We start from the raw sequence: 144,179 nt of genomic DNA on the forward strand, positions 1-144,179 counted from the left end.
GTGGGATGGTTGGTTATTATCCGGGGACCATTTGATTTGATTTTGGGCTCGAACGGGTCAAAGGTCAAGGTGATGAAAATGTCAAAATCTTCTTTTTACCATAGCACGGTCAATTTGTATCCAATTGGCATGCAACTAATGCCAACATGTTCATAATTCAATGCCCAATCTTGCGATATGCGAAGGTATGCGCTCTGAGTGCCCGTTCTAGTTCTTATGTTTTACACAGTGAAAAACAGCCCGGGGTCAAATTGACCCCAAAGAACACCGATGCGTACAAGTTGTGTTCAGGACATTGAAAACATATGTGACTTATGTTTTCCCAGTTGAGACGTTAAACATTGAATGGGGTCAAATGGACCCCAAAGGTAATAGGAGGGTTAAGAGTCACTTTCTACCCGTAATGTTTCTCATGTTATGAGAAAATGGAGCTACGGTGATTTGAGTTTTATGGAAAAGTGATTTAGTGTAGCACAAAAATACAGACGACCAGGGCTGCTGTTGTAAAAGTAATGGCGTTCCACACTGGGGGGTCGGGGGGAGCAGCTGCAAGGTCTCTGGGTCTTGATCGAGATTAGGAGCCGACCCTTCCGGATGAAGGAGGGGGGACTTCTTCTTTGAAGTTCTCGTGAAAAACCTGACTCAGCACTTGATTGTTTGACCGGGCCGAGAGGCGTCACCCCCACCTTGTTTAAGTGATGGTGTGACGTGTACTTCTTTGAATGTTATGTCAGAGTTCCCCGAGAAGCGGTCAGAACTTTCCTTCTTGCAAGAAATATAACTGGTACGGCATCTTTGATTCAGACTTCGTTCCTCTCCCGATCGACCGAGAACATCTTCCGTTACATTATTCAGGTGAAAGTCAGATCATGGAACGGCCTGTGATGTCAGCCACTACATGTTGTACTAGAAGGAAATTAAATACATTTACATCTTCCAAAGTGGCAGAAATAAGAGCGGCAATCAAAGTTCTGAATATCATAAAACTGGCTGCAGCATTAACAATACAACTAAATGGTTTAATCCCATTTAAATCTGAGAAACACTTCATAGAAGGTGAAAGATAAGTTTTTATTTTATTTCACACTTAATAATGAATACATGAATAAAAAATTAAAAGTATTTATATGTAGACCAGACATTTATCAAATACTGAAAATGAAAGCAGTTTGCAATCCCACCAGCATAAAGACCTGGAAATAAGACAAAGGAGCATCTTGAGATCGGCTGAAGGCAAAGCCGATCTCAAATATGATGGACATGTCGTTACGGTTTATAAGTCGCTGCTCAATAATATCATTTGTTAAAAAAATTAATTTAAAAAGGAACCGGCAGCACAAATGGGATGGAAAACCTCACGTTTAAGCCTCTAACCTCAAAAGCGAAGAATAAACCGAATTCCAAATAAAACCGTGTTTAAAAAAGGAAAATAATGATATTGGCAAGATACACGGATTTTCAAAGTGGACACCGATAACGAAAAGTAGAAATGACACTGGACCGAGTTGGATAACCAACCGTAAAACGTCAAGACCAACAAGCACAACTCTACTTCTTGAATTTAAAAGGAATATAATAAAAGACTTGCAGCAGGTAATTTTTGAGAACAAAAAAACGTGAACATGTGATAAAAGTTGACATTTAGGTCGAGTCGCGTCTCTTGGCCATTAAGTGACAGCATAGCTGAAGACATGGCTCTAAATCCCAATAATTTACCATTTAAAAATCACTTTTACGCAAACAGATTTATTTAAATGCCTCTAAAAAATAAACCATGTCTGCTAAAAAAGAAGAAGAAAAAAGCAGCAAAATTCATATAGAGGAAATATAAAAGAGAAATTGGCAAGCAATGGTAACAAATTTATAGAATTTTTAAAAGCATACAATAAGGCGATTAAAAAAAAGAAAAGAAAGGCGAATGATAAAAAGCGTCTGTACACGAGTCGTTCCTTCCTTGAAGTCAAATCATCGTCTGGGAGCCGAACTCCCGACTTCACTGTCAGTCTAGAATCACTGAGGGGATCTGAACAGCCAACAACTATCAATGTGATAACAATGTCATAACAATGTCATCTGCTCGTCCAATTCGACCAAACAAAGCGACAGCACTGACCCCGCATGGCAAAACAAATGAGTCGAATCGACGGGACCGTAAACAAAACACGGACCCACGGTGCGAGTCGGAGGAAAGGAGCTTTTTGACGTGTGACCTGGGATCAACACCGTCACCGCAGCCTGGTCTGAGATTTGTATTTATTTTTTTTAAAGCGTTGCTAGCAGCAAATCTGAAAACGGTGTCGGATGTTTCTCGGTGCAACGCCCCGCTCAGTAATAGTGGCATATCTGCAGCCGGCTGCCCGGGTCGTTCTTCCCGGGGCTGAAGAACGGGTAGACGGGCTCGTCGAAGTAGCACGCGTCGAACACGTACAACCGCTTCATGGTGACGGCGTCGTAGAAACTGAGGCGCCCGTTGTCGTAGTCCAGGAACACGCCGACCCGCGGCGAGTTCCAGTAGTCGGCGACGGGGATGCGCCCGTAGTCGCCGTTGGCGTACAGCCGGTCCTGCAGGCACAGGCTCCAGTAGCCCGAGGAGGGCGTGAGGCTGACGAAGCCCTTCCGGTTGCTGCTCTCCGTGGTGACCCCGAGGTACCACACGCCTTTGTCCTTCACGTCCACCTCCCAGTAGTGCTGGCCGCTGGCGTACTGGGCCGTGGCCAGGATGCCGCAGAAGCGGGTGAAGCGGGCCGGCAGGTCCGGCTCCTGGTGCCGGACGTAGCCCTCCTCCACTTTGGTGTCAAAGTCCGAGATGCACAGGTACGGGTGGCACGTGTCCGGGTCCAGCGTGAGGTTCTGAGGCACTGCGCGGGAAGAGGGGGAGACGGGCAGTCAGCCGTGGCGTTACATTCGGACACACACAAAAACTACACATCCCCCCCCCACAAATAACTAGAACGGGCACTCGGTAGAGCGCATACCTTCGCATATCACAAGATTGGGCATTGAATTATGAACATGTTGGCATTAGTTGCATGCCAATTGGATAACAATTGAGCGTGCTATGGTAAAAAGAAGATTTTGACCTTTTCATGACCTTGACCTTTGACCCGATCGATCGCAAAATCGAATCAAATGGTCCCCGGATAATAACCAATTCGGTTTAATATTTTTTTAGTTATGCGAGGAACACGCATACAAATAAATAAATGGCGATCAAAACATAACCTTCCGCATTTTCAATGCAACGGTAATAAACGGCGTCGCTTTTCTTTCCATCTCCCGGTGACTGGATGGCGAGGTTTACAGGATGCAATTAATTTAACTGGTGATTTTCCTCTGCGAGAGAACAACTTGGTTACTGGACTAATGTGCCATTTTATTTAATGCCTCCAACCTGCTACGGACTGCACCAGTATAGCCAACGGGGCTAACCACTGCACCCAAATCAAATAACAAAAAGATAAAATACATGTAATAACGTGTGTGTATCCCACCAAGTCTTTGAAACGGCACTGAACACCGAAACGTGGTTTGGAGATGTTAACTCACTGGTGTGCAACACGTGCATCATCTTCTTCCACATGATGAGCTGGAAGGGGGCCGAGAAGTCGGTGAATTCAGCCGGACAGTTCACCGCGTCCAGAGCGGGAAACGGTTTGCAGTGGAGGACTCTGAAAGAAAAGGACAAAATATTATGCCAACGGTAATTACAGATATTTTTAAAGTCACATCAAATAAACAGTAAACTACTTACTTCTCGTATGTCTCGGCAAGACTCTGTTGGAACAACAACAGAAAAGGCATATTTGGATTGGTATTTAACACACTTCATATCAATATCACGCTGTCTTTGTTTCCACGTGGAATTCATAAACGTTTAATGAGATGTTTTGAAACGTAGGCTCCCCATAACACTGACAACTAGAACGGGCACTCGGTAGAGCGCATACCTTCGCATATCACAAGATTGGGCATTGAATTATGAACATTTTGGCATTAGTTGCATGCCAATTGGATAGAAATGTACTATAGTAAAAAGAAGACGTTGACCTTTGACCCGATCGATCCCAACATCTAATCAAATGGTCCCGGATAACAACCAATCATCCCACCAAATGTCATGCGATTCAAGAAGATGTTGACCTTTTCATGACCTTGACCTTTGACCCGATCGATCCCAAAATCTAATCAAACGGTGCCCGGATAATAACCAATCATCCCACTAAATTTCATGCGATTCGGTTTAATACTTTTTGAGTTATGCGAAATTTCGAAACAAAACGTAACGATTCTCCATTTCAGACAGAAAGCCATCTCCCCTGTGAAGCTCGAGCGGAGTGGCACCGCCTCTCCGACAGCCAAGCGGCACACCGACCTCAAAGTTGGTTTTCCCGTTGATGTGTCCGTGGATCTCCGCGATGGCTTTGTCCACAGCCGCCAGCTCGGTCGCCACGACCTTCAGGTTGTCGTCGATTACGGCCACGGCGGACACGTCCTCAGAATCCAGGCTCTCGAGCAGGGAGTCTCTCTCGTCGAGCAAGAATTGGACCAAGGCGCCGACGTCGGCCTCGATCTTGTCCTTCAGCCGCTGTTTCTTCAACTGGAAGACAGGGGCGGAGGATGAGGACGACGGAGCCGATGGCGGGACGTTTCAATGTAACCCGCGTCAGTTGGAACATTTCAGTGCAGCTTGTATCCAATGTGTTCACATCCTGTACTTCAGGACGACCAATTAAGCCGATGTGTAATTAATTGAAACCAATAATAACACGTAAGTGCGAAGTTTAAGACAATTTAAACCAAAAATGCATGTGTAATGTCAACAGGAAAGAACCTAAATATGCAACAAGAGGTCCACATACCCTGGCTTCGGTCCTGGTTCGCTCATCAGCCGTTCTGACTTTGACACATTGAGACTTCTGCCAGTTGAGCTCCATCAGCCTCAGTTTCAACTCCATCTGGAACAAACGCAGACAGGAAGAGAGACATGAGGACTCGTGACAAGACAAAACCCTCAAAAAGCATTACAGGGTGATCTTAGATGCAGCTAATAAGACGCATGGCAAGAGCCAAAATCTGGTGTTGGAACTACGAGAACGCTTGGACGTACCTTCATGTCATTCACAACTTCTGGCACAGGCGCCACCTCGTGGTGCCTGAAACGAGAAAAAGCATTAACAACTTCATTTTACGTGTGACACACACACACACACACACGTTACCAACTTGGCTTCTTCCCAGAAGTCTGCTACTTTTTTAGTATTACTAGTCACATTTATAGTTTATTGATACCATTTTTAATGTTATCATTATATTATAATATTTCTGCTATAATTAGTGCCATATGGATTGACCATGTGGAAATGTGATCATGTTGGTTATTCTGTGCACACAGCATCCATTTCTCTTCTTTGTGATATTGGTATACACAAATGCAAATTGTACTGTTATGGTGTGTTGTACTTTTTTGTAAACGCAGTTCTGCTGCTAAACTTTGCTCAAGTAAACAACTATTACCATCACACCGATGTCTGCAACATTAAAGTGGTGATAAAGAGGCACATTTGTGCATCCACCACTGCGTGTTCTGCTGTTGCTGATCTCTAATGGGAATGGGTGAATGAGTGTTTAAAATGAGTTTATGAAGCAAAGAATATAAAATAGTTTTGTGCTTTGCTGGCCAACTCTTGCATCTCTTCATTGGAACAATCATGGCTTTTTGAGAGGACTGTGCCATTGCGATAATTAGATTGACTTCTCCCATTCTGTTTAAGTGTGCTCATTAGCATGAGTAAAGGCCCACAACGGGGAAAGAGGTCAGGGAGAACCAAGATTACTAAAAGATCAAATGAGTCTCGTTTGGGATTACAAATAAACGACTAGTTACTGTGATTAATCTTACAAAAAAAGGGAACACCTTTTTCAAAGCATAATAAATTAAGGAACATCAATAATTGGCCTTAAAAAGCATCAAACACGACCAACCTGTGAGCTCGAGACTCCCTGCAGACCACGCAGATGGGCCTCTTATCGGTCCGGCAGTACAGCTTCAGCTCCTCGCCATGCTGCTCGCACTTCCCGTCCACTTTCACCGGCTTGGAGGGCGTGGGACAAGAGCCCAGGCAGTCCAGGTGGTCGAGCTTGTCCACCAGGTTCTGCACCAGGTAGTTCTTCGTGAAGCTCCTCTTGTTAAACACCTGAGAACAAAAGAAAGAGAAGCGCGCGGGTATCGGCTTGTAAGATGGCGCTTTTTTACTTCCGTCCACATGTGTATTTTGCGTGTATTCTCCAACACACAGACGGAGGTTATTACTCGTCTCCGACTTGCTGATAATTCTGCGTGAATAACGTCAGCCATTACAGCAGCTGCTACAAATAACGCTCGTTTCTGCGAATATCATTTTTAGTTAAAGACGAACTGAAATTCCGTTTTACACGCGTGGAAATGATACGTTTACAGCACATATAATGCGTGGGGGAAAACACAAATTCACGATAGGAAAATACAAACGCGTGCGATAACTAACCGTTCGGCATTGAGGGCACTGGTAGCCGTATTCTCCGCCATTTTCATCCCAGTGCATGCAGATGCAAAAGCGACAGAAATTATGGCCACATTTCAGGATAACGGGGTCTTTGAAGAAGTCCAAACAAATCGCACACGAGAGCTCTCTCCTGAGGTCTTCTCCAGCGGCGGTAGCCATGTTTACGAGCCAACAGCAACACACCACTGCCAGTGAAAAGCAGGAAGTAAAGGAAGCGGAGGGAGGGAAGCGGGCACTTTTTGTGCTGCGTCATTTCCGATTTAACCAATCAACTGCTTTATCTCTCTCTCTCTCTGTAAGGCATGAGATAAACAGACATAATAATTCATTCATTAAAGATAGAAAGAAAAAATGACGATAGAAAGACGAAATCATGATATAGAAAGTCATAACTATGAGATAGAAAGTCATAACTATGAGAAAGAAAGTCGAAATTATGAGATAGAAAATCGTAACTATGAGATAGAAAGTCGAAATTATGAGATAGAAAGTCATAACTATGAGATAGAAAGTCATAACTATGAGATAGAAAGTCGAAATTATGAGATAGAAATTCGTAATTCTGAGATAGAAAATCGTAACTATGAGAAAGAAAGTCGAAATTCTGAGATAGAAAATCGTAACTATGAGATAGAAAGTTCTAGAGAACTGCCAAAATACAGACAGCATATTACTGGACCACTGCTACACTGTGCTAAAGGTGAGGACTGAGGAGGTGGACCGATGAGGCCACGCTGGAGCTACAGTCCTGCTTGGCCGACACTGATTGGAGTGTTTTTGAGGCTGCTGCTATAGACCTGGATGAGCTCACTGATACTGTGACGTCATACATTAGTTTTTATGAGGACATGTAATGTGCCGACTAAAACCTTCTGTACATAGGACAATAAACCCCGGTTCACTGCAGCTCCGTCGGGCCTTCAGAAGTAGGGGGCAGGACTCTTTACCACCAGGCCAGGAATGCTCTGACGGGGGAGGTCAAGGTAGATAAGAAGAGCCACAGTGACAAACTGGAGAAACTGTTTTTTCAGCCAACGACCCCTCATCAGTTTGGAGAGGCCTGGATGTATTCACGAATTACAGGAGATCACTCACAGACACACCCACACCCCCTGCACTGAGGACAACCACCGACGGGCTGACGACCTGAATATCTTCTACTGCAGGATTGATAAACCCACTTCCAACTTCCAACCCCCCTTCTCACCTCTCCCAAACAACGGGTAGTCAGGTATGCAGAGAGAACTATTGGTTCCAGCCTGCCCTCCATCTTGGATTCTTCACACCCTGGACACAAGCTGCTCCAACTCCTCCCCTCTGGAAGGCGCTACAGAGCCCTGCACGCCAAAACCAGCAGACACAGGAACAGCTTCTTTACCTCCATCTGCACTATCACCACTTCCTTTCTGCACTAACACCCTCAATTCATTGTCACGAGTATTGTTGTTTTTATATTGTACATACATGTTGCTACTCTGTTGTCTTCGATGTCTTTTTTTATATTCATCCTGCTATTTGTAAATTACATGTAGGTACGATGAGAAGTGTAACCGGAGTCAAATTCCATGAATGTGCACATATACACTACCGTTCATAAGTTTTGGGTCACTTAGAAATGTCTTTATTTTTCAAAGAAAAGCACTGTTTTTTCAATAAAGATAACATGAATCAAAAATACACACTATACATTGTTAATGTGGTAAATGACTATTCTAGGTGGAAACGTCTGGTTTCTAATGAAATATCTCCAGAGGTGTATAGAGGCCCATTTCCATCAACTATCACTCCAGTGTTCTAATGGTACATTGTGTTTGCTAATCGCCGTAGAAGACTAATATCTGATTAGAAAACCCGTGCAATTATGTTAGCACAGCTGAAAACAGTTATGCTGGTGATATAAGCTATACAACTGGCCTTCCTTTGAGCTTGAAGTTTGAAGAACAAAATTAATACTTCAAATAGTAATCATTATTTCTAACCTTGTCAGTGTCTTGACTATATTTTCTATTAAATTTTCAATTCATTTGATAAATAAAAGTGAGTTTTCATGGAAGACACAAAATTGTCTGGATGACCCCAAACTTTTGAACGGTAGTGTACATGCCCAACTAGAATGGGCACTCGGTAGAGCGCATACCTTCGCATATCACAAGATTGGGCATTGAATTATGAACATGTTGGCATTAGTTGCATGCCAATTGGATATAAATTGACCGCGCTATGGTAAAAAGAAGATTTTGACCTTTTCATGACATTGACCTTGACCTTTTACCCGCTTGATCCCAAAATCTAATCAAATGGTCCCCGGATAATAAACAATCATCCCACCAAATTTCATGCGATTCGGTTTAATACTTTTTGAGTTATGCGAGTAACTCGCATACAAATAAATAAATAAATACACGCCGATCAAAACATAACCTTCCGCATTTTCAATGCGAAGGTAATAAAGCTGGAGATAGAAAGTCTAAATGACGAGATATTTAACCCGACAGTCATTTGACATTGGAATGGATTGTGAGTATTGAAGACTGATTTCAACGTGGCTTTACAACAGATGGAATATTTGATAATTCCCACCGCAGAAAGGATTTAAAGCTTCGGCATAGAAAGAATAAAACCGATGGTGACCCACTTCGTTGAACAGCAACTGGAAATATATACCGTGCTTTCGGAAACTCTCTTTTCTGGTTTCTTCTCCCTTTTTTGGTGCGCACCTGAAAAAAATCTCCCATCTCTGAAATTCATCCATCCCATCTTCTCCTGAGTCATCTTCGGAGGGGTTTTGTGCTTTCTCTGAGACACACATGCTCATCTTTATTTATTGAGAGCTTTCCTCTAAGCCGGAACAGCCAGTCGGTCCCCAGAGGACGGCCGGGACTCTCTGAGCTGGTCACCTGTCATGAGGTGTAGGACACTGGAATCAATACAATGAAGGAATACTTTATTAATGTTAACAGTGAACGACCTGCATACGTCAGATATTTACAAAGCTTTTCCAAAACTTTTGGTTTTTAATGTTCAAGTCAAAACTAAGCATTATATAAGCTACCTTCTCCACTCCACTTGAATACAATTATATCTCAAATGTGGCCTTAAATAAAAAAATGTTTTAACTTTTGTCATTCAAGCTTCTTTGCAGTCAATTCATTAAATAAGACAACCCCCTTTATAGTGCTCTAAATACCTCAAATTAGGAGAAAAGGAGAATTAATTAACTGTATTAATTTTTTACATTTTGTTATGTAAAATACGTTGAGGTGTTTTCGGATTTCATAATCAAAATGCAATACTTTAAAGTGGTAAAGGAGCACAATTACTTTATTTGATTGTATCACAAGGGTTCTTATGACAACACAGTGTGGTGGACTTATTTGGATAACTCCTATTAAAAAAGCTTTTTAATGAGAGGTTTAAAATATTGAGATCCAATAATCAACGAATATGTCTGCAGGACGCTGAACGTTCAATGCACATTTGTTTTTGGGCTCAGTTATGTACCGGTAGCACACGGCCATGCACAGACAGTGAGTGTGAAAGGGGAACGGCTGAGAGGAGCATCAGAGGTTCGTCTGGTTCACCTCACTGTGTTATGGCGTCGGGTCTTATCAATAAGGAGGAGAATAAGGAGTGTCTGGGTCCCAGCCGAAGGCCGCAGGAGACGGATAAGAGGGCCGGCTTGATGGGGCGGTAACAAAAGAATGTGTTGTTCCAGCAACAGAAGAGAGGGCCCATAAATCATGATATTTTCTCAGGAAGTCCAACGATAATGAGTTTAACGAAATGGAAAATAGGGGCCAAAAAAAAGTTCTTGCCAGCACAATATAATATGATATGTTATTGAAATCTGCAACAATTATCACGTGCAGTATTTTTTTACAACAAAATGATCTATTACCTGTAGTAATATATATATATATATATATATATATATATATATATACTGAATAATAACATGTCTCTTTCAATGTTAAGAAAACAGCATCAGATAGGAGCCGAGAGCAGCAAGTATTTAAAAATCTTCTTTAAAATGTAAAATAAAAGTTAAATATGCCATGAGCATGTTTATGTACTTTATTCTCTGTATATATTTCAGAAATAAGTAGCAAAAAAAAGACATTTTTTCACCCAGTTAGATTTAATCTTGTAGAGTAATAATGATCACTGAAGCACCGTCATGTGACTCCCGTTCTGCCGATGGGTCAGACTAAAACAGATGAAACGCTACTCTCTGTTATACGTATGTCTTGAGGGAGAGCGTGACGGACCCTTGTTCTGTTGAACTTCGACTGAACCGCTGTCATCTGACTCCGTTTTGACCGAGTGGCACACTAAAGTTTTTGTTTTTGCATGATGAAATATGTTTGTCTATTACAAAGCATGATCCGTAACACTGATGTAACATGTAAATTGCCTAGTCTGCACTTTTTTCTTTTTCTTATGTCCAAGCCGTGTGCCTCCAAGTTGGAAAGTCCCATGAGCTTTAATGAGTGAAGCCCTTTTGTGTACGATTAGACATATCTCATAAACATCTTGGAATAAGACTCCTGTGTTCTATGTTGATTTATGTTACAAACAACCCGCAGTTGACCCGTTTCACGTCAGATATTTTGACTAGTTATAACATTCCCGGTAGGGTTTTCCTTCTTTCATGCACATAAATGACCTAACTTTAAATACACGCTCATAGATGGAAACAGTACAAGTATAGCATTTAATTTGATCACAATCATACAACAATAAAGCGCCCAGGTAATTTTTGTTTTGAATTTCATTTGAGCCACGGCAAAATAAATTAGGCTGCTGTCAAATTTAAACTAATGTGTAACCCCCGTGTGTAATACGTATTATCACAAATATATTTTCATATATAAACACTGAGTAACTAAACAACACAAGTAAGCAACAATATTTATTCTTAAATACATATACATATAAACCCATTCATAAAAAGACAAACTGAATATCAAGTTTGATTGTTTGTGCTAAAATTGTCATATACATGGGGATAACTGGTGGTGGAATATACATTACATTGCATAGCTTGGATTGGCATGTGAGGGATGTGACTCAAAAAGTGCATTTGATGTCAGATATGGTTTTATTTCCAAATTCATCAGTGAAAAAAAAAAAAAAAAAAAAGTCAGCTGTGTCCTCCTCGCAGACTATATCCGTGTATGAACCATCACGTCACAAGCCGATTCACACCTCAGATGATTCCCGGCTCGTGTTCATCCCATTAGCTATAGCCCTGATAAATATTGGAAATAATAAAACAATGATGACAACACCATAAGACAAATATTTTAGGAATACTGATCCCCGGCATGTTGTATATCCATAGCAGAGTAAGACACAGGTGTAAACAACAAATGTAAACAAGAAACTTCACCAAGTGATATCAACAAAATAACGAGACAGAAGATTATATAAAATGCCCGAAACGTGATATTTCTCCTCGCGTCGTACCGATGCGTAAGCAGCGATTTTGCATCCTTTGTTCAAAAACACGACTTTCTGAAATCCCACACTGCAGTACGAGTGACAAACAAAGCTTGAGAAGAATAGGGGTCAAAGAATAATATTTGCATGTTCACAGCACCACACTTATTAGCAGTGTAACACAGACGTGGGAAGTGGCTCTGCAGAGATGCTCTCCATCCAACAGTAGGACATCGTGTTACAGCGTGGTAAAAGAAATACCTCCTGAGATGAGTGACTCTATCCACACATACCTTAACCAGTGCCATCAAAATATTGTTGAATCAATATGACAATATCACAGAAATTCACAGTGGAGCGACAGGATGGGTAGCAGGAAACAATGTGATAACAAAAGCAGGGCTGGACTGTAAACATGTGACGCGGTAAATTTCCGAGTGTTCAAGAATACAAATAGTGTGAATAACCCAGCAGCAGCAGTAATGATCAATACATCGAACATCATACGGTAATAAAAAGAAGAATACAAAAAAAGAGATTAGCTGGTTAATAAAGAGACATTTTAACTGTCGTGGTATTAATCTCCTGCTATGATAAGAGACATCTGCAGGTTCACTTCACAGATATTAAAGAGGTGGTGGCAGCTTATATTTTGCTTTTTCCATTACGAATTGTGTAGTTCAGAATAAATGTCTCCATGCAGATTTTAGGACACAACCGTTGGCCTTAAAACACACAGTTCACCCCCAGAATTCATAATCTGCACAGCATAGTCCCAAAACACTGAGGCTATGGGTTCTATGTTTACCTTTATTAATCCCCAATATGTTCATACATTTTATTAATCACCTGGCAATTGATGAACTGTATCACACCTTTGAGGAGAGTGTGTGAGATCGTCGTGTCAATATTTGACTTTTTCTTCATCAATAACAGAATTGTGAGGACGCTAAAAACATCTGGAATAATGCTGCACGATGTTGTATCCCTCGCTGGGAGAAAAGATTAGTCATATTTTTGGGAAGACACATTAGTCATATTTTTGGACCAGAGCTCACTAACGCAATGTTTTGACTGACAGGGAGAAGGCGGAGGGGGGGGGGAGGGGGGTGTGTCAATAACATCGGCGTGTTCTTTTTGAGGGAAGCAGTAGTCCTGTCTGTGTGAACGTTGACATCATCTTGTCCCCTCCGCCCGAGGTCATCCTGCAGCACTAAATCTCTGACTTGGCCCGCGTGACACAAGCTTTAAGAGAAAAAAGTGACCGGGACTCTCCAGAAGGGATAAAGCCGCTTCGGAGACTTTAAACACCCCGAAAGATCGTGAGTGAGAAATGAAATGTGGTGCTATACTGACAGCACGGGTAGGAATGTTAAAGTGAAGACACCCAATAGGACTGCACTCTGGACTTTACTGTTGCAGTGGTCAAAGGTTTGTCTTGGATCCAATACTCTATAAACACACACCCGATAACGCATATGATCAATCTCAAATTTTTGGTGTGATGAAAGCAATTAATTATCAGTAAAAAAAAAGAAGAAAAAAAATCCCGAAAATGGTATAAAACCCTCACATCCCGGTGATCCCTTTGTCCGTGTGCGCTCCCTCGTCAGACCTCGGAGCTGTTGTGGCAGTCTTGCATCCTCACCACCAACATGGGCTCCGTGCTGACGGACCCCTTCACCACCTCCTCCACCCCCTCCCTCCAGCCCTCCTTGCCGCCCTTCCGTCTGGATCTCAGCACCAGCGCCACGGCGACGGCGACGAGGACGGTGAGCAGCAGCCCCACCAGCGCCCCCGCCGTCGTCACCAGGCCCTCCTCGCCGCCCCCCGCGGTCAGCTCGCTGGGTCCCAGCCCGTCGGGAAACGGCTCGTTCGACCCCCCCGCCTGTCTCTTGGCGCGGTCCAACGCGATGTGCATGATGTTGGTGCCGCGGTCGTCGTCTGCCCCGATGTCGCCGGCGACCTCCGGGGCTTCGTCGCCGGCCGACCTCCCGGATCGGTGACCTCGGCCCCTCGGCGGGGTCGAGGCGATGTCGTCGTCGTCGTCGCCGGTGGCAACCACGGCGTGGTACTCCAGGCTGCGCTTTCCAATTCCTCTGTTTGCGTTCTCTTTGGAGCGGACTGTGTAGATAGTGTGGATGTACCACTCGCGGCCCGCAGCAACCTGAGAGAACAGGCGCACGTCTTAGAATGATGTTCCAATTTACAAAATGAGGAAACGGAATTGATTACAAATCTCAAATTGACAACATTTTGCAAACATCCATTTTTTTATACAAGATAATTACTCTAGAATTTGGATTTCTGTCAAAAATGCACTTAACCAGTCTCACATTGATTTCATGTAATGACGATTACAAATACAATACCTCCCCGCACTGCAGGAGTGACAGCCGTCACAACAAAGCTACCGGGTCAGAATAAAAAAATCGTCCCACTGGCTATGAGAAGCAGTAAGATGATTAATAACGGAGGAAAACAAATCCTAATCATTGTCCTCTTGTGATATAATAGCGTGTGCAACTCATTTGATATACCATGTGTGTCCGTGTGTCTGAAGAACTAGGACAGGTTCAAAAGGTGGAGTGATGAGAACCAAAGATGGCCGACATGTTCCTGGGTTCATCTTAGTGGACACAAGCCAAACAGGATGGGTTCTAGAGGCCCGGGGCGGTGGAGTGAGAGACGGCTTGTGCAAAACATCTCTCTCAGCTTCAGGAGCTCAAACACGGACATCACTCTACGGGGCTTCTGTGATGGTGTAAAGCAGGGGTCCCCAACCCCCGGGCCGCGGAAAAAAAGTGAATAAAAAAAGTTGTAATAAAAAAAAAAAATCAGTCAGAAAAATATATTATTTTGAAAAAGGACCGGATACACCCGTGTGTACGTCTGAGCCGCGTTCAGGAGTCTTAAAGTTCGGGTTTATCGCTGCAGGCGAGTCTCACGCGCCGAACCCTCTGCTGGCGGCACATTTCAGTGACAAAGAATCTTCAAACAGATTCAACCTGCTCAATGAATTCTGTCACTTCAGGGAAATGACAACTGTTTTCAAGTTGGCCGATAAAGTCGCTGCTGTGTGGGCGAGTGAACAGCGGAATATTCTACATGTTTCAGACGTTGACCGGGTGGAAGAGGCTTTTAAATGAGTTTGAGCGGTACTCCAACCACAAAAGACCCGACTGCAAAAGAATAGACCTGCAACCCATTCGTAAACAAACCCACCCGTGAATCGAGCCCGTCCGAGCTAGAAAAAAATGTGTTCGCGATGCAAATGACGGTGGCCTGAAGGGACATTTCACACAACAACTCTGCCGGTGTTCTAATGACAGCGACCAGAACTCGGTTAGTTCAGTTTCAGTTCAGTTTATTTGTATAGCCCAATTTCACAAATTACAAATTTGTCTCGGAGTGCTTTACAATCTGTACACATAGACATCCCTGCCCCAAAACCTCACATCGGACCAGGAAAAACTCCCAAATAACCCTTCAGGGGGAAAAAAAGGGAAGAAACCTGGAGGAGAGCAACAGAGGAGGATCCCTCTCCTAGGATGGACAGATGCAATAGATGTAATGTGTACAGAAGGACAGATTTAGAGTTAAAATACATTCAATGAATATGACAGAGTGTATGAATAGTTCATAGTAGGCATATTCCACGATGGAGACCTCCACGATCCATCAGGCAGATGGCGGTGGGGAGGAGGAGTGGGCGGAGTCTCAACAGGACAGTGGCGTAGTCATGAGCAGGAATTCCACGACCCAGACGATCCATCAGGCAGATAGGATCTATGCCGTCTCATAGGGTCCGATGACCCCATGAGACGTAAAGTCAAAAGGACTTCCGGTGAGAAAGCAGAGTTAGTAATGTGTGATTGAGAGATGAAAATTCATCCTTAAGGAGAGAAAAAGAGGAGATAGGTACTCAGTGCATCCTAAAACGTCCCCGGCAGCTATAAGCCTATAGCAGCATATCAAGGGGCTGGACCAGGGCAAACCTGATTCAGCCCTAACTATAAGCTCTGTCAAAGAGGAAGGTCTTAAGTCTACTCTTAAACGAGGTGACTGTGTCTGCCTCCCGGACTGAAATTGGAAGCTGGTTCCATAAAAGAGGAGCTTGATAACCAAACGCTCTGGCTCCCATTCTACTTTCTAAGACTCTACGACCTACAAGTAGTCCCGCATTTAGTGAGCGTAGCTCTCAGTGGGGCAATATGGTGCGACAAGCTCCTTAAGATATGATGGAGCATCACCAATCAAGGCTTTGTAGGTTAAGAGAAGAATTTTAAAAGTGATTCTTGATTTTACTGGGAGCCAGTGCAGGCAGCTAGTGCAGGAGTGATGTGATCTCTTTTCTTAGTTTTAGTGAGAACACGAGCTGCAGCATTCTGGATCAACTGGAGGGACCTAAGAGATTTATTAGAGCAGCCTGCTAATAAGGAGTTACAGTAATCCAGTCTCAAGTAACGAACGCGTGAACCAATTTTTCTGCATCTTTTGAGACAAGATGTGCCTGATTTTGAAATATTACGTAGATGAAAGAATGCAGTCCTTGAGATTTGCTTTACGTGGGAGTTAAAGGACAAGTCGATCAAAGATAACGCCAAGATTCTTTACAGTGGTGTTGGATGCCAGGGCAATGCCGTCTACAGAATCCACATCACCAGATAATTGATCTCTGAGGTGCTCAGGGCCGATTAAAATTACTTGGTTTTGTCTGAGTTTAACATCAAGAAGTTGCAGGTCATCCATGTTTTTATGTCTTTAAGACATGCTTGAATTTTACAGAGTTGGTTGCTCTCCTCTGGTTTTATCGATAAATATAGTTGAGTGTCATCTGCATAACAATGAAAGTTTATGGAGTGTTTCCTGATAATATTGCCCAAAGGAAGCATGTATAAGGTAAATAAAATTGGTCCAAGCACAGAACCTTGTGGAACTCCGTGATTAACGTTAGTGGTTATCGGCGTCATCGTTTACAAATACAAACTGAGATCGATCTGATAAATAGGATTTAAACCAAATTAGTGCCGTGCCTGAAATGCCAATCGACTGCTCCAGTCTCTGTAACAGGATGTCATGGTCAATGGTGTCGAATGCAGCACTAAGGTCTAACAAGACCAGGACAGAGAGGAGTCCTTTATCTGCTGCCATTAAGAGGTCATTTGTAATTTTCACCAGTGCCGTCTCGGTGCTGTGGTGTTTTCTAAATCCTGATTGAAATTTCTCAAATAAACTATTATGATGTGAAAGTCGCACAACTGATTTGACCACTTTCTCAAGGATCTTGGAGAGGAAGGGAGGTTAGAGATCGGTCTGTAGTTAGCCAATACCTCTGGATCCAGAGTGGGCTTCTTCAGGAGAGGTTTAATAACAGCCACCTTGAAGGAGTGTGGTACGTGGCCTGTTAGCAGAGACACATTGATAATATCTAATAGAGAGCCGCCAATTAAAGGCAAAACGTCTTTAAGCAGCCTCGTCGGGATGGGGTCCAAGAGACAGGTAGACGTGTTCGAAGTAGAAACCGTTGAAAATAATTGGTCACGGTTGATAGGAGAAAAACCCTCCAAATATACACCAGGGCATACAGCGGTTTCCAAGGCCATTCCACTTAAGGACAGATTGGCACTGGTTATGGGCAAGAGATTATTAATCTTGTCCCTAATAGTTAAAATCTTTTCATTAAAGAAGTTCATAAAGTCATTACCACTAAGGTTTATAGGAGCAGCGGACCAAACACACGTCTGTGTCGCCGTCTCCATTAGCGGCTCGTTGCAGGTCAACAAGCGCACGGCTCACACTAATTCGGCGTAATGATGAGTTGTAGTTTTGGCACTTTATGCCCTTCGTATAATTGTATGACGTCATATTTATTACGTCATTTATATTGCCGGTCCGTGAAAATAATTTCTGACACGGAACCGGTCCGTGGCTCAAAAAAGGTTGGGGACCGCTAGTGTAAAGGATGGAGATCGTGTACTGAACTTCAGCAGTCATTTCTGACAGTCTTACTTGAAGACTCAGAGATTCCTATTTCCATTCAGCTCACGGTTGACTACTTTCCGCGTCGCGTCTGTCCCGATGTCGGCGACGACCTCCGGGGCTTCGTCGCCGGCCGACCTCCCGGAGCGGTGACCTCGGCCCCTCGGCGGGGTCGAGGCGATGTCGTCGTCGTCGCCGGTGGCAACCACGGCGTGGTACTCCAGGCTGCGCTTTCCAATTCCTCTGTTTGCGTTCTCTTTGGAGCGGACTGTGTAGATAGTGTGGATGTACCACTCGCGGCCCGCAGCAACCTGAGAGAACAGGCGCACGTCTTAGAATGATGTTCCAATTTACAAAATGAGGAAACGGAATTGATTACAAATCTCAAATTGACAACATTTTGCAAACATCCATTTTTTTATACAAGATAATTACTCTAGAATTTGGATTTCTGTCAAAAATGCACTTAACCAGTCTCACATTGATTTCATGTAATGACGATTACAAATACAATACCTCCTCAAGACTGCAGGAGTGACAGCCGTCACAACAAAGCTACCGGGTCAGAATAAAAAAATCGTCCCACTGGCTATGAGAAGCAGTAAGATGATTAATGACGGAGGAAAACAAATCCTAATCATTGTCCTCTTGTGATATAATAGCGTGTGCAACTCATTTGATATACCATGTGTGTCCGTGTGTCTGAAGAACTAGGACAGGTTCAAAAGGTGGAGTGATGAGAACCAAAGATGGCCGACATGTTCCTGGGTTCATCTTAGTGGACACAAGCCAAACAGGATGGGTTCTAGAGGCCCGGGGCGGTGGAGTGAGAGACGGCTTGTGCAAAACATCTCTCTCAGCTTCAGGAGCTCAAACACGGACATCACTCTACGGGGCTTCTGTGATGGTGTAAAGCAGGGGTCCCCAACCCCCGGGCCGCGGAAAAAAAGTGAATAAAAAAAGTTGTAATTAAAAAAAAAAAATCAGTCGGAAAAATATCTTATTTTGAAAAAGGACCGGATACACCCGTGTGTACGTCTGAGCCGCGTTCAGGAGTCTTAAAGTTCGGGTTTATCGCTGCAGGCGAGTCTCACGCGCCGAACCCTCTGCTGGCGGCACAGTGCCAAAGAATCTTCAAACATATTCAACCTGCTCAATGAATTCTGTCACTTCAGGTAAATGACAACTGTTTTCAAGTTGGCCGATAAAGTCGCTGCTGTGTGGGCGAGTGAACAGCGGAATATTCTACATGTTTCAGACGTTGACCGGGTGGAAGAGGCTTTTAAAAGAGTTTGAGCGGTACTCCAACCACAAAAGACCCGACTGCAGAAGAATAGACCTGCAACCCATTCGTAAACAAACCCACCCGGTGAATCGAGCCCGTCCGAGCTAGAAGAAAATATGTTCGAGATGCAAATGACGGTGGCCTTAAGGGACATTTCACACAACAACTCTGCCTGTTCTAATGACAGCGACCAGAACTCGGTTAGGAGCAGCGGACCAAACACACGTCTGTGTCGCCGTCTCCATCAGCGGCTCGTTGCAGGTAAACAAGCACGGCTCACACTCATTCGGCGTAATGATGAGTTGTAGTTTTGGCACTTTATGCCCTTCGTATAATTGTATGACGTCATATTTATTACGTCATTTATATTGCCGGTCCGTGAAAATAATTTCTGACACAGAACCGGTCCGTGGCTCAAAAAAGGTTGGGGACCGCTAGTGTAAAGGATGGAGATCGTGTACTGAACTTCAGCAGTCATTTCTGACAGTCTTACTTGAAGACTCAGAGATTCCTATTTCCATTCAGCTCACGGTTGACTACTTTTTCATTTCTCACAAGGTAACGGAACATTCATTTCCACCACAATTACTACCTGGAACATGGCGGTGGAGTCCAACCTAAAGCCATCCGAGCCGGGCTGTCTGACGAGGGCCATGGCTGACGGGTCGTCCGCTGCCAGCGCGGCGTTAAAACGGACGTCACCAAACACGCGGGCCTGAGTTTCTGGCTGAGCCTTGTCCTGTTGAGGTGAGACAATAATCACCCTTCAGTATGATTGTAAAATATGATTTAGCGTCTCTCTGCATACTGAAATTTCATTTTTTTTTTTTAAACCTGAATTTACTCACGAGAATCTTAAATCGATAGAGCAGCGACGGAGAGTCCGCCAGGCAGCCGAATTCAAACCTGGTGGGGTTGAACTTCGGTACGTATCCGTCGGCGCCGGTGCAGAGGAACACCTTCTCGATGCTACAGAAGAAAGAGGCCCCCAGGTTCTGCACGGGGTCCACCATCACACGGCCGTAGATCGTATCGCCTAAAATAAAAAGCGGGAATTAATCCTAAAGCCTCCATTATTTCGAAAGAAACACAGACTACTCAATGGAAGTAAATGGAAGTGTTCTGTAAATGTTTTAGCCAATGAACTAGTACTTTACTGCCAACCATCGTCCACAGCATATACTGCTTTAAAATGTATTGTCAAAGTAAAAATTCACTCTATTCTCTCCACAATGTTTTCATATTGGTTTTCTGCCAGGATTGACTTGCTTTGAGGCTCAAATATGAGAAAAGAAAATAACTATTTACAACATTTAAAAAGCTGATGTAGTGATCACTGTGATGGAATAGCCACAGTAGGTCAAGCGAGATTTATTTTTGGCAAGTGCATTTTCATATTGTGACGTGAACTCAAACCAACTTAAAAAAAGGTAGAAAATCAATTAAAAAACTTAGCAGAAGTCATTAAACTAAATATCTGTGTACACAATGGGATACAAACATCTATAACCACACGTAGAGTCTTTTGTGAAAGGGTTTTTTTCTATTTTGGGGAGTTTTTCCTCATCCGATGTGAGGTCAAAGGTCAGGGATGTCGTATGTGTACAGATTATAAAGCCCTCTGAGGCAAATTCGTAATTTGTGATATTGGGCTGGATAAAAGAAACTGAATTGAATGAAAAAAAACCTTTAGAGGGCCGTACCCTCAGAAAAGGCCACGTCCGTCTCCTGAGCGAAGCCCATGGAGCCGTCAGAGAGCCACAAGCTCCTCTTGGACAGCAAGAACATCTGAGTGTTCAGACTGAATTCCACTGCCACCGGGTCGCTCACCTAAAGCGGGAGAGAGAGCGAAAGAAAGAAAGTATCATAAATATTAATAATGAATGAAACATGCCCCTATTGGAGCTAAAGGTCGAAACACAATCTGCCTTACTTGCTGAAATCTGATGTCTAGATCGAAGGTGACTTGTTCTCTGGGACTGCACACAGGTGGGAGAGTGTATTCCACTTTCTGGGCTGTTGTGCAGGGGGTCAGCTTCACCGTGTAGGCCCCGGAGTAGTCCCTCACCTGTAGGGGGCAAAGAGGACGGACACGGTGGTTCACTCTGGATCGGTTCGTGAAGATGCACAGTGGATGTTTCAATTTCATGTTGTCACACTTACAGCAAAGTCAGAGGTGAAGGTCCACTGCTGGACCGGCTGGTCGTAGGTGGGCTCGCTCCTCACCAGGGTGAGGTTAAAGGTCAGGCCGGGGTGGTCCGCACTCATCACCAGGGAGGACATGAAGGTTGCTAGGTGATGAAAGTGAGGGAGGGAGGGGGACGTTCATGATGGAAGAGACTCGTTCACAATCAAAATCAATAGCTATTCCATTAAACAAGTGGTTCTCGAACTTTTTCTGTCCCCAAAAATGTTCATGCCCCACCGCCCCAAGGAAATAGTCGATGCTGACTTTTTATCGAAATAACTTTGTGTGACTTTTTCAAATAATAGATTAAAGAAAATTGAAATCACTTTCAAGTAAACCAAATGTGCAATCACTTTGTTAGAACAATGCAAATAAGTTTGTTGAGCTTTTGTTTTGAAGGGCAACAGCAGAAAAGCCGATCTCGGGATATTGGCTTTTGGCAAAACGCCAAGAAACAGCGAGTCGTGGCATTTACACAAAGGAACAGGCATTTTAACATGTATTTATTAATGACTTAGTTGTATGTCCTTGTACTTTGAACTTGTGTAATATGTGAAGTTCTCAATAAATGTCTTTCTGCATTTCCTCCTGCGCCCCACCTGCAGTACCACCGCGCCCCACTAGAGGGGTACGCCCCACAGTTTGCCTTAAACTAATCTAAGGCGCATTTGCATCTTCAGTGAACCTCATGTGGATTAGTAAATGTGATACAGTTAAAATAATCTGCCTCACCATCTTTTTTTATTTTGCCACCAGGATGAGAGCCCACGAACAGACCCCTGAACCGAGCCTTGGTGCGGAAGTTCACCACCAAACGTCCCTGTTCATTGATGCGCATGCTGGTTGGATACAAAGAACCTGGACAAACGCAAACAAAAATATTTTTACAAACACAGTTTCTTTTACATTTGGATATCTGGTCCAGAAGCATTGCCACGGCGCTCACGGCTCACGGGAGCTCACCCTGTAGCTCGGCCTTCGGGGGACTGCCGATGCCGTCCTTCCACAGGATGGCCGTGTCGTACACAAACGTGAGGCGCAGCTCCGACTGCAGGTCAAAGTGCTGCCAGCCGCCAGTTCCCACGGGAGAGTGGAACACGTAGGACACGTACAGAGGCACGCGCAAGCTCACGTAGGACTGGACCAGGTTCAGCACCTGGAGGGATCCGGTTCAATCAGCGAGGAGTGAAGAACGGTGGCAACGGAAAAAACATTTAAAATGCATTATTTGACAAGGCAATTAATATCACATTACATTACATTCCATGTCTTTTAGCTGACGCTTTTATCCAAAGTGATTTACAATAAGTGCATCAATCATGAGTACAAACTCAGAACAACAATCCAGAAAGTAACATTACTTCAAGATAGCCAAATTACAAAAATACCATGAGAAATACCATCAGTAATACTATGAGTAATATCATAAGTAATACCATGAGTAATATCATAAGTATTATCATAAGTAATACTATGAGTAATACCATAAGTAATATCATAACTCATAAGTAATACCATGAGTAATATCATAAGTATTATCATAAGTAATACCATGAGTAATATCATAAGTAATACTATGGGTAATACCATACGTTATACCATGAGTAATATCATTATTATCATAAGTAATACTATGAGTAATACCATAAGTAATATCATAACTCATAAGTAATACCATGAGTAATATCATAAGTATTATCATAAGTAATACCATGAGTAATATCATAAGTAATACTATGGGTAATACCATAAGTAATATCATAACTCATAAGTAATAACATAAGTAATACCATGAGTAATACCATAAGTAATATTATAAGTAATACCATCAGTAATACTATAAGTAATAACATACCGTGATAACTACCACACAAAATAACATCAGTCATATCATAATTAATATTATAAGTAATACCATAAGTAAGAGACATTTAAGTGCCACTGAAGTGCTAATATATTTTTATTAATGGTAAAGTCTAAAAATATGTGTTTTTAGTTTCCGGTGGAAGATGTGGAGACTTCCTGCTCACCTGAAGTCAAATAATAGACCACAGTTTATTCACTTGATATTATGGTTGGAGATATAAGCAAGAAATCTGAGTATGTATGACTAGAACTGAAGTATCCTTTTCAGATTACGGGGTGACAGGTGGATGCATTAAGTGCTGCGCAGATGAAAAAGATGAACACATTGTTCTCCTCCGCGGGACACTTGAACTCTTCCACTCCCACTCGGTGTTGTCAAACACGAGAACGTCTGACTGTTGAGACAAGGAGCCACTGTGGGCAGCGGCGTGGGCTTGTGTTGCTCTTTTCCATCTGGTTTCTTTGTCACGATCATATTTAAATAGACTTTAAAAACCTTGAAAAATAAAAACATGATACCCAACACCATTTTTCTGGATGATTCTATATAATTAAAAAACCCCCGTTAACTTACATTCTTAGACATATCTCCATGAGGCCAGCCACTAGGTGTCTCTGTTCACCAACATTATACAGTATGCGTGAACTATGTGCTCTTCACAAGTTGGACAAATACTTAGAAACAGATTGAAAATGCTCCACATTGTGTTTGTTTGACTCAAAATGTGTCAATGTGTATTATTAATTACTGCAAATTACTGCATTGATCGCTGGGCAGGAGATGCATTGTTATGAGAAACCTTTTTGGGGTTGTTTTTGGGATCAACTTGAGCACATATATTGTAATATCTAATTCTCCTGTTATGAGGCCCCTCCTCTCTACTTCCTTCTGTCTCATGGATTGTGGACATTTGGATCGTGGTCCATGCCTACGACTAATTATTCCTACATTCTGTCATATTCATTGAATGTGTTTATGTAACTCTGTAATCCTTCTGGTCACATGACATCTATTGTTTGTGTCCATCCTGGAGAGGGATCCTCCTCTGTTGCTCTACTGAAGGGTTCTTCCATGTTTTCCCTGTGAAAGATTTTTTTTTCTATTTCTCTGGAATTTTTCCTGATCCGATGTGAGGTCAAAGGTCAGGGATGTCGTACGTGTACAGCTTGCAAAGCCCTCTGAGGCAAATTTGTGATATTGAGCGATATAAAATAAACTGAATTGAATAATCTTATTTCTAAAATAACATTGGGCCACAAAGTGCCACTGCGTTAGCAGTCCGGTGTCATCGCACACAGAGGGAGTGTGCGAGTCGCAGCTGAACACGACCCCAACCTGCTGAATCAGGATCCAGATGAAAGATTATACGACTGCTCGCTGTGAGACAAACTACCTCAGCGCTAAGCTTCACGAAGCCATTGTTTTATTACAACCCCCTGAAAATAAATTCATACTGCATTGAACAGTAATAAAAAAGATAGAGCTTGTTCACAGTGGGTTCCCCTCGAAATATCATGATCTTTACTTTTCCTGCGAGTTCTAACTTTCAATTAGTGCGTGTCGTCTCCAGACAAAAACATTTCATTAACTAGAACGGGCACTCGGTAGAGCGCATACCTTCGCATATCACAAGATTGGGCATTGAATATGAACATTTTGGCATTAGTTGCATGCCAATTGGATATAAATTGACCGAGCTATGGTAAAAAGAAGATTTTGACCTTGACCTTGACCTTTGACCCCAAAATCTAATCAAATGGTCCTCGGATAATAACCAATCATCCCAACAAATTTCATGCGATTCGGTTTAAAACAAATTTTGTTACGCGAATAACACGCATACAAATAAATAAATAAATACACGGCGATCAAAACATAACCTTCTGCATTTTCAATGCGAAGGTAATAACTCAGTTATGGAGAAGAAAATACAAAGCTGTCACGAAATCCAGCTTTGACTTTTAAGAATCTTGATCAATGTTTAATTAAACATTGATCAAGATTCTTATGAGTCAAAATCCAATGATTTTGATTGAAGATGAATTTGATCTTCTAAAAGATAGCTGAATTATGTAATTATTTTCGCGTGCTTTGATTCTTGCCCCCTTGGTAGAGGCACGATTATGACTGCTTCTTTTTCTTCTTCTCTTTCGCTACTCCTTGATAAAAAAAGAAAGAAACATAACCCCAAGGGGCAAAGTGACGGTGATGCCTCTTAACGAAGTGGACTTGAGGCACACACACACACACACACACACACACACACACACACACACACACACACACACACACACACACACACACACACACACACACACACACACACACACACACACACACACACACACACACACACACACACACACACACACACACACACACACACACACACACACACACACACACACACAAGTCTGATTAGCAACAACAAGCTCACAGATCAAAGGCTGGAGGAACACAAAAGAGCAGCAGGACACAAGCGAGGGAGCAAGGGTCCGTCTCCTCATCCACAACAACAACAACAACAACAACAACAACAACAACCCATGACGATACTGCAGATCTGTACGGTATCCAACACGAAGAGAACGTTTCACGTTTCAACGATGCAACAACGGCTACGGGAAGTTTGTTAGCATCCATCTAATTGACAGCCGGCACAAGATGATGAAACAGCCGACTTCTCCGGTGGGTTCAACCGTCGTGCCACCGAGCTCGTGAAAAAAGAGGAAACTGGGCAAAGGTGCTGCTGAAAATAAAGAAGTGACTTCCATGTCATCATTTCACAGATTTACTGTTAATCTAAGCTTTGAATATTCAGTGTTGATAGAGTAGCAGTGGTGAACATTAAGGGGATGACAGATGGCAGGTTGGCTGTACTTTGTGTGTGTGTGTGTGTGCTTTTTGCATGCACACAATCACACGTTGGGGCACAGAGCTGGCACGCAAACACACACACACACACACACACACACACACACGTACACACAAACACACGCGCACAAAAAGCTGGCAAACAGACATGGTAAGTTCTGTCTGTGTGACCCTCTCAATTAACTGGCTGTAAATAGACAGAACATTCAGACAGAAACAAACACAGGTGAACACACACACACACAGACACAGACACACAAAAACACACACACACAAAAGGCTGACACTCAAACAGATGTACATACAAACCGTCAATTGGAATTTATAAGTTGTAGACAAACGTACACACACACACACACACACACACACACACACACACACACACACACACACACACACACACACACACACACACACACACACACACACAAAAGGCTGACACTCAAACAGATGTACATACAAACCGTCAATTGGAATTTATAAGTTGTAGACAAACGTACACAGAAACACATAGACGCGCGCACGCACGCACACACAGACAAACACACACGCACACACACACACAGACACAAAAACACACACACACAAAAGGCTAACACTCCAACAGATGTACATACAAACCCTTGATTGGAATTTATAAGTTGTAGACAAACGTACACAGAAACAGAAACACACACACACACACAAAAGGCTAACACTCCAACAGATGTACATACAAACCCTTGATTGGAATTTATAAGTTGTAGACAAACGTACACAGAAACAGAAACACACACACACACACACACACACACACACACACACACACACACACACACACACACACACACACACACACACACACACACACACACACACACACACACACACACACACACACACACACACACACACAAAAGGCTAACACTCCAACAGATGTACATACAAACCCTTGATTGGAATTTATAAGTTGTAGACAAACATACACACACACACACACACACACACACACCTGTCCATCAGTCCCGATGGTGCCTCCGCAGTCGGTGAGCAGCTCAGACATGTGGTAGTAGCTGGTGAACTCCCAGACACAGGCGTCGAGGTTGAGGTTCCTGTAGAAGCGCAGTGTGCTGTTCCCCCGCAGAGAGCCGCTGAACTGATAGGGCGCCGCGTCGCCCGGGCTTTCGGAGCTCCGCGTCGAGGCGGTGATGAAGCCGTGACCGGTGGTAACCTCATCGTAGTCGAGCAAGTTGGAGCAGCGGTGGTTTCCGACCCGGGTTCCGTCCGGACTCAGGGTCAGTTCAAAGTTCATGAGAGGGCGAGTGGAGACGACCGGCAGCATGCCTGCAAGGGGCGAGAAGGAGACAATGTGATGCTACTCACGGTGCACAAGGACTGGGGGAAATGATTTACTTCAAAAACTCAAGTGGAAAAGAAATAGTTCACAGAAAAGCGTCAAACAGAAGCAGGGGAGCGACAGGCAAACATGGAAGGAAACCTGGAGGAGACGAGGCAGAAGGAAAACTGATTAAAAATCAAGAAGGATATGTTAAGTAGCGGGTGTGCTGGAGGGTTTTTACAGGGGGGGGGGAAGATCTGGCAAGATCTACATTCTGGCTGTCACGCTCCTGAGGATCCACGGACGTGAATATTACACACAGTACATTACTCCTCACTTCCTCTGTGGTACAAGTCCTGCCTCCAGCTCCTCTACCCACCATCCATGTGAGGCATGGTGACAGTCACTTTGATGAGGTTAGGGTGTTTCGGGTCCTCCGCTCCAGTGTAGCGCAGCTTGGCGGAGAACGGCTCCGCGCCGACGGTCCCCATCTTACGTGGTTGACACATACCTTCACATGATAGAGGAACAAGAGAGGGCTAAGCATGAGGACCGACGGCGACGCTCTCGAAGGAAAGACGAAAAACATAGAAAAATGTGTAATACATGTGTAATAAACGTGTAATAAACGTGTAAAATGACAGAATGCAACTACAATACTCGTTAATTAATGCAACAATGAGCGTAGCATTCTCTAACATTCACAGCATACCTTTTCGCTTTGCATATGTTGTGCCCATAATACATTGTTAATCATGCAGCTGTACTGTTCATTCAAAAGCATTCGTGATGCTCGGAGAACAAAAGCACTCTTGGTTCTCATTGCAACATCGGGGTTAATCCCCCGTTCAATTCTTTCTCCAGAAAACTGGCATTACAAAAGACATGGAGTCGGATGTTCATTGTTCTGCCCTCACCTTCCTCCCGGCTGATAGTGATGACGGGGCTACTGAGCTCTAAACCCTCATCCCCGTTAGAATTAACGGCTCTAGCAGCACACTGGACCCTGGAGCCCGCCTGGAAGTAGACCGAGTCCAGTGTGATCATCTTGGAGGACGTAAAGAAGGTGTCAAAGTCCACCTCCCTCATGGGACTGGTGACGCCATCGGGGCCAGCCGGGGCGCTGATGAGCCAGCGGTAGTGGGTCAAGGTGTCGTTGATGTGCTCGCTGACACAGATAGAGCCCGTCTTGTCATAGTCTGGGTATTTTGTGTTGCAAGCCTGGAGGATGGATAAGGAATAGAGAGTGAGAGTGGGCGTATGGGCCGGGGACAGCAGAGAGATGGGAAACGATACAGCAGACGCCAGAGGACAAAAGGAGAATAAAAGGTGCGGAATACAAACGAGTGTGCAAGGGTTGCCAAGGAAATACAGATGTTTCAGTGTGTTTTCATATTCAAGCTCTAAAATGTGAGATATGGGACAAAAAGGGTAAGCGTTTGAGGAGGTATTTCCTTAAACCTGTTGACACCGTGCCTCCTGAGGCAGCACGAAACATTTGAGTTTCGACAAAGACCGTTTCATTTCCCCTGTGCGGTCACCTGAGAATAACATCCATTGAAGGGTCTCCCTGAGCCTGTATTCGAGAGTGGAAGCGACTCTCCGGTATTTGAAAGCGTGAGCACTGTAGCCTACTAAAGTGTGCAATATGTCTTTTGAGGATGGAAAGGCCAACTCCGGAAGGACAGCTTAACTTTGGCTGAAGAAAAAGTATGATTAAGTAAGAGTCCTGAGGGATCACAATGGGCCTTCCACTCCCAGATGATGTGGGTCCAGCTCCTGCTCCCTCATTCCAGAATAAGCCTACAGATTGAGTCTGTCAAGTTACAGTTTTACCGGGCGCCGCTGCAGTGAACTCTTTTGGCAGAGGGAGGAATACAATTCAAAAGATGTTTCTCAGTATATAGTGTTAGTTTGACTCACTGTAACACAGATGACAGGGTAGCCGGCTGCTGGATGCAGGTTGTCTGGCGTCCTGGCGACATCGTCGTAATAGAGCAGCGACACCACGTGAGGCAGAGAGGGGAAGGTGACATCCGCCATGCTGTTGGCCTCCTCGATGTAAACTATCATCTTAGTCACCTGTTCCAGAAACGAGAGATATGAGACCGATGGCAACAACGGGACACAGTGTGCCGTTTGTGTTATCATCGATGGAATGATTAAAGTCATCGCAGCGCTCCATGTGTTCATGTAGCACCCTGAAATATGTTATGTCATATATCTTACCAATTTAATACAACTGTGTACATTTTTTATAATTTCCAATAAATGTCTGTTTAAGTTAATTCATGTATTATTTCTAGAGTGTTGATCACCTGTAAACATAGTAATTGTGAAGGGATGAAAGTGCTTGTTGTCCCTTTGGAAGAGAGCACTGTCTCTTTAAGAGATGGGCGCTGTCTCTTTAAGAGAGGGTCACTGTCTCTTTAAGAGAAGAGCACTGTCTCTTTACGAGAGGAGCGCTGCCTCTTTAAGAGAGGGGCGCTGTCTCTTTAAGAGAAGAGCGCTGTCTCTTTAAGAGAAGGGCACTGTCTCTTTAAGAAAAGGACACTGTCTCTTTACGAGAGGAGCGCTGCCTGTTTAAGAGAGGGGCGCTTTCTCTTTATGAGAGGGGTGCTGTCTCTTTAAGAGAGGGGCACTTTCTCTTTAAGAAAGAGGCGCTGTCTCTTTAAGAGGGGTGTGTGAAGAGGAGGTGCAGCTGAAGACAAAACAACGTATGCTTGTTTAAACCGGGAACTTGTTAAATATAAGTTGCAAAACAGAAGAACGCCGAGTTTCTGACCAGTTCATTTTAAGGGTGCAACATTTACAATCTCACAATGGCTGATTCTTGGCTTCTCTTTCTCTTCTCTCTCTCTGATTTCTCTCACTCTGCCTCATTTCTTTTGCGGGTGATCTATTATTTATTGGGAAATGTTTTCTTCCCTCTTTTGGCTGTGCTAAAAAGTTGTACTGGGCAAGGACACCCTTGAAAAAAGAGATCCCTGGTCTCAGTGGGACTGAGCTGGAGGAATAAGGGTCAAAACAGAAAGAGTTAAATAATAGAACAAATTCATCACTTTAATAGAACACATTCTGACCTGAGTTTCAGCCACCATGTTTTCATCGGGCTTCAGGTGGAGCGTGAAGGCTTCCCTCATCTCTCGGACGCCATCAAAGAGCACCTCCACCTCCACCACGTGTTCCTTATCGCCCTCTTTGAACTCAATGTCTGGCCACACACACACACACACACAAACACGGACCCCGTGAAAAACAGCTTCAAACCCATCATCAAGAGATGAGTGTGTGTTGCATTGAGGATTTGTACTCGAGTGATTGTTGTTATGCATTGGGGAACTTTCTTTTCTCTTTTTTGAGTTAAGTTTTCCACAAAAACTAAACTGAAACGCATTGCAGGTTTTTATATTTGCATAGTTCATAAAAGCGGCCCATCTTTTGGTGTGGTAAGTTATAGAGCTTTGCATTTGAAATGGGCTGCGCTGAAAAAAATAGTGTTTTCATTTGAGAAATCCAACGCTGTGTGATTCAAAACTGCTGGGAAATTTGAACGGTGGGTAGTCAGGTATAATTTTAATACACTGTATGTATGCATATAAATATGTTAAGTCTTGATGAAGCCAAGCAAGGTTCATTGGGCTTACAGCTGAGTGGACAGAGGGGGGATTTACACCCTGCTGACAAGGCCTGAAATATACTGAAATTCAATTAAAAAGTACACGACCCTCCACTGGACTATTGCAGATATTACCTTTTCCCACTCGGGATGAAAATAGAAAATCAATGACCCTCGCCCAAATAAATCCTCCATGCCCATGTGGTGCTGTAAAGGTGGTTTTAGGACATGCACTTAACGTGTTAAAGGGGAAAAACAGTGTTTCCTTTTTATCTTATTTCTTTTGCTAAAGATGTTGGTGATGTTTCAGACTTTGGGATTCATCCACTTGGTTTCCACTCTTCTTTCTTTCTTTCTTTCCCTTGTTCACATCAAGTGTGTCTTTAGTTTTTGTCAAGGTCACATTTTCTCTGTATGAGGAATATTTTTAACAGCAGCTCGATTTGAGTCTGCAAAGCATCATCCAATTTTTTTGAGGGATTTAGCTTTTAAAAATTGTTTATATAAAAATGCCACAATGTAGCTTTGACCCCGCGAGACAGAAGACGACGCGCGTGAGGTTTTACCTTGAGACACGGGGAAGTAGTCCACCCCTGAGATGGCCGACCCGTCTTTGGTGTGGACGCGGACCACCGACACTTTGGATGCGTCGCCCACTCGTACCACGGGGATCCTCACGGTTGCCGCGGCGCCCGCTTCCTTCGGTTCGCTGACGCTGAACTTGGTTTGCAAAAAACGAATGATGGGTTCTGGAGGTGCACAGAAAGGCAGAACATTATCGTAAAATCCGGGGGGAAAAAACTATTGTTTAATCACCCTCCCCCACCCCCTCTTTATTATCACTGCTCATGACAATTAGGATTTAAAACCATAAGTGTTCATTTTTACCATATGTTTCATATTAGCCGAAACTACTATTCAGCAAAATAGAACACTAGATTAATTTTTTTAATTGTCCAAACCCCCCCCCCCCGCCCCCCCACACATGTTCATTACACACTCACTGTCAGCTGTGTCCTTGATCTTCAGCACGGTCTCATTCAGAGCTCCCACAGACGCTCCAAACGGGGAGTCGCTCTTCGGGTTCCCCAAGACCAAGCGCATCTCTTCTCCTTCCTCGTACAGCGTGTCGTCAACCAGTGAGAGAACGCACGGCTTCTCCGTGTCGCCTTGAGTGCACAGCGAGAAGGTGACGATGATGGGAGATTAAAAACATATATTTTTATATGAGGTGGAAAAAATAATAGAATAATTCTTTCTTTTTTTCTTGCTCTTTACAGCATGTAGAATTTTATTTATAGAACTTAAACCCACAAAACTCTTCCTCAAGAGTTCAGCAATCTGTTTACATACTGAAAAGAGTGCAGAAGGTAGTGTGTGTGTGGAACACAGTTAAACTTGCAATAACTTGTAACATTTGCATAGCACAGCAAAAAAAGAAAGAAAAGTGTGACAAAAACAGACCAAAAAAAAGTCTCGGTTAGAGCTGTTTATTTTAATTAAAAAGGGTGTCAACTCTCACAGCCCACTTCATTAATTAAAACAATTGAGAGAAGAAAAAAACACGTGTGATATACAGTACTTTTTGTGATTAATTAAATACCTGGCGAGAAAGTGATGATGGATGTTTCCGTGTTGGGTCGCTCGTCGAAGTCGGAGGCGACCTGAGCGGAACCCTGGCGGGTGTAACAGCGGACGGTGGACGTGTGTCTGATGTCGCCGCTGCGGTACAGCGTCGCCGTGATCCGACCGTCGCTCTCCTCGCCGGCGTACACTGGCTCGCGGAACTGTACCTTCGGTACTGTTTGGGGGAAAAAAAAGATAAAGATAATAAATACATCAAATTTCAATCATCACATTTGAAAAAAGGGAATAATGTATTTTCCGAGCTGTGTCTGGGCTGAATTTAATGATTAAAAAAAAAGAAAAAGAAAAGCTAATCAAATAACACAGCTGTCACAACAAGCTTTTTTTGGACTGAAAATATATAAATATGAAATGAAGGTTGGATACAAAGTTTTGTAAGGCTTTCATGCGTTCCAAGGCTTTCAATGTTTGAGCTGAATGCATTTAGCAGGATTGGTCTTTTGAGGCCCATCCATATCTGTACAATCCGTCAGTAAGGCTGACATTCCTAGACTCAAACCACAAGCATAGAAATAATAATAATAATGATTATACAACTTTTGATTTGCAGAGTGCTTTAAAATGTACCCAGTAAATACTGATGGTGAGAAGAGAAGCAGTCAAATCCTCTCGGCAAATCAAGTCACTCACAGTCAGACACAGAGTCATTGATGAACACGGTAGCCTTCCCGGGTTCTCCCAGGATGCCGTTCATCGGCATGCGAAGGACGAGCTCAAAGCGCTCGGTGCCCTCCAGCTCCGGTTGTCCAAGGTCATCCAGGACGGTGACCCTGAACGTCTGCACGCTGACGCCCGGGGCGAAGTCCAGGTTACGACTGATGCCCACGTAGTCAACGCCGGCTAGAGAGAGAGAGAGAGAGGGACGGATAGAAGAGGAACAGAATGCAGATGATTTTATTTCACAGGTGTCAAACACAAGGCCCGCCACATAATTTTATGTGGCCCTTGACGCCTTGAAAAGACACACGATGACCTTTTCTTCAAGAAATTTAAGAAAAATATCCTGTGCTTTTATTTTGAAGGTTTCAAATTAAACTGACTTTAAAAAAAATAATAGAAATATTTTTACGTCCAATATTTCGCCACTCGAATAAACAATAATCAAATGCAAAGTGAGTTATTTAACAATATGTTCGAGATTAGCTTATACAGTTTCAGGTACACTGGCCCTTTAAGAGGCAGCCACGATGCTGATGTGGCCCACGGGGAACATGAGTTTGACACCCTTGTCTTATTGGTTTCCGATACATCACAAGCAACAACTGACTCTGGGAGCGGGGAGCTTTACCTTCTGCCGAGACGGGCTCGGCCTTGCGAGAGCGGACGGTGACGGTGCCGGTCTTGGTCAGATCGGTCCCCGTCCTCCACACTTTTACCTCCACGTATCCATCGCTCTCATCCACGTGATACTTCACCTCTCCAAAGTAAAACACTGGAGCTGGAGAACAAACAGAGTACATGAGAAATAATCAAATGAGGCAGTATTGGTTTATTCCTCTATAATCTTCTTTATTCTAAGAATGTATTTCCAGACTGAGCTCCAACTGTTTAGTGCACATCTTTTTAGCATAAACGTACGATCTTTTTCATGCTTTGTTAGTCGTCTCTTGTTGTTTTGAAGCATAACTCAAACTATCGATGGACACTTTCGTACCAAGCGACTTCAACCTCATATGACCCCACCTTTGTAGCAGGGTTCTTTATTCATGACTTATTTATTTAGTGTTTAGTGTAACTTGTCTCCTCTCCTTGTGTGGTAACTGTCAGCGACCATCTGCAGCTCTGACATGATTCATTTGTAAAGCCGGCCGCTGGACACAGAGGTCAAACAGCAGCAGCCCATTAATCTGAAGTTAAACTGCAGGGAGGCGTGACCTCTGATCCCACCTCATTGTTCCCATTGTTCTGACGGGAAACCACCGAGTACTTTTAACAAGAAGAAAGATGCAGTTAGCACTGACAAACAAGGCGCCTCTCTCTCTGTGTGTGTGTGTGTCTGTTTCTCTGAATGTGGTAAAGGAAGATGGTGAGACGGAGAGAAAGCGGCACCCTAGACTGCTCAAAGGCGTATTTGAACTGGCATTGTTTCCTGAGGCAGCAAAGTGGAGGCAGTCCAGTGTGTATTTGACAGCTTCATCTCTCACTCACCCACCCCCCCCCACTCCCCTCCCCCCGCCTCTGTCAAGTCTCTCTCTCTCTCTTTCTCCCCCTCCCCCCAAAAATGACAGAATGAAAGTTCTTCCTTCTCCGTTTTAAGCTTCCACCCTCACTCAAACTCCCTTCTCATATTCTGGCATATAATCCAGAAATAGCATTTGGCGTATTATCATTTTTTTCTTGTGTCATGATCAAATACTTCTGCAGTCCAGAGGTTTCTTTTTATCCCTCTCTCTCTCCTGAATAATACTTTTTTTCTAATATATGAACTTTCATATTATATTTATATACTTTAACTGTGCCAGATAACAAAACGATGCGCACAGTTGTACTCAACAGAGGGAATGAGAAAGAAGAAAAAAAATTAGTACCCCAGTTACATTTCATCTCTTAATTTAACACAATAAGCGACACGAATACTCGGGGAGGATCACCACGTCAGGTGTGACGCGTCCTCTCGCTACATCTAAAAAAAACCTTGATCCCACAATGCATCCTCTCTCAACTTTTTTCCTCCTATACACACTCGGTTTCACCCAACAGATGTAGTTCTGGGTTTGTAATGCAAATTAAATGTGTACTTGCACATTGGCAGCATGACAAAAAAGAATTATAGATAGTGGAGGTGGGGAAATTCTTTTTGTGGGATAATCATTGTTGCGTAAATGCACGCTTCGACAATGGTTTTCCGGAAACGTGGCGCGTATACTGTCAACACCATGTCAGCAATCCGGCACACATTCCTTTTATGCCCAGAGGAAACTGCTGCACAAGTGCTAAGGTACACGTCTGCGTTCACACGTCTCGACTGCTTGCCGCGACGACGGCGACGACGACGAATCCTTTGACACCCCGAGAGGGAGTGAGTGATGAGTGATGACTGACGAGTGAGAAGTGCACACCCCTCTTCCCCCGCCTGTGGTTTTAGCACTCTGACGACGAGTGTGTGAGGGCCCGGGAAAAGGTGTCAATCCAAATTGGGCTAATTACTACGTCTGGATGTCTGTAGCCATTTGTGTTGAGCTGCATCGTTAAATACAGTTTACAGAGCATTCTCAGCTGTCCTCGGGGGGGGGGGGGGACCCTGCTTTTTGGAGGTGGTCGACTAATTAGCCCGGACAACATTGTCTGTAAATATTCACATGGAACATAAGATACTTTTCTTTCTTTTTTTCAAAATTCCTCCATTGGGGCTTTGGTTTTCAAATGCGCACAGCGTCACGTATGTTCTGCTACATGCATCATCATCATGCATTAATCAGTTGAAAGCTGGTCAGCGCTGTACTCATTAAGCAAAATGATTATGGCTCGTATTACTTACTTTTAATGGTTTTTATTACTTTTGATGTATTTTTTATTACTTATTTTTAATAGTATGTATTACTTACTTTTAATGTGCTGTACTGTAGCTTCACACTGTGTGACATTCATTTTTTAACTCTACAGTCTCCCTTTTAACCCTCCTGTTACCTTAGGGTCAATTTGACCCCATTCAATTTATGTTTAATGTCGGTGTTCTTTCGGGTCAATTTGACCCCAGGCTGTTTTTCACTGTGTCAAACATATAAGAAATATCAACTTTTTTATATATTTAAAGGGCTATTTAGGTAGTCAACAAACAAACATAAAGTACCTCACACTTAAACTTGGGAAACAATATTAATTCTAATATTTTTCTGGAGGTTTTAATTGCTGGGGTCAAATTGACCCCGAGGGTAAAATATGTTAGTAAATGTGAAGGTAACAGGAGGGTTAAATAAAGATAATAATAATAATACAAATAATAATAATAATAATAATACAAATAATAATAATAGTAATAATAATTATAATAATAATGTTTATTCTTTCTAACTTTTCTCAAAATGTGTGCTTTGAAATGATGAAATACTGGCCCGAACTCAAGGCTTCAGAACGGCAATCCACAAACCAAAGGAGGATGTCAAGGTGACTACGTCCACTTCTTTTAAAACAGTTCAGGCCATATTAAACATCCCAAAATGAGCCCGACTGAGCAAACTGTCACGGGGAGTTTGCAAGTAGAAACTGCTCAACTTTTAGAAGTCACAGGCCAGAAAGGTTGGGAACAACATATTGATTATTATACTGACAATGTTTGCATGCACGGGTCTACTGTATCCTTTATTTATTTGGCTCTATTCTGTGCTCCCCTCTACATACACTTCTCAGACCTCGACACTATCTGAATGAAGCCGCGGTTATGTGGTCCCTCAGAGAGAGAACTGCTGATCCAACTCAATCAAGCCAGCTTACTGTTAGAAAGGTGGTTTCCACGGTCGTCCATCTTTGGTCCAGTGCTGTATACATTATACATGAACAACATCTTTCTTCCTAATCGATACTTCAATGTCCATTTCTGTTGCTGATGATGCAATTATAGCTGTCCCAGGGTCCGCTACAGCCCCGTGAGGCTTTCCACTAAACACGACTCAATGCAGAAAAGACCAAGAACACATTGTTCTCCAACTGCGACAGTGACACCGACTTTTCTGCCATTAACCCTTGTGTTGCCTTCGGGTCAATTTGACCCGATTCAATGTTTCACCCTCCTGTCGCCTTCGGGTCAATATGACCCGATTCAATGTTTAACCCTCCTGTTACCTTTATATTTACTAACATATTTTACCCTTGAGGTCAATATGACCCCAGCTATTAAAATCTCCAGAAAATTATTAGAATTAATATTGTTTTCCAAGTTTAAGTGTGAGGTACTTTATGTTTGTTTGTTGACTCCCGAAAGAACACCGACATTAAACATTGAATCGGGTCAAATTGACCCGAAGGCGACAGGAGGGTTAAATATTGAATCGGGTCAAAATGACCCGAAGGCAACACAAGGGTTAAGACTCTAAATGGCTGTCATATTAATCTTGTTAAGTCATAGAAATACTAGGAATGTGGCATAGAAATATTCAAAATGTGGCATATAAATACTAGGAATATGGCATAGGAATATTAGAAATGTGGCATATAAATACTAGGAATATGGCATAGGAATACTAGTAATGTGGCATAGAAATACTAGGAATATGGCATAGAAATATTAGAAATGTGGCATAGAAATACTAGGAATATGGCATAGAATTATTAGAAATGTGGCATAGAAATACTAGGAATATGGCATAGAAATATTAGAAATGTGGCATAGAAATACTAGGAATATGGCATAGAAATATTAGAAATGTGGCATAGAAATACTAGGAATGTGTCGTATAAATACTAGGAATGTGGCATAGAAATACTAGGAATGTGTCGTATAAATACTAGGAATGTGGCATAGAAATACTAGGAATGTGTCGTATAAATACTAAGAATGTGGCATAGAAATACTAGGAATGTGTCGTATAAATACTATGAATGCGGCATAGAAATACTAGGAATATGGCATAAGAATACTAGGAATGTGGCATAGAAATACTAGGAATATGGCATAAGAATACTAGGAATGTGGCATAGAAATACTATGAATGCGGCATAGAAATACTAAGAATATGGCATAAGAATATTAGAAATGTGGCATAGAAATACTAGGAATATGGCATAAGAATACTAGGAATGTGGTATAGAAATACTAGGAATATGGCATAGAAATACTAGGAATGTGTCGTATAAATACTAGGAATGTGGCATAGAAATACTAGGAATGTGTCGTATAAATACTAAGAATGTGGCATAGAAATACTAGGAATGTGTCGTATAAATACTATGAATGCGGCATAGAAATACTAAGAATATGGCATAAGAATATTAGAAATGTGGCATAGAAATACTAGGAATATGGCATAAGAATACTAGGAATGTGGCATAGAAATACTAGGAATATGGCATAGGAATACTAGGAATGTGGCATAGAAATACTATGAATGCGGCATAGAAATACTAGGAATATGGCATAAGAATACTAGGAATGTGGCATAGAAATACTAGGAATATGGCGTTTAAATATTGGTAATGTGGCTTAACAAGCAGACTGTCATTCAAGAAGCAGACTGTTAGACTCTGGAGCATATTTCAGACTCATTATTGTTCTCTGTATCACACAGTTGGATGAACCTCCTCCTCCTCCTCCTCCTCCTCCTCCTCCTCCTCCTCCTCCTCCTCCTCCTCCTCCTCCTTCAAAACTCTCGTCTCTCCCGTCATTTATATCTTGTAACTACAGTACACGATCCGCTCCTTAAACTAAAGACATCCGTCTCGCTCTATTGTTGGTTTCAGATACTCTGTGTACCTTTTTAAATGGATTGAACTGCAAACTGGCCTCAAATTAAAGTCTTACATTCCCCTTGGAGATCTGTAACCTTTATGATATATATATGTGATGTATAAGTGTTTTTAATCCTGTTCATCGTGGCGTGGTGTTTTCTACAGTTGTGCTGACGGTGCTCTTGGGAATGTTTCTTGTTCACAAGATTAAATACATTTATAAAAATAAGTTTCACTGTTTGACATTTTCTTTTATTTCATTGCTCTGTCTCGTTTCGAGTTCGAAGCTCTTCCTACAAGTAGAAAGAGTCGCTATCTTTAATACCCAGAATGCACTTTGTGCTTAAAACCATACACAGCAAAACAAATCAGCATCATCAGGATACTTTATTTCATCCATTTGAATTATTCTAGATATTTCTTTCATCCAGCACCCACCCTGTCTTTTATATTGTTATGTATGTGTAATTTAAACATTTAAAAATAGAATAAACACACACACACACACACACACAGCCCGCTGACTGTGCCCAACAGTAAGGCCACTGCATATAATAACACATATAATATGGAAATGAAGGACCGGGTTTCCAAGAAATACTCACGAGTTAATTTACAATTCCACAAACTCAGCTGTGGCCGTATGCACTCAACTAAGAAAGTCTGAGCGTCCTGTCCTCTCTCTCTCCTTGGGAGGCCACGAGGAGAGGACAACACTCACTTTTGAGTCAGAGCGTGCAGCCATGTGGGGCAAGCAACACTCAGGGAGACAGGTACTGTACAGTTTAATCTCATAAAGCACTAAATCTAGCAGAAACCCCTGGGTCTTGTTTTTTTTCTCAGCGAAAGTGAGAGAAAGTCTGCATGCGGGGAGAGAGAGAGAGAGAGAAGTGGGAGCGTCAGCGGGGAAATAGATGGAAGGAGAGCAGTGGACTGAACTTGACTTTGACCTGGGGGAAGGAGAAATGGGGCCAGAGAGGGAGCACGAGCAGTCACACTTGGAGTTTTACAAGTGCTTCTCTCGCCACTTTGCCTTTGATGCAGAATTTGGACTTGGTGTACCCACACACACACACACACACACACACAATTAAACACAGAGTGTCGTCACTCTTTTATTCTTTTCCTTGGCGAGTTGAGGTTGTATGGAAGTGAAGGGAGGTGCAGTTTGAGTGCCTGGGCGAGGTATTACTGCGCTGTCACGATGCTGTGGCGTCCTCTGGGAGGCTGGAAGTGACACACCACGTCTCCCTGGAGTTTGGCTTTCACAAACACATTTCCCATGTCTTTGAACTCAGCACCAATGCTGAAGTCTTCTTGACAATAAACCAACAATGAGACAATGTGTCATGTTTCTTGTTAACTAGCCCCGAGATGCATCCACAAGCGCACACACACACACACACACACGCAAACAGACACACACACACACACAAACGCAGACAGACACACACACAAACGCAGACAGACACACACACAAACAGACACACACACACACACACACGCACGCAAAGACACACACACACACACACACACAGACACACACACACACACACACACACACAAACAGACACACACACACACAAACGCAGACACACAGACATACGCACACACACACACACGCACACACATGCAAACAGACACACACATGCACACACACACGCAAACAGACACACACACACACGCACGCACACACAAACGCAGACAGACACACACGCACGCACACACATACACAAACAGACACACACACACACAATCGCAGACACAGACACACACACATACAGACACAGACATACGCACGCACACACACAGACAAACACACACACAGAAATGCACAGACACACACACAGGCACACACACACACACACACACACACATAAACTCAGTCTGGCGATGGTACGACACGTCCTCTCTGACACGATTATGTCTGATACAATGTGTGACTAAATAAAATAAAATAGTCTTTTTTAAAGATTGACAGTCACAGCCCCTATTTACAGGATACAATGGCATCATTCATGTGACATTAGAAGGGAAAGAAAACCCATTTAAAACCAATACAATACATTTAAATCACTGCATGAGAATGTCATCTCACATAATATAGAGGCGGGTTTGATCCAGTAGTTTGGAGCTCTCCAGGTGCTGCTCGCTCACTGGAGAGCTCACTGGATCGCTCCCCCGTGGGCTCAGTCCGGGCGAATATAAACCCAGCGCCCAGGGATGAATATTCATATCCTCAGACAATAACAACATACGGTGACTGCTGAAAGAATAGTTATTGCAGCACACATTTAAAGCATTACAAATAAGCAATGCGGTGCGTTGCAACAGCTGTTTGCGACTTAAAGTTCTCAAGGGACGTATCTTCAGCAATGTTACGCACGGCCGATGCCTGCATCTCTTCATCATAGACTAAATACGTTTTTAATGTGCCTTTAATGGAAGTTAAAGTATTTCTACCAGCTTGTTAAGTGCAATGCAGGCTGCTTACCAACACAGGCACCCGTGGCAGGTCGTTGCAGTATTGGATGTAATGTTGATACAGGTAAATGCATATAGTACCAGAAGGTACCACTGTTAGAAATGGGAGTTCTACACTTTGTGCAAGGCTACATGCACCAGCTGAGCTAAAATTCCATATTAAGAGCATTACAGTTTTTTTCGTTTGCTAAACGACAGTGGGCACAACTGGAGTCACATGTGTAAAACTCTAACTCCAGTCTGCACAGCAGCAGTTCATGTGGACCAAACTCTAGTTTGTTTTTCATTGCTTGAACACAGTTTTCAAAACTCTAACACTTATCCCATGACTTTAACCACAACCTGCACAACACTTTGAATGTACAGCACTTTGTTCAAATGCTAACACACTGCTGTCAAAACTGTGAACCACACATTCAAAACGGAATAGAGTTCAGCCTTTTACCTTTCAAACATTGCTGATTGCAATTTCAGCTGAAAGGCTAAACAGGTGTCTTGTTTTAGACTTGTTAGTGAACACACACACACATATCTATATATATATTACAGTATATATAGGTAGAGCTCAGAAAGACTCATTTTGGAAATGGAACAAGGAAGACGGGTTCGTGGAGGGAGAAGGGTGGCAGGGAGAGGGCGGATGCGTGGAGGAAGACAAAGAGCTGTTATTCCAGATGAAATAAGGGCTTCACTTCTAGACCATGTAATGTAATGTCGTGAACCAAGTGTTTGGTCACCACCCACCAGACCAAATGTCTCTTTTGGAAGCCATGCGTGCCGGATGTGAGGATACGAGTCCAGAGGACTGCCAGGGATGGATCAGGCCCTCCAGAAGGTTCTTCCCAGGTGGCAAGAGAGAACATGAGATGTGATGTTGATGACAACATGTGGCCTAAAGAGAGGCAGGATTAGCCCCTTAATTATTTGTTCGAATTACAGTATATACTTTTAGTTTCTACCTTTTTTTTCTCATTACTGTAATTCGGTAAATTACTACAGACTATTGAAGCAAACTGCTAATTTTCATTTACCTTAAAGAATTGTTATGTTCTAAAAAATGTAATAAATCATGTGAAAGAATGTCACTCTTTTCTTTGAAGAAAATATTACTTTGTTTGAAGTCACTGAAATTGTTCAAACTGTAAAGATGAAAAGTTAGTATTTTCTGTATTGGTGTTTGATGCTCGTGTTTTTACTCTCCGTGTGTTCTGAGTGACGGTGTGTGTTACCTCAGTGAGGGTTGTGCATGTTGTTTGGCTGCACTGAGCGTGTTTTGAGCCATGTGTGAAGAGTTGTGTTGCTTGGAATGAGTTTTGCAGGTGATGTGAACTGTTTAGCTCAGGTGACTGTTGGTAGTGCAGACTGTAGTTAGAGTTTTGCACATGTGACTCCAGTTGTGCCCACTGTCGTTTAGCAATCGGAAAAAACTGTAATACAGCAGCAAACAACTATTTGCAATATTAAAACAAGAACGGGCACTCGGTAGAGCGCATACCTTCGCATATCACAAGATTGGGCATTGAATTATGAACATTTTGGCATTAGTTGCATGCCAATTGGATATAAATTGACCGCGCTATGGTAAAAAGAAGATTTTGACCTTTTCATGACATTGACCTTGACCTTTGACCCGATCAATCCCAAAATCTAATCAAATGGTCCCCGGATAATAACCAATCATCCCACCAAATGTCATGCGATTCGGTTTAATACTTTTTGACTTATGCGAATAATACGCATACAAATACACGGCGATCAAAACATAACCTTCCGCATTTTCAATGCGAAGGTAATAATGTGGAGTAATGGCCTGAGGAGTCACAATCCCTCTGTGTGTGTGTGTGGTAATCAGAGTTCCTCTGTGCACTGTCAGCACTATTACCGCTGGCTTAGCGGTGGCCATGTTGAGAGCCATGTGGAGGCAATTGTAGATTTTCTTTAAATTAGTAGTTTGCGGCTTTTATGATTGATAAGAGCATGTATGACGTATGATACATTTCTTTGATATGAACCTATTTTATTGTGTTAATAATTTTTTTTTTTTCAATCTTAATATACATCTCAAGATATTTGAAATTAAAGCCTTGTGACACACTCATTACCAGCTCAGTCTAACCAGCACTGCTGTCCAGGGTTGGCCAGTATGAAAGAAGTGAGGTGAAGTTGACCCTAAATGTCTTCTCTTAAGTCTCTGTAGTTTTGAATTTTGAATGTCAGCTTAAATGTCGTCAAATCATTTCCCACTGCAGAATAGTAGAATTTCTACTGAACAAGTTAAAAAAGGACTCAACTCGGAAAGATGAAAACAATTATTATTTTTCAGAAATTGCATCACTCTGGTTTGATGCCAGACTGTAAGAACAGGGAAGACATCCTGGAAACTATCTATAAGCCTTGATCATGCAAATTCAAATCCTTTTTTTAGATTGCTGAGATTTGACTAAAATGTATAACACCAGCACACTCCTGTCTAGAGAAAAAAGGAGTATAACTTTTATTGTTAAAATCTGAAGCATGGCATTTAACAAAAGAAACTTCAGCAAAGACATCAAATCATTTTTCATGTCTATAAAGTAAATCAATGCACACTCGTGAGATGGTGATGAGAACGCCTGTCGATTGGAAGAAGTACATCACAGCAGGCTTGTTCTTCTCCAGATAAATCCTCTACGCATTGCTCTGCCTGTCAGAATATGTAATCTACGTTGTCCTGATGAAATCAGAAAACTGAAATGTCTTCACGATGTCGTCCCACTGGACTCCTGCGTCTCAATATAATTAACAAGTGTCGCTGCCGGGGTGTTTCCAACAAGCCTTGACATCTAGCTTGTTTACGAGTTGTAAACAAGCTTAATTGAGTGAACTTCTGTGACATCAAGTGTGTGATGACAATTCCCCAGAACGTCTAGGACTACGCTAACCCAAACACTGTGATCACATGCGACTGTACGTGTCAAATTATTGCCCATCTGTATCCCATCTATATGTGAATGCACAACCTTAAAACGCCCGTCTCGAAATGTGATAACGGGAGTTTTATGTTTGCTTCTCCTGCGGCTTGGAACTAGCTGCAGACTGATTTGGGTCTACGGGAGCCGGTGTGTTTAAAAATAGATTGAAAGAGTTGGAGGAAGGTTCATCTGGTTACCTTCGCATTGAAAATGCGGAAGGTTATGTTTTGATCGCCGTGTATTTATTTATTTATTTATTTGTATGCGTGTTATTCGCATAAGTAAAAAAGTATTAAACCGAATCGCATGAAATTTGGTGGGATGATTGGTTATTATCCGGGGACCATTTGATTAGATTTTGGGATCGACCGGGTCAAAGGTCAAGGTCAAGGTCATGAAAAGGTCAAAATCTTCTTGAATCGCATGACATTTGGTGGGATGATTGGTTATTATCCGGGGACCATTTGATTAGATTTTGGGATCGATCGGGTCAAAGGTCAACATCTTCTTTTTACCATAGCGCGGTCAATTTATATCCAATTGGCATGCAACTAATGCCAAAATGTTCATAATTCAATGCCCAATCTTGTGATATGCGAAGGTATGCGCTCTACCGAGTGCCCGTTCTAGTTGTAGCTGTTTTTGGACTGAGGTATCTGCACCTGTGTGAACTGGGATATGATGACTTACTATGACTTTACTCATGCTGTGATCTAAAAAATATATTTCTTTTTTTTCTTGTCTGTCACTGTTTTATGTTGCATCTCTGAAACTTTGTTTGATGTGCTACTGCTCGTCTTGGCCAGGACACTTTTGTAAAGGAGATTTTTTATTCTTAATGAGGCTTTTCCTGGTTAAATAAATTGAAATAACACCAAGCAGAAATACATGTCCTCTGCTCCGCCTCTCTTTGGAGCCAAAACACCTTCTGCAAAGTTCCCCCTTGACCTCTCGTCCATGTGATCTGGGTACATCACATTCAAAAAGGGAAAAGGTTTTAACCAAAGACATTTCTTCCTACAAATTCATTATTACTTGCACAGAAAGATCCCTGGAAATAGAAACATGGCAGACAGTATACCGGCGCGCCTTACCGTCATCCATGTCTTCCAGGATATTGACTTTGGCGGTGGGGTAGTGCGTTCCCAGACGGCCCCCGACAGGCAGCGACAGAGTGACGTTGAAGCTCTCTTCTCCCTCGTACAAAGAGTCGTCGATAATCACGACCCGACAGTGCTTCTCCCTCTCACCCTTGTCGAAACGAAGGACGCTGACATGCTCCTCTGGACGGGAGATGTAGTCCGAGTAAGACAGAACGGTATTGGGAATCGTGCCTGCGGCAGAACCTTCAGACGGACCAGCAAAAGGAGAAAATGGAAGAAATCAAACGAGACATAACCTCAACATATGTTTTTTGTAAAACTTGAGCCCTTGGTAATAAAAAATGTCATACCGTAGTGCACTGGTTCTCAACCTTTATTCAGTGATGTACCGTCTGTAAAATATTTTTTCAGTTTCAAGTACCCCCTAACGAGCCATTTTTGGTAAAATACACAGCGCTGTGATATCAATATAGAAGATATACAATTCTCGTTATGAATTTACACTTAGAATCTATTTTTAAAAGATCTTTTGAATGGAAGCTAATTTTAAATATATTTTTTGAAAATCTCACGTACCCCCTGGAGTGCCTTCACGTACCCCCATTTGAGAACCACTGCCGTAGTGCTCAGCTTCATGTTTTTCCTGTAATTGATTCACTACATTTGAACTAGTTATCTTCATATACAAAGTCATATCACACTGCATTTCATGTGTAAAGTAGTGCGCTGAAATTTGAGGAAATTTAGAGAGGTTAACAAATAATGTAATAGGATAGATTTTTTCCTTTTTAGTTTGATAACATTTAGGCTGTAGCCATAGCAGCTTATGGAAATGTGACCTTTAATTGCAGAAAGCATGTCAAGTCAGTGTATTTGCTTTAATATCAGAATACAATGGGAACAGACCCCCCAGGTTTTCTCAAAATGAAACCTGTGGTGTAGCATTTGGTCATTTGACAACAGTTCCTCCATCAGACAAATTAGTATATGCGTTATCCTTCATGTCTCTAAATGTATTTCATGGGGTTTAACTGCACTGTGGCGTACATACAGGCTCAAATCTGTAAATTTTTACAAACAGTTCGATCTCATCAAAGTAATTTGAATTCTCACAAAGAGAGTGGTCCTGTTTTTCGAGGTCGTATGGAGGCCTGTTATTAGTTTGAATGAACGTCCCCGGATAACAGCTCATTTACGTACTGTCCTGATGGGCTCCGGCTGCAGCTCTATTAGTGAGAACGCTAATGCAGGGTGAACTCGTCCAGTGTGTTTGGAACACATCGCACGGGAACAAATGTCAAATGGCACTCCACCAAACAAAAGGCAACGTTATCATCACAATAACATAATGTGGAAATGACATTCAAAAGGCAAACCGGTTAGATGAGGACAAACAGGTTAGATGAGGACAAACAGGTTAGATGAGGGTTAACCGGTTAGATGAGGACAAATAGGTTAGATGAAGGTAAACGGGTTAGTTAGATGAGAGTAAACAGGTTAGATGAAGGTAAACGGGTTAGATGAGGGTAAACAGGTTAGATGAGGGTAAACAGGTTAGATGAGGGTAAACAGGTTAGTTGGATGAGGGTAAACAGGTTAGTTAGATGAGGGTAAACGGGTTAGTTGGATGAGGGTAAACAGGTTAGTTGGATGAGGGTAAACGGGTTAGTTAGATGAGAGTAAACAGGTTAGATGAGGGTAAACAGGTTAGTTAGATGAAGGTAAATGGGTTAGATGAAGGTAAACGGGTTAGATGAGGGTAAACGGGTTAGTTAGATGAGGGTAAACGGGTTAGATGAGGGTAAATGGGTTAGATGAGGGTAAACGGGTGAGTTAGATGAGGGTAAACGGGTTAGTTAGATGAAGGTAAATGGGTTAGATGAAGGTAAACGGGTTAGATGAGGGTAAACGGGTTAGTTAGATGAGGGTAAACGGGTTAGTTAGATGAGGGTAAATGGGTTAGATGAGGGTAAACGGGTTAGATGAAGGTAACCGGTTTGATGAAGGTGAACAGGTTAGATGAAGGTGAACAGGTTAAATGAAGGTAACTGGGTTAGATGAAGGTAACTGGTTAGATGAAGGTGAACAGGTTAGATGAAGGTAACCGGGTTAGTTAGATGAGGGTAAACCGGTTAGATGAAGGTAACCGGGTTAGTTAGATGAGGGTAAACCGGTTAGATGAAGGTAACCGGGTTAGATGAAGGTGAACAGGTTAGATGAAGGTAACCGGGTTAGATGAAGGTAACCGGGTTAGATGAAGGTAACCGGTTTGATGAAGGTGAACAGGTTAGATGAAGGTAACTGGGTTAGATGAAGGTAACCGGTTAGATGAAGGTAACCGGGTTAGATGAAGGTGAACAGGTTCGATGAAGGTAATGGGTTAGATGAAGGTAACCGGTTAGATGAAGGTGAACAGGTTAGATGAAGGTAACCGGTTAGATGAAGGTAACCGGTTAGATGAAGGTGAACAGGTTAGATGAAGGTAACCGGGTTAGATGAAGGTAACCGGTTAGATGAAGGTAACCGGGTTAGATGAAGGTAACAGGTTAGATGAAGGTAACCGGTTAGATGAAGGTAACCGGGTTAGATGAAGGTAACCGGTTTGATGAAGGTGAACAGGTTAGATGAAGGTAACCGGTTAGATGAAGGTAACCGGGTTAGATGAAGGTGAACAGGTTAGATGAAGGTAACCGGGTTAGATGAAGGTAACCGGTTAGATGAAGGTAACCGGTTAGATGAAGGTAACCGGGTTAGATGAAGGTAACCGGTTTGATGAAGGTAACCGGTTAGATGAAGGTAACCGGTTAGATGAAGGTGAACAGGTTAGATGAAGGTAACCGGGTTAGATGAAGGTAACCGGTTAGATGAAGGTGAACAGGTTAGATGAAGGTAACCGGGTTAGATGAAGGTAACCGGTTAGATGAAGGTGAACAGGTTAGATGAAGGTAACCGGGTTAGATGTCTGTCGGTACCCTGCTGCGTGTGGCAGACGACCATGAGCTCCTGGCTGACGTCTCCACTGCGGTGTACGGGGATGAAAAGCTCGCCAACGTCTTCCTCCACGGTGTGGATCTGCTCCGGTAAGAACACAGTCGACTCTGTTTGGGGGGGGAAAGAGAACGAGTCGAGGAGAGGGAGTCAGAGGAGAGCGAACAGGGCATTGACATGTCCTACAATCTACCCAAACATTCACAGTACATTAGGCCATCAAGGACGGACACAGGCTTTTGTTCTGGCTCTGCATGAGTGAACTGCAGCTGACATGTTTTTATGCAGATCTATTGAAGTGGTAGTCCTGCAGTGTGCTTATTCATATTCAAAAATAACTCTCCATCACAGTTTTGGGTTTGATGCAACCAGAGGTACTCTTCAAAGAAACCCCTGTTGAACTTTTTCTCACTGCCTGGTATGTCGCATGAAATTAGACATGCAAGCCTCTCGGTTCATCCCACAGAGGGGAACCAGCAGGTCGGCGTGTCTCCTCTATGCATCTGTTTTATTATTTTTCTCTTGTTCTCCACGCCTCCCTCCACCTCGGAGAGGAGTTTGTGATTGAGAGAGAGACTTCGAGCCAGTGAAAGCATCGTCCATCAAAAGAGAAGAAGGTACTGGCATCATAGAAACAATAAATGCTTCTTTTTTATTTTATTTTCAAAAGACCAATACGACAATGAGCGGAGTGGACTGAGCTTTAAGCTCGTCCCCAGATCTTCTCGTGACTCCCCCTTTCTCTGTGTTTGAATGAATGATGGAAGCAGCTTCAAGACACACTGCTGGTTTGCTTGTATAACACACACTTGCTTTAAAATGCAGAGGGCTGGATTGTGAGAAATCAACACAAAAAAACCCACATTTGGATGTTTGATGCAACACCCAGTGTACACAGAGATCGACACCTAAGATGACTCTTTAGGACAAAGTCTTCAACATAGGACAATCTCTAGCACCGCAGGAAGCCAACACGGTCTCTTCTCTTACAGTAACTCTCCCTAAATCGTTCTCTCTCTCCTCTCAATCTTCTCCCTTCTCCTCCATTTCTCCTCCACCATTGTTGCCCACAATCTGTCACTCCCCAGGGGGTACAGGGACGCATAGCAGGGGATTAGGGTCCACTGTTTACTTATTACACACACACCAGTTTACGCTGCTTTTCTTCTCTCTCCCCACACACCGCACACCTCCTCTCCTCATCGCTCTATCACTTCACACTTTGTTCTTCAGGTGCCTCTAAATCCACCAAAGTCTTAGAAAAGCAAAATGTTAGCCAAGTGGTTCAAGTTCCCCTCCTGGTGGAAAACCAACCAAAGCCATTCTGAAACATTCATGTGGTGAAGGAAAACAAAACGCGTTTTTGCAGAGGCTGTTAAAATAGTAAAACATTTGTACCTATAATAAAATAAAATATAATCTGTTTGATTATTATTTATACGCCTAGAATTCCTCCATTATAAATAATATCATAAATATTCTATAGTTGCAAGGATTTTTTTTTCTCCAGTCCGATTATTGTTTGACAAAAAAAAAATTTGTATTTCATTCTTCACTAGGTTTTTAAAATACGTATGCCCTTAAGTTAAATGCATTACATGTAACTGTAAATGTAAACCCAAACAGCCTTTATAAGCCTACAGTTGAGAGCACTGTGTGACTAAACACTACACAACACACCGTTCAAAGCAGCAGCAAACTCACAAAAAGCCACCGCTCGTCTGATGTGCCCGATATTAGTCGAGGATGGTACATCCTAACTGAGACAAAGCTCTCATGAGTACACGAGGATGTGCTTGGCTACAGCTGGCCTTGCGATCGCAGGCACACAAAAAATGACAAAGCGGAAAATTGTTCTTCATCACTTTGTGGAATGACCTTGCTGTACAATGCAGTGGAGTACCAGCTCTACCCATTAATATATGGCGACGCTGCTAGATAGAGGAAGCAAGAAAGAAATGTAGCAAGATGCTGGGACTGCTTGCAGCAAACAGTCAAACAGCAGGCTGCCACTTTCATCCTCAGCACTGTGCATGGATTATATATGAAGAAAAGCCCAAAGTTTTGCAGGAGGAAGGCTAGGCAAAAATTGCACCATGTAATAAAAAAGAAGTGTTATGTCTGCTGCAGTACTGGCAACCACAGGAAACCACACTCCAGGACAAGCCCACATCTTGTTGATCAAAAGTGGCAACGGGAACCAAAAGAAGGGTGTTGAAGGCTACGCATTCTTAAAAACACTAAAAAAAAAGAAACTAGTAAAAAAAAGAAGAAGCTCTCGCCTTTGTGCAGACAAACAGAGACCGAGTTTGTGAGAACAAACTCAGCTTCTCCCTAATTTCTGAAACACTTTTGGTTAAGGCGTAGCGATCCTCTCGCCTACTCTCTAGAGCTATTAGCCTAGCTGACATATCCTCTGGGGGTGGCGAGCAGGGAGGATCTTGAGCTAACCAGAAGACAAGAAAAGCCAGTTTTCATCATTAGAGACAGAAGCTGGAGTACAGCCAACGCCACAGGCATAGCTGGAGCTTCACTGGCCCATTAGAAAACAGAGTGGCACATCTCTGTCACATTAGACAATCCCTGGAGACGGCAGAAAACAAACCAGCCCCTGTCCTCCACACACAACATAATTAACCCACAGGGGAGGCTAGAATGAGGAGGAAGAATGTGAAAGGAGAAAAAGAGATAACGACATAGTGAAAGTGAGGGAACGAGAAGACGCATGAGAAAGAGAGAGAACGATGACAGCAGCTGTTGTGCGACACTATAATGGAAGCTTCGGTGTTTCCATCTTTGTTGCACATCTATAATTACTTCAAAGTTTCACTCAGGTGAGGCATACATAAAACTGACTGTAAAGCGGGAAAAGGGAAAATATGACTTTGACGGAGCGGCCAGTGTATCACACGACCCGATGTGCTTTTAGCATTTCCGTTCAAAGGCAAAGACTCAAAGAGAGAAAATGGCAGATGACAAACAATGTAAATGAAAAAGCGACAGACTGAAGTTGTGTGTGAGTGTGTGTATATAAGGAATTTAGAATATTTTAATATTGCTGATTATGGCTTAGCAGCTTAAAACTCTAAAATCCTATCTCATAAAATTTAATATTTCCTCAGACCAAGTAAAAAAAGATTTATAACAGCTGAGTGTTTGTCAAGGCTCAGGACCTTGCAGGTGTTTCGAGTTAATTAGACAATTCAAGTGATTTGTTTAATACCCTACTAGTATACTTTTTCATGATATTCTAATATTTAGAGATAGGATTTTAGAGTTTTCTTAAGCTGTAAGCCATAATCAGCAATAAATCAGAATAAAAGGCTTGCAATATTTCAGTTGATTTGTAATGAATCCAGAATGCATGACATTTTTGTTTTTTTAATTGCATTACAGAAAATAAAGAACTTCATCACAATATTCTAATTTTCTGAGACAGTCCTGTATATAAGGTAAATGAGGTATAAAAAAAGGTAAATAAAAATGGTCCGAGCACAGAACCTTGTGGAACTCCGTGATTAACGTTGATGGTCATCGAGCCTTCATTGTTTACAAACACAAATTGAGATTGATCTGATAAATAGGATTTAAATCAACTTAGTGAGGTACCTGAAATGCCAATCGACCATCCAGTCTCTGTAATAGGATGTCACGATCAATAGTGTCGAACGCAGCACTAAGGTCTAACAAAACAAGTACAGAGATGAGTCCTCTATCTGATGCAATTAGGAGGTCATTAGTTGACCATCGCAAAACAGCAATAGTACAGTTGGCTGGCAGATATTGTACACGGTTGTGGATTCAAGTATTCTTGTTTCAAATCCACAACCTTGCACCGTGTATCACATAAGTTGTGTGAAGCATCAGACAACTTGGCACACAGAGAATGAAGGATTGTCAACATAAGCAGCGTCTGCTGTAGATATGAAGTCATGTCAAATCTCAGAAGATACACATGACATGACAATCAGTGGGGATTGGTTGTCAGGACAATTAATGTGCTGTGTTTTCTCACTCAGCGGAAATACTGAGTAGAATAAGACACAATGGCACAAACAAGCAGAATGATAAGGGGCTTATTTATTTGTCCAATACGGCCAAACAATATTTGCCAGCCAAATTAGATATTGCTGTTTGAGGAGTTTCAGTCAGGATTCAGAAAACACCGCAGCACAGAGACAGTACTGGTGAAAATTACTAATGACCTTCTAATTACATAAGGTCTCATCTTTTTATGTTAGACCTTAGTGCTGCGTTCGACACCATTGACCATGACATCCTATTACAGAGACGAAATCAGTCGATTGGAATTTCAGGTACCGCACTAAGTTGGTTTAAATCCTATTTATCAGATCAATCTCAGTTTGTATTAGTCAACGATGAAGCCTCGATGACAACAAACAATAGTCACGGAGTTCCACAAGGTTCTGTGCTTGGACCAATTTTATTTACCTTATATATGCTTCCTTTGGGCAATATTATCAGGAAACACTCCATAAACTTTCATTGTTATGCAGATGATACTCAATTATATCTATCGATCAAACCAGAGGAGACCAACCAGCTCACTAAACTTCAACCATGTCTTAAAGACATAAAAACATGGACCTGCAACTTCCTGATGTTAAACTCAGACAAAACTTAAGTTGTTTTACTCAGCCCTGAACACCTCAGGAATCAAAGTGGTGAGGTGGTTTCTGTAGATGACATTGCCCTGGCATCCAACACCACTGTTGAGAATCTCTGCATAATCTTTAATCAGGGCTTGTCCTTTAACTCCACCGTGAAGCAAATATCAAGGACTGCATTTTTTCATCTACATAACATTTAAAAAATCAGGCACATCTTGTTTAAAAAAGATGCAGAAAAACTAGTTCACACATTTGTTACTTCTAGACTAGATTATTGCAATTCTTTATTATCAGGCTGCTCTAATAAGTCTCATACATCTCTCCAGTTGATCCAGAATGCTGCAGCTCGTGTACTCACAAAAACTAAGAAAAGAGATCACATTCCTCCGGTATTGGCTGCTCTGCACTGGCTCCCTTTAAAATCAAGAATCACATTTATAATAGTCAGGGCTGGCTTAGTTTTGGCCTGGTCCAGCCCATAGATATGCAGCTATAGACTGATGGGGGACATCTTAGCTCCTCTCTCTTCTTCGCCATGTCCTTCTGGACTAATTCATTTCTCTTTATTGCACATTACTAATTCTACTTCTTCCCCGGAGTCTTTGTGCCTCACAGGTTTCCATTGGCTGTGGCTGTGTCTGGAGCCGGTCCTAGTTACTGGGCCTTGCACCCCGTCTCCTTGCCCCTGCCCCTTGCCCCTGACCTGGGCCTGGCCTCCTACCTCCTTGACCGTGCAGCCTGCCTCCTTGGCCATGCATCCTGCCTCCTGCTATGGCTCTGCTGAGGCCCATCATCTCTACCTCCTTCTGTTTACATGGATTGTGGTTATCTGGATCGTGGTCCATGCCTACTAATTAATCATAATTTCCATCATATTCATTTAATGTTTATGTAACTCTGTAAAGCTTCATTCTGTACACATCTCATCTGTTGCTTCTGTCCATCCGGGGAGAGGGATCCTCCTCTGTTTCTTCCCCTTTTTTCCCATGGAAGAGTTTTTTCATGCGAGGACAGGGATGTCGTATGTGTACAAACTGTAAAGCCCTCTGCGGCAAATTTGTAATTGGTGATTCTGGGCTGTACAAGATAACTGAATTGAATTGAATAAGGTAAACAACTCTGGATTGGATATTCTATGAATACTCCATACTGTCATTGAGGCAGTTAGTTTTATTCAAATTTTCAGGAATGGATATCACATGGAAAAGGGATAATAAACTGACTCAAGACACATTATAAATATATATATTGTTATGAAGGAAAATACAGAATGTATCAAGATTGTTTTTTATGCAATACAATTCTGTATAATCTGTTTGAGTTTCAGCCATGAACCCCATTAAAAAACGGTGCATCTCTGTTATAGGGGGAAGTTGCCAACACCTAATATTCTGCATCTGTATTCAGTAGCCGGAAAGTGTTACTGCCAGGAGAGAAAAGCCTCCAATAGTATTCAGACTAAATGTGCAAAATGAATAAATACATAGCTTTTACAGTCAATTGGGATTAAAATGTGAAGAAAAAAATACCTCTAACGTATTGTCCCCGCCAAGCAATTCAACAGTCTGAACCTAAAGTGTATATGTGTGTGCTGAGTGCAGAATTCTAAGGACTGACCGTCACTAGGATCCAGAATCTCAACTGTTGCTGCGGCAGGGAACTCCATCACTCCCATCACAGGCTTCGAAAGCAAAATCTGGAAGGTCTCCGCCTGCTCGTACTTCCCGTCAGTCAGTATGCGAACCCGCCACGTGGCTCTGGTCTGTCCCGGGTTGAACTGGACCTGCCTCTGGGACTTGCCCTTGAAATCCTCATCCTTCTTCGCACTTCCGTCCTGGGTGCCGATGCCTTGAAGGATAGAGAAAGTGATTGACGTCAACACGGGAAAAGGAACGGAGGTCAGATGAGTAAAAAAAAAAGGAAGAAAGAAAAATGGGATAAAGTAAAGATGAAACAAAGAAAGCACCCATTAAAAGGGTGACAGGAGGGAGAGAAACAGATGAAAAGCAGATTAGATATTCACACCCTGTAATGTTGTTCAGAGAGCAGTGTGAGAAAAGAGCGCGCTATTTCTCTCCACTGATCACTTACAGAGCCTCAGGAATGTGTGAAATGAATTTGTGACAGCGTTTAAATAACCATCTCCCACCGTGCGGAGATGGATTAACTACCGCGATATTTTCCCGAGGGTTCGGTATTCATGCAATCCTGTGTGTCTCCTTTTGTCTTCAAATGTCTCTTATTTCATTTATAATAGGGCTTTAATTAAAATCCACTTCACAACGATGCATCCAACACGCGTGCTCATCAATACACCTTTCGTCAAAGTCGCACAGATTACTCGTACCACTGGGTTTCACATCAAATGCACATCAAGGACACCAAGGAGCCATAAGCCATACAATTATGTATTACATTTGGAAATACGCTGCTCATATTCCTATGTCTACGTTCAAAGGAGCCCCGTGAGAACAAGGTGAGCAGAGCCACGCCATGTTGATGTCTATGCCTGTAAATAAAAACAGACAACAACAAAAAGAAGGTGACAAACGCATGCAGATGAGACTGGAGACGTAACATCTGTGCTGTGAGCATTGTATGCAACATTTATGGGGAGAATAAATCATACACAAAAGGACTACACACAGTCACACTAATTCATGCTTCTGTAACGGTGAGGACTTTGCAGTGATTATATGCATTCACAAAACCCCACAACACAATTATGGAAAAATGGGTCTGAAAGCCTCAAGATTGTTATGAATGGTTTGTGCTGAATGGAAATGCTGCCTTGCATGACTGGGTTAATTTTGAGTTTTGCCGAGAGTAACTCACTGAGTGTACTGCAGAGAATATGGGCGTGGGTTTTGACCACCGCATTTACAATACATACAATACTCCAAAACACCAATAATCCAGTAAATACTTTCACTTTCAGTCCAACGGAAGCAGGTTTTTCCCTCACTGACAACCGTAATGAAATGAAGCTCACGCTCACATTTTACCTGATTATTTTTGGCAAGGCATTGATATCTCTGAAATTGCTTTGTTTATCTGCATTTGTTTTTCCCCAACATAAAAATCTAATAACGCTGCTATAGCTCACTGCTGTTCCACTAACGTTCCACATCAAATCTACTTCTCTGGGCCATTGCAAGTGTTTTTGGGGATATCCAAGATATGACTTGGAAGTTCCATCTGATCAACTCGTTGTCACGGGTAGCGACGGGCAAGAGCTCATGCGCAGAGGAACAGGACAGGACTCAAGGTAAATAACAAAATCTCTCTTTACTGAGGCAAAAGGGGCCAAACGAAAACTCAGGTCGGGAATAGTCACAAAGACAGGCAGGTACAGCGAAAAGGCACAAGGAGACGAGGAAGACAGAAGTAAAGACAACAATCCAACAGGAAACAAGGGAAAGGCAGGCACAATATATGGGGGGGAACACAGGTGTACGGCATGAGACACTAACGAGACGAGAGTGGCTGAGGGCAGGTGCAGGGAATTAAACAATCAAGGAGTAGGGTTGGGTGCCGAAAACCGGTGCCAATATTCATAAAAGTAGGCTAACAAATTAGCCATTATAAACATGTTTAAGCTATTTGAATCACAACTGAATATATCTTACATTATGGACCATTAAAGAGTAGTCAAACTCATACTGTACATGACTAGTCCTGTTTCTCACCTGAAAACTAAAATAAAAAGTTGAAGTTTTGCTACACATGCACATTTTGATTCAAAGAATTCATCCTGTGAGAATACTACATGTGTTTTATGATTTCTCTTGTAGATGTAATTTTTTTTGCTTGCTTGTGGTGCGAGAGAAAAGATCAGCGGGGTAACTGACAAGACAGATCAATACCGTGACCATCGGCAACATATTTCATGGTTATCTATGGAGAAATTGTTCAGATATTTGGGAGCGGACGAGAGTTTTGCTTGGATAAACGTACTCGCCAACAAACATCGCCCGTGTTCCATGCTTGATTAACAAAGCTTTGGAAAGGGACACAAATGCACCACAGCCCTAGTTTGGAAGCTACAGCGGTGACCATTTCATTTGGGTTTCTAGACCAGTGGTTCTCAAATGGGGGGAAGTGTACCGCTGGGGGTACCTGAAGGCACTCTAGGCCAAGGGCACTGGTTTTCAACCTTTTTTCAGTGATGTACCCCCTGTGAAATATTTTTTCAGCCAAGTACCCCCTAACTAGCCTCTGGTTAAATACACAGCGTTGTACCATCAGTGTCTGATTTAAGATATAATATATACAATTATATTTATGAACTTACACTTTTTCATGGATGAGAATTTTAAATATATTTGTTCATGTACCCTCTGGAGTGCCTTCACGTACCCCCAGGGGTACACGTACCCCCATTAGAGAACCACTGCTCTCGGGGTTACGTGAGATTGACTTTAAAAAAAAGAAATTTATAAGAAAATACTTTAGAAATGGTTATTTAATACATATTTAATAAAATATAAGTGTAAGTTCATAAACTGAATTGTATATATTGCATATCAAATCAGACACGGGTGGCAAAACAATGCGTATTACAGATTTTTTTCAACCCCAAATGCTTTGCACTGGTCAGGGGATACTCGGCTGAAAAATGTTTGAGAACAACAGTTCTGCACAATAGCGTTGCAGAAATACCACTTTCTAAATTTCAAATGGAGCGGCTGCTCCCAGCTTATCAACTGTCGGGCTGTTAAATCTGCTAAAAACAGATTGCCAATCGCATCAGAAATGTACACAAAAATAAATGTGTTTCAATACAGAAATTCAAAATGCAATACAACATGCCGTGTGTACGGATCACTTGTGGCAGCCAGCTCGTCTTGTTGCAGCAACAAGTGCAACTTCTCCACTAACGACAAAGAAGACCATCAAGAGAGGCGATTACAGATGATTCAACAAAGTGTCCATATATCAGAGGATTGTTATCCATCTCATCTTTCTATCTTTAAGATCAGTTGCTCCACATCAAACAACACGCACACACACACACGCCTGTAAAAGAGAGGCAGTGTTGATCTCAAAGGATCGGAGCCTCATTGAGCCACACTTGCTGGACTCCCCTCAGGAGAGAGATAAGCGTTGCCTCAGGCCGCACTGGGGTTCCTTCTCAGCAGGTGAAGAAATATACTCACACACACACACACACACACACAGGTGGAATATGATTCATATCTGCAAATATTCCTTTCTTTTGTTTTGCATTGACTTTGTTACACTGTTATAAGCAAATGTGGAGATGGTTGTGGATTTCAGGAGAGAAGCCAGCACACCCCCCCTCTCATCCTGTGACTCCGTCCCGTCCTGTGGAGTCCGTCCTACTGGGCTCATCTCCATCATGCCCAGACAGAGTGGGAGCTGAACATCTCCTCCATCTCCAAGAAGGCCCAGCAGAGGATGTTCTTCCTGAGGCAAGCAAAATTCAGCCTGCAGAGAGATGATGATACACGTACAGTTCCATCACTCCCACATCATCAGGTCCACATACTGCTCCTCCATCACTGCAGCCACAGCCAACATACAGCCAAAGCAAGGCGCAGCCCGCAGGCGCCGCAGGGCTCGCCGGCTGCAATCTCCTTCCTTCCCAGGTCCTTCCTCCACTCCCTGTCATGGCGGGCCAGGCCCACTTGTCGGGCTCCCTCCCTCCGCCCTCACTCCTGACCTCCTCCTCCTGAGGCTGCGCCCATCATATCCACGACCTCCCCTCCATCATGACCCATTTTTCTCCGCGGTCGGTGATAGTCACGACGGTGGGGGACGACTGGCTGTCACCCCCACTACTACCCTCTTTCTCCCACCTTCCTCTCCTCTCCTCTCCCTCTTTCCTTCCTCTCCTCCCTCCTCCCTTCCTCTTCTGATATTGCAACGGGCCGAGTTTGGCTCAATGCATAAAAAAAAAGAAATGATGGAAAATATGATTACAGGTACCTTTACGGTATATGATAATGCATTGTTAACAATCCTGCCTCTATTTCTCAGAGCAAGGACCGATCAGAAAGGATTCAAGAAGTGAGCTTTGATTTATTCAAAAAATCCACCAAAAAAGGAATGAGAACGCAGTTCCATCCATGTTGCCAGATGGGGTTCCTCGTATTACTTATATAGCAAATAAGATAGGAGGAAAAGAGGAAAGGAAAGAGGTTTAGAGGATGAAGACATTTTATGATGAAGACAAAGACAAAAGATGGAGAAGAAGCAGTGGAGATACACTGCAATGGGGATCAACCACTGTGGGAAAAGAAGGACGTGAGAAAACAGAAGACGGAGCAAGAACAGAGGGTGAATGTGCGCCGCGTTAGAGAAGAAGGTAGATAAAAGACGCGTGACAAAAGGAAGAGTAGGTGGAGGAAGAATATAAGACAGCCTTTGGCATAGACCCAGGGCTATAACGCACTAAGGGGGAGGAAGAAGAAAACACGATGTCTTTGAGGAGGAAAAAAAGCAGGTTAGCAGCAAAAGGATGGAAACTCTCTGAGATGAGGTGAGGAGTTTAGGGATGAAAAGAACAGAAGGTAGAACGGGTTAAGTGGGTGGACAAGTCAGTGGGACCGTGTCACAGGAGGCCGGGGGAATTCGACAGAACTCGATGTAAGACAAGACACAGCGGGTGGGGAAGAGAGCACACACACACACCCGTGAAGAATTAGGCTGAAGATTAATATCGTCGCTATTAGTCATTTCTCTTTTTTCGAAGGCACAAGATTGAAAACAGTGGTAGAAGAATCTCAATCCGATCCAGGGTGCTCTTGTCCAGCCCCGTTCTGTCAGAGCTCTCGGGCATCACAGCAGATTTTATTCGTTAACCTGACCGCAACAGCAGCGATCTTCTGACACCATCGCTGGCTGTACAGCTCCCTCTCTTTCAAGCCCTGAGACTGGCCGTGGCTCATGTAACGTAATACGCCGAGACCAGCGGTTCTCAAACTTTTTCTTTGGAGGAAGAAACATTTTAATGCCCCACCGCCCTAACAAAATGCTCTATGCTGACTTCTTATTGAAATCACTTTTTTTGACTCCTCCATCTGTGCTTTTTCAAATAATAGAATAAAGAAAATTGCAATCACTTTCAAATAAACCAAATGTGCTATCACTTTGTTAGAGCAATTTGAATAACGTTCTATATGTGCAAAAAGCAAAGAAATAGAGATTGGCTTTTGACAAAAATGCCAAGAATCAGGGCCGTCCCGTAACCTGTTAATGATGTCACGTAAATATGTACACAAAGGTACAGGCATTTCAACATGTATATTTATTAATGACTTAATTGTATGTCCTTATACTTTGAACTTGTGTAATATGTGAAGTTCTCAATAAATGTCTTTCTGCATTTCCTCCTGTCCCCCACCTGTAGTACCACTGCGCCCCACTAGAGGGGCGTGCCCCAAAGTTTGAGAACCACTGGCCCATCTACTTGTTTTAGCAGTTCATATGTGGCTTTTAAAATGGTCTCATAGTCATTATTTAATTTTTAATCCAATGGACTGGAAAGTAATATGTCTCAATCGCCATGCTTTCTGACTGCACTGCATCTTAAGCAACATTTTGTTGAGAGAAGTTTTCTTTTTTGGCATTTTTCAGTGGTGACATATTAATTTGTGTCTCATGACAATGAAAACACATGTTATTTTTAAAAGTTATCTTTGCCACTTTGATTCTCTTAAACGTTACCGACCTGTGTCAAAATTAAATTCTGTTTCTGTTTCTTCGCCCATCACATTTCAATCAAAAATTACAAAAGCAATGACAAAAGTGAGAGCTATGACATAAGTGAGAACCATCAGCACAGAAGTTTTTGTCTTTAATAGTAAACTCACAATCAATGATATAAAAAGCAAAACAAGGCCAGTGAAGCGTCCTTCACGGACATCGCTAAATTATGCAATGTGTTGAGGAGAAAAATCGAAAATCAATAAGTCATGAAAGTTAAATGAGCAAAGAGGAACACAAGTAGAGCCTCAACAACACCGTCTCTTCATGAGATATTTGCTTTGCAGCAACCAAAACTAATAATGACTTAAATTGACACAAAACATCAATCAAAGCTACTATAACTGGGGCGCGCAGTGTATTGTGTTGAATGGTGTTCCTGTTATTGTGTCCACCTCAAGTGTGTCGCTACTCTGTTATCGGTTCATTCGCTCCATTCTTCTGTACACCGGCCCAGCAAATTGAAATCGATGAGAGTTATTAGGCTTCGATCAGGTTTCTGTTTCTCATTCGATGTTGCCCCTAAACTAGACTGTATTTCATCATCAGTGTCTGAACAGATCCACGCTGAGCATATAGACGCAAAAATACATCGAGGTGTATACGTGCAAGCCAAACTTACACATTCCCTTTAAAATACTCGTGTCGGGGTGACTTTGGTTTGGTGCTGTTGCGCAAGATCCACTTTGAAATATTCCCTCTCTTTGATCTTCCTGCGTGTAGTTCAAGTTCAACATGTTGTTGCCACGTCGGCCGAGAAGGAAATCACATTGATGCATTTTAGCGCCGCGTCTACATGCAATCTAGTCGTCCATTCAAAAAGACGTCTTGAAAGCAAATGTGTGTGTGTGGTCAGAGATAACCAGGTGCTCACACACCAACTGTGCAAAGAGATCAGAGTCAGAATGAAAGCTTTCATGTGCGCCCAAGAGATACATTCACATTTACACACACCCACACACACACACAGCAGCTTATACACAGGTAGATATGCAAAAAAAACATAAACTGCTGCACTGTGACGCTAACCCCTGACCTGATGATTAAAAGGGATCACAGTGATGGTGCTGAGGGGTGGGAGAGAGTAAAAGCTGCTTACGAGCTGCAGCGTGACAAATCCACGCAAACACTCAGACATAAGCACAAAAACATGGTGGGCTGTTGTTGTTGTTTTTTTACATTAAATCCCCCGACATCTGCTGGTCAAAAAGCTTATTAAAAGCAGAGAAGCTTCTCTACCCACTCTCTTTTTTTGTACGGTGATGAGTGCTGCAGCCGGCCCAATGCTCACTTTAAGTTTACCGATGATTCACTTATCGTCAATCGTCTGAAAAATCGTGTGAAGCGTCTCGATCATTTTAAATACAGTCAAGAGGCTATAGAAGTCATTCATACGCGAAGAAAAGCAGAAGGACATCCACTGCAGATCGATGATGAGCTCAAATTTAAGGGCGAAACAGGTCGAATTTAGATTTTCTTTACACAAAGTCAACCGTTCACTAATATCTCAATTTCAATGCTTGACTCAACTTGACTCAAATCCCTGTTGGTGTCATTTCCAGGATTCCAGGATTCTCAGCTCAATGCCGTAGCAACACTGTGTGAAACTGCAGAGCCTCATCTTCAACGCGACACTCGCTAAACCCTTTCATCAGCCACCCAAAAGAGGAAGATCTGCGTAGTTTTCGGGGCCTGCCGTTTTCTTTGGAATCTGGGTCAAGTGAATGAAAATGACGGCGGCCGTTATCGACGTTAGTTTGGCTAATTAAAAATGGTGGGTTGGTGTGGGATGTCTGTTGCACCAGTGACGATCCTTTAAGGACAGTCACTGGTCCGCAGTGTTTTAACTTTACCCTCTTGGCTCAGCTCGCTTTGGACCTCAACCGAGGTGCTACCAAAAAAAGAAGGTCTATCAAGGTATTAGGGAACTCATTTCCCAAAAACCCTTAAAGAAAGAGTCGAGTTGAGTAGGCCCTGACTTAACAAATCCACCAAGAGTACATGAAGCAGCTTCACAAAGACGTTGGCTTGCTTCGCCTCCCATCTGCCAAATGCAGTTGCTACAACCAACAATTAACTGGTGTAAGCGGGAGGGAATAAAATAATAAAGTAGCCTAATTATTACTTCTACTTTAAATACCATTGTGAAGAGTCAAACCAGCCGACCGATAACAGTTGTGCCAGTATAAATGTCAGGCGGTGCACCGCTGAACTAAGCGCATATAAAACAGACCAACATGCATTTATATCCACAGCTTCTCTTCACGTGAGAACAAGGAGATGATGGGGTGACTATTCTGTTAATCGTGACACTAATGATGTCAGTGATGTTACTTCATCAATGACTTGATCTAACTCCAGTATTCTCACCAGTTCATTCATGCCGTCAGAGTTGTCTGTGTGTATTTCATTGCATCAACCTGCTCTATGCAATGCATTCCTATTACTTCTTGATACAGCCTCGCATTAATTGATTTCTCACGCCCTCACAAACCACTTGCCCAGCCGGGTCAAATAAAGCTGAACTTTGAAAATCAATGAATTCATGTCTGTTGGAACACTCTTGTATCAAACATATTTTTCTTGTACGAGTTGGTCAAACTAAGTTACATGGCATCACATTGACCTTACATCAATCTCATCTGGCTTCCCCAAACTCATAATATAACATTATGACTGCAAACTTTAAAATGGCTCAAGGCCAAATAAAATGACTTTGGCTTAGAGGATAAATCTGGTGTGTTGAAAGGAATCATTGCAATTGCTTTTAGGTTTCAGGGATTATCTTTGGTCTGTGTGTGTGTGTGTGTGTGTGTGAGAGCAGAAATCCACGTGAACGATGAGGTGGATTTTGCCATGTGACTGCAAATCACAACACTATGTACACTATCCCCTATCAGACAAGTAAAACAGTATAACAACAGGGTTTAGGTTGTGCTATTTCCATGTTGACCTTAGTTTCTGTGCACTTGTTTTTTTTTACACGCACAGAGAGAGAGAGGGATATAGAACTGACATAAAAATTATATTAAAAGTAGCCGAATGAAAATCAAAGAAAACTTTAAATGGCTGCTCCAGAAAAGGAAAAGCATTATAGATTGTCAATCAAATAAAAAAAGAAACATGACTAAGAGGCTGCAGGCACGCTGACAGCTCTGTGAGGCCATAGAAGGCCAAACTGCACTTTGAGCTAAATACCAACGTCAGCATGCTAACATTTGCAACTTAGCGAAAGAGTACGGCTCGGGCTGATGGGAATGTCATTGGTTTAGTCACTAGTATCTAATATTGTCAATCTGAAAGAAAGAAACATAACTAAGAGGCTGCAGTCACGCTAACAGCTCTGTGAGGCTATAAAAGGCTCAACTGGACTTTGAGCTAAATACCAACATTAGCATGCTAACGTTAGCAACTTAGCGAAAAAGCACAGCTGGGGTTGATGGGAATGTCATTGGTTTAGTCGTTAGTATCTGGTCCAATAACCAAATGCCGGATTATTTAAAACGTTGACGTGATGATGGTGCTTAATAAAAACTCAGAGCATCAACAAATCCGAACAATTGTGTTTTTAAAAGGCAATTCATCCAATTGTTGTCGAGACGGCTAACTCAAAACTTTAAACGTCAACTTTAGGGTGTCGCTGGGATCGTTAAAGTATTTAGGATGCATCACCTGGGGAACATAAATATCTGAACCCAATTCTGTAGCAATACATCGAGCAGTTGTCGATAGTTATATTTCAGTCTGGACCAAAGTGGCGGACAGATGGCCTCAGAGCCAACTCGCCGGCCTGGCTAATAAAACATGTGCTCTTTGATCAGAGAATCAGAGAACGAGAGAAATACAAAGAGACTGACCGATGAAAGACGTTTCTCCCAGGTAGCCTCTCCGTCTGAGTACCACCTCCAGGAACGTGTCCTCCTCGTCCACCACGTAGTACTCTTTCTCCAGAGAGATCCAGGACCAGTCCAGACGGAACTGCTTTCCCTTCAGCGTGTTCCCACCTGGACAAAAACACATAAATACATGCTTGTTGCTCTTGATCGTAAAAAAAATATCCTATTTTTTTGTTTTCTGCTATTTCATTTAGAAAAAACAAAAGTCTCTCTTACCTACCTAGATTGACAAAATGTGTGTCTTCTTCAACAACCCTTTGCAAGAATGAATATACCGTCTCTGTAAGTGCTCATTTTACTACCAACTGAGTTCAATATTCTGTGGCAATTACTGTAAAACTGTAATGCATTATTTTTATATACGTGCCCTCGAAATGTTCCCAAGACATCTGCCGCAGACTATTTTTTGATTCTTGAAAAAAGAACAATATAAAATTCTACCGTTCTATACCGTGTCCTGTGCTCTACAATTAAATTCAAATTAAACAGAGTCTTCGTCTTGCTCGTGCACATTTGATGCACGGCAGACAATCAGTGTTGCAAACGGCCGTGTTAGTGCCCACCGAGCTTACACAATCGCTGCTACTTCAACAAGCGGACGGGAAGGATGCGTCTTTGTGAGGCTAATTCACCCACCTGCAGGTGAAAGGAAGGAGTTCGAAAATAACTCAAAGAACATAATGAGACGGCATTGTAAAAGTAGAATAAAAGAAGTGAAGGAGGAAAGGAGGGATCTTTTTTCTCTGCTTTTGTATGGTGGTAAACAATGACTAAGTATGCATGGCATTCCTGTGAGTGCTATACTAAATGTCTGAGTGTGAGAGTGTGTGTGTGTGTATTTTACTGGCAGAAGAAAATGCAGAGGTAGAGGACTGTTTGCGCAAACGTAATATGTAGGTTAGAAAGGAAATCTCATTTAGTTCTATTGAGGACAATTTAAAAGCCGTTTGTTCTTTCAAGTCCTTTATGCTTCTAAAAAAACACTGGAGCAGTTAAAAACACACAGCAAAGCACTTCCCCTCCATCATCACAGAGGTCATACATGGCCGCCAAGCAGCATCCTTGTTCAAACCTCATTGTGCAAAACAAAAGGTGGTAATCCTGTTTCTAATCCTGCGTATTTAAAATAGTATTACCGTATCCCGATCAATAAAATATCACCATAAAATCGTGGAGATGATATCCTCCAAATCCTTAAGTACACAGGTTCAGCCCACTGTTAGAATACAGCTCGAACATGCCGACATGGTGCTAAAAAACACAGCAGAGGTTAAAAGTGTAACACTTTCTGGCTTGGCAGACGTAGCTACAACACGCCGAGTTGAGGAGACAGCGAATATATTCAGAGCTCATGTATCCTCCAAAAAGCCTGGAGGCCAAGTTCAGGCTCCACTTAGTGGTTGCTATTACTAAATTGCACACACACTTGCATGCGAGCACGCACACACACATAAAGGTGGAATATCATAGCTTGTGGGGTTGTGTGAAACAAATGTTAAAGTGTGTGAGTGTGATAGTGAATCCTTCATGAGGTCGCCTCTCTAATGGACTGAAGCTGGGGTAACAGCCGTGTCATTTAGATTAGAAACACCCCCTACCAGATGATGATGAATGCAGCATGAGCTGCCTGAGACCTTCGCGTGTCTGTGTTTCTGCATGTGTGTGTGTGTGTAACAGTCCTCCGGTGTGACCTCTCACTGCAAAGACAGTGAGGATCCGAGTCAGAGGGCTTCAGATTGTCTCATTCCTCCAGCCTGTCTAAAGAATAAAAGACTGACAATACAAAAAAAGAGCTTTGAAATCATCTTCAATAGAGCTAGATTCCCGTTAAAACCCTTTTTCAAAGGCTTTCCTGACAAAAAAACTCAACACAACACCCTGTTTTTTTTTAGAACCAATTAGGGAGCATAGTTTCTGCAGATAACATTTCAAGGATCAGGGCACTGAGAAATCTGCAACAACAGAAAAACTTTGATGCTACAGTGTTTATGCTGGTCTGGGATGTAGGAACTACTTGATAGTATACTAACTGACAATTATATGTTATAACAATAAAGGGTTAAATTATAAAAAGGCATGTTATCATATATATTCAGTATTGGAAGTGAACATGAACTTTGCATCATCTAAATTCTCTCTTTCAGCAATGACAGGTAGAGGACCAATTAGTAGTAAACTTGATCAATCAAGGAGTGAGCTCAACATCCAGATCTATGAGAGCTATGAGGGAATGAGTATCGGTTATTCCTTTAGGGGGCCAGAAACACAACTCTAAATGAATGATACTATTGTTATGGAATAATAAAAGATGTTAGAGCAAAAAAGACGAAGTACTTCTTCCACAGTAACCCACAACTTTTCTTGCTTAAAATAATATGTCGATCCTTGACCCCCTAAAAGCAGATATAAGGTACAATTATTTGTTCAAAACGAGAACACAACATTTGCTCCTGACCCTTTCATATCGTGCACCTGATAATCTGCTCTGAATGTGCCGAGAGACACAAGACGACAAGCTCACACTTCAGATTATTCAATTCAATTCAATTCAGTTTATTTGTAAAGCCCAATTTCACAAATTACAAATTTGTCTCGGAGTGCTTTACAATCTGTACACATCGACATCCCTGTCCCAAAACCTCACATCGGACCAGGAAAAACTCCCAAATAACCCTTCAGGGGGAAAAAAAGGGAAGAAACCTTCAGGAGAGCAACAGAGGAGGATCTGATTAAGAGTCAGGAAATAAAATATTAATATTAAAGTCAAACTTAAGTTGTAAAGTTATTTTTGTAAAGCAGAATCTGTCAGTGGAATTAATGATCTGAGTTAAATAAGAAAAAAGAGATATCTGAACATCGGTGATATTGAGCGCTGAAGATTAAAATGGAAACAAACCAACTGGAACAAAATGTTCATATAATAATGATATGGATAATGATGCCCACTGTAAGCACCACTTAAGTTTCTTCTTCGCACATAACCATCACCATTAGGGCCACTGATATGTCGTGAAGGTTACTGCATGTCACTAAGTGGAGTGTGAGCTAAATGTTATGACTAATTTTATGCCGTATGCTGTACTGTATGTTACATGCGTCACAGCCACGCAGTGAATGTGTATAGCCAACACACACACACACACACACACACACACACACACACACACACACACACACACACACACACACACACACACACACACACACACACACACACACACACACACACACACACACACACACACACACACACACACACACACACACACACACACACACACACACACACACACACACACATAAAAGGTGGGATATCATTCACATCTTGTGGGGATGTGTGAAAAAAAACTGTGTGTGAGTGCACTAGTGAGGTGTGGAGTGAAGGTCGCCTCTCTAATGGACTAATGCATGAGTAACAGCCGTGTCATTTAGATTAGAAACATCCTCCCAGATAATGAAAAATACAAAAATAGATATATTTACTGACTATCTTTTTATTCCAAACACATGAGATCAAGCTCTTAGCTACGGTCTTTAAAAAACAGCGCTGTCTTGACTTTTATTGTGTGTGTGTGTGTGTGTGCTGATTTGCATGTCTGAGACTTCAGATCCAAAATCAAAGGAAGTGTTTGACAGTGAGGCGATGCCGTCTGCTGCTCACTACATGTATTCTGCTGCCGGCGGAGCGGCCCTTCCCTCACCGTTACGTATCCATCCGCCTTCTTCTGTGCTCCTTTGAATCCCGGGTCCCCCATCATCTCCCGGCGCAACTGGCAACCAACAAACCCGACGATCTCTCGAACCATGACACACTTTAGAGAAGCACGGGGACTGGGAAGTAATCGCAAAATCTGCTCTTCGTTCGGTTGGCAGCGATTTTCCTTTTTCACAAAGCGAGAAGCACGTGAAGCGCTGCAACACCCTCGGAGCTGAAATAGACTACCAGCGGTACTTTTTTGTAGTAATAGCAGCCCACGCATCATCCATCTGACAGGAGGACCTCTCCGGTTAAATTGCGACGCTTGACAGAATACAAATATCCTACCTCAGGATGTTTCAATACCTTTTAGTTCTTTCTGACCGATGTGTACAAAACGTCGGGAGGCTTGCAAAGAGGACCACACACACACTGTGATGGGTTCAGCACTCAGCTGTGCCTTAAGCAGGGGTCATACACGTTTTGAGAAATGGATTTCCAGGACTTTAAACCAATTTACATGACCAAAAATGTTTTGGAAATCTCGGTGTGGACATGAAAAAGTGAGAGAATTTAGTGTTTAAACTAACAATGAGGATTTGAAAGCAAACAGTATGTAACCTTAAATGACACAAATAAATGGGAATAAACATTTATGTATTTTCGGTTAAGGTGCGTTCACTTGCAGAGTATGAGAGTGTATGCCGGCATATATTTTGAGTGTCATTCTTTTAAAAAGCATATTCATGATTTTAAACTCAGCATAAATGCACGAATATGAATATAACAGATTTCCATGATTTGGGGGATTTTTTCCCCCAGGACTTTTCCATCCAGGCCTGGAAATAACCATTTACAAATTCCAAACTGTAAAACCACATTTCCATAACAAAACACTTTTTTTGAAATCTTGGAGTGTACATAAAAAAGTGAGAACATTTAGCAATTAAACTAACAATGAGAATTTCAAAGCATACAGTATATAACCATAAATGACACAAATGAATGAAAGACAATAGTTATTTTCGGTTAAGGTGCGTTCACTTGCAGCGTGAAAAATACGCGCTGAGTATGAGAAAAAAGTTTGGACCGTCATTTTTTTTAAAGCATATATATTATTTAAAACTCATCATAAATGCAAGAATATTTTTGAGATTTTCATTCCCCCCGGGACATGTCCAGGCCTGGAAATAACCATTTTCAAATTCCATGACTTTTCCAGGTGACCGTACGAACCCTGTTAAGTGTGTGTGTGTGTGTGTGTGTGTGTGTGTGTGTGTGTGTCTGTCTGACTGGTCATCTTACAGGTCTTTCAGCAGCACCCTGATACATCGTCTGTGCCCGTGTGTATTACATGTGTGTATCCAGTACATTTGCACTTTTCTTTGCTCCAAGGCAAATCGGCATGATAGTGGAAATCTCCCGAGGCGTGGCCAGATATATCGGTAGGCTGACCAGGAATTCACGGCCCTGGGCGCACACACACACACGAGTATTTAAAATGCCGCTCAACTCGAGGTCAAGCTGAAGCCAACGCTCGTGAGCTTTCTCCGCTGCTAACTTAGCGGGATCGTGAGCAGTTCAACCGTCGGACTGGCGATGAACTCATTATTTCCAACTAGTCGCAGACGTCTTGACCAATCACATCTCAGGACGTCAACATAAACTAAAGGGAAGGACGAATCGGACGCAGCATATGTAATGGTGTCTCTGCGTGGTGTGCCTTTGGGCAACACAGGAAGTGAAGGGCACCTTCATTACCCCCCCCCCCACCCATCAACCATCCTTAACCCTCCTGTTACCTTTGGGTCAATTTGACCCCATTCAATGTTTAATGTCGGTGTTCTTTCGGGTCAATTTGACCCCAGGCTGTTTTTCACTGTGTCAAACATATAAGAAATATCAACTTTTTAAAATATTTAAAGGGCTATTTAGGTAGTCAACAAACAAACATAAAGTACCTCACACTTAAACTTGGGAAACAATATTAATTCTAATAATTTTCTGGAGGTTTTAATTGCTGGGGTCAAATTGACCCAGAGGGTAAAATATGTTAGTAAATGTAAAGGTAACAGGAGGGTTAAACATTGAATGGGATCAAATTGACCCTAAAGGTAACAGGAGGGTTAAACATTGAATGGGGTCAAATTGACCCTAAGGCAACAGGAGGGTTAAAGAGATAAAAGTTGCATGCAACAGAGTCATGTTTTCCTCCCTCCACTCCATAGTGGTGAGGCATGACTGCGCTGCAGAAACACCTGAAGCGACCCTGGCACATGAAACCATAGGAAACTGACTTCTGGGGCAGAGGATCCTCACTCCTTTGAAGTTTTTGTGGTACTCTTAATAAGCGTGAGTTTTTTAATTTTTTTTACTGATGTCTACAAAGACAGCCGTATACGACCCTGGGCATCGCCGAAAGGAAGAAGGCTTCGGGGACCGAGAAAGGGTGGAGCCTTGAGCTGTGCGTCTGCAGACGAGTGTGTCGTCGTACGCCTGTTTCGGTGCGTAAACGCCCGCATGTCTCCGTGTGTGCCGAGTGTGTGATGAAATGTCTCCTGCAGGATATTTTTGTGCTCATCACAGAACTCCAGCGCGCCGATCACTCCAGCAAGTCTCCCCGTGCCACTAATATAATATTTAATAGAGGAATGAGTTTAATGCATCTCGGGATGGTTGCCGGCTCTCTTGAGAGTCGACTGTGTCTGAGCACAGAGATTAAAAAAAGCTACAAACTGAAATATCTGTAATAGATTCTCCTTCCCACTTCCCCTCCCCCCTCCCCCCCACTCATTTCCCTCATTAAAACAACATTTTATTTTGCCAGAAAATGTTGATATATACTTTAACTGTATTTTTTTTTAATGACAATGTGAACAGAAAAATGCTAATAAAATCTCACTTTACATTTTCATATGATTTAATTACACATTAACCCTCCTGTTACATTTAGGGTCAATTTGACCCCATTCAATGTTTAATGTCGGTGTTCTTTGGGGTCAATTTGACCCCAGGCTGTTTTTCACTGTGTCAAACATATAAGAAATATCAACTTTTTTATATATTTAAAGGGCTATTTAGGTAGTCAACAAACAAACATAAAGTACCTCACACTTAAACTTGGGAAACAATATTAATTCTAATAATTTTCTGGAGGTTTTAATTGCTGGGGTCAAATTGACCCCGAGGGTAAAATATGTGAGTGAATGTAAAGGTAACAGGAGGGTTAAAAGGTTGAGATCCATCTAAAATCATACACCAGGAAAACAAGATGGCCAAAGAACAGTGATGGAGAGTTTATATGAATTTTGTATAGAAAAAGACATGCTGACAATTTTATGACAAAAACGTACTCCGAAGATAAAGAGTCAAGACAAAATGTAAATCAGAACATTTCCGTTGCTAAAATAAATGATCTGGCTTTTTTGTTTACTCTTGAGATTAGGGTGTTTGGTCACGCTCGTGTGTTTACACATGGAGCGTCAGCTGTCGAGCATCGAGAGATGCAAAATCAAAGATGATTAACATGATGGAAAAATAAAAAGTCTCTTAAACAAGTCTCACACTCATCTCCATCGCTCTAATTAGATGCGGATCATCGCAACTGACATTCGCAACTGCGGAGGTTGCTGTAATCCTACAACAGAGAGATCCGTCAGCACCGGCGCTGACACGCCAACACGGCGGGCGGGCGCAGACGGCAGGAAAAGACAGCGAGGACGTGACAGCGAAACCCAATTCTGATGCCCGAGACGCAATAAACCCACCGCATACTTTGAGATTACGCTCAGCGAAGATAGGAGGGCAAATATTAAGAGTGTAGCTCGAGGCGGAGAAGAGGACTCGCCGATAGGCGGTGAGACGAGAACGAAATATATCATGAACATGGGAGTAAAAGACTGAATGAGCCACGTGCGACGAGATGTAACCGCGAGGTTGGTCCTCGGAGAAGTGAGTGACAGTAAATTCCTGAATGCAGACAGATAAAGAAAACATCCTCTCCTCAAGCCAGCCGACGTGTTAGTGTGTGTGTGTGTGTGTGGTCCTGATCTGTAAACTTTGCTGAACATGTTGACAACACAAAATGGATTAACCTCAATTTGTGGCCACGGCGACAGTCAGTTTAAGCCTGTAATTGATTTTTTTTGAAAGGATCTTTTATATATCACCTTCAAAAGCAGGTGAGACGTATTATTAAAGAGGATTGGAAAAAATAATTGCACGTGGAAAAAAATGAAAGAATATAGCTTTTTTTCAATTTCAAAAATTCCAAGAACTCCTGCAACGTGAAACGGGATTATCCCATTTACATTCAGAATGTTATGGATGACTTTTAACTTCTTTGCCAAGACGTAATCAAAATCTGTCGTCTCTTCGACGATGGAGTTTAAAGAGTTTGAAAGCCATTATAGGAGCCATTTGAAAAATCGACTGCTGAATGCTTTATAAATAATTCGCCGCGCTTATCGTTCAAGAGAAGAGGGAAGCACGGGGCCTTTAAAAGAGAGGTCACACAGATCCACACCCAATCACACACCACGCACAAACCAAACGGATCATGAAGAACCCGCGCCTTTGCAGTGTCTTTTGTGTTTTGTCATATTCAAGAGATATTTGTTAAAATCGAAGGATATTCAATGCGTTATGGAACCCGTATGGACACGATGGGGATAGAGAGGCTGCAGGTGATGTGTTCGGGGACATATTGTATAAAAGCAGCGGTAGTTCATGGTTGCTATCGTGCAAGAGGGGTGAAGATGGGATGAAAGCAGGGTAGGAAATGTACATATTCTTTAGGGGGCAGTTCTTGCCCCCACTGACTGACCTCCAGGGGCATTTAAAAAGAAATTGGGGGCACTTTTTGAAACTTGTGAAATAACATTTAACCGTTGTTCAAAAATAATAAATATACTTATTTAAGCTTACAGTATATGAGCAATTGTCATAAAATGGCAATAATAAGTCTATTAGGCAGTAGTCTACAGATTCAAAGTGTTTTCTTAGATTCGTTCAACAAAAAACAGACAATCATATTCAATGTTATTCTAATTTATTTGTGGTTATTTATTGTTATTAAATTTTTTAAACAACTGTTAACAATTATAACTGATTTCTTTTTTTTATAATTAAAAATGATATTTATTGATTTTTGTGTGTGTACCTACCTAGTACAGGTAACACAGATATAAGACACACACAACAAAGAACAAACAAAATGCTATTAAATTATTGAAATTATGGGGGCATTTTTTGCCCGTCTTCTCGTGAGATCAGGGGCAACATTATATTTCTTAGGGGCAGTTTTGCCCTCTGCCCTCGTGTTTTTCCGACGCTTAATGAAAGGATTCTATTGTAACCATCAACTTGTTTGTAGTGGGAGGAGAAACATCCTGGATGAGCAGAGAGACTAAATATGCAGGTCTTATTCAGCCTTCTCCGAAAACATCTTTCTGTATTGAAGTGTAACTAAATAAAAATGACAAACAATGTCTTTGTATTTTAAGAAGCTGGGTGCTGTCAGATATAAACATAACATTCACCCCCTCAGTGGAATCCAGCTGTGCACCACTTCTGTGATAGATATCTCAAAAATGTGGAAAATAAAGATGCAAACTCTCTGCACTGCTCGAGTGAAGTGAGACAATGTGTGCTCTTGTAAATTCCAATGAACTGAACGAATAGATTATTATTCGATCAGTCAATTGACTGAAAGTGATCGGCAAGTCGTAGCTTCTCAAATGTGAGGATTGAGGATTCGCTCTTCTTCGTTTGTTTTATTTATGTTAGTATATGTAGGTTTTTTTGATAAAACATGTTGCCAGTTTTACAGAGAGAAAAAAATTGGCAGACCAATCACTAGTAGAAATAATCATTAGTCTGAGATCAACTTTTAGCATTTTCTTTTACATGATTCTTTTCAATCTTCTCCATTGTCATTTTTCTTGTTTTACTCCATTATAACTGTCAATTTCCCAATAAAAAGCCTGGGAAAGCAGCCATGTTGCAGCCCATTACCGTTAACTACGGTGCTCCCAGCGGGTTTTAACCTGTGACAGAAGGTTCTTCCTGCCACTCCTCCCCTGTAGATGAGCCTGTAATAGGGCCACGTAATTACCAGCGGCTGCCTCGGAGCTCTGCCCAGCTCAGACGCCCGGGGCTCTCATTACCCACAATGCTGCCTGGGCTTTGAAATATCAAACGCCTCTTTGTGCTGGAAGCCCCACCGGCCCTTAGCCTACAGCTACTCCTCTGTGCTCTGCTGTGCATGCATTGTGAGGGATTATGTGCGTGAGCTTCTACCCCCAATGCACATCTGGATTAGTGTACCTGTTTACATGAATATAATGTTTCGCGTAATGCTCACTTCCTGTAAAATAAAGGCGTGTGGACACGGAGGAGTTGATTTGGCGGGATTTTAAAAAGGGAGGATAAAACTGAGAAGAATACTTTTCACTTTGTTGTACTTGCTGTGAATCGCCCTCGTGTTGCCTTGATGTTAATATGGTTTTATCTGGAATAAGAGGCACAACCCTCTCGGAATAGGATGCCCAAGTGTAACACCCTGTTCTGTTTCTCCTGTGTTCCGTGTCTCCTATGTCTCCTCTGTGTCTTCTCTGTCTTGATTGTTTAATTCCCTGCACCTGCCCTCAGCCACTCTTGTCTCGTTACTGTCTGATGTCGTACACCTGTGTTTCCCCCCCTATATATTGTGTCAGTCTTTCCCTTGTCTGCTGTCGGATTGTCGTCTCTAGTTCTGTCTTTTTCCCATCGTCCTGTCAGTGTTCCTGGTTCTGCCTGTTTGACCCTGCCTGCCCTGAACCTGGATTCTCTGCCTGCCCCTTTTGGACCTTGTTTTTTGTAAACTGTTTTACCTCATTAAAGAGTGCTTTTTTTGGTTGTTATTCATATTGAGTCCAGCCTGTCTCTGCGCCTGAGCCTCACCCCGTCACTAGAACCTGACACCAAGTGCATCCAGTAAACCTATAGATTGATTATTTAAACTCAAGTACGTCAATTACAGAGCTCAGAACTCTTTTAAATGCCACAGGCCTTTATATTCAAGCCAACAGCATAGAAAAATACTACATACATAAGCAGGGACGATCAATTAGTCAACGTTTCTCCTTGAATGAGCATAAAGGAACCGTTACTCGTCTACACATTAGCACTTCCTCCAAAGTCCATTAACAACACGGGATGAAAAGTGCAAGGCTATATCACAAAACTATTTAGTTTGAGTTTTTTAGCCAAACATTGCGCAATACATGGTATTCTTCTTGTGCACTGTGGATGTCAATTTTTGGAGGTTGATGGTTACGGCATTGGTTTTAAACTTGGAGGAGATAATCAACTAAAGTTATCTATGATGTAAAAGTTACATTCTAAAACCACACATGTAGTGTATATATCCATTGTGAATTGTGAATCTCTTTAAAGTCTGTTCAATTCAAATACCTCAATAATATGAGGTTAAACCATCATATTTGATTTTGAAGGAAGTAAATAAACATGTGCATTCTCGACATAAACAAGTGCTATTTATAGTCGGGCACGAGTCCACCTCTTCTTTTTTTACTTTATATTAAAAAGGGAGGGCCGCTCAAAGAAGTGGGTGGTGTATTATTAAATGTGTAATCTTTACACGTGGAATCAGGCTGACATTTGCACACGTACAATAAGATCGCGGTGGAGATGAACAAAAAATGTAGGGTGAGCGCCACGGTACAAATTAGAAAAATAAGAAAGGAAATGAGCAGCAGGCAATAACAAGAACACCCGTAACCTCGTGTGATCTGACTGCTTTAACGCAGAAATAATAACGTGGACTTGTGGTGGCGGCGCCGCAAAGGCTTTATGAAAAGAAAAATAAATGGTGGGTATTACATTTCTTTCATCTGAAATCTAGATATTTGTATGACTTGTAATGCCATTCATTGCTTTACCTTTCTGTGGAGATATAATAATTCCTAATATTGGTTACAGCAGCCACCACAAGGACAAAAAAACATCAGGAAGCAATGAAAAAATTAGCTTTAAAAGGATGGAAACTTCCATGCTCTTCCACTCTTGTATGTGTCTCCATCAGTTCTTCATTTAGAGTGTACTCTCCTAAACGTTAATGCTTTTCCTTATTTATAGCTTTTGATCTCAGACAAATGCAACCAGCTCTTTAGGAGCTCCTTCACTCGGCAGAAACGCCCTAAAACGAGACTCCCAGCTGCTGACTGCTTAATGAACTGCTGCCTCAGTTAATGGACTCTAATTTAATGCCTATACATATCTATAATATAGAATGAAATGTTCAGAATGTAAAAGAGGCAATTTCATGTTCATAATGTTCATCTCAAAAACACAAGAGGATGTGGCACATCCAAATTAAAGAGCGTTTTTCAAAACTGAAAGTGCTCTCGGCTTTAAGTACGAGAGTGTCTGGAGGCAGCCACTTGAAATATTGACATAAGCATTGTTTAGACTGAACAACTCAGTGCTTCTTTCATTTATTCTGCGATATGTAATGGGTTTAGCTCGTATTCTCAATACATGTCGGTTAAGATTGTCTCTATGCTGACAAAGTCCGCCCTGGGAAATCAGCCTGGGTTCAATATACTGTAATGCAGCTTGACATATCTCCTGAATTCACAAATTACACAGGCAGTCGCATTCAATCAGAAAGCTGTGGAAGAGACGCGCGCTAATCTCGGCACCTCGGAAATTCCTTTTCCTATCTCTGATGAGGCTCTGAGCCTCGTCGTTAAGTTGAGGATGGAGCATCACTTGTGGCGTACGGTCACAGACAAAAGGGCATCGATATTATGACCCACAACTACCAAATTAAAATCCCCATGAGCTAGAATAGTGTGAATCTCTGGACCCTGATATCTGGAGTAGAAAACTCGGAGGGAAGAGGAGAGCCACATATCCACCCGGAGGGATGAGTCTTAAGGTGAGAGAGACAATACCATACCCATTTTTTTTTTCTTCTCCGTGAAAGTTTTTTTTCTTCTATTTCTTGGGAGTTTTTCCTGATCCAATGTGAGGTCAAAGGTCAGAGATGTCGTATGTTTACAGATTGTAAATTCCTCTGAGGCAAATTTGGAATTTGTGATATTGGCCTGTACAAAATAAACTGAATTTAATTGACTTGGTTTGATCTTCATCCGAGCCAATTTGTATTTGAGTCAACATTGTTGTTTAAATGTCATTTGGTGACACATTCAGGATCTTTTCGGCTCATGAACCCCAAAAAAACAATTTAAAAAAGATAAAAAATAAATCTTACCCTTATCCTCAACGGAGAAATGGAAGAGATCAGAAGTAGCATTTTCCTCCTTCCGTAACACGTAGCAGATGTTCAGGTCGTCAATATCAGCTGGAACGGGAAAGGAACAGTTAGGAGTGATATAACGGGTTTATTAATCAGGGCTGCAAATAGCACCAACAATTAAATTCATGCAAATATGATAAACTCCTGTCAACATCAAAACCAACTCAGGAAAACAAAGCAAACAACAACAAATATGTTTGATGTAATTAAAAACACACCAATGGCTAGTGTTGTGTTAATGATGCATGATGAAAAAGTTTAACCTTACTTGAATAATCACAAGGTGATGGCTAAATTATAAATTGTATATTTTGATATTATTATTATTATATAGGAGCTGTGCCCTTGTCAAGATTAAAAACGTATATTCATGAAACAATTAGCATTTTAAGATTAAAAAAATAAATAAATTAAAGTGTCATGCTGGCTGCACAGAAATAGCCTCAAACACACTTTGAAGTTGTATGACGGCTTTCTGGTTTGTTCAAACACTCTCTGTCGAATAATTATTCAAAGATGGAAGCGGTCCTGCTTCAACACCGTATCAGCGACGGTAACAGCGGGTCTCCCGCATCGCACCGATTCTCTTCCTTATCGGCACTCGGCACGAACACGTTTCTACAGGGGAACGCTTTCTGAAAGTCACGCATCCGTAATCCAGCACGATAAGGCCGTAACCTCACATCCGAGACTGCTCAAGCTAAACCAACAAGAAAAAAACGTTTAAATCCCGAACCTGTCAGCTCTGTGTCAACAGCCCAGAAAACCAGGTGACAATGGCTCCTTAATGACAGACGGGGGTAAGAATGTTTACTAGGAGGAGGGATTACTATTGTACACTTCCACAGCTGGGGTTTTTCTCCGAGCTTCTTGAATTACAGGGTTTCTGCGTGCCTGTTTTTTCCACCGCTCTCCAGAAACGTCTATTACAGTGCGGGGAGAAAAGAAAAATCATCTAGAATGTGAAAGGGCTTGGCCTCTGCCAACCCTGTCCTTCAATAATAGATGTCAGCGGAAGGAGGTTCATAAAAGTATAAACCCCTGACTCTGGCTTGGATGCCTCTAGAACCTCTGAGGTGGCTTCCTGTCATTGCTGCCTCTATAACATGAAAAAATATATATCTAAACAACCATTTATGTACAATTTCCGTGAGAGTGTCGCAGTGTTTGTTTCTTCACATGAGCGAGTATCGATCTGGAGAGGCGGCGAGAGGAAGGGGGCTCCTCTGGAGTATTGTGACTCGGCCCTCAACCCGAGGACCTTTGCCGATGTAAAGTCGACACGGTGAACCGGGGGCGCGTTGCTCATCAAATATTTAAAAAGGAACGCCTCGCGGGACGTGCCCTGGAAATAGGAGGAGTAAATAAAGAGCGAGGGATTGTCTCTTTCACCTGACTGACTCCTGACGAGCTCTCTCTCTCTTGCACTCTCTCTCTCTGCACTCTCTCTCTCTGCACTCTCGTCCATGTCGCTTGCTCCCTCTGCCCCCTCTCCTGCCCCTTTGCCTTTTCTTTCTCGCCGCACTCTTGTCTAATCTGCGCCCCTCTTTTTCCCTTTTCAAAGAGCACAGGCTGGCGGCTGTCTGAAGTGTCGACTTGTGTCGCTCTCTTTCTTCAGCACTAGTCTGCGTTTTTTTTTGCCACGCTGAGGCAGAAGCAGGTGAATTTCCTTACTTGTTTGTATAATTGCCTCAGCGGGACGTGAAATACCGCATTGATTGCGTCGCTTTAAAAAAAAACCCTCAATCAACGGCATTGTTGCCTTGATTCTGTGTGTGTCATCAATACACAGACAGGCACACATGCAGGAATGGACAGATCGGTTCATATCTCGCTCTCTATGGAAGTGAAATTATGTTGAGAGTTTTCAAGCTTTCTGTTTGAATATTTAAGACTAATTGCTATGAATCCGTTTCAATTTGTACTGAGTGACCTGGCCAAACCGCCTGAATGCTCCGCAACTAAATGCCATCCCTTCACTACAAGATCCGCTCTGACCTTTTCCCATGATCCTCTCCTCCTGCCTGGCTTTCTTTAACAAACCACTGTAGAGAACATCAGATGTGAACATCTCCCCGGTGATGCGGAAATAATACATTATTCATCTCGAACCGTCTACGAGACATTTGTGCCAAACATCAGCCTCAAACTTTTAGTCTTCTAATTATGATTTGATGAGGAAGTCGCATCTAAAAACCAGGCCCACAAATTAACGATTGAAATCCCCAAGCCTGCACTTGTCACATATATTAATAATTATTACTCCATATATTAAAATTGTGTGAAACATTCATGAAAAACATACAAGTTTGCAGAGATTTTTTGACTTCAACATATTAGGAATATCATTATTTATCTAAATTAAATTACAAAAAAAAGTAAGTTTAAAACTGCTTCCTTTTGCCAAATATGATAAGTTGATAAAAGATGTTTGAGTGGGAAGAGGCATTTTTACATTTACATTACTGTAGTTTAGCTTAATAACTTAATATAATATTTGTTGTAACAGAATATTAGAGAGTGGGATGAGCATTAAGGTAATTTTGTTGACAACAACTAATGATAAAATTTTTAATTCAACCACTTAACAGTACTTAACAAAAACGCTGTCATCTGACGATGACATCCACATGCAAAGGTCATGCATAATAATAGTGGTGGGTGTTTGTTTACCTTGACTAAATGTGTTGATGGAGTTGTTCCCGTGTGCCAGGTTCACGATGTAGCCGTGTTTTGGCTGCCCGGCGATGCGGAACGTCACGGCGGCCGGGCCGCTGTCTCTGTCCTCCGCTCGCAGCACTTTGGAGCTGATGGGGAACCCCAGGTGGCCCGTGGCCAAGATCCTTAAAGCGGGGGCACCTTTATTCACCACCATCTGAGGGATGCCGTCGTCGACGGCCACGATGGTGATCTTCATGGTTTGAGGGCGCCGAGTCTCGAACACGGTGTCTGGGAACACGTAGAAGTCCGTGTGCGTGCCGTCGGCGACGGTGAAGGAGAAGGAGTCCTCCGAGGATTCCGTTCCGTCGTGTCTGTAGCTGATGAGGTTTTCGTTGAGGTCTTGTTTGGTGAAGCTGGAGACGGGCGTGGACCGGTTGTAAAGAAGTTTACCGTGAACCGGCAGCTGGGTGACTGAGAATCTCAGCAGCCCCTCAGCCGTGTCCTGGTCCTCTGCCGTTAGCTCAAACGGCGTAATCAGCTTCATATGCCCTTCTGTGACGACCAAACTATTCACAGTAACGACAGGTTTCTTATTATCCACATCCACGATGGAGACTCGGAAGGTTCTGAAAATAGGATTGTAGCCGTCGGTGACTTCAAATTCAAAACTATCCATTTTGACTTCATCGTCCGAGGTGTGGATGTAGTAAATCTTACTGCCGGCCAGCTGGAGCTGAGTAAAAGCAGCAACGGGCATCCCAGGAGCATCAGTGCACTCTAAGTGACCTCTGACAGGGGCCCTTGTGACCGTGAAGATTAAATGCTCATCGGGGCTGTTGAGATCAGTCGTGCTGAGAAGATCTGTGGTCAATGTCACTCGGCCCCCTTCTCTCAGAGACACGCCTTTGCTGACCACATCGGGGAACACCGTGTCGATACTGCCCACCGTGATGTAGAAGTAACGATCAATTAGTGGGTTCATGCCATCTGTGACATCGAATTTAACCAAGTCTCGGACGCCCTCCTGACCGCTGTGGGTGTAAAGTATAAGCCCCGCATCGATGTCAGCCTGTGTGAAGTTCATGCCCAGTGTGATGTTCTCCGGAGACCCTGATGGGGATTTCCTCTGCAGGACACCCTGACCCGGCCCGAACCGAGGGATGTACGTCAGCGAAGCGTCATCTGAATCCAGATCCGTCGCTTTGAGCACTTTACCGTTGATCTCTTTGGTCTCCCCGATTTCCACCTCCACGCCGTCGTTGACGAGCATTCTGGGGGTCTCGTCGTCGACGGCAATGATCAGAACCACGGCTGTTTTCTGCACGGAGAACTTTCCATCGGTCAGAGTGACATCGAAGCTGTCCTCCGTGGTCTCCGAGTCATCATGCTCATAAATAATAGTCGACGCCTCTCTGATTTGCTCCAAAGTGAAATTAGTCACCAAAACGGAGCCTGTGGAGAGCTGGTTTAAAATAGCACCGTGTTTGGGAGGTTTGGAAATGATGAACATCAGCTCCTCGGGCGGAACGTCGGCATCGGCCCCGTTCAGAATCGGAGTGTCGATGACAATGTTCATTCCCTCCATCACGACCATGTCCCTCAAATAAATCTCGGGCTTTTCATCATTCGATGGGATGATGACAATTGGGAAGAAATGGTTCCGTGCGAAATTTATCCCATCAGAGCACCTAAATGTGAACCTGTCTTCCACTGGCTCGACCCCTTTGTGAATGCTCTGCACATAGTGGATATTCCCCTCCCGGATGTCTCTGATGGTAAAAGCACTGATAGCCGTTCCTGACCTGGACTTTTCTGAGCCTGGAGCAGGTGATACATTTTCCACATAGCCGGCAGTGGGCTGGACAATGATGGTGCAAAGGATATCATCCGTTGGAGTGTCATTATCATCAGCGTTTAAGTGCTGAGGGCCAATGGCGTTTTTCTTCCCTTCAATGACACTGAATTGAATCCCAACTCCGACCTCAGGGGCCTGGCTGTCAACGGGAAGGATGGTGACTTGAACGTGGACCCCGTTGACCTCGTTTCCACCCACTGTCCAATCGTGGGACATGTCTGTGAGAGTCAAATTGAAGCCATCCTGCTCAGAGAAGAGACCAATCTCCCCACTGGTGTGTGCATACACAACCACGCCATTAATAATATCAGCCTGCGTAAAAATTGCAGCAGGCACTCCTTTAACTAATATTTCACCCCTCACTGGAGGATCTTCCACGATAAAGGTCAGCAGGAGGTCATCCGTGTCGTCATCGCGGCCTTGAATGACGTTCGTCGTGATTTCCGTGGCTCCGTTCTCCAGCACATCCATATGCGAGCCGATTGTTCCCGGAGGCAGATTGACGGTTGGAGTTTCATCATCGACGGGCGTCACGTGAACTTTGACCGTCACGGTGACAACATGAAACCCGTCGCTAACATCCAGCTGAAATTCATCGCTCATCGTCTCCTCCCCGCCGTGACGATATGACGTCTTCCCCGCTGAGATATCCTCCAGTCTGAAAAGCCCTTTTTTCTCTAGATCAGTGAATGCAACTTGGACCTGGCCGTATTTAGCGGGCTGGCTCAGAGTAAAGGTAATCTGCTTGCTCTCTGTATCGAGGTCGGTGGCGTCGAGCTCGGCAATACCGATGATGTGCATTCCACGTTCAAACACCGTGAAGCCCGTGTTTGTGATCTGAGGGGGTTTGTTGTTGACGGGCTGGAGGTAAACAGTGAACGCTCCGTCGACGCCGTTCCCAGCCGTGTCTTCGACGGTGTAACGAAACTGCACCACGTGGGCTGTAATTCCCAGCTCAACATCTGGGGGCCCGTAGGAGATCTTATGGTGGTTAATTTGAGCTTGCGTGAACTCGGTGACTTCGGTGTCGGGGCTGTCCGTCAGAATCAAAGAACCAAACGCAACGGGGTTGTTTTCGTCCGTATCCATCGGGGGCTGGATCACTGTGTATTTGAGGTCGCGGTCCTCAGAGTCCAGATCGGTGTAGCGCAGGACTTCCTTGTTCAAGTGAGTGAGCCTGAACTCCTGAACGGTCATCTGCAGGGTGGTGCCAGGGAACAGCTCAGGGGGGAGGTCATCGACGGGTAAAACGTGGATTATAAACGCACTCTCTCCCGACTCGTTAGGGGGGTCGTTGTCATCCCGGACCGTGAACACAAAATGATCCGTGATGGTATCGGTGCTGTGAGGGCCTGTGTGCCCGTAAAACAACCTCCCATCAGTGATATCCTTCTGAAGCCACTCTGTCACCTCCTTCTCATACACTTCATCCTCAGCATTGAATCTCCAAGAGGAGGGGTCCTCTGGGGCATCCGACTGTCTTAAGAGGACGGTGCCGACGGTGGAAAAGGGAGCGGCGACGGCGAATTTTATAGTCGAGTCCTCGGAGTCGATATCGGCCGCGCTGAGCATGAGGGGAGATATCGGCGTCATCTGGTTTTCGAAGAGCGCTAAGCCGGTGTTGGCGTTAATAATCGGCGGCTCGTCGTCGGTGGGAACGATCGTAATGGGGAACAAGAATTCCACGTCGTTTTTTCCATCCGACACCTTGAAGACAATGTTGTCGCTGTACGTGTCGCTCCCGTCGTGCTGGTACACGACGACCCCCGTCGCGAGGTCGGCCGGCGTGAACAGCTTCCCGCGAGAGCCCAGCACCACGAGGTCGCCGTGGCGCAGCCCGGCCACCACCGTGACGGTGACCGCGTCCAGGTCGTCTTCGTCGCCGATCTCCAAGTTGCGGCCGCCGAAGAGAGGCCGAGACTGCCCCTCGTACAGCAGCTGACCCGTGTTACGCGTCACCACGGGGGCCAGAGAGTTCATCGGCTTCACGACTATCATGAACGCGAAGGGGTCCGAGACGGCCCCGTCTGTGTCGACCGCCTCAAACTCCAGCTGGAAAATCCTCTCGGTGTCCGAGTCCAGGGAGGGGGGCTGGTAGGCGATCTTCAGGTCGCGCAAGTCTCGCTGGTAGAACGACGTGATCGGGAGGTTCCTGTCGTCGGTGCTGACCACGTAGCCCTCCTCGTAGGATAAAGGAGAGGTGATGTTGAAAATGAGCTCATCTGGGTCCGACTCGGCATCCTCGGCGGCGAGCATGTCGGGCGTCAGGGCGGTCATGACGAACTGGCTGATCTCCATCATCATCATGGACACGAAGCTGGGTTTGGGGGGGGTGTTTTCTTCCCCGGCTTTGATGCGAATCATGAGATGGAAATACTCCCGTTTCACTCGGTTGCCTTCCTTGTCGTGCAGCTCCACGACCATGGGGACGTAGTCCCTGTTGGGAGACTTGCGGTCGAATGTGTGCTGGTAGCGGATGTCCGCCCGCGTGAATTCGTCACAGTCCATCATTTTGGAAAGTTTCCCCCCGTCGATGAGCCTTCCGTACCTGGGCAGTGGGCTGCCACTGGTCAGGGACGTGACCTCACATGTAGTTGAGTCTCTGTCATAAGTGAACTCTAAAACCTTCCTGTCAATGGGGTTACTGGTCGCTTTCAGGTGATGGACAGTGAGAGGCATGTTTTTGGTGAGTAATTCTAGCTGCGTAAAAACTACTTCAACCTCCATCATGAACGGGATAATAACGGTTTCGGTTTGCGCGTCATACCTGAGCTGCAGCCTCACTCGGTCTTCAGCGGGACTCCTCGAGCCGTAGTGCACGTACGTCAAATCATTGGGACCGAAATCACACGGAAACTTTTTGGGAGCGAGATGCCCCGGTCTCTGTGACAGCGGGTCGTTATCCAGCACCGTGATGCTGCAGCGGTCCCCCGGCTGCGTTTGGATCACCAAGTCGTTGACGGGATCGATGAACACCGACCGCCCGATAGGCACGCGTATTCCGCTGTTGGCCACCAAGATTGCGTCCTCGGACAGTTCCGAACGCAGCGCGTAAAATAGTCCAGAGCTGTCGGGCTGCGCGACAACGAGACCTGTTACACAGGAGAAACACAGGAGAAGTCCACGGAACAACATAGTGAAGGATGTGATCCGAACCCACGCGTATAACAGTCACTCTGCGTGAGGTGGGTGTTGAAAGAACGCGCTCCGGTCTTCTTTATTTTTCTTTCTCCGGTGAGGTATAAATCCCCCCAAAGTGCTGGGTAGTCAGCTGGATGTGTGCGCGGCGGTGACTCCCGTGCGTCGAGCCGTCCGGACCCTCGACATGCTCCGCGAGAATAGCGCGCAGGAGTTTTAACTTCAGACACTTGAGAGAGCCTGTGGACAAGTGTCCCCGCCCACCTCTGATCCTATTGGAGGGGTTTTTGAGGTCTGGTTCCCTCAGCCCTGTCGCCAATGGGCAGCGCAGCTGTCACTCACACGGGGAGGGGCGGGAACAAGGAGACGAGATGAATTACACAGTTTCTCCTGCCAGTCTCTGACCGAGGGACGGCTGAGATGGAGATTAAAACACGATCCTAGTTCAGTATTGCTCATGAGACATAACACTGATCATAATCATGTCACCTGTGGACATGCACATATTCTCAATACTCTCCAACATCAACAACCCTTCCACCTCTTTCACTGTATATACTTTATATACACTTAGATACACTTTTCATTTTTTTCATTTTCTTTATTATTAAAATGTCTTAAATATAATAAGTTTTTCTCTGTTTTTTATGTATATATATATATATCCATCTATCTATCTACCTATACATTATATCTATCTATCTATACATCCTATCTATATCTATATCTATATATCCATCAATCTATCTATACATTATATCTATATATCTATCTAACTATCTATCAAAATAAAGTTCAATGACTCCAATAACTTTGTTGTGTGACTGCTTTGACGACTGAGGCATATCTGACTAATTACGTAAAGGACTGAATACCTAATTTTAATATTGCAAAAACTGATATATATATATATATATATATATATATTTTAACAAAACACAGCATTTTTTAACACAGATATTATGTGAACTAGCAGGCTAGTCTGCTGCAATGTTCATTAATATTTGTAGGATTATTATTTTTTACATCTTCAGAAAATATAGCTCAGGGGCATCTAAAAGTCCCTTTATCCGGTGTGATCGTGGATCTTTGTAGCACGTCATCCGTCTCTCTCATTCCAAATACATTCCCGTCTCTCCTGTTTGAACTGATTATTGTGGAATTCCCTGAACTCTGAAACGTTCCTGAGAAATGCAAAATTAGGTTTTAGAAAGATCTTGGAGTAAAATGAAGAATCGATTATATTCAATTCATGGCTTAACCTATTGATTACATATCATATTTTGGGCTATATTTCTTAAATAAAGGGACACTTATTATCATCTTATTTGTCCTCTCTAATATTCCTCCTCATTTACTCCAACCACACACTTCCTGTATGAGTGAAAGACTGGCTCCTTCTTATTCGTGCATGCATGCATACATTTTTATTTTCCCGGTTCATAAATTGTGTAACATAAGCAGATGAATGTGAGCCTCTAAACCTCTACCAAGAAAAAGATGCTGTGCACCTCTCATTGCAGAGAGCTGGTGAACGAATGACCCTGCCCCCTGTCAGTGTAAACTATGAAACAAAAAAACAGAAATCTATAATACTGTCATAAAGCGCAGTGTCGGGATGTGAAATGTACCTTTGGCTGACAGGGACCCGAAAAATGCTGCAAATTGTTTCTTAGGATTGTGGGAAATCTATCCACCTCGACCGTAATGGTCCGAGGGGGAAATGTGAACTGCAAGTAAGAGCGTCTGTCAAGAGGAGAATAAAGCCATTTCTTTCCCTGTAAGTGGGCGTTTTGAGATGTGATCAATTCCCCGTCATCTGACATCTTTGACTGAATACATTTGATTTAATGGTTTGCAGTGGCTTCTGTCAACAGGTGCAGTCAAATATAAAGCTTGGCTGCCATTATTCAGCTTTAGGTTGGTCAGACATATGTGTATGATTGTTGAGAAACATGATGAACTTCCCAGGACCTTACACAAGTTCATCCAAGACACTGTTGTGTACACGATATAGTACATCATTCATACGGACACCATTATCCCTTCAATTCATCGGGTTGCTTTCTTTCGCCAGGAAAGTAGTTACATGTTTCCAATATGACTATTTAAAAAGTTCCACACTGTTCCCACAGACCTGACGAGCCCTGAGACTCAAACATCCCCGCACATGAGCCGGATGCTTAGAAGTACCGCTTGTGACTGCATTTGTTCTGGACTCAACACCACCCACGTTTACAATTCCAGGTGATTAGAGGGTTTCTGGAGTGCCTTGTTATTTCAAACTACGAGGCACCCCCAGCTTTTCCAGCTGTCATCCCTTTTATACGCAGACCTGAATATACTTCTTGTGACTTAACACGAGAGAGAAAAAACGCTCCGATGCGCGGGTGATAAATATTCACTGTGAGAAGTGAGTAGGCTACCTTTATCCAGATTATACTGGATACGGAAGTGTGAGGAGAGACTTGGGGGGGGGGGGGAGATGTAAAGATCCTTTATAAGTCAACGAATTAGACACGAGGGAACATTTTCACCTGGAACACGAAGCTGTAATGTTTCCCGCAAAATAATTTTCCACAGGAAAACATTCAAAGGAATCCATATGATGATGATGATGATGATGATGACGATGATGATGAGAAGCTTTTGGATTACCACTATTTTTTTAAACCGTGGGTCTCTATTTCTGTTCATCAAAATAACTAATTTGCAACATCTCACCCCTGCAGCCCCATCTCTAGCACACTCCAACGTTTCTTTGGGAAGTCCAGCTTCTGATTTATGACGGATTCATAAACACGTGAGTGGATGTGGGGTTCCTTCGAGCACAGCAGCTGCCGGGCTGTGATAAGGCCACACGTGGAGATGCTGGGGTTCCAGGATAGTCCATGCAATGTGGACAGATTCAAACCTGCCAGGTCATGAGGCAGCATGAGGTTCAGACCCCCATCAGCGTGTTGCACCTGCAACCTCGAGGAACAGAAGGCATTCTCCTCTTCACGTGAATAAGCATTTGAAACACATATTTTGTGATGAGCTAAGACGGCATGTATGATTAAAAGTCAAGTGAATATTCACCAAATTATTATTCACCAATTCTATTCGGCAGCAGGAGCACACCAGAGGGGATTCTTCTCAAAATATATGTATTGCATTCCAGACTCATGAATGCACAAAGCAACAAACACAAATACAACAACAATATATACAATACAATACGAGGACACAGGTACAATCACTGCAGTTAAAAAGTCACTTATGGTTATAAAAATATACAAACACTTGTTCCAATGTTTCCAGAAACAAGAAAAATACTCAGATCACTCTGTGTTGGCTCAGTTAATGCTTTTATAAGGACATTTTCTGAGTCAATTAATCAACATTTAAATATATATAAACAGTTCCTCAACACAACATGGAAACATCAATACATTTTATTAACTAGAACGGGCACTCGGTAGAGCGCATACCTTCGCATATCACAAAATTGGGCATTGAATTATGAACATTTTGGCATTAGTTGCATGCCAATTGGATAAAAATTGACCGTGCTATGGTAAAAATGTTTTTTGACCTTTCCATGACCTTGACCTTTGACCCGATTGATCCCAAAATCTAATCAAATGGTCCCCAGATAATAACCAATCATCCTACCAAATTCCATGTGATTCAAGAAGATTTGACCTGTTCATGACCTTTGACCTTGACCTTTGACCCGATCGATCCCAAAATCTAATCAACTGGTCCCCGGATAATAAACAATCATCCCACCAAATTTCATGCGATTCGGTTCAATACTTTTTGAGTTCTGCGAAAGATTTTGACCTGTTCATGACCTTTGACCTTGACCTTTGACCCGATCGATCCCAAAATCTAATCAACTAGTCCCCGGATAATAAACAATCATCCCACCAAATTGCATGCGATTCGGTTCAATACTTTTTGAGTTTTGCGAATAACACGCATTCAAATAAATAAATAAATAAATACACGGCGATCAAAACATAACCTTCCGGCATTTTCAATGCGAAGGTAATAAGACAATGCAGATCCTCACCAGGAGCTTTCATCTGTAAAGCTGTGTTTGAAGCTCAGTTCGACAGTTTTCATGAAGTATATCTTTCTTTTGAGGGAATTTATTTGCCTCTAATGTATTCCGGACTTTTACAATATGCTTTTGCAGATGTCCAGCAGGGTCCCGGCACACCTCAACACACTGTACAAGGAGGAGCTGCATGATTTATATCTATATTGCAATGGGTTGGTTTTAATGTTTTAGAATTAAAAAAACATTGCACTCATCATAAGACCCACAACTCCAATCAATACTGTAGCCTGTGTGAGTTTTATTCACACAGTTAATGCATTAAAGGCACAGAACATCATTTATCATGCATACACAAAGGGGTGGAAGTAAACTTTTGTGTTATTTATGCTTGAGTTTGTCATTTTATAATTCTACTTCTCTACCTTTCAGATGAAAACACACCTTTTTACTTATACTTCCATGCATATCAATATTTTAAGACAATTAAACTAACCTATAATTCATTAGTTTAAACTACTCGCCAGAATAAAGCAGTTTTAATGAGATTTTATCAGCTACAACATTTTAATTCAGTTTATATATTAATGCATCATGAATAATAATCCAGCAAAGTAACATATGACTCACTCAAATTCTACATGCGTATACCTCAACTTGACAGTAAAGCAGATTTCCCTGATAAATATGTACTTTTACTTGCATGTTGCGTGCCATCAATACTCAAAGTAAAGGATGGGAATACCTCTCCCAGCACTTCCTCCTGCATATACATCACACAGCTGTTGCTCTCAGGCTTTTCAACACTCCACATCAATGAAAGGAGTCATCCGCCTGTCACTCTTCGCTCCGTCTACCCTCCACCGTCTTCATCACCGCATACAGGACCCTGTTGCGTCTCGAAAGGAAAGCCCACGCATAGAAGCAAGGAGAAGAAAAGAAAAAACACACCACACTTCCTACTTCACTTCAGCGCTAACCTGCAATTACGTGTCGCCTGGGTCATCTGAACGTGTAATGGGAACCCCCCCCCCCCCACCACCACTCCCTCCCCTCCATCACACACTCAGGACAGGCACACAAGCTGCTCAGATTCACACATCTGGTCCGTCTTTGTTCCCTTATTACAGTGGTGTGGGGGAAAAGAAGAAGGAGGCATTCAGAAGGACCCCATCGTGAGCTCTTTTCTGTCCACGCAGGCATCTCAGCGCCAGCCGCTGCTCTGTAATCATCAACACGACGACCGTGAGAGTTTACACAGAGGGTCATTTCTGGTAAACGTTCACCGCGTGGTGGTGGAACACTCATTTACATTACAGATGACAGTGCTCCTGCAGGCTTCTGCCTTTCAGTTAGAGGACAAAGTGTTCATTATGAATAAGAGGGGGGATCGGGTATCTGTTTTCTCTGGATTCTATAGATACGAAATGCCGTGGCGTTGAAATGAACACTTATTGGCTTTTTAAAAGCCTTTTAGTTTGCATTGATTTCATTCGCCAGCTTCTGTACTTTTGAAAAGTTGAACTGAACTTTCAATACATGAGTGTTAATGTGATTTGAAAGATGTTTGTAAGTTTACTGTATAAAAAGGCTAAAAAATGGATTAAAAGAAGATGTGTTGATATTGTAGGGGTCCAATTAAGGAATAATGTTAAAATGGATATAAGAATGGTCAACTCATTTTTGGTTTTCAAAGGAATTATTTATAAAACAATTCTTGAGTTATACGTACGATTGAAATGTATTTATATAAAAGATGTATGTGGATATATATCTGTATGTATATATATATATATATATATATATATTAGGGCTGTGAAATGAGTAAAAATTTTAATCGGATTAATCACAGGTTTTTGTGGATTAATCATGATTAATCACATATTACCGATATTCTCAGTATATTTTGTGAGAACATAGAGATTTATGACAAAAGACGGATATATACATTTATACATTCTTCTATACAATGGTGCTGCAACTCAGCAGTTATTTAGCAGTTTTCTTCCATATGGAACATTAATACATCTTCATCCTAAACAGAATGTTTAATGTCGGTGTTCTTTGGGGTCAATTTGACCCCAGGCTGTTTTTCACTGTGTCAAACATATCAGAAATATCAACTTTTTTATTTATTTAAAGGGCTATTTAGGTAGTCAACAAACAAACATAAAGTACCTCACACTTAAACTTGGGAAGCAATATTAATTCTAATAATTTTCTGGAGGTTTTAATTGCTGGGGTCAAATTGACCCCGAGGGTAAAATATGTTCGTAAATGTAAAGGTAACAGGAGGGTTAAACAGAGCATTTTTCTCTTGTTTGTCAACCATTAACTCCACCATGATACAATCTAAAGGTGGACAGATTGACAAGTGACTTTTTTTTTGCTCGGTCCCGATGCGCGCGCACGGAGCTCTGTGGCACGCGAGACGGAGATCGATAAGTGTTAACGCAACGCGAAGAGACAGAAATGACATGCTGCTGTGGAGATACGATCAACAACAGACGTTTAGTTTAATCAAAGAACAAAGACGTGCTCTAGAGAACATGTCAGGGGGCGGGCCAATCTTTTTAATGTCATGCGATCTACCAACACTACGCCGCGATCGACTGGCAGGTCGCGATCGACGTGTTGAGACCCTGATCTACAGGAAGTAAAAGTCGAAACAAGGTTTCCGGAGGTGAACCTGCGGAAGGATCATTACCGATGAACAGACCGTCTGCATGAGAGCGGACAGAGTTCAGATTGAAGTGGTGTATTGGAAGCTCATTTTGCAAGTGACTTTTTTTTCGTCCCGACGACCAACAACAGACGGATTGGAAGCTCATTCTGCGCATGCGTTAAATGCGTAAAAAAAAAAAAAACTAGTTAAACCTGTAATTGAATTAACTGAGTTAACGCGTTATTTTTCACAGCACTAATATATATATATTGTTTTTTAAAATTGTCTTTGTTATTTTTCTTTATTAGATATTAATTTTCTGATTTATTTGATATTAATTTAGGATAGGAATACATAAGCATTTGTTGCTTCTACCTTTTCAGTCTTTCTGTTTTGTATATTATATAGAATAATATGTATTGTATTTGATTGACTGAATAAAAATACACAACAACAACAACAACAACAACAACACCTCTTGGCTTTAATGTCTGGTTTATGTAAAACTTTTGGCTTTGGGACAATGCCCCTCACGGAGGGTGTAATATAATACGCTGTATATTTCATGTGGTTTCACAGAGGTGATGATGAGTCTAATGAGGAACAAGCCGGCCACACTCCATTAGACAAAGCCCTCAGCCCTGCAGGCAATGTGCAGCCGTTGTTGTCGGCTCTTGTGTGGCCTCATGGAGGAGAACATTTATTACTTTTACAGTCTTGTTACTGTGAACTGTACCGTGGACCGACGATGAAGAAGAAGAGAACAGAAGTGGAGGGGAAGACGTTTCAAACCAATGAAAATGCTTCTTAGCATATTTTTTATAGACTTGCATTTTAATTGTTATTCTATTTTTATATACATAACTCCTTTCGGAGGGTATGTACCAGATAAGAATAGAAAGGCCCTCAGAGAAGAAGACGTTAAGTTGTTTATTTTCCACAGAACAAATGTTATCTTATAAATAATAAGAAACTTACTCAAATACCTGCAAAGAATCTTGCAGATTATTGAGTCTCGATAAACAAATGTGACAACAATAAAAGAAACATCTCCGTTCTTCTGCATTTAAATAAGGCAGAGCAATCGTTTTAAAAGCAGTCAGCACTTCCATCTGAATAATGAGAGAAATAAATGGTGTTATTATTTTTTAATAGGCTACTGCTCTCTTGTGGCGAAGAGCGGCAGCAGCAGCATTCCAGGAACCGGCTCGTGAATTAAGTGTGAGAGGTTATCAGGTGTTGAACGTGCATCGAGTTGCTTTGAAAGCTCCGCAGCTAAACATCTGTGCCACATGGAGTTATTTCCACTGATCACAACACGGATGTTGAAGTTGTTTTCGTGGCTCGAGGCCGAGAGCGGTCAACAGATTTAGAGGTGTTTCCTATGTGCATTAAAGACTATAAGAAAAGAAAACTCTGCAGAAAACACCAGAGCGAAATCACGTTCAATCTGAAAGCTGCATTTGTCCACCTTGGAGAGCAAATAAATCCTTTATGGACACTGTGTGAACGCTGCACTGTTAAAAGACTTTAGAGAGGAGGAGAGAGAGAGAGAGAGAGAGAGAGAGAGAGAGAGAGAGAGTCTTACTGCCTAATAAAGCTGCAGCCGTCTTAGAAGCAGAGCAGAAGCTGCGTGAAGGTTAACAGTCTTCATCATTCAACCAGCTCTGTTCTTCCTCTGTTCAAATGAGCCGTTTCTTGTCAACACCTTTCTGTAGACACACACACACACACACACACACGTACGCACACGCACGCACACACACGCACAGACAGACAGACGCACATACACACACACACACGCACACCCACACCCATGCACACACAGACATACACACACACATACATACGCACACACACACATACGCACACGCACTCACACACACACGCACAGACAGACGCACACACACACACACTGACATGCACACACACACACGCACACACACACACACACAGACAGACAGACACACATACACACACACCGACACGCACACACACAGACAAACAGACAGACGCACTTACACATACACACACACACACCGACAGGCACGCACACCCACACCCATGCACACACAGACATACACACACACACACACATACGCACACGCACGCGCACACACACACGCACATGCAAGCACGCACCCACACAAACATACAAACACACTCGCACACATACATACACATACACAAACACACACATGCACCCCCCCACCCCCCACACACACATCCACACACCTCAGTTGCATCTTACCAGCCGACCCGTGACAGTTTACTGTGACACAGACTCATCTGTGTGAAAGCGGCAGCAGTCGGGGTTTGGATGTAGATTTAGAGAAAGGGAAAGATTACAAAATAAAATAAAATAGAAAATATATAACTAATCAATTAAATGAGATATGTACTTCATATAATAATACTTAAAATGGGCTCCAAGAATCCATTTGAATGTGTTGTTAACAACTCAAACATGTCTCGATTTACAAAGACTGCCTAACGGACAGAAACAAAGCGTTCTACCATCATCCTACACTTTAAAGTTGAGCATTGCACTCGTTTAAAGTTGGTCGACCTTTGAAGCCGCAAGAGCCCGAAACATTTTGACTTGTCAGTCTTGAGGCCGACACTCAATTATGTCTTTCATGTCTGCTTCTTTCAAAACCCCACACCTCCAATTTGTAACGCAGACTCTCCGTTCGATGACCCCGATGACCCCGTCAGCTCTCCTTCTCACGCTTTCAGAGCTCCCCGCGGAACCCCAGAAGACTTCATACAACTGACAAGACAAGTTATTCTTGTAAAACTTTGAGATAGACACCGTGGCTCCCACTGGAGGAACACATTATGTCCCAGTATTTAAATTCTGATCTGATTTCATGACTCTTGAGAGACAAGAATTGAATTAACTCAAGACCCCATAATGTTTAATGCAAAGAGGAGGATTTATCTGGCTGATGTTCCTCTTGAATGCTCGTGAATTTGGTTATACAATCAAAATCAAGACACAGGATTCCTTCTCCTCGTGAGACCTGTAATATCACATATTGTGCTCCACCGATCAGAATCATCGGATCAAGATCAGTTTACTTCATATCTAATTGGGAATCATCTTTGTTTTTTGTCGTGACATCGTTTTCCTCCGCTTCAAGCACCGGTTACTCTCCTTGGTAAGTCTGCATTAAAAAGTGCAAATATCGCCACATTAATATTCATTTTCATTCAAATAATCATATCAAATAGGCAAATTAAGTTAATTAGTTAACGTAATTAGCAATAACCAGCATTGAGAGATGTAGGCATATGTAACATGAATGTAAACTACAATAAGTGAGCTAACATTCAAATAAAGTGTTAATTCATAGGTGATATTTATAGCACAGGTGTCAAACACAAGGCCCGCGGGCCAAATCCGGCCGCCACATCATTTCATGTAGCCCCTGGCAACTTGAAAGACATATAATCACCTTTTCTTGAAGAAATGTAAGAAAATATCCTGTGCTTTTATTTTGAAGGTTTCAAATGAAATGTATTTATGTTAAAATATTAGAGAAAATTTCAGAAATACAATATTTCTACACTCAAATAAACAATAATAGCATTATTTAACAATATGTTGGGTAGTAGTTTAATAAAATGAGTTTGCCGCCCCTGATTTATAGTGTTCAACTGCAAAGATAAACCCTACAAGTTTTAAAAGCATTTGAAAGTCGCCGAACTCGACAGTTTTTCTCCTTTCAGTTAAGTGGTCTCTTACATTTCTCGAGGCAGTCCTAGATCTAATATTTTATAATCCCCTCGTTATTTGTGTCTCTTCTCTCTCTCTGCACCAACTGTACGTCTCGAAGTGCTTAAAGGGTTTGTGGGAGTATTAATAAACCCCATGGAGAGTCTTTTCTAAGGACACAATAGCCACCGGGTGAGTTTAGCTTGTTTGTGCTCCATCCTTGAAGCTTCATCAAACAGAGAAAACTCAAATCCAGTGTGATGTTCTAACAGCAGCTCATTTTCCACCAGTGATGGCGCGCTGTGCACCCAGAGAGCAGGGATGTGTTTGAAGGCCTCACCACTGCTCTCTCTATCTCTGCCTTGATTGGTTGTTTTTAGCCATTCGTTCCGCGGGGGCTTCACGGATGGCGATGCCATGTCTGGTTGTCCGCCGCTTTGTTCCAGACTAAAATACCCCGACAACTACTGGATGCTTTGGGCTTTCATGGCCGCCAGACGATGCTTCTGATCTTTCTCGTTTTACTTTGCAAGGACAAACAGGAATGAAGAGTAATACCACCCTCATGAAGTCGGGGGAATACAGAACAATTCAGTTGCTTGGAGGTTGTGTAACTGTGACACGAAAACCACGATAACAGTAACTTAAAGCACATTTAAATATAGTAACTACATAACTGCATACAAACCAAATCAAAATGGTATCTGACCTTTCTTGCACAACCATGAGGTCGACGTTTCATTTTCAGTTAAATGTCGAGATAACTATTGGATGGATTGCCATGAAATTTTAAACACACTTTGGTGACCCTCTGACTTTTCTTCGAACAGGGCAAAGTTTGTTGTTTATTACAAAATATCATACCGGCAGCTGTACATCGATCGACAGCATCTGCACACAAATATTTAGCAAAATAAGAAAGAAAAATCCAGGAGATGCTCTAAAATGCAGCTTTAAAGCTTTATTATATATCTCACTTTAGCTTGAAGGATATCCGAGGCTCGGATATTTGATAAGGAAGTATCTTCCTCTTGGTGAAGAGATGGAGAGTTGAAAATGGCAGCATAGCTCAAAAGCTAATATAATAACAACATGAATCGGAGAGGTCCAACAGTGTGTGTGTGTGTGTGTGTGTGTGTGTGTGTGTGTGTGTGTGTGTGTGTGTGTGCTCCCTATGGGGGTTCCCTCTAGCTGCCATTCTAATTTCAAGACAGAAGGGGGCAGAATTAGGTCATTCATATAATTAAATAATCTGGATGCAGAGCCTCGGATGGCTTTTCCTCTGAGTTCTCACCTGCATGTCTGTGTGCATGTGGTGATTGAGGTTGCAGCTCATTTTGGACAGTTTGCACACACACACACACACACCTGCATGTACACATATGCTGCATGTGTGTGAGTGACAGATGTGTCAGAATTAATTGAAACGAAGCTGAATGGGCTCTCAGATGGGGGCTGTTTCCATTCCCTGGTTGCCCATGTTTTCGTCTGACGTTTTTATCTCTCCTCTGTGTCAGCGGAGGACCACCGGATCTTATTTTAGATTGGCTGCTTTTAATGGGAGGCCAAAAGGTCAATGGGATAAGCCATTTTAAAGCAAGTGGGTCTCGAGTCCGCTATCTCTTCTCCTCGCACACCCAGCTTCATGCAGGGCCACGGCGGTCCGTCAGTCGGACTCTCCTGTTTCCTGTTTCTCTGCATGTCGGCCATGTTTACAACCGAGACTTTATAAACTATGCTGGAGACTTTAATTGCGAGACAAATCAATCGATGCGACAAGTTTGTTCATTGGGATTATTTTCGAATATTTTAAATCCACAACTGAAGCACATTTTGAAAACATGTAATTTACATGGCAAAAATAAACTGTCGTTCTTACTCGTTTATGAGTCTGAATGACACATCTGCTGCAATTTGAGGAGAAACTGTCATCAGATTCCGGAGGCAAATAGGGTGGAGAGCAGCGGGGAGGACACTCACGGCGTTTCTCAATATGCGTGTGCGTACTTTCCTCTACTTGTGTTCTCGTGGACTCGTGAAACGTCATCAGTCGCAGCCCGAGTACATGTTCCAATTCAAAGTCCGCTTCTCGCAAAGCACGGTCAAAATGCCCGGATGTGACTTGATCCTCCCACTTTCCGGAGGATGCATCAGAGGAGACTTGTGCGTACTCTGGCCAGCATATATCCCAGAATGCATTTCACCAGCAACCGGAAACAGTAGCGGAGGAGAAATAAACTACTGACAGTTGACTTTTTATAAATACTACTGTTGTTGAGTCACGGAATGTAATTGTATGATGTTTTGTTTTTTTGACTGTAAAAAATAATTTACAGTGAATAATTGGAGTAAACTCAGGAACAAGAACAGCTGATGTGGTGACGTCATCAAGTCAGCTGCTGTTCCAATCGCAGAAAGACCGTCCTCCCGTTCTCCCGTTCTCCCGTCCTCCGGAGTCTGGACTCCCAAGTCCAGACTCCAAAAGAACACAAGTCTGTACTCGTGTACTTTGAATTGAGAAACGCCGTCAGTTCAAATTTGTAACGCAATTAACCAGCTACTCAAACACCACTTTCCCTCCGTATATCATCCCAAATGTTGAATCAGCCAACAGCTACACCCACACCCACACACATCCCTCATTACCTTCGCATTGAAAATGCCGGAAGGTTATGTTTTGATCGCCGTGTATTTTTTATTTATTTATTTATTTATTTGTATGCGTGTTATTCGCAAAACTCAAAACGTATTGAACCGAATCGTATGAAATTTGGTGGGATGATTGTTTATTATCCGGGGACCAGTTGATTAGATTTTGGGATCGATCGGGTCAAAGGTCAAGGTCAAAGGTCATGAACAGGTCAAAATCTTTCGCAGAACTCAAAAAGTATTGAACCGAATCGCATGAAATTTGGTGGGATGATTGTTTATTATCCGGGGACCAGTTGATTAGATTTTGGGATCGATCGGGTCAAAGGTCAATGTCAAAGGTCATAAACAGGTCAAATCTTCTTGAATCACATGGAATTTGGTGGGATGATTGGTTATTATCCGGGGACCATTTGATTAGATTTTGGGATCAATCGGGTCAAAGGTCAAGGTCATGGAAAGGTCAAAATCTTTTTTTTACCATAGCGCAGTCAATTTGTATCCAATTGGCATGCAACTAATGCCAACATGTTCATAATTCATATGCGAAGGTATGCACTCTACCGAGTGCCCGTTCTAGTTTCTTTGTGCATTGCCTCATTTCAACTGAAGGACTCTGCAGTTTTGGGCAGAGACTCTCAGCCTGACCGTGATGTGGCACCCGTCTGCAGAATCGTCTCCACAGTCAATAGATTGCGTTTTATCATTATGTTTCCTGGAAGCATATAATGGATGTGCGGAGGCCTGGAATGGTTCTGCTGTTGATGCATTGGTGGATCAAAATAAATAAATTCCTCTCTTGTGTGAGTCCCAGTTAGGATTGCATGTGGGCAAAAGTGTGAGCCAGCTCTGTGAGCTCAGGCCAGACGGCTCAACCTGAAATCAGATCATGAAGCAACTCTTTACCTCGTCGCTGTAGAAGAAATACCAATTTCAGCAGATATTTTGGTTTCAGTGTGAAATTTCAATTTCATGCCTAAAAAAAAGTGCAGAATCAGAGGATGTGATGAAATGAGCAGATGTCAAATATTCATACCAGCCTGAAAGCAACTCCTTGATAAATTAAGTTTTAATTTAACCAGGAACAAGTGCTTATAAATATATATATTTTTTATATTTTGTATTCAACTGCAATAATTACAATATCCGAAGGCCAACGCCTTCTATGTGGTCTTTTTTTTTAAACCATTTCAGGAGTGCATTTCATGGGGACTGTCCACAGCGGAGACTTTGATTAAAATAAATACGAAAATCCATTTCTCCAGCCCAGTGTGTGTGTGTGTGTCCCCTCACACACACAGACATCTGAGTCTGCATCCTAATGGTTGCCGAGTCACAACGGTGTATTTCTCTTGAGCATTTACAGCATCCACACTTCATTATTCTCTCTAGTCGTTTTTCTTGTCTTTACCAAGTAAACGTTTGGGTTTTTCCCAGGTGGAGAAAGAGGAACAAATTCAGAAACAAATTACTCAGACCGTCTCCGATAAAACTGATTAATGTGAAGAGGAAAGAAAACTACAATCCCTCATTAATCATTCAGAGAAACAATAAAACACATTTCAGACCAAACCACTGGGCAGGTTTGTTTTGGATGAGCATCATTTTGAAACTTGATATAAAAAGGTATGATTTTTAATAATAATTGTTCTAATTGCCAGCAGATCCATGCCAGAACAAAAGACACATGACCACAATCTGCAATTAAACAGTGAATGTATTTTCTGATTAAAATCTATGACTTCGGTGGTGTGGGATGAAGAGCTTTTGATAGTCATGGTGACACATTTTGAGGCCTCCATGAATCTCAAAAATAAATCAAAGCTTTTTTGGATGCCCGCTTGGTTTTCTCACCTCCTGCTCCTCAAGCCCATATTCAAACTAGAACTGCATATTACATCGTTCTACTTCCTCTCTATTACTCAATGTAGTCTGTTTGATATTGTATTGTAGCTTTAAATACTGACACGAGGCTGGTGAGTACAAACTGATGTTAAAATGTAACCTGACAGAGGGCAGCAAAGATCCACGTGCCTGCACCGATGGACAGATGAACACTCCTTACATTATCCGATGACTAAATGTTCCTCGAGTTATGGAAGGAGCCGGTCCACAAGACGAGACGAGAACAGAACCATGATGCACGTTTATGCACCTTGTGTTTGAGAAATACTGACAATAGCCTGACAAAAAATATTGTACATCAATATAAAGCATGTGAATAGACCATTTATCTGCACATCAACAGCCACTTTATATAACAATGCTCCTTAAAAACATATTTTAACCTCATATTAATGCTGAGGAAGACAAAAGTAAACATTGCAATGGATGCATGAGTTGTTGTTAGTTATACTGATTTATTGTCATTTACAAAGATACAAAAGCGCCACCTGTTTAATTAATCTTAGCTAAATCATCTCCACAATGCATCTGCTGTGTGTATTAATGACTCGGTACTTCTGGAAACCCTCGATGTCACGGCGATCTTCGAATGAGCAACAGAACCGAGAGAGAAGGAGCGGGGAGCATGCGAGTGGGCGTGTGCATTCCACCGAGTTTAAATATACATATTCTCTTGTGAGTCACTGTCCGTTGTGGGCCAGGAGACGAATGTGACACACGTCGAGGCGTTGCCGGGGTCTCCAGTGTTATACGACTCCGCCGGGTGAGTCACGATGTCGTCGACCGGGAAGAGCAGCATCAGTCTCCTCGTCCTCCCACTCGGTCTCTGGGAATGATGCGGAGCTCTGAGCCGTGTTTCAGAAACACATTGCCTGCAACACAAGACAGAGCGCCGTATAAAGGACCTTTTCACTCTCAGAAAGGACGGTTTGTCCAAAATAGTCTCCTATTTGACTTTGTTGGCATGACTGTATCTGATTTGTTTAAACCCTTAATATGAAGATTGAATGTAACCTAATTAAGATGTCACACAAACATCTGGATTCATTGTCACGGTTTCATGACATGCTCAGAAATGTCTAAACTGAAGGATTACATGACTTCCTGGCGTCTCCTTTTCAGCATATTTATTTAGCCAGTTAATCCGATATCAGGTGGATTTAATCATTTGAATATTTTATATTTCTGCCTGATGAAACGACAGAGAGCAAATTCAGTTATTAATGTGTTATTACAACCATCAAATCATGCCTGAGATCATCGACGCATCACTCGTTCATGTCATGCCACAGGTAATGTATGTTATTGGCCTCACGAGGACACGTTAAGAAACAAAGAGGTCGCACAAAGTACACACGATCGATTTCCAGCGTGCACTCGGTGGTGTGGAAGGGCGATCTGAGCGAGGCGTGGGAACGGAGGCTATTCTAGGCGACGCTGCGGCAGCGTGAACTTTACGCAGACATAAAAGCGTCTGTGGAAGCCCACCACGCTGTCCTTTCAGAGCGGAACCGACCCGGGTCGAAGCGGTCTTCTCCGTATCCCGCTCCACGCAGAGAGCCCAGTCATCCGTTCCATTACTCGGTAACGCGGGGGAAATATGAACCTCGTGGAAACACAAAGGAGGCTGACACGGAGAAAACGTGACTCACCAGGGCGTGGAAATAATGTGGGAATCTTAAATCGAGTGAATTACGACCGAAAAGCTCCGTGCCTCCAGTAAGAAGTCACGTCTGGATTGAATTCAACATCAGAAACGGCCTCTCGAGACATTGCGTCTATATTCATGAATCAGTAAACACAACGAGGCCTCCTCCAACACGGATATGTCACTCACGTTAGGATTATTTCCGTGACTTCATCTCATTTAACACCAATGTGTGTGTTTATGTGTGGCTGGATGTTTAAACTAACACAATGGTGGTAACACATTGCATTGTGGGGCACGATGAGCTCCCCCATGGGCTAGGGACAGATTGGGTGAAGTTACTCTACAAATACATACACTACCGTTCAAAAGTTTGGGGTCACCCAGACAATTTTGTGTCTTCCATGAAAACTCACTTTTATTTATCAAATGAATTGAAAATTGAATAGAACATAGAGTCAAGACATTGACAAGGTTAGAAATAATGATTAATATTTGAAGTATTAATTTTGTTCTACAAACTTCAAGCTCAAAGGAAGGCCAGTTGTATAGCTTATATAAAAATAAAATAATAATAAATATACACTTTTATTAATCCCCAAGGGGAAATTATTTCTTTATTTTTAACCCATAGTTATATTATGCAGTGTGGGCGGAAGCGAAGCAAAGCAACTGGGGTCAGTGCCTGCCTTGCTCTCCACACACTGGCACACGGAGCGGAGCGGGGATCGAACCCACGACCTTGCGGTTGAAGGACGGCCCTCTTACCCCACTGAGCTACAGCCGCCCCATATCACCAACATAACTGTTTTCAGCTGTGCTAACATAATTGCACAAGGGTTTTCTAATCAGATATTAGTCTTCTAAGGCGATTAGCAAACACAATGTACCATTAGAACACTGGAGTGATAGTTGATGGAAATGGGCCTCTATACACCTCTGGAGATATTTCATTAGAAACCAGATGTTTCCACCTAGAATAGTCATTTACCACATTAACAATGTATAGTGTGTATTTTTGATTAATGTTATCTTTATTGAAAAAACAGTGCTTTTCTTTGAAAAATAAAGACATTTCTAAGTGACCCCAAACTTTTGAACGGTAGTGTATTTCCAACACGTCCTTCTGAGGACAGAATCATGTGCTTGGACTTCTTTGCCCTTCTAAAAAATAAAAATAAAATAAAAAAAAATCATCAACAAACCGGGAAGTATTTTTGCAGTTTTTCCTTCAGAATATTTCTTCTGTATTCATCATAGATTTCTCACCTTTACAGTCTGAATCATCGGCCACTAAACGGTCTTTTACATCCATCAAGAACAGTTAAATTATAGCCCTCACATCTGATTTAAATAACCGCGATTATATCCGCTGGGACCGCTTGATTGCAGATGGATATGTAATACCTCCAGGAAGCTTTTTCATACTTACTTTTCTTTGTCTTCTTTGTGCAACCACCCACACAAGTCACTGCCGCTGAGGGCTTTATCAAATTAATCTTTCAGACTATTAACACAATGCCTCCAGCAATACCAAAGTGCCATATGGAACATGCTTTAATCAAGTTGTGCTTTCAAGTGACAAAGAGCTTTGAAAGCCTCAAGGTCGACAATGTGTTATTATACCGTAATATGTGAGAATGAAATGAAAAGCGCCATCCAGAGTGGCTTTTGTGGAGATGTTTTTGAGTGAAAAAGAAATCAACAACTCACCTGCGGTCTGGGCGGGGTTGATTCCTATTCCATCTGCACAGCAAACCAAGAAAGAAATGTAAACCGAAAATATCGTCAGGCAAATAAATGAAAATAATGTGCAATATCCATAGTGTATCCATAATGGTGTTGCAATAGTAAAAACAAATATATTAAATAAATCAGAGTGTGCCTCAGCAGCAGGCAATTCCATCTGGATGGTAACAGACCGGCCATTGTTCTGCACTGAGAAAACTAAAATTCAAATTTGACCTGGCAGACATATCTCAGGCATTTCAATAAAAATCTCATCTCGATCTTATTTCGCAACGGTCATGCGTCCAATTTTTCTTACAGCACCCTAAACATGCCATCTTTCTAAGAGAAAATACATCCGGCAGACTTTCCATAAACGTCTCCTTCTCATTTGCCTCACACTGTCCACACAGAAGTAAACAAAAACATCAATCAGATTAGATCTGGTACCACATCAAATCTGATTGATGTTTTTGTTTACTTCACTGTTATTTGTTCTGGTTTTTACTATAAGTGTGGCAACAAGTGACCGTAGGAGGATGAATCCAGCTAAATATTGTTGTTTTTTCTCTATTTAATTGGCTCAGCATCATGTAGCTGTGCATCCGTTGGACAGCTGGAACATTAAGACACGTTCCATCCAGGCTGAAGGTCAAACTGCTTGACTTGAGTTATATTTTTAGCCTCAGCGCATCTTGTTGCAAGTGAAGAAATTGAGTAGAAAGCAATACTAGTTGCAGCATATCAAGTAATTGCAATATCTTAAATATTTAATAACCATCGCTGATGCATATAAGCTCTAATTAGCGTAAATATCAAATGTGTCATTCATAGGCCAGTATGTGTTAGTGTGGGCAGGAAAGACTGGACTGGACTAGAATAGACTAGACTGGACTGGACTAGACTGAACTGGACTAGACTAGACTGGACTAGACTGGAATAGACTAGACTGGAATAGACTATACTTGACTGGAATAGACTAGACTGGAATAGACTAGACTGGACTAGACTGTACTAGACTGGAATAGACTAGATTGGACTAGACTGGAATAGACTAGACTGGACTAGACTTGAATAAACTAGACTGGACTGGACTAGAATGTACTAGACTGGAATAGACTAGACTGGACTGGACTAGACTGGACTTTACACCGGAGACCGAAAGGTCGATAGGGAATTTTAGGGAAGGGCAAAATAGTGAGGCAACAAAGAACTCATTCTTTTGAATTGGATTTAGCCGTTAACATGTGTTAAAGACATTCTGTGAATGTTAAGAAAATTATTTTCAGTGACATGCAAAAAGTATAAAGACATTTTCTGGGGGGTAAAAAGACAGATTTTTAGTAAGTAAGCCATGCCAAAAATGTGATAATGTACAGAAAGCGGGTCATTGGAGCAAAATGAACCGAGACGGATCCGACAGCCTTTCATTCAGCATCACTGCCGTTCAGATTTATTTAGTTGGAGCTCGTTAAAATTCTCACAGCTTGCGGTTGAAGTTTTGAAACTCGGCTGAGTTTTCAAACATATCTGTCAAAACACACGGTTTCTAAACAATGAGAAGATATTCTATGATAACTGTCAAGCTGGTAAACACGTCCCTTTTGCTCTAGAGGAAAAAAAAGAAAGAAAAATACACAAGTTGAAAGACTTTCCCCCCCTAAACTCACCATTTGTTATTATGGCGCTGGTTGCTGATGGCACTTTGAACTGCAACAGAAGGAGACGTTCCCCATTAGTGAAAAACACAACATTGACATCTGAGAAAATTTCAGCAGCACTCAAATATTTTGGCTGAATACTCCGAGACGTGTTGCAACCCGACTCCATTTGGCCTGAAGACGCGGTGTGAATAAATCAGCACAAAGAAAAAGCTTTTTTCACAGAGTCAGCGCACTGAGAAGCACCGACTTCGTTAGGATGTCTTCAGAAACACACTTGGAGGAACAAGCAGAAGGAAAAAGCTGTGTCTTCTGCCAGCTTTTACTTAGCGTGACACACACACACACACACACACACACGCACACGCACACGCACACACGCACACGCACACGGAACCGCCTGGGGCAAAGATAGCAACGCTTAAATTTCTGGAAGAAAATCACTTGCTTGTCCAACTTCAGGGGTGGACAGAAGAGGATGTGGGCTGGTGAGATTTGCGGTGAAAGGATGGAGGGAGCAGTCCGTCGCCGCGGAGATACGGTGAGCCGAGTGCTGCTCCCCAGACTACTGGCCCGGTAGCACACGCGGTGCGCGTGAAATACAATTTGGATCAGGAATGCACGGCTGCTGCACTTTGCTTCAGGTCGCGTATCATCGGGGGATAAAGCAGCTTGAATCGCCGACTGTCGGGGAATCACTAAATACAATAATTTACATTTACAGTGTGTGTTTCAACACTCGCGTCACTATTATCATGATCACAAAAGCAAAGCTCAAAATACACCCTTGCTAATTACACGTATGAATTGTCCCCGGCTAAGAACACTTAATTCTAGAAACCACTTTATAAGCCTGTGACATACAATAGTATTCCCATATTGATTGTGTTTAAAACAGTCCATCTGGTAATGGGAGCCAATGAACCCCCAATTTACGCTCTGTGGAGGCAGCACACGCAGCAGCTCCAGTGCTCTGTCAGTATGAGGGTATGCGTGTGTGTGTGTGTGTGTGTGTGTGTGTGTGTGTGTGTGTGTGTGTGTGTGACACACGGGCAAATCTGTTCAATTAGTTCCGAGGCCAATAATATCTCTACGAATCTAAAAGAGAAAAACAGAAAGTCGTTTATTTGTTCCTCACATTATAATACACACATAACAGACAGTATTACTGCATATCCTGGGTGTGCATGTAAATACAATAAACACATCTTTCTGTGTTTGCATTACAGGAAATATTTTCCCACAAATTATTTCTTATCTCTTATGCATTTATATATTTTTTAATGCTTTTTCCTTCGAAGATTTCACTTTTTAAGTCTTGTTATATATGTATTTTAGTGTTTTCTTTTTATTGGCATTGAATGCTAAACAAATATGAACATATATACCATAACTCCAGATACATCTATTAGACACTAAGGCTAAATTAATGTTGTGCAGTGCAGTCCCACATGAAATCAATATCAAAGAGTATCGTTAGCTTATACATGTCCAGTTTATATATCCCTCCCTGTTGATGACTTCAAAATAATAATAATCATAATCATAATAATAATAATATTAATAATAATAGAATAGCACAAACATAAGCTTACCTCCTCAGCTGCAAACTTCAAAACGGCTGTGAACGGTGTGCTGTCTGGGACACTTAGTCTGTAACAAAACAATGATTTTAAAAACACCATGAATACAATATTTTACTTTACCCCCCATTGTTCTACTATTTCATTTTTGAAAACATGAGTGTCACATGATTACATATCATCTCTCAAACGTTGTGAAATTCTGTAGCTGGACATTTATTTTGACCTCCATGGAGTAGAAAAGAGGCTCAAATGAGTGTCACATATAATTATGTCAGTCTGTTATACTATGGATATGCCATGAATACATTTATAGTTGGATTCTTCTGAAATGAATCCTGCAGTTTGAGGGCTTTACAAAACAAAAGTAAACAAACTAAATGAATTGACCGGTTAGCCGACCATATGCAGCGGCTTCACCATCGTGAGGGAGGGCGAAAGATCGTCACATTATGAAGAACGCCATGTTGCCGTACTCGAGCGTGAGAGCCAACGTGTTTGAATGTGCCAAATAAACTGAATGGATTCATGGTGTGTTGAAGTCGAATGAATACGATGCATTTTTTGGCTTCATTGTTATGACTTTAAACATGCAGCTGGACCACGTCTGACCTCATTAGAGAATCAACTTCCCATCAACGCTTTAAAGATGGAATTCTGTTGTGGAATTAGACGATGAATTATGTGGCATGTAATGGCTGTGAGGGGAAAAAAAAGACGCTAAAAGTTCAGTTTAAATGTTGAGCCCAACTTCCATCTCTCGGCAGTACGACGTGGCTCATTTCAGCACCAGATTTAAAATGCACAGGACAAAGTTTGTGAAAATTCAATCACAGTGCAAAATAACACAGATTAGAAAACCTATTGGTGACATTTAGTGTAATATAATTTGCTAGGTAATTCAGTGGAAGGGTGTTTTTGTGCTTTTGAACAGAAAATGTGAAAAGAAAAGAAAACCTTTCTAAAGTAGTAAAGTGGCTATGACAGAGCTGTGCCGTCAACACACAACAATTCCTCCTGAATCACACACAGTCCAACCACCAATTATCTTAACTACAACAATCTACATGTTCTATTCCCACAGCGATCGTCCACCGGAAAACACAATAGTTCATACTTAAAGTTATAGCATTTGCCACTTATAGGAGCTCCACATCCTCGGATCATAAACACACACTGTTCTAACGAGCAACTAAAATCACTTAATCTGGAGTGACGGGAATAGAATTCAAGCACTCAATTTGTAATTGTATTTTAAAGTAATTAAATCTTATTTCAAGACGTGTATAAAGAGCATGAACACGATTTTGTTAAGTCACAAATTTGAAGCAATAAACAAGAATTAGAGAGACTGTGGGTCAGTGGTTAGCAGATCCGTCTTTCAATCAGGGGGTTGGAGGTTTAATCCCCGCCCTAGTCGATGTGTCCTTGAGCAAGACACATAACCCTGAACTGCTCCCTGGAGCTGCGTCTACAGTGTATGAACGCAGCAGGATTGTAAGTCGCTTTGGATAAAAGCGTTAGCTAAATGAAATGTAATGTAATGTAAAAATGTAAAAAGAATGATGTGGAAACCTGAAGCTTCCAGTACACATACACTGAGAATTGACCATGTGATGTCAGAGACGTTTTGTGTGCAGAGGCAACAAAAAATAATATTAATAATATTTTTGCATATTTGTAGATTCAGGATTTTTCAAAGACAAAGGAGAGGATGTAATTTAAAGATTAGTTTTTTCTTGGAAAAACTATATCAAAAACTAATTATCATCAGAAAATGTCCATCGGTCTTAAAACACGCCGATGCTTGAGTGTGAGACATGGATGGAGAACACAGTGGCACACCTTGATATTATAGTTTATAGGTCCTTAATTACATTACATTATATTTCATTTAGCTGACGCTTTTATCATGACTGACATTCATGTTTCATTCATACATCGTAGACACAGCTACAGGGAGCAATTCAGGGTTAAGTGTCTTGCTCAAGGAGACATCGACGAGGCCGGGAATTGAACCGCCAACCCCCTGAAAGAAAGACCTGCTAACCACTGACCCACAGTCACTCTACCAGAGAGCACCACACACTCCATCTGTTTCTACCACCAGTTTAATGCTGACAAATGAATGTCACAGCCATTACGTGTTACTTGTACCTGTATAAATGCACCGCTCAGTCTGTTAAAGACTGTAGCTTAAGGCCCAGTGTGCATTCAGACATGCCTCTGTATGTTTATATTGCTGCTGCCTCTCCTGTCTGTCATAACTATGTTGTCACAGAATAATGAGCTCAGTGACAGTGCGTTTTTATATTGTAACGGACTGAGGGAATGTTATGTTATAAATGTTATGTTCCGGATGGAAGTGAACGTCTCACGAGCTGGTAGCTGTGAGGCGTGTCTGTGATTGGACAGCGAGTGATGTTGTGTTGTGTGGTGTTGTGTTACGACTCGTTCGGAGCAGAGCTATGACCCGGAGCAGACGTGAAGCTGGTTTGGAGGTTTTCACGGCGTTTTGCTGTGGTTTTGGCGTAGGCTACGGCCAACAGTAGCTTGTTCTATGTTCCTTGAATAAACACCCTATAAGCCATCTACGTCTCGTAGCGTTCCTGACCCAGGGTCGCTACATTTGGTGTCAGAAGTAAAACTTTCGCTATCATCAACATCGCGAATTAGCAGCAGAGAAGCTAAGTGGCTAACGCTCGTCAACGGTGAGAAACACGACGTCGGGGAGCCGTCTCAAGATTAAACGGGAAGGAGAAAGTGACGAACGAGAATGGGACGGCGCAGCCGGGGCCTGGCAGACGACGGAGCACCGAGAGCGGGTAAAAGAAACGACCGCTAGGATGGCTGCGGAGGCTTTGGCCACTCGGGCCGCGCCGGTGAGGGAAATGGCGGCCGTAGAGGAATAACTGCGGCCGCAGGAAGGGACATGATTGAGCACACGGAGACACGGAGAGAAGCTATTGCGTCCACAATAAAGACCCCCAGATATGACGGTAAATCCAACTGGGAAGCTTTTCATGCACAATTTGAACTATTAGCCCATGCCAGTAGATGGTCCACTGAAGTAAAAGCTCTCCAGTTAGCGATGTGCCTCACGGGTGACGCTTTATCAAGCCTGCTGCTGCTGAGTCCTGATGATCGGAGTGATTATGATGCACTAATTGGGGCTCTAAAGCGACGATTTGGACAATGCTCTGCCACTAGCCTGCTCCGCTTTGAACTATGCAGCAGACAGCGACGGCCAGAGGAGCCGCTGAGGGAGCTCACTAATGACATTGAGGGGCTTGTTCACCGCACCTACGCCCACATGCCCCCGTCCATCCAGAGTGAGCTAGCTCGGGACCATTTCCTCCAGGCCCTGCTGCCAGCTGACCTGCGCATCCAGACACTACTCACTCACCCTGGGTCGCTCCAGGAGGCTTTGGAGTCAGCAACGGAGAGAGAGATGCTGTGTGCTGGCGCCATGGGGAAAGTGGTTGAAAAAGCACCAAAAGGGAGCGCTGCTTGTGAGACGGAAAGGGAGTTGGCGCAGCCTGCCTGGGTGGGGGAGCTAACCCAGCTAGTGAGGGCTGCCACTTCGAGAGATGAGAGGCAAGACAAGCCACGACCAAGAGTCTGCTGGGGGTGTGGCCAGCCTGGCCACCTGATCCGACACTGCCACCGTTCCACCGCGAACAAGGGAAACGAGCCGGGGACCGCATAATCGGGACGATGCGGACCCCTGGCACTCTGTCCCAGCCCCCTCTAATTAACAAAGCTACGCAACCAGACCACCGGAGGATTTTGATGGTCAGCTAGAGCGACTAGTGGTGCTGGGTCGAACATGGATAGGAGACTGTTGGTATGCAATGCTCACCATTGGAGGGACATGCTGCTCTGCACTGGTAGACACAGGTTCGTCAGCAACCCTGGTGAGGCCCGATGTGGTGACAAATGGAACTGATATTTTTCCCACTATCGTGAAACTGCAGTCAGTCACCGGGGAGCGAACTCCTATGGTTGGGGAAGCAATAGTGACTCTGGGCCTGGGGAAAAAGTCTATCCGCTGCCCGGTGTGGGTTGCTAACCTGGAGGACTGTATACTGGGACTGGATGTTCTCGGGGCATTGGACTGTGTCATCGACACAAAGAGAGGAACTCTCACGTTCCCTGATGGTCATGTCATCCAGATGTGGCGCCAGCCACCCCGGCCTGGCTGTGTTGCGACCCACACCGTTGCCACGCTGACGGCTGAGACAACAAATGATGCTGCCCCTAGCTGCAGCCCTTCAAATGAGCTATCCACACTGCCCTCCACCCTGCCCGCTGCTGAGTTGCACCCATCCCCAGCCTCGGTCCGGCCAGCTACTAGTCCACACACACAGGTGACAAACGCCTCTCCACCTGACGACCGTGAAAGAGTCTTGGCAGTGAAGGAGGTCTGGCAGGCAAACTGTGGTGGTCTGACTCCTAGCGAACAAGACCTGTTGTGGCAGCTGCTTCTTGAGTTCAAGGACTGTTTTTCAATGTCGGAGGCGATGTGGCCGCACAGATCTCATCCAGCATGACATCGAAACAGGAGATGCACGGCCGATTAGGATGAGACCTCGGCGCCTCCCACTGGCCAGGCAGGCTGCGGCAGACAAAGCCCTGCAAGAGATGCAGCGAGGGGGAATCATCGAGCCTTCCACCAGCCCCTGGGCCTCGGCGATCGTCATGGTCCCCAAAAAGCAGAAGGAGGCGTGGCGTTTCTGTGTGGACTTCAGGCCCCTCAACAAAGTGACAAAAAAGGACTCCTACCCCCTTCCACGCATCGACGAGGCCCTCGACGCGGTGGCAGGGTCAGCCTGGTACTCCTCTTTGGACCTTCGGAGCGGGTATTGGCAGGTCCCTCTCAGCCCTGAAGCTAGGGCCAAAACTGCCTTCATCACTAATGGGGGCTTGTGGCAGTTTAAAGTCCTTCCGTTTGGCCTCTGCAATGCTCCTGCCACGTTCGAGAGGCTAATGGACAGGGTACTCGCTGGTATCCCTCGGCAGGAGTGTGTTGTGTACCTGGACGACATACTGGTGCATGGTGACTCCTTCCAGGCGGCTCTCGAGGCCCTGAGGTGGGTGCTGGAGAGAGTGACAGCAGCAGGTCTAAAGCTGCACCCACAGAAATGCTCCTTCATGCAACGGGAGGTCACATTTCTGGGACACAAGCTTGGGGGCGGCGGTGTCGGCACCATGGATGATAAAGTGCAGACGGTGAGGGATTGGCCTACCCCCAACACTGTGCAGGACCTGAAAAGCTTCCTGGGCCTGGCCTCCTACTATAGGAAGTTTGTGAGGGGTTTTTCCTGCATAGCTGTACCACTGTTCCGCCTGCTGCAAAAAGGGGTGGTGTTTGATTGGACAGAGGAGTGCCATGCAGCGTTCACTTCACTGCAGAGAGCCCTTGTGGAGGCCCCAGTCCTCTCACCGCCTGACCCCACCCTGCCTTTTATCCTCGACACGGACGCCAGTAATGCAGGCGCAGGTGCTGTGCTGGCCCACGTGACTCCTGAAGGAGAGAGAGTGGTGGCGTATCACAGCAGACAGTTCAACAAGGCTGAACGCTGCTACTGTGTCACGAGACGGGAGCTGCTTGCTATGGTCTGTGCCATCAGACATTTCAGATATTACCTTGGGGGCCTCCACTTCACAGTCCGGACCGACCACTCTGCCTTACAGTGGCTCATGTCTTTTAAGGAGCCAGAAGGCCAGCTGGCACGCTGGATTGAGGAGCTACAGGCGTATGATTTCACTGTGGTCCACAGACCGGGGGCACGCCACGGAAATGCTGACGCGCTTTCACGCCGGCCTTGCAGCGCTGATGGCTGCAACTACTGTGAGAAAAGAGAGGCGCAGGAAGAAGAGCGGCTGCAACCTGATGTGAAATGTGCTGCCGTGGGACCGGTGGGCACGCCTGCAGGCCATGGACTGACAGCTGTGGACGCAGCAGAGTGGGGTGCAAACAGGAAGAGGATGTCGACATAAGGCCAGTGCTCGCTTGGGTGGGATCCCAACAGCGACCACCTTGGGGAGAGGTTACCATGTGTTCTCGAGCCACAAAGGGACTCTGGTCAATTTTTCAAGCCCTGCGACTGCGTGATGGTGTCCTGCAGAGGGGGTGGAAAGAGCCGGCGACTGGAGAGACACGGTGGCAAGTGGTGGTGCCCAGGGCTCTGAGAGAGACAGTGCTCCGGGCAATGCATGGAGCTCCGGGATCTGGTCACTTCGGCGTTACGAAGACCCTCCGTCGCCTCCGCCAGGGTTTCTACTGGGGCCAACATAGGCGGGATGTGGAGGACTACTGCCGCCGCTGCGACAGCTGCACAGCGAAGAAAGGCCCTGCAGACAGATCTCATGCCCAGCTCCAGCAGTTTCCGGCTGGGTGTCCCATGGAGAGGGTGGGGATTGATGTTCTTGGACCGTTTCCTCACTCAGAGAGGGGCAACCGTTACATCCTCACTGCCATGGACTATTCTACTAAGTGGCCCGAAGCGTACTGCATGCCGAACCAGGAGGCGGAGACGATTGTGGATGCTCTGGTGGGGGGAATGTTCAGCAGATTTGGGGCTCCTGAAGTCATCCACACAGATCAGGGCAGAAACTTTGAGTCCTGTGTCTTCGCCGCCATGTGTGACAAACTGGGATCCCACAAGACCCGCACTACACCCCTCCATCCACAGAGCGATGGGCTGGTCGAGAGATTCAACCGCACGCTGGCACAACAGCTGGCCATCGTGGCAGCTAAACATCAACGCGACTGGGACGACCACGTGCCTCTTGTGCTGATGGCTTACAGGTCTGCGGTGCAGGACTCCACTTCCTGCTCTCCTGCCCTTCTCATGCTCGGCAGAGAAATCCGGACACCAGGGAAGATGATGATGGGGAAACCTCCTGACGCCCCTGCGGGTCCCCCGGGGCTCGACTATGCTCGGAAACTCCAGGACCGCTTGGAGTCGGCCCACGAGTTTGCCAGGATCCAGATGCGCAGTGCGGGCGTAAGGCAAAAGAGGAACTACGATGTGCACGTCAGAGGACGACATTTTGAAGTCGGAGAGCTGGTCTGGGTGTATAGCCCTCAGAGGAAGAAGGGCAGGTGCCCAAAGCTCGATAGTGAGTGGGTGGGGCCCTGTCGAGTCCTGGAGAGACTTGGAGAGGTGGTGTACAGGGTCCAGCTGCCACCACGAGGAAGGAAAGTCGCTCTGCATCGAGACAGGCTGGCCCCCTACCGGGGCACATCCACCCCATCAGGACAAGAGCCTGGGGCACGGGGAACCCTGGACTCAGCCCAGACTACCCCCCAAACCCTTCCCAATGGGCCCAGCCTTTCGGCCGCCCCTTCACAGACTCTTAGTGTCCCTGGCCCCGCCCCTCCCTTCCCATCCCCTGCCCTTGGTCCCAGCGTCCCCTTAACCCCTTTTCCTTCTCCCCAGCGCCGACGGCAGCCGCAGAGGAACCGCAGGCCCCCTGACCACCTGAGAGACTTTGTTTGCCCCCTCGGGGGCGAGGGACTTTGTGGGGGGAGGGTAGTGTAACGGACTGAGGGAATGTTATGTTATAAATGTTATGTTCCGGATGGAAGTGAACGTCTCACGAGCTGGTAGCTGTGAGGCGTGTCTGTGATTGGACAGCGAGTGATGTTGTGTTGTGTGGTGTTGTGTTACGACTCGTTCGGAGCAGAGCTATGACCCGGAGCAGACGTGAAGCTGGTTTGGAGGTTTTCACGGCGTTTTGCTGTGGTTTTGGCGTAGGCTACGGCCAACAGTAGCTTGTTCTATGTTCCTTGAATAAACACCCTATAAGCCATCTACGTCTCGTAGCGTTCCTGACCCAGGGTCGCTACAATATTAACGAAGAACTCTACAAGACCAGATGTTAACGCTGCTTGTACATTTCATTTAGAATAAGACCATATGTAAACCGGAAGTTACCGAAAGTGATGGCTCGTAACGCACGTGTATTAATTATCGGCATGTCATGAATCACAGTGTTACACTAACATATGTCTTCTCACTAGTCACGTCCTCCGTAACTTTAAACACACAATCACATATTTAAACAGCAGCTTGAAATACCGATATCTGCGGCAGCGGTAAGATTACAGTTTTTAATAAATAGTAAAACACTGAGATGCCTGTGACTGTAACGTTATTGCTGAGCTGTCAGTGTACTCACACTTTGTATGGAAGCCGGGGGTCCGACGTCAGAGTGATTTTAAACGTTACTTTAGACCTAATTCAGCGGAAGAAAACACCATTATAAGCACCGTCATGTTGGCGAACGAATATGAAATGTACTTAGCGAAAATTACACCAACAAAGAGGCAGAAACTCACATCTTTTGGGCGAGGCGACTCCGTTTTCGATCTGTTTATACACACCCGGAAGTCCGAAGGACCCTTACGCACACGTCATCCATTTAGTTATATTTTCTTTACACATATCGGAGAATGTTTAGTCATTTCAGACGCATTTTAGTATATTTCAATATAGCGATATTTGCTCTTGATTAGAGAATAATTTTACAAATATATATGTTATTATTCGTTATATTTACCGTCAGGCAGTTATATAAACGACTAACGTTTCCCGTAATTGACAACAGAAGGCGCACGGACATTTTCTTGGGTGCGTGGTAATGTTACTGAAGATTATACACACGACACCTCTCAAGTAAACCTAAAGTAACGTGAAAAAAAACAAGGTAGAGACGCATTTGTTTTTTAAAACTGTGTATTCCTTCAATCTGCATGTGCTGTCCGTACACCGAGGTGTAAAAATGGGTCTGCTGATCGGAAACTTGCTGGAGACAAGCAATGTGTAGAATGAAGGAAGATGTTTAGCAGCCGTACAAATGCTCTCAGAATAATGCAGTGGCGGGCAGTGCATTTTCTACCTCGGCCTTCAATGCCGTCTTACTACAGCTGAACAACCTAATGTAAGATAAGTTCACCATGTATATGTCCCCCTCCCCACCCAGTCTACGAGTACCTAGGGTACACATCCTGGTTACCATATTCTGATCCCCAGGACTCTCCCAGATCCTCGAGTAGACCTCAGAACAGCGCTTGAGTCTCCTCCAGTGGTGGCCGTCAGGGCCAGCAAGGCCTTCTCTGCTGGCCTAAACACAGAGCTGCCAACTTTTCAAAAAACCTTGGAGTGAGATTTTGTCGGGGGTGACCAAAATGTTGCAGCGCACGCAGCCACACACGTTGGTGGCTCAAATATCAGGAAATTTGAATTAATTTGGCGTTGTACCCATGTTGTACCCTGCAATCTGGCCTGGCAAAGGTCTTTTACGAGGCATCTTTGCTACCTTAAAGAATTTAAATGTGTTTTAATAACTCTACTCTCATTTACAAAAACATGCCTAATTCTATTGCACAAATGTCCTGTCTTTATGTTAAATTCTTTAGAATACATCTTACTTGTTCAAAGTACTGTTTGGACATTTTTTTGAGAGGGTCCTTTTCCTAGGCCTGCAAATAAAGAGATAAATGCTATGTGGGCAGCCTTAATAAACAATGCTCTGATGTTTTGAGCATGCAGTATACCAAGAGGTTAACACAGTGCTCTCCTGCTGCTTGTTATGACAGCTGAGTTTACATCACCACACAAAATCACACGCACAAACACAACACATTATTTCTTTCCAGATTTAAAGTTTAAGAGAGCGAGTACTTAATTGAACCACGTCATTAAAACATCATCAGAATATTTGAGGGTTGCGTGGCTTATCTCCGTTACTTTGCTCCGTGGAAAAATATGTTCCGCCATCCGCCACGGAATAATTAACCAATTTGTCTACGTTATACTTCTTGTGGAAATGCCGCACACGTCGCAACATCTAGCGCCCCGGTGTGAATGACTTCCGCATCCAGCATCACGAGAGCAGCAACAGCCAATTAGATCCAACAGCGGAGCAGCTCAGCGCTGATTGGCTCTCACAACGCAGCGTTCTGGTTCTGTGCTGTGACGTCGATACTCGCTTTAAGCTATAGTGACGTCACGGAGCTTTGATCCAGAGTGCGTAAATAGAGAGCAGACTCAAGCACTGTTCAGAGGTCTACTTGAGGATCTGGGAGAGTCCTGGGGAGCAGAATATGGTAACCAGGATGTGTACCCTGGATACTCGTAGACTGGGGGGGATAGAGCAGGCTCAAGCACCGGGGGGTGGGGGGGTGGGGGTTCTCTGATATATACACATGTACATACATAAATACATGGTGAACTAATCTTACATTAGGTTGTTCAGCTGTAGTAAGACGGCATTACTAGGCAATCTTCACAATAAATAATTCTTATAAAATAATAAAAAGAGAAAAGAAAGTATATAAATTAGAGCTGTCAATCGATTAAAAAAAAGTAACTAATTAATCGCACATTTTGAAATTCATTAATCACGATTAATCGCGATTAAACGTTTTCTTCTTCTAAAGACTAAATCTTCTCAATGAACGAGTAATCCCTTCAGACAGCGTGTATTTTAGACACTTGTTTAATTGTATTCTTTTTTAAAGACAAAACTTCACACAGAGCTGTGTTTTCAAAGAGGCTCCTACCTATAAAGGGCCAGCGAGGTATTTAATATCGTGGATGATAAATTGTTTCTTCAGTGAAACATCCAGATAAGTAAAAAAGGTGTATTTGAGACCCCATTGGTCCTGTCATCTTTAACACTGAACAGCAGAACCAGAGGCCTTGGGAAACTGACAAATATGTAATGTTAACCCTCTGGAGTCTGGGCTCATTTTCTCGATTTTACAAAAAAATGTAAATTCACCTTTTTTAAAGGCTTTTGCATATGACACATATCAGTGTTTCCCCCACCATTCTATCAGGGTGAGGCCCCGCCCCCCTGTCATTTTCTCTATTGCGCCAGATTACAGCAGAAGTAATGTACGGTTCTTTCCTTAAAGACGTCTTTGTTCTTGTATTAAACTAAACGTCTGTTGTTGGTCGTCTCTACAGCAGCGTATCATTCTGTCTCGACGTGTCGTTAACTCTTCTCGGCTCTCCGTCTCGCGGCAGAGCTCCATGCCAGCGTGTCTGCGCGCGCATCGAGCGGAGCAAAAAAAAAGAAGTCACCTGCACCTTCCGCCCCGCGTCACCGACACGTCGCCCTCTGCTTCTCTGTGAATATCGAGGAGCAGACGGGAGGAAGGAGGCGGACTGCCGCGGCTTGACACTCAGAGGAGTGCAAAAACTTCAACCATACCGGAAGTAAACAAAGTTGCGTTAATTGCGTTAAAATATTTTAGTGCGTTAATCGCGGCCAAATTAATCGCATAGATTAACGCGTTAACGCTGACAGCCCTAATATAAATATATATTCATGGCATTGCGTCAGAAAACCATTCAAACGTTACAAAAGTTAATTTGAATGCTAATTACTGCCCTCCCTATTTATATATTAAGATATTGAATGGTTATTTATTAATCATAGCCCTACTTAAATCTGAAACATGACGTTGATAACAATTGATATATTTCCTTTTCTCTTTATGTATTATATGGTTGTGATCCGTGCCGACATGCAGCTCAGTTCCCCTAAGAGAATACACTTGGCGTTAGTCCACTAATAAAGAGTTTTAACTTTAAGCTGCATGTTCTATTATATTGAACCAAATCTCAGAAGTATTTCAGACAACATTTAGCATTTGCTGCATGGTAATGTAACTGAACATTCGTATGAATTCCAAAAGTCTTCCAAAATAGTGTTTTCAGCTGAAAAAACTTCACCTCATGTTTATCGTTTTCAGGATAGTGTGCACAAAAAGACGAATATGCATTCAGAACCAAGTATTTGAACCCCGGTTCATGCTGAAGTAAACGCAGGCAGCTTGCTAAATGAGGCTATTATCGCTGGATTGTCGGGTTCACAGTGGCAGCAATTCAGCATTTTCCCATCCAAGCCGTGTCATTTTTAGAGGCTCCATTTTCATCAGTGTGAATGTGAATATCACTCAGTAGCCACGTCAAGCTGTTCACTGCTCTCATCAATCCAAACAGAAAGCACCAGACTTCAGTTCAGTTATATTTTGGCTTGGAATGATTTCACACCTGAATAGTGATGGATGGGCATGTGCATTTACTGAAGTTCAGAAGAAAGTTAAACTTAGAAGTAGAGCAGACTGTACAGATATCTCTTAAAGGCTGATTGAGTTGGACCTATCAGAATGCAAGTCTCTGGGTGGTTATTGTATTGCTCAGTCTTATGGTCAAATAGTCTCATGAACTTTAGTCTGATCAATTAGGGGATCTACCCTTTTCTGCTCAGACCCATAAGGAATAACTATTTTAAAAAGCACATGCTGTATATGATCTATTCCATTTATTGTTGAACTTTTTGTTTTAAAAAGAGGATGATGAGGACCCTGGACAAGAGACTGAATCTTGACCGGAAACGGAAAACCTCAACTGTCCGTGAAGAACAAAACCAGCCTTGGCATGGACTGACAGGAGGTCAAAGGTCATCGAAATCAGTGGACGGCCACAGAGGGTTCAAGAAAGCCATGGTGACAGAAGTCTGACTCAGGACGACGAAGCCATCTCCGTTCACTGAAGAAGACCCGGAGATGCACTTGAATCCACCAAAAGTTTGGAGGTGGGTCTTCGATATAAGTAAAAAGTACAAATGCAGAGGAAGATATGGTACTGAAAAAAAGAACAAAGGTAGACTATTTGGGGTTTGTGGGATGTAAGCAAATGAGATAATATCTCCCATTGAATCTTGTATAACATTTAGGTCTAGTAATTATATAAAAAGTAGACAAGACCCCATTTTTTTATTTTATGTTTCACATGAAAATAGTGACTTGATTCAGCATATTGAGGACAAAGTAGAATATTTTAATTGTGGAGTCAGGTTAAAGTATCTTCTGACTCCTTGTTCATAGAGATAATTAGGCTACATTATCAGGTTTTTCACACATACAATTATTTTTTTACTCTCTGAATCCATCATTGTGATAAAGAAATATTTGCTTTGAAGCAGAAACGCTTGAAAAAGATATGACAGTTGTCCACCATCCTCTTGAGAGGAGGTGTGAGAGTGCTTTCAAAATGCAAAATGTAATGACTGCAGGCAGCGCATTGAGCTGCTTCTCCTGAAATGCCATATTATCATAAGAAAGGCAGGGTAAAGAGAGAAAAATGTCAATTACCTATAACCGTAATACATGCTAATACTGCTGCCTATAAATACACGTTGGTGCACACACACACACACACACACACACGCACACACACACATGCACATGCACTATGAAATAGGTGTAAAGTAACAATGCTACATTCAATATAAAGCATAGTATTTTAATTTTTTTTGATGGTCATCTAGGGAAAAAGAACAGTATAATAAAGCCACACATTAAAGCTAAATATACTGACAACTATATACTACTAATAATTTTTTTAAATGAATATTTTAAAAATCTGTCAGTTTTACAACCTGAAACAACAGGGTTAAACCTCAGAGATTATATGTGTTTAATACTTAATCACGCTTGAATCAAGTTCAAAGCCCAGGCTTAGCTTATCAAACAGTACCTGCGACACTGGAGGGTAAGCAATTTCACAATTCACTGAACTCACCTGTTTGAGAGGGAAAGCCGTTCCCGTCACATAGATAGATGGATAGATCTATAGACCTATAGATGGATGGATGCTTTATTCATCCAGAGGGGGGAATGTGTTTGTAGCAGCAGCAAACCAGGTTACAGAGTAAAGATAAAATATTAATATTAAGTCTGAAAAAAATGCACAATATATACAATCTGACATATTACATTCAAGAGAAATGGAAGAAAATAATAAAGAAAATACAAAAAATACAAAGGGTATATAAAGTGAAAGCAGTGGAAGGGTTATTGATGTTGTTCAATTTGAGGACGATCAGGCCCGAAATGATTGATTATAAAGTCTTATTGCAGTGGGCTGGAATGTTCTCTTGTATCAGGAATGTTTTCCTGTATCAGGAATGTTCTCTTGTATCAGGAATGTTCTCCTGTATCTGTCCTTGTGAAGCGGAGCTGAGGCAGTCTTTTGGAGAACGTGCTCCGCTGTCCCTGTGGTATGTGGTGGAGAGGGTGGTCCGGGTTATCCAATATGGACAATAACTTCTTTATTGTCCTTCTCTCCACCACCTGTTCCGGAAAGTCCTGTTTGCAGCCGATGATGGAGCCGGCCCTCCTCAACAGTTTAGTGAGTCTGTTGGTGTCTCCGGCTCCAATGCTGCTCCCCCAGCAGAGTACGGAGAAGTACAGAGCACTGGTCCAACAGACTGGTAGAACATCTCAGAACACTGGTCCAACAGACTGGTAGAACATCTCAGAACACTGGTCTGACAGACTGGTAGAACATCTCAAAGCACTGGTCCGACAGACTGGTAGAACATCTCAGAGCACTGGTCCGACAGACAGGTAGAACATCTCCAACATCGTACTGCACACATCGAAGGATCCAAGTTTCCTCTAGAAAAAGAGTTGACTCCTCCCCTTCCTGTCCACAGAGTTGATGTTGGCCTTCCAGTTCAGTCTGCTGTCGATGGAGACACTCAGGAACCTGTACTCCTCCACCATGTCCACATCCTCTCCCAGAACTCTTTGTGGTCGTGAAATAGATATAGCAGAAATAGTATATATAAGATGGAAATGAAGTATTAAAATGCACCAAATACCATAAAGCTGGCTCTATCGTTGCATCTTTCCCCTAGCTTACCTAATGGCCCATAGAATTTGCATAATTTACAACATAATTTACAATATTTACATAATGGGTTACAATCTGCTCATAATCCAACTCACTATGTGTTGCTCAACTATAAGGACAACACTTTTTCTTGATTATTAGTTTTTTGCCTTGTATTAAAAAACCTGCAATTGTTCAAGGTGTGTGTGCCCGTGTGCATGTGTGTGTGTGTGTGTGTGTGTGCATGAACATCTGGTGGCATTATATTTTAATTTGAGCATATTCTGTAAGTTATTTGTTTTCTTTATAGCAACACCATTTTGCTTAATTACACTGAGTCCCACATATTCATATATACCCTCATTGTTATGCCAGGAAATTAATGTGCAAAAGGCCTTTCCATGTTTTATTGTTCTTAAATGGAAGAACTGTTTGTACCTTTTTGTTCTTATCATATAGTCCTTGTAAATGGAGAGCCTGTGCCAGTTGATCCTACTTAGCAGTTGATCCTAATTAGCAGTTGAATCCTAATTAGCCTTTGATCCTAATTAGCAGTTGATCCTAATTAGCAGCTGTATACGTACAATGTGTACATCTTTTCCTTTGCATGTGCATATCGCGAAAACCAATAAAAGAGTTGATCACAAAAAAATCAGTCCGGGTTGTGCGTGATTGGCTTCTCTAACAAGGTACGGAGGTAATTTAAAGCCAAAGCGTTAACGTTGTCAATTTACACACTTTTTTAAAGAAAGTTATTAAGATTAAGAAAGGCACCTGCAAGCCTACAGGGATAATATGTTTATTTATTTAAAAAGACTACATTGTTTGATCAAAGACATAGTGTAAATTCAAAGAATATTACTGGAATTTAAATCCTATTTAATACAATTACATTGTGTTTATACGACAATATTTTAGACAAATGTCAGCACTCGAATGAACCCAGTTGTCACGGTGCTATTAGAGTGGACCCAAACGCACGACTCAGACGGGAGTAACAAAGATGAAAGTCTTTCGTTGAAAACAGGCTGGGTCAAAACCGGGAGATCAGTCCAAGAAACAAACAAGTCCAAAAAGGGGCGGGGCAGAGAATCAGAGGTCAGAACAGGCAGGTCAGGAATATACACTAATAACGCTGGAGAACTTGGCACGAAAACACAAGACAATCTGGCAGAGGACACGTGCAAGTGAGGGAACCTAAGTAGACAGGGACTAACGAGGGAATGGGCAACAGGTGAGATGCGCATGAAGACCAGGTGAAGGTAATGAGGGACTAACGAGGGAGTGATCAGAGGCAGGTGAAGGGAGTTGGACTGATGAGATGGGAAGCAGGATCTGGAATGACATGATAGTTAGTGAGACAGGATGAAAACAACAAATCATAAAAAGGTGTGGAGCTAAACTGTTACACCAGTCTGAACACCCAAATCCCAAGATCATAATACTTATGACAACTAAATATAATCTCGCCACAAATAATTGTTTATAGTAACAGAAATGTAACATGCTTTCCACAGATGTGAGTTTCTGCTGTTGAAAAGTTTACAACAAAATTGTTATTCTGTTGTCCAATAGGCTTACATAACTATATCAAACACAAATGATCTTATCACCATGCTGGTGTTCATGTTTCAATGCATTTGTGTAAACTGGTTGATTTAACACTGTAAAACGCAAGTTACGTATGTAACTATGGTTCTATGAATCCTGGATGACCGCCAGAGGCGGTGCTTAGCACTGGATATCTTCCGTCTTGCGCATAGCAGGTCGAGTATTAATAACAACAAAGTCACCCGTGACCTCGGATGACCCGCCCACCGGATATAAGTTCCGGTGTCATCCCGAGATCAGTTCTACGAAATCTTCTCGCGAACTCACGAGATTCCGAGTGACTAAGAACTCTGGCGGTCATCCAGGATTCATAGAACCATAGTTACATACGTAACTTGCGTTCTATTTCATCCTTCCTGACCGCCAGAGGCGGTGCTTAGCACTGGATGACTTATACCAACAGAGTCACGAGGAATCCCAAGGAAACTACCTCATATGACTCAAGCAGAGGATTTGGACCACCTGCAATGCATGGAGGGTGTTCCCGTTCACTCTGTAGTCTCTGGTGAATGTGCGCAACGATGCCCTGAGGCTGTTGCATACATATGCACCTATATTCCCCACGGGCATACCTCTTCGGGTCGCCCGTGATGTGGGAACGCTGTTGGTAGAACACCCCCTGCTCTGGATGGCAGAGCACGGACGTTCACCACCTATGCACAGGCAATGGCCTCCACTATCTAGTGGAACAGGCACTGTTCTGCAGTGGCATAGCCCTTCTTAGATCCACCCTAACTGACTAGTTATGGTGGTCAAGCTGTGCAGGCTGGACAGGCTGGTTGAGACCCGAGCGTGCCAGCACCTTTGGGGAAGCCACTGCTTTAGGCCGCAGTGTGACACCCGAGCCCTCTGAGTTCCCCTCAGACAAGGCTCATTGACCGACAGGGCGTGTAGCTTGCCTACTTGCTCTGCCGCAGTTATGGCAAGGATGAAAGGTCTTTGCCGACAGCAACCACAGCTCTGCCTCTGCCAAGGGAGGCGAGCATAGGGTGTCCAGTACCCCGGGCAAGTCCCCTGGAGGAGCCCTCGGGGGGGGGGGGGGCTCAGGGGATAGTCACTGAGGCCCTCCTTATGAAGAGGGACACCAGCTTGTGGCTGTTCCGCATCATTGTCGGCTTTAGCATGCTGCCCTGAAATGGCAGCTATGTAGGCCCTCAGGATAGAGGCAGACATGCCCTTAACTAGAAGGGATGACGGAGGCGTGAGTACCGTAGGCACGAGGCACCGTACTGGGTCCCTCCGTCCGCTGGTCGGGAAGCGGCTTCGGTCTGCACGTCTCGTAGACGGCTCCGGCATCTAGAATAGTCCTTTGGACTGATTCTGTTCAGCTGCTTCTGCTCTCCTGCGGCCAAGCCCTTTGTTGGGCACGGCCGGGATCGGGATGGCAGGTCCCACCATCTAGCTGTGCTAGGGGTCCCGCATGTCAGCGAGGCGTCTCACAGCGAAGTCTGTGCAGCCAGGGGAACCAAGTCCTGGCTGGACGCAAGGGGGCCACCAGCAAAATTCGGTGGTCCTGTTGAAGACCCCGAGTAGTTGGCAAGATCAGCGGAAATGTGGGGAACGCCCTGGTTCCGTTCTCCTGGTCGCTACCTCGCCCGACAATTGGTCAGGTGAAGGGTTACCGGAGTAAGAAAAATCAGAAGGGCACGGGAGCTTCGTAGCAGCTCTGCCGCCCTAGAGGCCCCTGGAGGTTCAAGCCAACCCGTGGTTGAGGCGATGTCTCGCCCAACAAGTACCTATTCCCTCCCAAGTATGGCAGGAACTGTTTGAGCGCTAGGTGCATGGCTTGTGGCTCCAGACCCAAGTGTCGCGAATAGACTGTCCTCTGGAAGTCCTGTACCGCCAGACTGCGCCCCACTTCGAGAGGCGGGAGTCTGCTGTGGCGACCTCCCGGTGGGGCGGACCCCTTCCTGGGGATACCCTCTGACGGGTATGCTCTCACCCTCACGGGATAGAGCCGAGGCACCACTGTGACCCCATCTTGTGCCTGTGGCCCTGGCGAAGGCTGTTAGGCCCTCCATGCGAAGGCGCGCGACAGCAGCCCAAGCATTTGCCCCATAGGCAAGGAAAAAGGGTAAAGACCACTGCCTGCCTCTCAGAGAGTACCTACCTGCTTGAGTGACGGGCAGGCCCACTTAGTGGCTGCATCTAGAGCTATACCAACGAAGGTTATGCTCCGAGAATGGCTCAGAAAACTCTTTATGTTCACGAAGGCCCAACCGGGCAGCGTGAGAAAGAGTGTAAGACAGCTGATGCAGCTGTCAATTTACCCGATAGGCAAGAAGAGAGGATAAAAGACAGCCATCTGCCCCTCAGAGAGGAAGGCTGCAGAGGATGCTGTCCACCTGTCTGAGTGACGGCCAGGCCCGCTTAGTGGCTGCATCTAGAGCTACACCAATAAAGGTTATGCTCTGAGAATGGCTCAGACAGTTGTTTGTTCACGAAGGCCCAACCGGCGGCGTGAGAGAGTGCAAGTAATGCACTGTGTGGCCCTAAATGGGTATGGCGCACATAGCCAGATCGTCCAGGATGGCAGTTTCCTCACGCCCTGGTGATTGCAGGTGGCAGTAATGCCCCTTTGTAGAAACTCCTGGGGAAGTCCACATGGAAGAAGCCTGGGAATAACGGCTTTGGAAAGCATAACAGAGCAACCGTCTGTGAAGCATTCTAGGAGCCTGACAAAGGCCCCCTTAAGTCGACAGACATGAGCCGATCTCCTCTGGAGACCACACGAAGGATGTCTGCTGGGCTCAGCCTGAGAAAATCAAGATGTGGCGCCCCCGAGTCTGCGGGGTGTGGACACGGTCCTGCGAAGACCAGATAACTGCTGCCTGGTCTAACCGGCTTGCACCGTGCGCTGCTGCGCCTGTAGAGCAGGTCCCCTGATTTCACTGGGACAGTAGGGAGGTTGTTCCTACATGCCTCCCACAAGGGTGCCTGCGCCGGCCAAACAGCTGGTCTGAACCCTGGAGAGCATTAGGCGCCCAGGTTCTCTCGACGTAAGTGCACATGCCTGCAGCGAAGCATCACTGAGGCTGTAGTCAAGTATGACATATGAGGGGGAGTTGCCGTGTAGTAAGCACGGTAAAATGGTCACCTGAGAACCGACTGGGCTCGAGGACACCGGTCATCCGGCCTCGGAGTCCCCTTGGGGAAAAACCGATGGATGCGATAGTCAGCTCAATGGATGGCATGGGACGAAGGCCACATTTGGCCATATTCTGCATGGACGCCGGGGTTCGGTGATCTATCATAAGATGGTAACCCCTCAGATAGTCTCTGGAGGGGAGACTGAAAAGGTGGCAGGGCCGGGAATGCCCCTGAAGAATGCACTAACGTGCGTGGGGTTCCGGCTGCTGTATATCCAGCAGTTCCTGTGCCCTGCGAATGACGAACCCGATGGGGCCGTCGACTGCCCCCTACAAGGGGCTACCACTGGGATGTCCTCCCTTGGGAATGGATCAGCCATGGGTGGATCTGATGCTTCAGTCCTCCCTGCACTAGGGTGGCGACTTATCTGAGCTAGTTCTGCGGTCAGCAGACCTACTCTATAAGCTAGCCTGCCCGATTGCACTGCTAGGGGAGCCCCTGCGGCTCCTAGCCGGCGCTTGCAACTGGTCGGCTGGCCTGGAGCTGACCTGACCTGTCTGTTGGGGTCCTCCTGTCAGCATTAGCGTGGCATTAGTTGGCCTGAGTGGAGACACTCTGCTAGCTGTAACAGTGGCGATGTCATGGAGGTACATGTGCAGTATGCATCAGTATCGACTTATAGCCTCCTTAGCGTCCCCCCGGTGAGCCTGAGCGGGACGCTCTGCTCACTGGAAGCCGGTAGCAGTGTAGCAGTGTGGCATCCAGCCGCAACGAGCGGACGCGCTCGTTAGCGCTGTAATCGCCCACCAGTAGCCTGAGCGAGAGCGCTCCACTACTTGGGCCGAGGTCCTGTGGAACAGGAGGTAGCTGTCGGATTTAGCGTAGGCTCCGTTAGCCTGAGTGGACACACTCTGCTAGCTATGCACGGCGGCAATGCTACCAAAGTCAACACACACGCTATCTCAATCGCTACAGAGAGCCGGTCGCGCCGGTGTAGCAGCACCGAGCGGACGTGCTCCCGTTAGCACACAGTTAGCAGGAACGAGCTCTGCTCCTGTGGGATATGCCGTCATAGGCAACAATTGTATTCGATCTCACCCGATTGAAGCTTTGCGGTGAAGGCGCTCTGGTGAAGACCGAAAAAGACTCGTGCGTTCTCCGGTCCGCCTCGACGGACCGCCGTAGAGAAATGCAACATCCTCCTCCGAGGAGGAGAGCTCGTCGCAGCCTCTGGAGGGCGACGGATCGCAACTCCGACCATTTGGTCACAAGGCTCCCCGCGACGAGCTTCAGTTAAACTTCAGCCTTAGCTGATGCCTGCGTTTGCGAGAAGATGAAAAAGAACTGATCTCGGGATGACACCGGAACTTATACCCGGTGGGCGGGTCATCCGAGGTCACGGGTGACTTTGTTGTTATTAATACTCGACCTGCTATGCGCAAGACGGAAGATATCCAGTGCTAAGCACCGCCTCTGGCGGTCAGGAAGGATGAAATAGAACATGCAATGAAAACATGCCTTTAAAGCTGTTATGTAGACTTCAGTCTGCTCGAGTCGTGACTTAGAATAGGAAACTGTCCTTGTTTGACAGAAATATAGTTATGGTAGTTATGTGATGTATTACACTGATGTATCAGAATTATTCAAAACACATTTGCAAACCACGATGAGCCATACAGCTTCCCAAACATTTCATTCCCCCCCCCCTAATTTATTACTGCAAAGAGACCTCAGGAGACAAGTGAGTGACTCTTCTAATGTTTACTCACTTTACATAATCACCAGCATAATAAATTGTAATTAAATTAGATTTGAGTAGTTGTCTGGGCTGTGTTGACAATGAGAGGGCACGACAAGCCAAGTTCCAAATCCACCCGTACATGGCATGTTGTTTGTGTACAGTAAATAACGAACTCCCAGATGTAGTTGATGGATTCCCCAAATGTGTATCAGGAAACACGTCATTATCCTGACGGTACACTGAGCCCAAACCAAAATGATTCACAGATGCGAGTGGGAGGCCAGATACATGAACAGTTCATCATTAAAACTCACATGCGGTAACCAAACTGTCCTGATGCATGACAGAATGGTTTTGTTAGATGTATGAAACTGTGAGTTTAGGGAATAAATAGACACTGGGCAAAGATGTATTCATTTATTTCGTGGATTCGTGCAAAAAGCTCATTTTAGTAATGTACTCTTATCTATGCCGGTGGCTGGCAATTCTCCCCTATACAAGAAGGTATTTCTTATCTATCAAGTTGATGCTGACTTTTCATGTACAATGTGTATTTATAATCATATTCATCAGCAAATTTCGACAGATAAGATGTCACTCAGGTAGCAGGCAAGTAAAAAGCTCTGTCAATGTGGCAGCAACATGGCGGGGCAGCAGCCAAGAGCAGACAAGCGTCCATTGTCAATGACACGCTTCATACCGACTGGATTGGATGTTGCGAGGAAGTTCACCCCGACCGGCTCGAAATGATGCACGCATGTCCATGAGTCACGACAAGATTGACGAAGAACAATGTGAAGCTCATGAGGCGTAAAAAAAGTCAGTCAGTGTACCTCAATCAGACGGGTGGGCGTCGCCAACAGTGGGAGGGGGGTACATTTACAGTATTTATGTGTGTGTGTGTGTGTGTATGCATTAGGGTATGCAGGTATGTGCATTTATATGTCAATATGTGTGCAGGTTTTTGCATGTCTCCCCGTATTTATAAATATATTCTTTTTTTATTTATTTTGTATTTGTTATTTTGATGTTTTTGTCTGAGTACCTTTGTATACGTACAATGTGTACATCTTTTCCTTTGCATGTGCATGTCTCGAAAACTAATAAAAGAGTTGATCACAAAAAAATCCGTCCGGGTTGTGCGTGATTGGCTTCTCTCACAAGGTACGGAGGTATTTTAAAGCCAAAGCGTTAACAACGTTGTCAATTTACACACTTTTTAAAAGAAAGTTATTAAGATTAAGAAAGGCACCTGCAAGCCTACAGGGGGTTTCAGAATTCAGCCGATGCACATGATCAAACAATTTATGAGAAAGTAGTGTAGCGCCTGTTCAGGGCGTGGACACACACACACACACACACACACACACACACACACACACACACACACACACACACACACACACACACACACACACACACACCTTACTTTGTAGTTTGATGACGATAATCAACTGGAGTTGCAATATTTGCATCGCCAATGTTTTGGTACTTTCCTGACTCAGCAGATTAATTTGAGAGTGGCGTTTGTGAAATCAATACTAATATGTTAAATGGGTTTCATGTTGTATGCAGCAAGAAGCTGTTTCTTTAAGTTGTGTGTTGTCTGTCCAATCAGTGAACACAAATTCGTGCAACCAAACGGCCCGACAAAACAACTTTTAATGACGCGACTGCCATTAGGAGTGGAAGAGAAGGGCAGAGTCTCCTCTGTGTCCAGATGGCGCGGCTGTGTCCAGTCGCCGTCGCGGCAGCTCCACGGAGATTGTGCGCTCTTTTAGTTTTTGTGTTTATTTTTAATATTTTCTTTGCCACAAACACATCGGCACTAACAACATACGACCGCAGCACACTTTTGGACATAAACTTTTGCGCAAAACAAGGGTTTTTGTCCACTTTTTCCATCGATCCAGCGTGGCCGGCGGAGATTGTACGAGCGAACCGCAACAACAGTGGAGCCGCTACTACGGGGAGACGACGAAAACATCGAGGGAAACGGAGCGGAATTCGGAACAGACTGAGAGTTCAAGCCCACCGTCCACCTTTGCCCAGCATCCTTCTTGCTAACGTCCAGTCTCTGGAAAATAAGATGGATGATTTTAGGGCAAGGATCAGATTCCAACGGGACATGCGGGATTGTAACATCTTTTGTCTGACGGAAACTTGGCTGACCCCGCTGGTGCCGGATCAAGTCATATGCCCAACCGAGTCCTTCTCTGTTTTCCGTGCAGACAGAACGGAAGAGTCTGGTAAATCTAAGGGTGGAGGGGTCTGCTTCATGACGAACAACATGTGGTGCGACCCCAAGAACATTAAGACTCTTTCTCGTTCCTGCTCGCCGAACCTGGAACATCTGACGATCTCATGCCGTCCATTCTACCTCCCCCGGGAGTTCAGCTCGGTCATCACCACAGCCGTCTACATTCCACCACAAGCGGACACCGGCGTAGCACTATCGGACCTACATGATGTGTTATGTCGGCATCAGAACAAGTATCCCGACGCGGCTGTGGTGGTGGCTGGGGACTTTAACAAGGCAAACCTAAAAAAAGTCATGCCGAACTTTCACCAGCACATTACGTGTGCTACCAGAGGGGAAAGAACGTTGGACCACTGCTATACGCCATTCAAGAGAGGCTACAAGGCTGTCTCTCTCCCTCCGTTAGGGAAATCAGACCATGCCGCCATTTTTCTGCTTCCGGAGTATAAACAAAGGATCGCGCGGGAAGCGGTAGTGACGAGGAACGTAATGCGGTGGTCTGACCAATCAGAGGCTGAGCTACAGGACGCTCTGAGTATTGTCGACTGGGACATGATCCAATCCAGTTCCAGTGACGTCAGCGAGTTTGCGGAAGTAGCAATGAGCCTCATAGCAACGCTAACGGACACCATCGTCCCCACGGTCAAAGTTAGGGACTTTCCTAACCAAAAGCCGTGGGTTGATAGATCCATCCGTGAAGCTGTGAACGCCCGCATTGCTGCCTATAACTCCGGTCTTGTATCCAGCAACATGGACGAGTACAAGGCAGCGGTCTATGGACTGAGGAGGGCGGTGAAGAAGGCCAAGAGGAAGTACCGAGACAGAGTGGAATCACAGATGGAGCAGCGCGACACCAGGCGCCTATGGCAGGGGCTACGGACTATTACAAACTACCAGAGCAGACCCCGCGCAATGGTGAGTGCCGACGCATCCCTAGCGGACGACCTGAACTCATTTTATGCACGGTTTGAGGCTAGCAACAACAGCGCTTAGCTCGCCGGCTAACAACAACACCGTTAAGCGTAGCCGAGGTGAGTTCTACCGCTGGGGATGAACACACACTCTGTGACCGAGCACAGTGTGAGGAGGGCTCTGTTGAGGGTGAACACCAGGAAAGCTGCAGGTCCAGATGGCATATCTGGGCGAGTACTGAAGACCTGTGCTAACCAGCTAGCTCCAGTGTTCACCACAATATTCAACCTCTCCTGGCTGAGTCCGTGGTCCCCGCCTGCTTCAAGAGATCCACTATTGTCCCTGTGCCCAAGAATGCTTCTCCAGCATGTATGAATGACTACCGACCGGTGGCCCTCACCTCGGTGGTCATGAAATGCTGAGAGGCTGATAAATGACTACATCTGCGCCTTCCTCCCTTCCTCCATGGACCCGCTGCAGTTTGCTTATCGCCCAAACAGATCCACGGATGATGCTGTCTCCCAGGTACTGCACACCACACTCTCTCATCTGGACAGCCAGAGGGGGCTATGTGAGACTGCTGTTCATTGATTATAGTTCAGCTTTCAACACCATAGTCCCTCCAGACTGGACGGAAAGCTGACTGAGCTGGGACTGAACAACCCCCTGTGTGCTTGGATCCTGGACTTCCTGACCGCCAGGCCACAGGTGGTCAGGGTGGGCAGACACACCTCCAAATCCCTCACCCTGAACACAGGATCCCCCCAGGGTTGCGTCCTCAGCCCCTACTGTACTCCCTGTACACACATGACTGTGTGGCCAGGTTCAGCTCCAACACCATCATCAAGTTTGCGGATGACACAGTGGTGGTGGGCCTGATCTCCGACAACGACGAGAAGGCCTACCTGGAGGAAGTTGCTGATCTGTCACTCTGGTGCCAGGACAACAGCCTCATCATGAATGTCACCAAAACTAAGGAGCTGATTGTGGACTTTAGGAGGGCACAACAACAGAGGACGTACTCACCACTGGGGATTAACGGGACTACTGTGGAGAGGGTGAGCGGGTATAAATACCTGGGAGTCCACATCACCGAGGATCTGACATGGTCAACAAACACAGACACTCTGGTGAGAAAGGCAAGGCAGCGCCTCTACCACCTCAGGCAGCTGAGGAAATTTAAAGTTTCCCAGAGGATCCTTCAGTCCTTCTACTCTGGAGCTGTAGAGGCGTCCTGACAGGAAGCATCACAGCCTGGTTTGGCAACTGCTCCGCTCAGGACAGGAAGGCTCTGCAGAGAGTAGTGCGTTCGGCTGAGCGCACTATTGGAACTACACTCCCACCCTGCAGGACTTGTACACCAGGAGGTGCAGAACCAGAGCCGGCAGGATCATGAAGGATCCTCACCACCCCAACAACAGACTGTTTCAGCTGCTGCGGTCAGGCAGGCGCCTCCGTAGTCACGCTGCAAGAACAGAGAGACTGAGACGGAGTTTCTTTCCTCAGGCCATCAGGATTGTGAACTCCGACCTCACCAGGACCCCCACATAGACCCACACAACTGCCCCTCTTAGGCACACACACACACACACACACACACACACTTACTGTAAATATTGTGTTGTTTTTTATTTGTAAATAGTGTGTACTTGTTGCCCTTGCACATTCCTGCTGAGCATTGCCACTTTCATTTCACTGCACACCCTGTGTGTGTATGTGACAAATAAAAACATCTTGAATCTTGAATCTTGAATCTGCAGGGTGTCTGTGGCATTTACAAGTGAACAGCTTGGTTCTGATAATAAATCTCCCTTTTTCAACTTGACATGACATTCACACACACACAACGATTCTCTCGAAACAGATGCAGCATTTCTGCGCATCAGAGCGGTAATATTTTTATTTAGCCTTTGAGAACTGAGGCTCAGAGTGGATGAAAAAAATATAATGGTCTCCATGGGGAATAATGTAGGTTTGTTGCAGCAGAAAAATACAACAACAACACCGACGACGACAATACAATATGGTCTAACATACTAATTAGTAAGTGTCCTTTTAGGGTCAGGGATATTTTACAATTACCAAATGGCCATGAAAACACCGAGAACTGAGATTACAAAGAGAACATTATTTATTAATTTCCTCACGACATGAACAACATGTATTATCTATCAACTAACTGCATAGAATGAATGTCCTCCAGGGAAATGATGTACGGGTGGAGTCCTCGTTGTCGGATGGATTTTCAGTCCAGCTTTTGGGTGATGGAGCGGTGCCGAGGTCTCACGGCTACGTGTTTGTGTTTACCTCTAATCTGTCTGGCACCATAAAAACACTCGCCGGTCGCTGCAGATGGCAACGTCCTTCTCTCACACACTCCACATATCTCTCTTGCAAACACTCGCACTCACACACCATATAAGCACATGCTTTTCTACCACTCAGCTCGAGAAATTATTTCCACGTCGCCGTCATGCTCATGATTAATTTTCTGGTTGTCATTCTGTTCCGTCCGCCTGCTCTGCTCTGCGGCTGCAGCCCTGTTGCACGGCAATGCCGCTCGAATGCACGTAGACATTGAATGCTATACGTAATGTGTGCATCTGTACCGTCTATTATTTATTGTCATCGCTCTATATGATTTGCCATTGTCCTGTGTTTCAATTTGAGCTGTTATGCAATGCGGTCGAGTCATATCTTTCTGCGTTAATGCAGCAAAGGTAATTTGCACAACACGTTGACACATAAAGGATATAGGTTATTGTAGGACATCATGCACCACATTATTTTCTTAAAGAGACAGCGCTCTTCTCTTAAAGAGCCAGTGACCCTCTCTTAAAGAGACAGCGTCCCTCTCTTAAAGAGACAGTGACCCTCTCTTAAAGAGACAGCGTCCCTCTCTTAAAGAGACAGTGACCGTGTTTACATGCATTCGAATAACTGGCTTAGTCGGACTGAAATCGAATGATCCGTTTCATGTAAACACCTTTGTTCGACTATGTGCGGTCCGACTACGATCCGATTAACACCCCTGGATAACTCGATCCGATCCGGTTGATAATTCGACTATCGCGGCATGTAACGGTGAATTGGATTAGGAACTGGACTTTGCGTCTTTGCGCATGCTTGAGATCCCGCCGCCCTCCTCCCTCCCTCCCTCCCATGTCGTGACCCGGAAGTCGAAAGAGTCGAAAGAGAGGATAATGTCACGATTAACATCATGCAAGAATAGAAGAGGGATATAGCTTCGCCTTGCTCTCTGTTCGCCATCTTTCTCGAAATGTTGATGTTGTTGTTGTTGGTTGTTGTTGGTGGTGGTGAAGAGGTCAAGCGGAAATGGCTGTATCACCACGAGTTGTAATGAAAACAGCGCCACCTATCGTATCGGATATGACATGCTTTCGGCCAATGATTCGAATTACTCACTGCCATGTATATTGAGATAACAGCAGATCCCCCAAAAGATAGCATAGTCCGACTAAAGCAAGATTCGAATTATACCATCATCTAAAAGCACTGATTGTTAAGGGGGGGGGGGGGGGGGGTGGGTGGCTTGTCAGAGCTGTCATTTAATGTAATTCTCGATAGTTAACATCTGCTACACATTTTCAGGTGTACGATCCTTCAATTGGAGCCAATTTGGAGCTAATTTCACCAATGTGGATGACAGTTCTCGTGGGTGAATTTTGATTTTACAGACACATGTGAACGTTCGCTAATAGAGGTCGAAACAGAGATGGAAGACAGTGTCGAGCGTGTAGCACCGCAGTTCAATTATTACTACAAATTATTCTGAACTATGAAATGTTAGGCCTCAATGTCGGACACTGTTGTAAAGTTGTAACACTTCAGAATAATATGGTAAGATAAGATGTACAATACCTGAGACGTTCATCAAGAAATGAGTCAAGAACAACATTTAAAAAGGGATTTACTGTATTTCCAACCCGTTGGCTCATTTATTTATGAGCAGATAGTTCCTGATTTGGGCCTGACACGTTATACGTGTTCCTGAATGCAAAGTGCCGCCCAGGGGGTACGATTCGTAGCAAAAAAATGATGATGTTGCACAAATGAGTTTTTCTGTGTACAACAGAAGATGATGGTCAGTAATTGCCGTTCAAGCCTTCAGCTGTCTCGTATACCGTTGGGGCATGGACGTTAATTCATCAATGTAACATGACATCACATATCCCCTGCTTTTAATTATTTCAGTGTAGTCCCATGCAACCTCAAGGGGATGAGATGTGTGTTTTAATGAGACTCTGGAAATATACTTGCTCTATTTTAAGTTGTTTACCACAGATAGCAGATGTCTCTTGTTTATTTCATTCACAAACCACATAAAATGTTAAAATGTCATTTGTTCTCGCCAAACATTTCCCAATACTGATCCTCTAAACCGCAGTCTCCATCTTAATTGAACACATTGTTACCTTCGCATTGAAAATGCGGAAGGTTATGTTTTGATCGCCGTGTATTTATTTATTTATTTATTTATTTGTATGCGTGTTACTCGCATAACTAAAAAGTATTAAACCGAATCGCATGAAATTTGGTGGGATGATTGGTTATTATCCGGGGACCATTTGATTAGATTTTGGGATCGATCGGGTCAAAGGTCAAGGTCATGAAAAGTTCAAAATCTTCTTTTTACCATCATTTTTATCCAATTGGCATGCAACTAATGCCAACATGTTCATAATTCAATGCCCAATCTTGTGATATGCGAAGGTATGCGCTCTACCGAGTGCCCGTTCTAGTTTTAGCTCGGCTCGTCTGCGTTATTGCCGATAAGTAAGCAGCTTTAACATCAGTCAGCTGTCTGTGCATACCGAGGGGCAAGTCAATGCAGGAGGAAAAACAAGTTATGCTAAACCTGAGCTATTTTAGAAACAACAACAGATAACAAGAGATTGAAAAGCAGTTGTGAAGCTGGTGGAGATCCACCTGATGTTTTTTGGCACCGTGGTGTCAGCACAGAGTGTACCCAGGGCCTCCTCCCGCAATCCGAGGCTTAATGGATGACTGGCCTGGGAAACTGCAGGCGCTATACCGAAGTAATGGAGGTCTGGCTCGGGATGTGCCCGTCTCACACACACTCACACACGTACACACAGAGGGGGGAGTTGGATGTGTAATTGCTTTGGTCCCCAGAGGACAACCTGATCTTTTAGAGACAATTGGGCATTAGTTTAGCAGAGCATATGGCGGATGGCAGCTTTTTGTCCTGCCAAAGGGGCATTTTGGTGGGATGCATGCATGTCGGCTGACAGTCTAAACGATTTGCGCTCGCAACACCCAGTTCATCGGGACTCCTGACACCAGTAAGGCCTGAGCCATTTTCATGAGCTGGACGCATGTCAAACCAGCTGCTATTGTGTGTTTTATTCTCAATATGAAATGTTAGTACTCTAAATGTATCTGGTCTGGAATGCCCAGACCAGATGTAATGCTGTTCACCTGTACACATGACCTCTATTGCACCTGTCCATCCTGGAGAGGGATCCTCCTCCGTTGCTCTCCTGAAGGGTTCTTCCATTTTCTCCCCTTTTAATGGATTTTTAAATATTTCTTGGGAGTTTTTCCTGTGTACAGATTTTAAACCCCTCTGAGGCTAATTTGTGATATTGGGCTATGCTAAATAAACTGAATTGAATTGTCGAAACGTTGTATTCATTGACATACAAGCTATCGGGAGATCATCAGGAGTAGTTTTCTGATTATTAGACGAAGTAGCTTTTGTCTGTCGCGCTGCCTTCTTCTAAATGTTCATCACCATTTTGCTTCAGCTGCATAGTGGTGGTGTAGGCCACGGCTTATTTTCCAAATCTATTTGTTTTGTTAATTTGTATTCATGCGACTGTTTCAATGTATTGTCTTTTTTTAAGGCTATTTTCTGTTTTTCAAGCCACTATTCCTCATGGGAACAACGCTTCTCCTTCTGTCTGTTTAACATATTTCTGGCTCATCATTTTTGAGTCTTTGAGGCCAAATGCAGTTTCTTTGACAACTTACAAAAGCTTAAGAGGCTGCCAATGCCCTGATGCCTGCTGGCCTTTGTCAACCATGTTTTTGATCACTTCGTCGCAGTGACTGAGTTCAGTGTTTGTCCCTGTTCCAAAAAATATGTCGTAAAGCGAACAAGCACTCTGATGTAATGTGTCTCTATGTGCCGTGTGCCCGGTGGGAAGACTGGGGCGGAGTTTAATGGATATTGCAGTAGATAATGCAGATACAGAGAGGTACGGGGGAACTATAGATTGTGAACAAAGCGCATTTACCATCTTTAATCCTTTTTTGGAAGCTAGTAATACGTCATCACACAAACCGATATGCATAGTTACACTATAGACATGTCAACCTGATCGATACCATGGCTTCCATGATCTACCGCAGTGAGCACCCATGCCGATGCGCCCTGCACTCGGGGATTGTGTGTGTGTGTGGGGAGGGGGGGGGGCACATAAAGTGAGGGATCACACCATTACGACACTTTAGAGATAAGACGACAGCCAGCTATTAACATTTTCCGTAGCACACCTGGTAACCATGGAGACCAGGTTCCGGCTCATTGTCTGAGGATGAATAATTGTTCCTTCTATTTAGTGGCCACCCCGGGAGATGAAAGAGACTGTAGGATAGGAAGTGAAATATAGTTTTGCAAACTCACAGACCACATACGTTTGTCTGGAAAGGTCTGATCGAACATTTGAGAATCTCACAACGTAAAGGAGATGCACCTGTATGGAAGATACACTCTGTATTCTCAGGTCATGCACACTAATTCAATGTTTCGATGCTAATATTACCCAGACGTTAACAAGTGTCAATCAATCAGTTTTTATTATGGAAGAGTTTTGAGGAAAGGTCAACTCAAGAAAATGTAATTTACTCTCACATTGACATTTTAAACTATGACATGGAGGCATAACTTACAAAGAGTTTATGGATTAACTCAGTTTTTAAGGCTGTTTGTACATACGACTCATTGTACACCGTTAATAAGTGAACGACGTTCCAAGAACAGCAACGCAATAAATAAAAATATAGTCCATATACAGATTTATTTGCCACATTTTTAATGGGGGGGGGGGGGTCATTTGAACGCTGCTGTAAAGGAAATAAACTCTATAAAGTCAAATTGTATTGGCATTAGTTACCATTTATAATGCTAATTTATAGCTGCTCTGTTTTACTGAAATGAATAGGGAAAGCAAATTCAATAGTGCAGAGTGCAAACGGACACGCTGTGGCTACTAACTTGTGATTCTGCGGTAGGGGGTGTGTGTATGTGTATGTGCGTGTGTGGGTGTGTGTGCGTGCATGCGTGTGGCACTGTAGACTCCTGGTTAAATGTGTTTACTTCTAAAAATAAGACGATAAAAAAAGTGTCTGCAATTTAAATGTTTCACCTCTAAGAAGGGCTTGATCATTTTTGGAGTGCTTTAACTGGAAAAATATCACAGTTATTGGGTTCAATATCACTGTAAAGTAATACAAATTAATAAAGTTATAAAAAGAAAGTAAGAAAAAGAAGAAAAAAAAGTAAAAAATGAAAAAAAGTATTTAAACAGTAACACAAAATAAAAAGTAATGAAAAAGTAATACGAAATGAAAAAGTAATTAAAAAGTAAAAATGTATTAAAAGTAAAAAAGTAATGAAAAAGTCCAAAAGTAATAATAAAGTAAAAAAGTAATAAAAGTACAAAAGTAATGAAAAAGTAATAAAGTACTGAGTACAAAAGTAATAGAATAAAAAAGTAATGAAATTACAAAAGTAATAAAAAGTACAAGAGTAATGAAACAATAAAAAAGGAATAAACAGTTAAAAAGGAATTAAAAAGTAATAAATGAATACAAAGTAATACAAAAGTAATAAAAAGTAAAAAGTTATTAAAAAATTAAAATGTTATTAAAAAAGTTGTAAAAAGTTTAAAAGTAACACAAATTAATATAGGAATAAAAAGTAAAAACGTTATAAAAAAGTTTTTAAAACTTAAAAAGTAATAAAAATTAACAAAGCAATACAAATTAAAAAATTAATTACAAGTAATAAAGTACCAAGTAATTTAGTTGGTATGAGTCCGCTTTAATCTTGCTGCATCTGGTCAGGTCACAGTCAGGAGAAAAGGCAGAAAGACGACCGAGCGCAAGATCTGGCACATGTGCAAAGGGTTGTCCCCAATTAAACACATTTATTTTTGCATTGATAAGCACAGCATCTAACCTAAATAAATCTAATAAATGAAAGTATTCCTACATTTTGTGTTACACCTATTAAATATAAATATCTTATTTTTTGTAAATGATTTAATTAAATGTATCGAACCATATTTAAGCCTGCATTATCGGACTGGGCGAAATGGAGAACATTATTTTTGATAAAAGTCCTCTATTCATATTACACCGATATTTTAGGGTCAAAATATTTCCACAAGATGTCAAATAAATAATCAACAGTAATGTCGGTACACAGTTTAAAATGTAAATCACACAAATCAGAGAACAGCGACAGTCTGGTAAGTTGAGAACATTAAATTACTTTTACTTTAACACGGCTTTAAAACCCAAGAAAAGACACTGATTAATGCAATATTACAATATCCAAAATCTAAGACAATATCTAATTCTGTGACACTCTAATTTCTACAATAACTTACACATTAATCTAAAAGACATCTTTCCAGAGTTGAGGTCCAAGGCCGAGCAAAAGGCCACGTCGAGTCGCCCACGATGGAGTGATGTGTTCTGACTCTGAAGGTGTTGATGCCACATAGACTGGGCAGTTTGAGAAGCTCCAGGGTTCCCCATCTGGTGCCCTAATTTAAAGGGAAGGGCACTCCAGAGTGCAGTGAACCAAATCTGCAACCAGCACACGGTGAAGCACGCCCACCATCGTGTCAACGCTTTAAATACTGCATGGGAAATTTAAAATGTCATGCCCACTTGCTCACACACACACACACACACACACACACACACACACACAAACGATATTGTGCACAACCAGCCCGTTGCCTTTGCTCGACGTCTAACATCAAATATAGAAAAGCAGTACTCCCATAATTATCGCTGCAGTCCTCTCATACTCCATTCTTCTACACATCACTCCAGCTATTATCTGCCCCTGTGCTGATGCCTCGACTGAATAGCCTGCACTGCTTGATGACATCGATATTTGTCCTGAGTGTTCATTCAGAGGTCTGTCTGGATGTAATTTGCACCTTTCAGTATTCACACTCTGCGTATGAGAGGTGAGATGTACAACGTGTGTGTGTGTGTGTGTGTGTGTGTGTGTGTATCGTGACCAGAGAGCTGGTTCAGTCTGCTGACTATTGCCCATGGATATTAATAGTGATAATAAGATGCCGTGACCATAATGTCATGAGCAACAATGATGACAAACGTATGCAATGATAAAAACCATGAAAAGATGCGAGCAGCAAGTGAATCATCCGTGATGTGGTCAAGTGGTAGCACAGAACATGACGGGGCCATTATAGGCTGCTATGTTTCCTAGATAAATGGGATTATTAAAGTAAAAATCTGCTCACCATCCGAATAATATATCAGCTCGCTTCAGACGAAATACATTCTAACCTTTCCTCCTCTTAGATTAATGTTATTTTGCTGATGTCGTTGGCATAATTCTCAATAATGGCTAGTCTTAATTCATCTTCAGACTGAGCAATAATTTGTGTTGTTTTGTCGGCCCCGTTATATGATGGATGTCCGGCTGCCTGGTATCGGCTCTGAAATGTCACCGGCTGAACATTTATTATCACGGGACATTTTAAAAACTCTATTGGGTCTCCAAGTAAAGCACAAAATAACATCAGTCTTCCAATGGAGCTCAGTTGACGTTTAATACAAAGACTGTAAAAGGTCACCGTATCAACGTGACTCCACTGGTACCGTCATAAGCTGCAGTCGTTTGGATGAAATGAATGCATCGGTTTGAGTCAAATATTGACATTATATAAAAAAAATTTATGGTTGCAGTTTGAAGTTATACTCGATGCTTCATTTAACTACTTGGCCTTTTGTAAAGTTGATATGTGCAAGAGTGCTCTCACATTAAAGCAGCTTTTTTACTGGCTTCCTTTCCTTTTTTACTACTATGTGACTCAAATGTGGACGAAGCGAAAACCTTTCAACATACCAAGATGGTCTAAGAATGATGAAAAAACAAATCCCTGTAATAGTTATTTATCAAGATAACCTAACATAAATACTGTACACACCAGCCAACAATTTCTTTGAACCTTCATTGGTTTCCCACAGTTCAAATATAATCTATTCGTACATTCATACCCAGAGGAGTAATAAACAAAATAAATCTCTTGATCTTTTCTGGGCCGAGGCAATGCCTCTGTTTCAGTTTTTTGCTGCTAATAAACATTCTAACAGATTAAACTAAGACGGTAACATCGCTAACATAATCCCTCCTAAACATTGTAACTGTGTGTCTGTGGCGATCGACTCTCTCTCTCTCTCGCTTGTTGTGTGAGATACACAGAATTGCTTTTTTAATGAAAGTGAATATCAATCAAGAAAATCACAAATCTAAGCGTAATCAAAACGGCACACTCCCATGTAATTCATTAAGAAACTCAGAAATACGTTAATACAGAGTTGAGGGAGTTTATCCATAAACTAAAGTGCATACTCACATGCTGCGAGAAAACCAGTTAAATCCAGTGGCAATGACATCATACTGCGAGTCAGATTAGCTCAACTGAGTTAACCCTTGTGTTGCCTTCGGGTCATTTTGACCCGATTCAATATTTAACCCTTGTGTCGCCTTCGGGTCAATTTGACCCGATTCAATGTTTAATGTCGGTGTTCTTTCGGGAGTCAACAAACAAACATAAAGTACCTCACACTTAAACTTGGAAAACAATATTAATTCTAATAATTTTCTGGAGATTTTAATAGCTGGGGTCATATTGATAGATGATAGATAGATAGATATATACTTTATTAATCCCCAAGGGGAAATTTGTCGTGACAGTAGCAGCAACACACAAGAGTAAAAACAAAACACAAAATGTAAGAAACAGGGATGAAAGATATAGAAGTATACAAGTAAAATAAAAGTAAAATACAAAACAAAATATATATGTAAATATACAACACACATGCATACACAACACACAACAACACTGACAAATCAAATACACAAAATATTAAATATAGACAGAGTGCAAAAAGCAAAGTGTGTGTATGAGTGCAGAGCTAATGAAATGCAATGTGTGTGTATGTGTAGTGCAAACAAATGAGATGTGTGAAGTGCAGATCAACATAGTGTAAGTATTCAGTTATTGCACTATGATCTGGCAAGAGGTGATCTGTTGTAGAGCCTCATAGCCGTCGGCAGGAATGTTCTCCTGTATCTGTCCTTGTGGCAGCGGAGCGTGAGGAGACGTCTGGAGAAAGTCCTCCTCTGTCCCTGTAGGAGGTGGTGGAGAGGGTGGTCCGGGTTGTCCAATATGGACACAAGTTTCTTCAACGTCCTCCTCTCCACCACCTGTTCCAGGTGCTCCAGCTGGCAGCCGATGATGTTTGTTAAGACGGCTGGTGTCACCGGCTCCGATGCTGCTCCCCCAGCAGACAATGGCGAAGTGCAGCACACTGGCCACAACCGACTGGTAGAATAACTCCAGCATCTTGCTGCACACGTTGAAGGATCGAAGCTTTCTCAGGAAAAAGAGTCGACTCCTCCCCTTCTTGTACACAGCGTTGATGTTGGCCTTCCAGTTCAGTCGGCTGTCGATGGAGGCGCCCAGGTACTTGTACTCCTCCACCATGTCCACGTCCACTCCCAGGACACTCAGAGGTGGAGGAGCTGTCGCCTTCCTCCTGAAGTCCACCACCATCTCTCTGGTCTTGGCCACGTTCAGCCGCAGGTGGTTCTCATCGGCCCACTTTACAAAGTCGCTCACCACTGCCCTGTACTCCTCCTCCCGTCCATCCCTAATACACCCGACCACTGCAGAATCATCAGAGTACTTCTGCAGATGGCATGACTCCGTGTTGTACTGGAAGTCACTGGTGTACAGGGTGAAGAGGAAGGGAGACAGAACAGTTCCCTGTGGGGCTCCAACATCACTGACCACCGTTCAGCACACGCCCCATTCTGACAAACTGTGGTCTGCCTGTGAGGTAGTCAGTGATCCAGGAGATGGTGGACGCGTCCACACCGGCCACCCGCAGCTTCTCACTCAGCAGCAGTGGCTGGATGGTGTTAAATGCACTGGAGAAGTCAAAGAAAGTGACTCTCACAGAGACACCGGTTCCATCCAGGTGCGACTGAGCTCGTTGCAGCAGGTAGATGATGGCGTCGTCCACTCCCACATGAGGCTGGTAAGCAAATTGCAGAGGGTCCAGCGACGATTTCACCTGCGGCCGGAGGCGGGCCAAGACCAGCCTCTCCAGCACCTTCATCACATGGGAGGTGAGGGCGACCGGTCGGTAGTCGTTGAGGCCAGATGGTGTTGACTTCTTTGGGACAGGGACCAGGCACGACGTCTTCCACAGCACCGGGACTTCCCCCAGCCTCAGGCTGAGGTTGAAGAGGCGCTGCAGGACACCAGACAGCTGGGTGGCGCAGGTCTTTAGGACCCTGGGGCTGATGCCATCAG

At 43.5% G+C, this 144,179-nt stretch overlaps 3 protein-coding genes across 3 annotated transcripts; all 3 read right to left on the bottom strand.

Moving 5' to 3' along the window:
- Positions 1-1,052: 1,052 nt before the first annotated feature.
- Positions 1,053-6,738, bottom strand: trim47 (tripartite motif containing 47). The gene is made up of 8 exons (XM_056442478.1): positions 6,525-6,738; positions 5,983-6,194; positions 5,108-5,153; positions 4,860-4,955; positions 4,373-4,597; positions 3,752-3,774; positions 3,547-3,668; positions 1,053-2,858 (listed from the first exon to the last, which is right to left on the bottom strand). The coding sequence occupies exons 1-8, from the start codon at positions 6,699-6,701 to the stop codon at positions 2,326-2,328; spliced, it is 1,434 nt and encodes a 477-aa protein (XP_056298453.1). The 5' UTR covers positions 6,702-6,738; the 3' UTR covers positions 1,053-2,325.
- A 6,855-nt stretch (positions 6,739-13,593) lies between these two features.
- LOC130211581 (FRAS1-related extracellular matrix protein 2-like) lies at positions 13,594-85,611 on the bottom strand. The gene is made up of 24 exons (XM_056442420.1): positions 80,625-85,611; positions 77,907-77,996; positions 64,891-65,037; positions 54,920-55,150; positions 48,656-48,781; positions 45,675-45,926; positions 34,053-34,202; positions 33,395-33,604; positions 32,721-32,918; positions 32,122-32,286; positions 31,684-31,866; positions 30,582-30,712; positions 29,422-29,580; positions 28,416-28,719; positions 27,878-28,009; positions 27,172-27,503; positions 22,403-22,595; positions 22,172-22,297; positions 21,415-21,542; positions 21,185-21,319; positions 20,955-21,081; positions 20,100-20,287; positions 19,844-19,990; positions 13,594-14,151 (listed from the first exon to the last, which is right to left on the bottom strand). The coding sequence occupies exons 1-24, from the start codon at positions 85,600-85,602 to the stop codon at positions 13,594-13,596; spliced, it is 9,390 nt and encodes a 3,129-aa protein (XP_056298395.1). The 5' UTR covers positions 85,603-85,611.
- Positions 85,612-100,387: 14,776 nt separating this feature from the next.
- Positions 100,388-117,223, bottom strand: ufm1 (ubiquitin-fold modifier 1). The gene is made up of 6 exons (XM_056411022.1): positions 115,564-117,223; positions 115,404-115,460; positions 107,226-107,283; positions 105,640-105,679; positions 103,955-103,987; positions 100,388-101,465 (listed from the first exon to the last, which is right to left on the bottom strand). Coding segments are annotated over exons 1-6 (264 nt in total). The 5' UTR covers positions 115,566-117,223; the 3' UTR covers positions 100,388-101,391.
- Positions 117,224-144,179: the final 26,956 nt, after the last annotated feature.

This window comes from Pseudoliparis swirei, chromosome 3, assembly GCF_029220125.1.
Source record: "Pseudoliparis swirei isolate HS2019 ecotype Mariana Trench chromosome 3, NWPU_hadal_v1, whole genome shotgun sequence".
NCBI classification, from domain to species: Eukaryota; Metazoa; Chordata; class Actinopteri; order Perciformes; family Liparidae; genus Pseudoliparis; species Pseudoliparis swirei.

Coding starts and splice junctions, on each gene's coding strand:
- LOC130211581 (XM_056442420.1), bottom strand. CDS start 85,602: ATGTTGTTCCGTGGACTTCTCCTGTGTTTCTCCTGTGTAACAGGTCTC. Junction 32,919..33,394: donor CAATGACTCTGTGTCTGACT/GTGAGTGACTTG, acceptor TCCCCCAAACAG/TACCGAAGGTACAGTTCCGC. Junction 29,581..30,581: donor ACATGGTGGCTGAAACTCAG/GTCAGAATGTGT, acceptor TTTCTGGAACAG/GTGACTAAGATGATAGTTTA.
- ufm1 (XM_056411022.1), bottom strand. Junction 105,680..107,225: donor TGAAGTTTGCAGCTGAGGAG/GTAAGCTTATGT, acceptor CTTCTGTTGCAG/TTCAAAGTGCCATCAGCAAC. Junction 101,466..103,954: donor CAACCCCGCCCAGACCGCAG/GTGAGTTGTTGA, acceptor CTTGTGTTGCAG/GCAATGTGTTTCTGAAACAC.
- trim47 (XM_056442478.1), bottom strand. CDS start 6,701: ATGGCTACCGCCGCTGGAGAAGACCTCAGGAGAGAGCTCTCGTGTGCG. Junction 4,598..4,859: donor GAACCAGGACCGAAGCCAGG/GTATGTGGACCT, acceptor CCTGTCTTCCAG/TTGAAGAAACAGCGGCTGAA. Junction 3,775..4,372: donor ACGGGAAAACCAACTTTGAG/GTCGGTGTGCCG, acceptor TTGTTCCAACAG/AGTCTTGCCGAGACATACGA.